General features: G+C 47.9%; 1 protein-coding gene across 1 annotated transcript; it reads right to left on the bottom strand.

Moving 5' to 3' along the window:
* Positions 1–59136: 59136 nt before the first annotated feature.
* LOC145360636 (semaphorin-7A-like) lies at positions 59137–120113 on the bottom strand. Its single transcript, XM_080215985.1, has 14 exons — positions 119880–120113; positions 104714–104853; positions 91515–91568; positions 89398–89496; positions 87877–87979; positions 87672–87788; positions 83999–84120; positions 79447–79622; positions 78439–78547; positions 74635–74830; positions 73403–73518; positions 73123–73283; positions 72027–72082; positions 59137–64213 (listed from the first exon to the last, which is right to left on the bottom strand). Exons 1-14 carry the CDS (start codon positions 120019–120021, stop codon positions 63864–63866), a joined length of 1941 nt encoding a protein of 646 aa, XP_080072111.1. The 5' UTR covers positions 120022–120113; the 3' UTR covers positions 59137–63863.
* Positions 120114–133450: the final 13337 nt, after the last annotated feature.

Here is a 133450-nt window from a genome sequence, read left to right on the forward strand (position 1 = left end):
TTCATCATACTTATTGAAGGATAAGTATGGCAGGTCATAGAGTCATAGAGGTTTACAGCATGGAAACTGGCCCTTCGGCCCAACTTGTCCATGCCGCCCTTGTTTTTTAAAACCCCTAAGCTAATCCCAATTGCCCACATTTGGTCCATATCCCTCTACACCCATCTTACCCATGTAACTGTCTAAATGCTTTTTAAAAGACAAAATTGTACCCACCTCTACTATTACCTCTGGCAGCTTGTTCTAGATACTCACCACCCTCTGTGTGAAAAAATTGCCCCTCTGGACACTTTTGTATCTCTCCCCTCTCACCTTAAACCTATGCCCTCTAGTTTTAGACTCCCCTATCTTTGGGAAAAGATATTGACTATCTAACTGATCTGGGCCCTCATTATTTTATAGACCTCTATAAGGTCACCCCTAAGTCTCCTACGCTCCAGGGGAAAAATGTCCCAGTCTATCCAGCCTCTCCTTATAATTCAATCCATCAAATTCCGGTAGCATTCTAATAAATCTTCTCTGCACTCTTTCTAGCTTAATAATATCCTTTCTATAATAGGATGACCAGAATTGCACACAGTATTCCAAGTGCATCCTTACCAATGTCTTGTACAATGTCAACAAGACATTCCAAGTTTTGGGAACCTTGATTACTGAGAGATATTGTGAGCCTAGTTAACGAGAAAAAGGAAGCAGTTCTCAAAGCTAGGAGGCTGGGAACACACGAGGCAAGTGTGGAGTAGAAGGAAAGTAGAAACTTAATCAAGGAATAAGGAGGGCTAAAAGGGGTCACAAAAAAGCATTGGCCAGCAGGATTAAGGAAAATCCCAAGGCTTTTTATACGCATATAAAGAGCAAGAGGGTGACGAAGGGGCTAACCCGAAAGCTTGCGAGTATATTATCAAATAAATAGGTTGGACTAAAACCTGGTGTTGTCAGACTTTTTACTGTGTTTTCGGTGAAAGAAGACAGAGGGTAGCAGTGGAAGGGTATGTGTCTGAATGGAGGGCTGTGACAAGTGGCGTTCCTCAGCGATCAGTGCCGGGACCTTTGCCATTTGTAACATATATATAAATGATTTGGAGGAAATTAACTGGATTGATTAGTAAGTTTGCAGACGACATAAAGGTTGGTGGATTTGATAATGATGAGGACCATCAGAGGATGCAGCAGAATATAGATCAACTGGAGACCTGGGTGGAGAGATGGCAGATGGAGTTTAATCCAGACAAATGTGAGGTAATGCATTTTGGAAGGTCTAACACAGATAGGAAATATACAGTAAATGGCAGAACTCTGAAGAGTATTGATAGGCAGAGGGATCTGGGTGTACAGATAGCAATGCAGGTGGAGGAGGTAGTCAAGAAGGCATACGGCATGCTTGCCTTCATCGGCCGGGGCACTGAGTTTAAAAATTGGCAAGTCATGTTGCAGCTTTATAGAACCTTAGTGAGGCCACACTTGGAATATAGTTTTCAATTCTGGCCACCACACTACCAGAAGGATGTGGAGGCTTTGGAGAGGGTACAGAAAAGATTTACCAGGATGTTGCCTGCTATGGAGAGCATTAGCTATGAGGAGAGGTTGGAGAAACTTTGTTTGTTCTCACTGGAGCGATGGAGGTTGAGGGGTGACCTGATAAAAGTCTACAAGATTATGAGAAGCAGAGTGGATAGTCAGAAGCTTTTTCCCCAGGGTATAAGAGTCAATTACCAGGGGGCACAGGTTTAAGGTGCGAGGGGCAAGGTTTAAAGGAGATGGACATAAGAACATAAGAAATAGGAGCAGGAGTAGGCCATCTGGCCCTTCGAGCCTGCCCCACCATTCAATAAGATCATGGCTGATCTGTCGTGTCTCAGTTCCACATTCCCGCCCTCTCCCCATAACCCTTAATCCCCTCTCTCATCAAAAACCCATCAACCCGCTTCTTAAAAATATTGAGCGAGGCAGCCTCCACCACTTCAACGGGCAGAGAATTCCAGAGATTCACCACCCTTTGAGTGAAGAAATTCCTCCTCAACTCCGTTCCAAACCGCCCCCCCTTTATCTTGAGGCTGTGCCCCCTAGTCCTACTGTCCTTTCTGAGCAGGAAGAGTCTCTCCACCTCTATCCTATCCATCCCATTCATCATCTTATACGTCTCAATGAGATCTCCCCTCATTCTTCTAAACTCTAACGAGTACAAGCCTAGTTTATTCAGCCTCTCCTCATAGCTCAACCCCCTCAACTCTGGCATCAGCCTAGTAAACCTCCTCTGCACTCCCTCCAAGGCCAAAATATCCTTGCGTAAGTACGGCACCCAAAACTGCACACAGTACTCCAGCTGCGGCCTCACCAATGCCCTATACAGCCGCAGCAAGACTTCCCTACTTTTATATTCAATCCCCCTCACTATGAAGGCCAGCATCCCATTCGCTGGGATGGGACAGATTTTTTACACAGAGGGTGGTGGGTGCCTGGAACTCGTTGCTGGGGGAGGTAGTGGAAGCGGATACGATAGTGACTTTTAAGGGGCGTCTTGACAAGTCCATGAATAGGATGGGAATAGAGGGATATGGTCTCTGGATGCATAGGGGTTTTAGTTGAGTCAGGCAGCATGGTCGGTGCAGGCTCGGAGGGCCGAAGGGCCTGTTCCTGTGCTGGAGTTTTCTTTGTTCTTTGTTTCCTGTGTTTCTCTATCAGTATGAATTATTTCAGCATTTCCCTTCTCACGCATAATCTCAGTTTCTTTCTCTGAAAATCATTGATTCTGCTTTCAATTTCAATATTAATTTTCAGTTACTTTCTCATTGTCAAACTTCCTTCTTTAACCCCTTATCCTCCCGATTCAATTCTTCACTGGAGCTGTTCTTATTTTCTGTTTTATTTTGGTAAGGGTTCACCTTATTCTAAATTGTCTCCTTAAGTTCTCCTTCTTAGCTGCATTTTGCGAATGTTTTCTTTGCAGCTTCTTTTTCCAGGTTTGCCCTCAGTCATTTCATTTTGTTGTTTTAATGTCTTCCCTGGAGCTTTCACTCTTTTTGCTGATTCCACTAGTTCCTCGTCTCTTTTGAGGTTTTCAATTTCAGCGTTTCTTCCGAGGGTAATCCACCATGTTTTTATCGGACCTTTACCTTTCACCATTGGAATGTTAGTTTCTACTTGTTTTAACATCACTGTTGGTCAGGCCTGACTGACAAAGTTCTCTTGTTGCATTTCTTGTGGGGTCTTTCATTGCCCTCCTCCTGGGGTCTCCGCCAATGTGCTCCTTCTGTGGTCTTTCAGTGCCCTTCTTCTGATGTCTTTGATTGCCCTCCATCTGGGGTCTCCCAATACCCTCTTTCTGAGGTCTCCCAATGGCCTCTTTCTGGCGTGTTTCAGTGCCTTCCATCTGGGATCCAATCACCTTCTCCTTAAAGTTTTCATTGCCTCATCTGAGGTCTCCCTTGAGGCCTTTGTTGCTTATGAACCTTTTTTTGAAAGCTGCCCTCTATCTGGGATCTTCTCCAATTTTCCTGCCCACTGCTGTTTGTTCCTTCTTGTGCTTGCAGCTTTAAGTGCGTTGCCACTTTAAATGTATTACCTCTTTAAGACTGTCATCTTTTCACTAAACTGTCAGCAGCTGTCGGTCTCCCTCTCGGTTTTAGAGCGGTTTGGGCGCAAACCTGGCTGCTTTTTTCTGGATCTTTAAAACATCACTCATGTTCATGAAATGTCCTTTTAGTGATAGCTTATAAGGAGAGATTGAATAGACTGGGTCTGTACTCGTTAGAGTTTAGAAGGATGAGGGGGGATCTTATAGAGACGTATAAGATAATGAAGGTGATGGATAGGGTAGAGGTAGAGAGATTCTTCCCGCTTAGAAAGGATAGCAGAACTAGAGGGCACAGCCTCAAGGTAAGGGGGGGGGGTGCAGTTTAGATCGGAGTTGAGGAGGAACTTCTTCACTCAAAGGGTGGTGAATCTCTGGAATTCTCTGCCCGTTGAAGTGGTGGAGGCTACCTCGTTGAATATATTTAAGTCACGGGTAGATAGGTTTCTGATAGACAGGGGGATTAAGGGTTATGGGGAGAAAGCAGGAAAGTGGAACTGAACCACTTCAGATCAGCCGTGGTCTTACTGAATGGCGGGGCAGGCTCGAAGGGCTAGATGGCCGACTCCTGCTCCTATTTCTTATGTTCTTATCCCCTGGGGCAATTACCCACTCTCACTCCCAACTGATCCCCGAAGCCAGGTAAATTTTACACTGCTGTGTTGCCCTTAAAGGGACAATCACCATAAATTGCTGCAAGGTCAAAGGTGTTTTCCTGCACAAAGTTTTCCACAAGGGACAAGTGATACAACACCGTCCATCTCATCCATGTGTTCCGCAACGATGGGGCCAGACCCGTCCTTCACAATACAGGAGACAGATATAACCTCAGCGCACAGTAACACCTGCCATTTGTGTACCTAGGGTCTACACAACATGAATGCCATCAGGACAAGAGCAACACGGTAAGTTTCAACCACAAACCACCACCCCCCCTCAATATTATCTAGAGCTTTGCACATGGCGCACCTGGTGTATATGGGCGGCACAGTGGTTAGCACTGCTGCTTCACAGTGCCAGGGACCTGGGTTCGACTCCCGGCTTGGGTCGCCGTCTGTGTGGAGACTGCACATTCTCCCCGTGTCTGCGTGGGTTTCCTCCGGGTGCTCCGATTTCCTCCCACAGTCCGAAAGACATATTGGTGAGATGCATTGATCCGGAGTACGGGAATTCCACAGTAACTTCATTGCAGTGTTAATGTACTTGTGACGATTAAATTAACTTTAACCCGTGGACACAATCCATCAGGTAAAGGAGAAAGAATCTTGTTTGCGTAACAGGAGCGAGGCATAAGCCAGACCTGTCTCGTGTTCAGCAATACCCAGAGTATCTCACACCCGATGATCAGACTTTTCTCCACAGCTATCCCCTTTCACCTGGATTAACGCCCTTCCCAGTTTTTTAGCACATGCCCCCCCACCCCTCCGAACCATATTCCCAGCCTCTTCAGGTAGTAGGACCTGGCAGCAAGGGGGGGGGCATCAGTTGGTCCCATCCCCAAAGGACAGGACCTCACTTCTGCCGAGATTTATTCTGGTTCCGGTGGCCAATGGGAGCCGGTCACAGGTGCCCATCCGTCTGAGGACTGGGAAGAGACCGGAGCAGGAAATGGCAATGCATCCTTGTTTGGGAACTCCTTTGTTGGCTGGGATTGCCACCCACACCCTTCCTAACAGATTGGACCATCGACTGGTGCAGTACAAAAACAGGATGGAGGAGGTCAGATACAAAACTGCCTGGGTCCACAATGGATCAGAAAGGTTTCCAATTCCCGTCAGTTCACACTGTTGCTGATCTGGAACATTTGAACCCCGTCATTCCCGTCCTATTTTGTATGATTCACCGCATATCTGTGAAATATTCCTTTCCCGGCTGTGGTCAAAGGAACAAATAGAGTGAATTTTAGGGTCTTCCTCAGATCGTGAGCGAACTGTTTCATGTCAAGAATAAAGCAAATGAGTTTTATGGTCACGTATTTCTGAGCCTTGTCGGATTTAGAACAAACTCTTCTGAAAAAACCTGTGATGGAAAAACCCCAAGGGCAAGGGGCAATTGGGACTGTCCCCACCAATTGAAATCAAGGTTGTTGAGGTGCATTTTGACGATGTGGGTGTACAACATAGAACATAGAACACTACAGCACAAACAGGACAAGTTGCGCCGATCATATCCCTACCTCCCAGGCCTGTCTATAACCCCCAATCCCATTAAATCCCACGTACTCATCCAGAAGTCTCTTAAAAGACCCCAGCGAGTTCGCCTCCACCACCACTGACGGCAGCCGATTCCACTCACTCACCACCCTCTGAGTGAAAAACTTACCCCTGACATCTCCTCTGTACCTGCTCCCCAGCACCTTAAACCTGTGTCCTCTCGTAGCGACCATTTCAGCCCTGGGAAATAGCCTCTGAGAATCCACCCTATCTATACCTCCCAACATCTTATAAACCTCTATCAGGTCGCCTCTCATCCTTCGTCTCTCCAGGGAGAAAAGACTGAGCTCCCTCAACCTATCTTCATATCACCCAATCAAGGCAACATCCTTGTAAATCTCTTCTGCACCCTTTCAATAGCTTCCACATCCTTCCTGTAGTGAGGCGACCAGAACTGCGCACGGTACTCCAAGTGGTCTCGGACAAGGGTCTTATAAAGTTGCAGCATTACCTCCCGACTCCTAAACTCAATCCCTTGATTAATGAAGGCCAGTACACCATACGCCTTCTTGACCACATCCTCCACCTGCGAGGCTGATTTCAGAGTCCTATGGACCCGGACCCCAAGGTCCTTCTGATCCCCTACACTGCTGAGAGTAAAGGGAGAGAATCTTGCAACTGATGGAGAATGGTCAGTGGCAAGTGTAGAATCTTAAGCTATGAGAACAGTTTTTCAGAGCTCCCACCCACCCCCATCAGTTATCCAGACTATGCGACGGAGCCACTTCCGAAGGCAGCCCTCTCTGATCCGATGTTCCTCTGTTTACCAACCTCTGGCAAAGACCAAATCTAACAAGAAAAAGCGTCTCCCTCAATTCCCCAACCTCAACATACTCAGAGATCGCCATTGACCAATTGGGACGGCCACGGATATTTCCTGGCTGCTGGAACAGGTCGTTGTTCAATGTTCTGCAGTGAGTGATCCCCTGCCCTGACTCGTCCAAATGAAGCCCATCCACTACCCACACAGTCAGGAACATGGAATAATCCCCACTTGCCTGGATGAGTTCAACTCCAACGACATTGGTTACACTCTGTGCTCGCGACTGGATGCTGCAGCATCTTACCGCCACTTAGAAAGATGTGTGTGTGTGTGTGTGTGTGTGTGTGTGTGTGTGTGTGTGTGTGTGAAGACCAAATTACCCTCTGAGTCACACACCATTCTGACTTGACCATCAGTGCCATTCCTTCACTGAAACTACTAACAGCGCAATGGGAGTGCCACATCGACTATTACTGAACATCCTGCCTTTCATTCATCACAGCAACTGATTTTGAGAATCGTAGAATCAAAGAATCCTGCAGTGCAGAAGGAGGCCATTTGGCCCATTGACCCTGCACCGACAACAATCCTACCCAGGCTTTATCCCCGTAACCCCACATATTTACCCACTCGATGCCCTGACACTAACTTAGCATGGCCAATCAACTCAACCCGTACATTTTTGGAATGTGGGAGGAAACTGGAGCACCCGGAGGAAACCCACAGGAACATGGGGAGAATGTGCAAACTCCACACAGACAGTGACCCAAGCCGGGAATCGGACCCAGATCCCCGATGCAGTGGGGCAGCCGTGCTAACCACTGTGCTATGAGTAAGAATAAGACATTTTACAGTGGATCATGAGAAACAGCATTCACAGCACTATAGGAGATGATTGCTCAACTCTCTAGATTTCTCTCTTTTGAGCTCTCTACCTAACTCTTAGCCTACTCTATACACTCCAGTTTCCCCACTTCACCTCCCAGATCATTTTCAAAACCAAGCATTCTTGGTTTCATTGGTCAGAACGTTGAATACAGGAGTTGGGACATCTTGTTGAAGTTGTACAAGACATTTGTAAGGCCACACTTGGAATACTGTGTACAGTTCTGGTCACCCTATTATAGAAAGGATATTATTAAACTAGAAAGAGCACAGAAAAAACTTACCAGGATGCTGACGGAACTTGATAGTTTGAGTAATGAGAGCTGGATAGACTGGGACTTTTTTCTCTGGAGCGTAGGAGGCTGAGGGGTGACCTTATAGAAATCTATAAAATAATGAGGGGCATAGATCAGCTAGATAGTTGATGTCTTTTTCCAAAGGTAGAGGAGTCTAAAACTAGAGGGCATAGGTTTAAGGTGCGAGGGGAGAGATGCAAAAGGGTCCAGAGGAACAATTTTTTCACACAGAGGGTGGTGAATGTCTGGAACAAGCTGCCAGAGGTAGTAGTAGAGGCGGGTACAATTTTGTCTTTTAAAAAGCATTTAGACAGTTACATGGGTACACTGGGTATAGAGGGATATGGGCCAAATGCAGGCAATTAGGACTAGCTTCGGGGTTTAAAAAAAAGGACGGTATGGACAAATTGGGCCGAAGGGCCTGTTTCCATGCTGTAAACCTCTATGACTCTATATTATTCACCAACAGGGAAAGAGTTCTAGTTGCATCTTCCAAAAATGCTCCCACAAACAAGACCTGTTCTTCAAATCCTTTTAAGAACGGCTTATTGAGAGTATATTAATTAAACATCTACTCAATACTCTGGTTAATTGATTCACCTTCTCTACTGATTACACTCGTCATTGAAACTTGGCTTTTACCATTCATTGGGCAGCACATTGACACAGTGGTTAGCACTGCTGCCTCACAGCTCCAGGGACCCGGGTTCAATTCCACCCTCGAGTCGCTGTCTGTGTGGAGTTTGCACATTCTCCCCATGTCTGTGTGCGTTTCCTCCAGGTGCTCCGGTTTCCTCCCACAGTCTGAAAGACTGGCCATGTTAAATTGTCCTTTTGTGTCTCAAGCTGTATAGGTTAGGGGATTGGCCATGCTAAATTGTCCCTTAGTGTCCCAAGATGTGTAGGTTAGGTGGATTGGCCGTGCTAAATTGCCCTTTAGTGTCCCAAGATGTGTAGGTTAGGTGGATTGGCCGTACTAAATTGCCCCTTAGTGTCCCAAGATGCTTAGGTTAGATGGATTGGCCATGCTAAATTGCCCCTTAGTGTCCCAAGATGCTTAGGTTAGATGGATTGGCCATGCTAAATTGCCCCTTAGTGTCCCAAGATGCTTAGGTTAGATGGATTGGCCATGCTAAATTGTCCCTTAGTGTCCCAAGATGTGCAGGTTAAGTTTATTGGCCATGCTAAATTGCCCCTTAGTGTCCCAAGATATGCAGATTAGGTGGATTGGCCATGCTAAATTGTCCCTTAGTGTCCCAAGATGTGTAGGTTAGATGGATTGACCATGCTAAATTTCCTCTTAGTGTCCCAAGATGTGTAGGTTAGATGGGTTGACCATGCTAAATTTCCTCTTAGTGTCCCAAGATGTGTAGGTTAGATGGATTGACCATGCTAAATTTCCTCTTAGTGTCCCAAGATGTGCAGGTTAGGGGATTGGTGGGGCAAGTACATGGGGTTGGGAGATGGGACACAGATTGGGTCTGGGTGAGATGTGCTGGTTGGTGCAGAGTCGATGGGCTGAGCGGCCTCCTTCTGCACTGGAGGGGTTCCATAATCCTAGAACGTCTGCCAATTACCCACTTAGTATCTCTGTTGCCCTCTGAAGCTCCACCCCCCTCACCTCCCCAACATGTTCAATGGGGACAAATTTGGCACGGGGGTGGTTGTTGTGGTTTGAGAAGCTGGCTCTCCGCCCCCCTTCCTAAAGGCAAGTAGGCTCGGGTGATAAACTCCAGCCTTGCTCGAGGCACCACAGCAAGGGAGCGGAAACATGGAGTTAATCACCGCACCGAGATACTGAAATATTGGGGATTTTTCCGCGAGTAGGTTTATGTCACCTGGTAACTTTCAAGATTCCCACGCAACAGGTTTGAAAAACTAGCTGCCGATCCAACAGGAAATATAAACAAGTCTGCACGATACACACTAAAAACAGAAAATGTTTAACAGCGCTGTGGGTGTTTTTCAGAAGCTGCAGCGGTTCGAGAAGACAGCTCACCGGCTTCTCAACAATGGGTAATAAATGCCAGTCCACCCAGCGGTGCCCACATCCCATAAATGAATTAAAAAATATATTCCATACCTGTGGAGAGAGAAAAAGAGTAAGTTTTCGGCTGAATGAACTGCAGAACTGGATCAATTAGACTGTAGGGAGCAACGAGGGAGAGATCTACAAAATCTCACTACAGGAAGGATGTGGAAGCTATTGAGAGGGTGCAGAGGAGATTTACAAGGATGTTGCCTGGATTGGGAGGCATGCCTTATGAGGATAGGTTGAGGGAGCTGGGTCTCTTCTCCCTGGAGAGACGAAGGTTGAGAGGAGACCTGATAGAGGTTTATAAGATGTTGAGAGGTATAGATAGGGTGGATTCTCAGAGGCTATTTCCCAGGGCTGAAATGGTCGCTACGAGAGGGCACAGGTTTAAGGTGCTGGGGAGCAGGTACAGAGGAGATGTCAGGGGTAAGTTTTTCACTCAGAGGGTGGTGAGTGAGTGGAATCAGCTGCCGTCGGTGGTGGTGGAGGCGAACTCGCTGGGGTCTTTTAAGAGACTTCTGGATGAGTATATGGGATTTAATGGGATTGGGAGTTACAGGTAGTTCTATGGCCTGGTAGGTATGGATATGATTGGCGCAACTTGTGGGCCGAAGGGCCTGTTTGTGCTGTAGTGTTCTATGTTCTATGTTCTATGTAAAAGGGAAGGTCACTGATAGGGTGAGATGAAGGGCCCAATCTTACAGAAACAATATCTGAAAGTATCAAATGGGTGTGTTTCGGACGTAATTTTTGGACGAGTTTGGCAATAAAGTCTTACCACGTGGTCAGTTCTTTGGACAGCTGGGAGTTGCAGAGTCTGTGCTTGCCCGTGAAGCCGGCTGCAGACTGTTCGAGGCGCCACTGCACACAGACCACCACACATACCCCCTCCTTCCCGCACCCCCCCCCCCTCCAAACAATCTCCCAGTGAACTGGGATACCGATTGCTGATGCCCCCCCAACCCCCACCAAGGACATCACCCCTCTCCCTATCAACGGCAGCAGTGGCAACCGTGTGTATGTGTGTGTGTGTGTGTGTGTGTGTGTGTGTGTGTGTGTGTGTGTGTGTGTGTGAAGGACTGTGAGTTTGAGCTAGCGTTGGTCAGTGAGCACAGAGGTGGGGTGATAGGGGAACGGGACTTCGGGGCATCAAGACCCTCCCAATGAGTTCCCCCGTCACGACCCCCTACACAGCACCCCCTCTGTGGTGAACTGGGAGACCCACTGCCATCCCCCCTACTCCTTTTGCCCATCCTTGCATACCCCCTCCCTGCAGATCTCCCCCTTATTCCTCTCTCAGGCCTCAACCCCTTGGCGTTGCCCCTGGCACAGCCCCGAACAGCTGGGGGCTTCAATGGTCTCTGATTCCCCCCCCCCCAGGTGTGGCGATCGCATTTGGACCCTGTTAGAGTCTAAGTGATTCCCACCATTGTGATGTCTGACCAGTGAGTGGGTAATTGTGGATGAGACTGTAAGCAGCCGTCTTTGTGGTGGGTAAATCAGCACGTTAATATGCTAATCGGCTTTGCGCCCTTTTTCAGACACAAAGCTGATCCTGCCGGCAAAACGCCAGCACGCAGCGTGAACCCGGGCGCCACCCGATTATTCACATCGCACACAATCTGACCACATCTCCACACTGATCGATGGACAGGTGGAACATTACACCTGAGGTTTCACATTGTAAGGTCAAAGGGAACGTGATGGGACAGTGAGAACACAAGCTGCATCTGGAGAAGATTTACGTAACTCTGGTTCGACTTTTGCAACACACCCCTTGTTAATATTCCCAATTCCACCCTCTGTAAACCTGAGCTCACTCAAAATCCCACTGCCCGTAACTCACATCAAGTCCTGTTCCCCTAAAACCCCACGGTGCTCACTCACACACACTGGCTCAAACTCACACTTATTCACTCATACACACACACTCACACACACACACACTCACACACACACACTCACACTCACAAACACACACTCACACTCACACTTACTCACACTCACACACACACTCACTCATACACACACACACACTCACTCACACACACTCACTCACACTCACACACACACTCACTCACACACACACTCACACACACACTCACACACACACACACACTCACTCACACTCACACACACACACACACACTCACACACACTCACTCACACTCACACACACACACACTCACACACACACTCACTCACACTCACACGCACACACACACACACTCACTCACACACACACACTCACACTCACAAACACACATACAAACACACACACACTCACAAACACACACACACACTCACACACACTCACTCACACACACACACACACACACTCACTCACACACACACACTCACACTCACAAACACACATACAAACACACACACACACACAAACACACACATACACTCACACACAAATGCAGAAAGCACTGAAGGGAAGTATTTGTTGGAAATGTTCAACAAGAAGCAGATGGTGCTGAGCGTGTGGCCAATGTGGAAATGGTTGACTGGTGTTTCCTTTGAGTGTCTGAGCAGTTCACACTCGGTTCTCCATACCTCCCCAACGAATCTGTACTGGGCTCCACAGGAAACAGATGCAGTGGTGAACCCGAGTGGAAGGAGCAGCTCAGGAACTACTTAACTGCCGGCACACATGTGGCTTTGCGTGTAGTCCCAGGCCAACGCTTCCCTTCTGTTTGGTGAAAACACTAAACCTTCAAAAATATTGCATTTATATGGCACCTTTCCACTGGATCTCGCATAGAGTCCTACAGCCAGTGGAGTTAGCTCCTGGGGAAAATCTCGGCAGCCAATTTGCGCACAGCAAGGTGATCATTTGCTTTGTGCGATGATGATTGAGGGATAAAAGAACAATACAGCGCAGGAACAGGCCCTTCGGCCCTCCAAGCCTACACCGATTCCATCCGTTTGTATCCCTCTATTCCCAGTCTGTTCGTGTGGCTATCTAAATAAGTCTTAAATGATCCTAGCTTGTCTGCCTCAACTATCTTGCTTCCAACTGTTCACCCTATCTGTGCCCTTCATAATTTTATAAACTTCTATTAGGTCACCCCTCAATCTCCATCTTTCCAGGGAGAACAACCCTAGTTTACTCAATTTCACCTCGTAGCTAATACCTTCCATACCAGGCAACATCCTGGTAAACATTTTCTGCACTCTCTCCAAAGCCTCCATGTCCTTCCTGTAGTGTGGCGACCAGAACTGGACGCAGTACTCCAAATATGGCCTAACCAATATTCTATATAACTGCAACATCATATGCCAACTTTTATACTCTGTGCCCTGTCCAATAAAGGCAAGCATGCCATATGCCTTCTTCACCAACATTTCCATCTGTGTTGCCACCTTTAAAGATCTGTGGACTTGCACATCCCTCTGTGTGTCTATACTCCTGATGGTTCTGCCATTTATTGTATAGTCCACCCCCCCGCCCCCCGCCACATTAGATCTACCAAAATGCATCACTTCGCATTTATCTGGATTAAATTCCATCTGCCATTTCTCCGAACAATTTTCCAGCCTATCTATATCCTGCTGTATTCTCTGACAATGTTCGTCACTACACGCAACTCCAGCAATCTTTGTGTCGTCCGCAAACTTGCTAATCAGACCAGCGACACCTTCTTCCAAATCATTTATATATATATATCACAGACAGCAGAGGTCCCAGTGCAGAGCCCTGCGGAACACCACTACTCACAGACCTCCAATCAGAAAAAGGCCCTTCCACTGCTACCCTCTGTCTTCTATGGCCAAGCCAGTTCTGTACCCATCTAGCTAGTTCACCTTTGACCCCATGAGACTTAACCTTTTGCACCAGCCTGCCATGAGGGACCTTGTCAAATGCTTCACTAAAACCCATGTAGATGACATCCACGGCCCTTCCCTCATCAATCATTTTTGTCACCACCTCAAAAAACTCAACCAAATTTGTGAGGCATGACCTCCCTCGTACAAACCCATGTTGTCTATCGCTAATGAGACTATTCAGTTCTAAATGTGTATAGATCCTATCTCTAAGAATCTTCTCCAACAATTTCCCTGCCACGGACATCAAGCTCACTGGCCTATAATTACCCGGGTTATCCTCGCTACCCTTCTTAAATAACGGGACCACATTTGCTATCCTCCAATCCTCTGGGACCTCACCTGTGTCCAACGAAGAAACAATGATTTCTGTTAGAGGCCCAGCAATTTCATCTCTCGTCTCTCTCAGTAATCTGGGAATAATGAAGGATATAGATAGAGTCAACAGTGGCAGGCTTTTTCCTAGATTGGAGACAAATATCACAAAGGGTCACGAGCTAAGGGTAGGGGGGACAGGTATAATTTGGGTACTAGAGGGAGGTTTTTCTCACAGAGGGCTGTGGGGGTATGGAATGCACTGCCAAGTAAGGTGGTGGAGGCAGGCACGCTGGACTTGTTTAAGGTTTACTTAGATAGGCACATGAGCGAAACAGGGTTGGACGGTTATAGGAGACGGTTTTAAAAAGGGTCAGAGTCTCGGGACGATACTGGAAATATAATGCTGCATGTTAATGTTTTGTCTCTTTTAATCCGCAGGTGTGTCAGTCCACCTTGTTGTCTAACGAGGGGCATGCACGCGGTGGGTCATGCGTGGGCTGCTCTTGGATGTTTCGAGAGTGGCCTAGTACTTCGTGCCGTTTGTGTACGCTTAAACTGGACCAGCAGATGGGCACCACAACAGCTCAGTGACTATCACTGCTAGCTGTGCAGATACATGGATTTGGGCCGGTGTCTGTGGGAGTTTGCGCATTCTCCCTGTGGTTGCGTGGGTTTTCTCCGGGTGCTCCGGTTTCCTCCCACACCCCAAAGGTGTGCTCTTAGGCTGATTGGTGTAACAAATTGTCCCTAAACTATTCTCCCCTGAATCTGGTTTCCAATGGGGGTACCATACGCATACACATGGGGCAAGGTAGGTGTAGGAAAATGCTTTTAAGATGGCGGCGCGGGCTCGTTGGGCCGAAGGGCCTGTTTCCCGTGCTGGGTTGTTCTTTGTTCTTTGTAGATGACATCTGGCTCTGGGGATTTGTCTACCTTAATGCTTCCTAAAACACCTAATACTTCCTCCCTTGTAATTGCGATTTGTTCTAATGGGTCTACACATCCCTCTGAGACACTACCAGTCAACACAGCTCTCTCCTTGGTGAATACTGATGCAAGGTATTCATTTAGGAGCTCACCTACTTCCTTGGGTTCTAAGCATAATTCCCCTTCTTTTGTTCTTGAGAGGTCCAACTCTTGTTCCTAACATATGTAAAAGATGCCTTGGGATTCTCCTTAATCCTGTCTGCCAAGGACATTTTGTAACCCCTTTTTGCCCTTCTCACTCCCTGTTTGAGCTCTTTTCCACTCTGTCTGTATTCCTCCATTGCTTCATCTGTTTTTAGCTGCCTGGATCTTACGTATGCCTCGTTTTCCTTTTTGATTAGACCCACAATTTCCCTGCTTATCCACGGCTCTCGAATCCAACCTTTCCTGTCCTTCCTTTTTACAGGCACGTGCCTGTTCCTGCACTCCTATCAACTGCTCCTTAAAAGACTCCCACACGCCAGATGTGGATTTACCCTCAAACAGCCTCTCCCAATCAACGGCCACCAAATCCTACCTAATCCGGCTGTAGTTAGTCTTCCTCCGATTCAGCACCTTACCCGTAGGACAGCACTCATCCTTTTCCATGACTATCCAAAAGTTTACGGAATTGTGGTCACTATTCGCCACATGTTCCCCTACCAGAGTTGAGGGGGTTGAGCTATGAGGAGAGGCTGAATAAACTAGGCTTGTACTCATTAGAGTTTAGAAGAATGAGGGGAGATCTCATTGAGACGTATAAGATGATGAATGGGATGGATAGGATAGAGGTGGAGAGACTCTTCCCGCTCAGAAAGGACAGTAGGACTAGGGGGCACAGCCTCAAGATAAAGGGGGGGCGGTTTAGAACGGAGTTGAGGAGGAACTTCTTCACTCAAAGGGTGGTGAATCTCTGGAATTCTCTGCCCGTTGAAGTGGTGGAGGCTGCCTCGCTAAATATTTTTAAGAAGCGGGTTGATGGGTTTTTGATAAGCGAGGGGATTAAGGGTTATGGGGAGAGGGCGGGAAAGTGGAACTGAGCCACGACAGATCAGCCATGATCTTATTGAATGGCGGGGCAGGCTCGAAGGGCTAGATGGCCTACTCCTGCTCCTATTTCTTATGTTCTTATGTTCTTATGAAACTTTGATAACCTGACTGGGCTCATTCCCCAGCACTAGGTCCAGTATAGCCCCCTCTCTAGTTGGACTATCAACATATTGTTCCAAAGAACCTTCCTAGATACATTTTATAAATTCGTCCCCATCCAGACCCCCAGCCCTAAGGGATTTCCAGTCTATATGAGGGAAATTCTCCCACTTCAACAACCCTATTTGTTCTACGCCTATCCAGAATCTCCTTACATATCCATTCCTCAACTTCCCATGGGCTGTTGGGAGGCCTGTAGTACACCCCCAGCATAGTGACTGCACCCTTCCTGTTTCTGAGCTTCACCCACCAGTGTCTTGTTACATGATCCTTCCAAATTGTCCACCCTCTGCACCGCTGTAATATGCTCCCTAACTAATATTGCTACTCCCCCACCTCTTTTAGCCCCTCCTCAGTCTCACCCACTTACACCCCGGAATATTCAGCTGCCAACCCTGTCCTTCTTTTAACCAAGTCTCTTGTCACTGCAACCACATCCAAGTCCCGCTCATGCATTCAGGCTCTAAGTTCATCTGTCTTACCCGTTATGCTCCTCGTATTGAAGCAGACACACTCCAGACCTCCAGGGCTATTGAGGTCATCCTCCTCCAGATTCTCCTCCTCCGAGGTAGCCTTGTCTTGGCCCCATAAAGGTCTTATGAGGAAAGGCTGAGGGACTTGAGGTTATTTTCGTTAGGGAGAAGAAGGTTAAGAGGTGACCTAATTGAGGCATACAAGATGATCAGAGGGTTAGATAGGGTGGACAGTGAGAGCCTTTTACCTCGGATGGTGATGGCTAACACGAGGGGACATAGCTTTAAATTAAGGGGTGGTAATTATAGGACGGATGTCAGAGGTAGGTTCTTTACTCAGAGGGTAGTGAGGGCGTGGAATGCCCTGCCTGCAGCAGTTGTAGACTCGCCAACTTTAAGGGCGTTCAAATGGTCAGTGGATAGGCATATGGATAACATTGGAATAGTTTAGGTTAGAGGGTCATTAGATTGGTTCCACTGGTCGGCACAACATCGAGGGCTGAAGGGCCTGTACTGCGCTGTAATGTTTTATGTCCCATGCTTGCCCCCAGTCTCTACGCTTGCTCAGGTTTGCAAAGGGACAGGAGATAATGCAATGGGTTCATTTATATCCAAGTGGGCAGCTGGAACCTCGATTTAATGTTTAATTCAAAAGATAGCATTGCCACAACTCTGCACTGTGAGGGCCAGCCTGGATATTTGTACCCAAGCCCTGGAGATTAACTTGAGCCCAGAACTCTCTGTTCGTTTAAGAACTAACCCAATCATAATACATTCAGGTAGATATTGACCCACCAACAGCGCAAAAGGAGAGGTTAGTGTGGGTTAGAGTGAGACTTAAGAGCTGATTTTTCCACCTTGTGTGGAGTCTGCACATTCTCCCTGTGTCTGCGTGGGTTTCCTCTGGCTGCTGTGGTTTCCTCCCACAATCTGAAAGACATGCTGGTTAGGTGCTAAATTCTCCCTCAGTGTACAGGTGTCGGAGTGTGGTGGCTAGGAGACAGAAACGGTAGCACAGTGGGTTAGCACTGCTGCCTCACAGCTCCAGGGACCTGGGTTCGATTCCCAGCTCAGGTCACTGTCTCTGTGGAGTTTGCACATTCTCCCCGTGTCTACGTGGGTTTCCTCCCAGTGCTCTGGTTTCCTCCCACACTCCAAAGATGTGCAGTTTAGGTTGATTGGCCATGCTAAATTACTCCTTAGTGTCCCAGGATGCGTAAGTTAGGGGGATTGGAGGGGTAAATATGTGGGAATACAGGGATAGGGCCGGAGTGGGATTGTTGTTGGTGCAGACTCGATGGGCTGAATGGCCTCCTTCTACACTGTAGGAATTCTACGCAAACATAAAAATCAGAAGTAGGACTAGGCCATTCAGCCCTGCTAACCTGCTTTGACATTCATTTTGATCATAGAACATAGAACACCACAGCACAAACAGGCCCTTCGGCCCACAAGTTGCGCCGATCATATCCCTACCTACCAGGCCTATCTATAACCCTCAATCCCATTAAATCCCATGTACTCATCCAGAAGTCTCTTAAAAGACCCCAGCGAGTTTGCCTCCACCGCCACCGACAGCAGCCGATTCCACTCACTCACCACCCTCTGAGTGAAAAACTTACCCCTGACATCTCCTCTGTACCTACTCCCCAGCACCTTAAACCTGTGTCCTCTCGTAGAGACCATTTCAGCCCTGGGAAATAGCCTCCGAGAATCCACCCTATCTATTCTTCTCAACATCTTATAAACCTCTGTCAGGTCACCTCTCAATCTTCGTCTCTCCAGGGAGAAGAGTCCCAGCTCCCTCAACCTATCCTCATAAGGCATGCCTCCCAATCCAGGCAACATCCTTGTAAATCTCCTCTGCACCCTCTCAATAGCTTCCACATCCTTCCTGTAGTGAGGCGATAATCATGGCTGATCATTGCATACAATACCCTGATCCCCCCCACCCCTCGATCACTGTGACTTCATTGCAGTGTCAATGTAAGCCTACTAATAATTAAACTTAGGAAGATTATCTTTTTTTTTGACTGACAGATGGGATGTAAATGCTCCCAGCTGCCATGGTGGGATTTGAACCCACGATCCCCAGATCATTGACCCAGTCCTTTGGATTCCTAGCCCAGTGGCCTTGCTGCCTGTGTTCCAACGAGCCAACTGCGAGCTTGCAGAGCTGCCAGTGCAAGGAACTGCAACAAGCTGATGGCCTACATCCTTTGAGAATGTGAAAGTAGCACCTGAGATGGAGATCACAACGCAGTGGTTAAGCTACACCGATGTCGTATATCTGTCTTTGCACTGCGTCTGTCGGTTATACACTCTGTGCCCGCTCCTGTAACCCTGTGTTTGCTCTTCAAAAAGCCTTAGCGTAACATTGTAGAACACTTACATTGCAGAAGGAGGCCAGTGAGCTGACAGGTGTCAGATGGAGTTTCATTTAGACAAATGCAAGGTGATGCATTTTGGTGGACTGAATCAGAGCAGGACTTTCTCAGCTAATGGTAGGGCAGTTGCAGAGCAAAGAGATCTAGAGCCACAAGTTCATAGCTCCTTGAAAGTGGAGTCACAGGTGGACAGAGCGGTGAAGAAGGCATTCGGCATGTTTGGTTTCATTGGTCAGGACATTGAATACAGGAGTTGGGACGTCTTGCTGAAGTTGTACAAGACATTGGTAAGGCCACACTTGGGATACTGTGTACAGTTCTGGTCACCCGATTATAGAAAGGATATTATTAAACTAGAAAGAGCGCAGAAAAGATTTACTAGGTTCCAACGGGATTTGATGGTTTGAGTTATGAGGAGAGACTGGATAGACTCGAGTGTCGAAGGCTGAGGGGCCTTAATGTTAGAGGGGGTCTCGCTAGGGCAAGTGCATGGGGTTATTGGAATAGGGATTGTGGTTGGTGCAGACTCGATGGGCCGAATGGCCTCCTTCTGCACTGTAGAGATTCTTGATTCTATGGCTCATTATTCCTATATCGAGAACATCGCCACATTAAAGGACCATCCTCCGCCATTTTCACCAACTCCAACACGATGCCACTACAGAACACATCTTCCCTTCATCCCCACTGCCAGCAGCCCGTAGGGACCCCTGCTCCCCCCCCCCCGATCCAGTCCTCCGTCACCCCCCCATCTTCCTCCCACACCACCTCCCCCCCCCCGCAATCACAGAGGGTGGAACACATTCCCCCCTTTACCTCCTCCTATCTGGTCCACGGCATTCGCTGCTCCCAGTGCTGTCTCCTCTACACCGGGGAGATTAAACGTAGACTGGGTGACCCGAACTCCCAGCCGCTTGCCATTTTAACTCAGCGCCTTGCTCTCGTGCCCACATCTCCATCCCTGGACCTGCTGCAATGGTCCAGTGAAGCCCCCAACATCCTCATCTTCCGATTAGGCACATTCCCAGTTTTCCGGACTCAACACTGAATTCACCATCTTCAGACTGTGAACTTTCTCCTCCATCTTAAACCTTCTTTTCTCTAAATACCCCTTACACGTATTGCCTCAATGTAACTCCCCTTTGCTAAGACCATGTCATTCTGTCTTTTATTCTAAAACTCCAACACATAGAAAGATAGGAGGAGGCCATTCAGCCCTTCGAGCCTACTCCACCATTCATCACCATCATGGCTGATTGTCCAACTCAATAGCCTAATCCTACTTTCTCCCCATAACCTTTGATCCCATTCGCCCCAAGTGCTATATCTAGCCGCCTCTTGAATACATTCAATGTTTTGGTGTCAACTACTTCCTGTGGTAATGAATTCCACAGGCTCACCACTCTTTGGGTGAAGAAATGTCTCCTCATCTCTGTCCTAAATGGTCTACCCTGAATCCTCAGACTGAGACCTCTGGTTCTGGACTTCCCCACTATCCGGACATAGAACATAGAATCCCTACAGTGCAGGGAAAGGCCCTTCGGCCCATCGAATCTGCACCGACCACAATCCCACCCAAGCCCTATCCCCACATATTTACCCGCTAATCCCTCTAACCTACACATCCCAGGACAATAAGGGGCAATTTTAGCACAGCCAATCAACCTAACCCGCACATCTTTGGACTGTGGGAGGAAACCCACGCAGACACGAGGAGAATGTGCAAACTCCACACAGACAGTGACCCGAGCCGGGAATCGAACCCAGGACCCTGGAGCTGTGATGCAGCAGTGCTAACCACTGTGCTACCGTGCCACCCATATTCTCCTTCTCTTCAGTTCTGACAAAGAGTCTATGAACTTGGAATGTTGGGCTGGATTTTCCGTTGCGCGCACCCCAAGACCGGAAGTTTCCATCCGAGGTCAACGATCTTTAAATGGTTCGCCGAATTTTCTAAATTGCCTGTTACAATTCCCATGGCGGGAAGGATGGACAATTTCCAGCCAGTAACTCTGTGTCTCTCCTCACAGGTGCTGGCAAACCTGCTAAGTGCTTCCGTCACCCTCCCTTCTTGTTCCAGACTATCTATCTTGGCCACTCAGGGCAAGGCTCATCACAGAGTCTTGGATAGAGAGAGAGAGAGGGGGAGAGGAGAAAGAGAGACCGAGAAGGAGAGAGAGAAGAGAGAAAATGAGGGAGAAAACAAGAGAAAGGGCGAGAGTAAGAGAGGTTGAGACAAAGAGAGGAGAGAGTGAGAGATAGAAGGAGAGCGAGGGAGAGGGAAAGACAAAGAGAGTGAGGGAAAGAAGAATGAAGAGAGAGAGGAGAGAGAGAGAAATAAAGAAGGAAAGAGAGAGAGAAGGAGAGTAAAAAGGAGACAGAGAGTGAGAGGAGAGACAGGAAAAGGCAAGAGGGAGAGAGAGAGGAGGACAGAGGCAAGGTGAGAAAGAGAGAGGGAGAAGGCGAGAGAGAGAGAGAGGGGGAGAGAGGGAGAAGGCAAGAGAGAGAGGGGGAGAAGGTAAGATAGAGAGAGGAGGAAAGAGGCAAGGCAAGAGAGATAGGGAGAGAGAAAGGGAGAAGGCGAGAAAGCGAGAGGGATGTATAGGGAGAGGAAGAGAGAGAAGCTGTGAGAGACACAGGGGTAAAGTCAGTGCAATGTAAAGAGTGAGAGGCCAAGGGAAAATCCACATTCTGTGAGTTAGCTTGTCAGCCAATGGTCAGTCAGAAGTTGTACACCTTCGTGAGATTTCTCCTTGCTCTCACAAGTTTGACCTTTGCCATCTGCCCTGTTTCAAAGCCCGGGCCATATCCGGCCCAGAGCACCCTCTCGCCATCTGAGATCGAAGGCAATCTTCACCAGCTAGGCTCTCAGAGTATCAGAACGATCGCCCCCATTAAATCAGCACCTCTAATCTCTTTCTCCTGCTACACAAAAAGAAGCTAACATTTCAAGGATTCATAAGATATAGGAGCAGAATGAGACCGATTGGCCCATCGAGTCTGCTCTGCCATTCGATCATGGCTGATGAGAACATAAGAAATAGGAGCAGGAGTAGGCCATCTAGCCCTTCGAGCCTGCCCCGCCATTCAGTAAGATCATGGCTGATCTGAAGTGGATCAGTTCCACATTCCCGCTTTCTCCCCATAACCCTTAATTCCCTTGTCTGTCAGAAACCTATCTACCCATGACTTAAATATATTCAGCGAGGTAGCCTCCACCACTTCAACGGGCAGAGAATTCCAGAGATTCACCACCCTTTGAGTGAAGAAGTTCCTCCTCAACTCCGATCTAAACTGCCCCCCCCGCTTATCTTGAGGCTGTGCCCTCTAGTCCTGCTATCCTTTCTAAGCGGGAAGAATCTCTCTACCTCTACCCTATCCATCCCTTTCATTATCTTGTAAGTCTCTATAAGGATCCCCCCTCAGCCTTCTAAACTCCAACGAGTACAGACCCAGTCTATTTAATCTCTCCTCATAAGCTTCCACCAGTACAGACAAAGCCATTTCAAAGACTGTTAAGAACCAAGCACAATTGCTGTAGCTCTGGAGGCAGAGCAGGTGGTCTAACCCTGCTCGAATTTTGTAAGGGGGGGGAAGGTGAGATTGATGTATTAAGTGTCAAAATGAATGGTGGAGCAGAATCAAAAGGCCAAATGGTCTACTCCTGCTTCGAGCTTCTACGTTTCTCTGAATTATTAACCCAATTCTCCAGATTATCTGCCCACTGATGGTAACATGGAACTGTCACACCCATCAGTAGGAAACTATACATTCTATTCTCGACTTGCGGCCTAGGTGAGATACTTCCTGTAAGCCGATGCTTCAAATTCAAATTTCTCACATTTGACGAAGTTGGAAACCGAGGTGTTTGCTTAGTGTGTTTCATCAGGTTGAGTCAAACCCTTAAAGCCCTGGAAATGATGAACTGTTACCTTCAAAGAGAAAGAATGAAAGCTGCTTTGACACTCTGGGTGAGTGTGTTCCAGCGTCACTCTGCACACTTCCTGGAGGCAACACCCTCAATATACAATATCGCAATGTCATGGTTTAGGTTGATGCTGACTTTGGAAGGTTATGACCCCATTCCAGTCAACATACCATTTCCCTTCATTACTGCCTGCTGTACCTACACGTCTACTTCCAGTGACTGATGCAAAAGGACTTCAAGGTCAAGAAATTAGTTCAAATCCCAGCCTGGCCTCTGGGGAAGTTGAATTCAGTCAACTAAATCAATCGACACTGAGGCATTGGTAATGGTGATCGTAACAGTGCTGAGTTATTGTCAGGGAGATTCAGCAAAGGCTCCTTGGTGGGTGAAATAGGGGAGTGGTGGGTCAGAGGTCGAGGGCTGGGGGAGGTGTAGGTCAGAGGCCGGGGGCTGGGGAGGTGTGGGTCAGACGTCGAGGGCTGGGGGAGGTGTGAGTCAGAGGTCGAGGGCTGGGGGAGGTGTGGGTCAGAGATCGAGGGCTGGGGGAGGTGTGAGTCAGAGGTCGAGGGCTGGGGGAGGTGTGGGTCAGAGATCGAGGGCTGGGGGAGGTGTGAGTCAGAGGTCGAGGGCTGGGGGAGGTGTGGGTCAGAGATCGAGGGCTGGGGGAGGTGTGAGTCAGAGGTCGAGGGCTGGGGGAGGTGTGGGTCAGAGGTCGAGGGCTGGGGGAGGTGTGGGTCAGAGGTCGGGGGCTGAGGGAGGTGTGGGTCAGAGTCGAGGGCTGGGGGAGGTGTGGGTCAGAGGTCGGGGGCTGAGGGAGGTGTGGGTCAGAGTCGAGGGCTGGGGGAGGTGTGGGTCAGAGGTCGGGGGCTGGGGGAGGTGTGGGTCAGAGGTCAAGGGCTGGGGGAGGTGTGGGTCAGAGGTCAAGGGCTGGGGGAGGCCAGGGTCATGACCATGGAGGTGGGTAGGGGTGTGGGTTGGGGGATGTGAGGTGGGGGATGAAATCCCACCTTAGCAGAACTTTTTTAGGCTCACTCCCAGATGTGAACTGCTTCTTTGACACACAAAAACCAGACTTACCTCAACTGAGCCACTCCTACACTATTGCCCATAGAACTAATTGGAGTCACTCCAGTTAGTTCCAACCTAAACTGCTAACCGAGGTTTTATCTACTATTCTTATTCAGTTATCTATGACTATCCTCCACTATCCTGACTCGGAAATATTCTCTTCCACCTTCTTCCGTTGGGAAAGAGATCCAAAAGTCTGAGGTCACGTACCAACCGACTCAAGAGCAGCTTCTTCCCCACTGAATGGACCTACCTCGCATTAAGCTGATCTTTCTCTTCACCCTACCTATGAGTGAAACACTACAGTCTGTACCCTCCCCTTTCCTTCTCCCCTGTGTACTCTATGAACGGTATGTTTTGTCCGTATCATGCTCAAGAAACAATACTTTTCACGGTATCCCGATACACGTGACAATCCAATCAAGTATATCACTGTTCCTTCACTGCCACTGGGTCAAAACCAGGAACTCCCCCCCCGATGTGGTGTCATAAACTGTAGTGGTTCAAGAAGGTAGCTCACCACCATCCCTCATTAGGGATGGGCGATAAAGGCTGGTCTAGTCACTGCTGCTGGCATCTAGTGAAGGAACAAAGGAAAATATTGTAGCAGGAACTTCTCATATTAGATGGAATTTGTTAAATGAGTCAGGCAGCCACTTTGGACACCCGTTTATGGGCCACTGGTTAACAGCTGGGAACTCCATTTTGAGCCCGGGGGCACCTCATTAATAAGAAAGGAGCTCATTCATGACCAACCCTGTTATGTGAGGCAAAGTTGTTCATGTACAGTACAGAAAGAGGCCATTCAGCCCATCGAGTCTGCACCGACCACAATCCCACCCAGGCCCAACCCCCATATCCCTACATATTTACACTAATCCCTCTAACCTACCTACACATCTCAGGACACAAAGGACAAAGAACAAAATCAGCCTGGGAAACAGGCCCTTCGGCCCAACGAGCCCACGCCACCATCTCAACACCACCTCTCTACCCATGACCCCTATCTAATGTTTTATGGCCATCCAGATTGAGGGAAAACTGATTTAGGGACAATTTATTCCTGCCAATCAGCCTAACAGCACATCTTTGGGACGTGGGAGGAAACCGGAGCACCCGGAGAAAACCCACGCAAGCACGGGGAGAATGCGCAAACTCCCACAGACACCGGCCCAAATCCATGTGTCTGCACAGCAAACAGAGATAGTCACTGAGCTGTCGGCTTGCCCAGTATCTGGTCCAGTTTAGGCACACACTAACGACATGAAGCACTAGGCCAATCTCGAACAACCAAGAGCAGCCCCAGTACGACCCATCGCGTGTATGCCCCTCGTTGGACACGAGGTGGACCGACTTAAAACCTGTGAATGAAAAGAGAAAAACATTATTATCATACTATACCCATTTACATTTCTAGGGACACCCCAATGCTAATGACCCTTATTTAAAGGTTCTCCTATATAAGGGGCAATTTTTAGCATGACCAATCAACCTAACCCGCACATCTTTGGACTGTGGGAGGAAACCGGAGAACCCGGAGGAAACCCACGCAGACACGGGGAGAATGTGCAAACTCCACACAGACAGTGACCCGAGCCAGGAATCAAACCCAGGTCCCTGGAGCTGTGAAGCAGTAGTGCTAACCCACTGTGCTACTGTGCCGTATTCAGGGGAGACTGCTGCTCAAACCGTTGCTTGTAATCCGATCAGCCAGGCAGAAACCGGGCAAGACAGTGGTTAATAAACTGCACAGCTGGTCAGATCACAACAGCTCAACGCTGGAATCGAACCTCCCTGTGGATGGGGTGACGCCCTAAAGCAGCTGGGCTCCCCCCTGAGTTTAAAGACTCCTGTTCCGTCAAAGGGGCCATCCAAAGGTTTTTTCTAACTTGGCTTGCCTCGCAAATTTCCAACAACTCCTGCACGTCTCATCCCTGAGAGACTTGTACCCGTTCCTCCTCTGTGTCCTCCCCCTAACAACCCCTCGCTCCATCCACAACCCAGATGCAGAGAGGGATCAGGAGTCCAACAATGTTAGGTGGATTGTCCATGTTAAATTATTCCCTAATCATAGAGTCATAGCCATACAGTGCAGAAAGGCCCAGCCCATCGAATCTGCCAGAACAATAACTACCACTAAAACCACACGAATCCCAGTTTCCAGCACTTGTCCCATCTCCTTGAAATTTCAAGTGCTCACACTCCAGTATTTTTTAAACTTGTACGGTTTCCGCCCTTTCCCAGGCATTGCATTCCTGATTCCCTCCACTCTCTGAGTAAATTTTGTTTCTCTCAAGTCCCCTCTGAATATATTTTTCCCTGCTATAAAACATTCCAGGCCAGACACAGTTCTGAGACTTCCTCTGTACGTAATGTCCCACACAGCAGCACGAGAGCTCAGGAGGTGAAAAGTCAGCTTTTCTTGCTGACCATATAACCCGTGGAGTCAGGCACAGTCACAAAGGGCTCCTACTGTGTTGCATTATCCTGCGTTTAAAGTGTGCTTAATTAGTCTCATGAGCAGGCAATGAAGTTACTGTGAAAATCCCCTGATCACCACACTTTGGGTAGACTAAGGGAGAAGTTAGCACCTAACCAGCACATCTGAGGGAGGAAATCAGAGCACCCGGAGGAAACCCGCACAGACACGGGGAGAACATGCACACTCCACACAGACAGACTCAAGGCTGTAATTGAACCCAGATCCCTGGCTCCGTGAGACAGCAGTGCTGATCACTGTGCCACCATGCTGTCCTGTTGTGGGAGGCTCCTTATTTCTCCACATAGGAGGTCATTAAGCATAGAACCCTACAGTGCAGAAAGAGGCCCTTCGGCCCATCGAGTCTGCACCGAACACAATCCCACCCAGGCCCTACCCCCCCCAATATTATACCCACTAATCCCTCTAACCTACACATCCCTGGACACTAAGGGGCAATTTCTTAGCACGGCCAATCCACCTAACCCACATACCTTTGGACTGTGGGAGGAAACCAGAGCACTGGGAGGAAACCCACGCAGACACGGGGAGAATGTGCGCACTCCGCACAGACAGTGACCCGAGCCAGGAATCAAACCCAGGACCCTGGCACTGCGAGGCAGCAGTGTTAACCACTGTGCCACCGTGCCATCCCGAGGTGTGGGCGCCTGTTGAAGGTATTGGTCTATATTGTACATAAATAATAGACTCAGAGGTCAGAGCAGCGAATGTTCTGGATGCTCTATATTTAAATCCTTTAGCAGAAGTCTGATGTTGTAGACAGAAACTCAAATTAAACTGCTCTTGTTGCATAGAAGAAATTAAGAAGTCAAGCTCCAGAGACTTTCATTCCTGGTTCCCATTTTGTCTGTGCTCAGAATAGACATGCAGATTGAAATAAAGGCCCAGTTTTTCAATCTGGTTTGCCCTACAGCCAGCGAGAATTTGGCACTCAGCCAAAACTCCGCCAGAATTCTTTCACCGTTTATTTATTAGTACCTCAAGTCGGCTTACATTAACACTGCAATGAAGTTACCGTGAACGTCCCCTAGTCGCCACACTCTGGCGCCTGTTCGGGTACACCGAGGGAGAATTTAGCAGGTCTCTTGGACTGGGAGGAAACCAGAGCACCCAGGGGAAACCCACACAGGCACGGGGAGAATGTGCACACTCCACACAGACAGAGACCCGAGGCTGTAATTGAACCCAGATCCCTGGCTCCGTGAGACAGCAGTGCTGATCACTGTGCCACCGTGCTGTCCTGTTGTGGGAGGCTCCTAATTTCTCCACATAGGAGGTCATTAATCATAGAACCCTACAGTGCAGAAAGAGGCCCTTCGGCCCATCGAGTCTGCACTGAACACAATCCCACCCAGGCCCTACCCCCCCAGTATTATACTCACTAATCCCTCTAACCGACGCATCCCTGGACACTAAGGGGCAATTTCTTAGCACGGCCAATCAACCTAACCCGCACATCTTTGGACTGTGGGAGGAAACCGGAGCACTCGGAGGAAACCCACGCAGATACGAGGAAATGTGCAAACCCCACACAGACAGTGACTCGAGCCGGGAATCGAGCCCAGGTCCCTGGAGCTGTGAAGCAGCAGTGCTAACCACTGTGCTACCGTGTGGTCCATTGGTGATTCATTGATTAAATAAAATGAGTCACCAGAACTAACCTTTACGCTATAGATTTTCCTGTGTTAGAATGTCCCGTGGGCGGCAGGATGCAGAATGGTTAGCACTGCATTCTCACAGCGCCAGCAACCTGGGTTCTGTTCCCAACTTGGCTCATTGTCTGAGTGGAGTTTGCACATTCTCCCCGTGTCTGCGTGGGTTTCCTCCGGGTGCTCCGGTTTCCTCCCACAGTCCAAAGATGCGCGAGTTAGGTGGATTGGCCTTGCTATATTGCCTCTGCCCTCCAGTTGGGCTAGGTAGGGTAAATACATGGGGTTGTGGAGATAGGGCCTGGGTGGGATTGTAGTCAACACAGACTCAATGGTCCAAATGGCCTCCTTCTGCACTGTATGGATTCTGTGATTCTATAAATTTGATGCTCAGCCAATTCTCCATTCACTGCGGCAGGACTGAAAAATCCCAGGTCAAGGTCAGACGCCATGATGACGCAGTGGTTAGCACTGCTGCCTCACAGCGCCAGGGACCCCGGGTTCAATTACGGCCTTGGGTCCCTGTCTGTTTGGAGTTTGCACATTCTCCCCGTGTCTGGGTGGGTTTTTTCCACGCTCAGGTTTCCTCCCACAATCCAAAGGTGTGCAGGTTAGTTGGATTGGCCATGCTAAAATTGTCCCTTAGCGTCCAAAGATGAGTAGGTTAGGGGGATGCGAGGATAGGGTCTGGATAAGATGCCCTTTCGATGGGCTGTATGACCTCTTTCTGTTCTGTAAGGATTCCGTGAGCATTTTGATTCGTTGAATTCCATGCTCTTGGGAGTCACGATGCACAGCTTGTCCCTCACCTTCCCCTTGTGCAGGAGAGGCTGTGTTGTCCGTGTCCAGTGAAGATGTGTTTCCTTGTCACCCATTGTCTTTGAGGCAGATGGAAATCAGGGACCTCCCCTGCAGGCTCAGGAGTGAGATCCTCATGTCTTCATGCTGCATCTCTCCCACAATTCCGCCTATCGAGCTGATACATCAGCGTTCGTTGCCCTTTCCCGGAGAACTTTCTGAGTTGTGTTTGTGTAAAGATTTGGTGAAATGCAGAGTTAGTGACATGATGTCCCCGTGTGTGACCTCATCAGATCAAATCTGAAGAACGCAAGAACATTAATTGGATTCTGACAAACTCATACAAACAGAATTAGGAACTGGAGTTAGGCCATTCGGCCCCTCAAGCCTGCTACACCATTCAATAGGATCATGGCTGATGTGACGTTCTTTATGGCCACTTCCCCGCCCTTTCCCCGGAACTCTTGATTCCCTTCCTGATCAAAATCTATCTCAGTCTTAAATATCCTCTGCCCCCACACCTCCCTGTGGTAAGGAGTTCCAAAGACTCACAACCCTCAGAGAGAAGAAAGTCTTCCTCATTTCAGTCTTGAATTGGTGCCCCTTTGTTCTGAGACTACACCCTCTGGTCCTGGACTCTCCCAACAGGGGAAACATCTCTCAGCCTTTACCCTGTCAAAGCCCGAGTCCCAACCTGTTTAAACATTCCTCATAAGACAATCCCTCCATCCCGGGGATCATCCGAGTGAACCTTCTCTGAACTGCCCTCCGATGAAATAATATCTTTCTTTAGATAAGGGAACCAAAACTGCTCTCAGTTCTCCAGATGTGATCTCACCAGATCCTTGTACAGTCGCAGCAAGATTCCCCTACCCTGATACTCCAACCCTCTTCAAATAAAGGCCGACATTTAATTAGCCTCCCTGGTTACCTGATGTACCTGTGTGCCTGCTTTCTATGTTTCGTGCACAGGTTCCCCCACCACCAAGTCCAGTCCATTTGTGTTGCAGCTTCCTGCAGTCTCTCTCTGTTCTTTTATTCTCGCTTCCAAAATGAACAACTTCATGTTTTGCAACAGCGAACTCCAACTTTTCGCCCACTTACTTAATCCTTCAATATCTTTGTAAGCTGTGTGTCTCCCATAAGAGTTCTCCATGTCAAGTCTGTTAATACTACTGCCAAGAAGTAACTTTTCACTCTTCTAAACTCAAGCAGATACAAGCCTGGCCGATCAAACTTTTCCTTATAAGAATCTTGGTATTAGTCTAAACTGCTTCTAACTCGCTTAGATCCTTCCTTAAATAAGGAAACCAATACTGTACACAGTACTCCAAATTAGATGGATTGGCTATGCTGAATTGCTTATTAGTATACAAACATGTGTAGGTTAGCTGGATTAGCCATGGTAACTTGCCCCTTAGTGTCTAAAGATGTGCAGCTTAGGTGGATTGGCCATGGTAACTTGCCCCTTAATGTCCAAAGATGTGTAGCTTAGGTGGATTGGCCATACTAAATTGCCCTTTAGTGTCCAAAGATGCACGGGTTAAGTGATTGGTCACGCTAAATTGTCCCTTAGTGTCAAAAGATGTGTAGATTAGGTGGATTGACCATGCTAAATTGCCCCTTAGTGTCCAAAGATGTGTAGGTTAGATGGATTGGCCATGCTAAATTGCCCCTTAGTGTCCAAAGATGTGTAGGTTAGGTGAATTGGCCTCGCTAAGTTGCCCCTTAGTGTCCAAAGATGTATAGATTAGATGGATTGGCCATGCTAAATTGCCCCTTAGTGTCAAAAATGTGTAGGTTAAGTGGATTGGCCATGCTAAGTTGCCCCTTGGTGTCCAAAGATGAGTAGGTTGGATGGATTGGCCATGCTAAATTGCTCTTTTGTATCCAAGGATTGGTAGTTAGGAGGAGTGGCCATGGTAAATTGCCCTTTAGTGTCCAAAGATGTGTAGGTTAGGTGGATTGGCCATGGTAAATTGCCCCTTAGTGTCCAAAGATCTGTAGATTAGGGAGATTAGCCATGAGATGGGCCTGGGTAATATACCTTTTGGAGAGTCAGTGCACCCTCAGTGGGCTGAATGGTCTCCTTTTGCATTTAGGGATTCTATGCGGTCTCACCAATGTCCTGTCCAACTGAAGTTCAACCTTCCTACTTTTGTGATTGATTCCCCTCACAATAAGCGAGAACACCCTATTAGCATTCCTAATTATTTGCTGTACCTGTGTTTGAGCATTTTGCGTTCCATTCACTAGGACACCCAGATCCCTCTGCAATCTCTCACCATTCAGATAATAAGCATCCATTTTATCCCTCCCTCCAATCAGCCTTGTCAGTGCCACCTTCTTTTGGGAACAGATTTGAATGCACACACAGCAAAAGTACAGAAGGATAACTGGTTATTCTCTCTTTAATGGAGGAAGGAATCAGGATGAATTCCGTGATTCCCGGAGATGAGGGGGTTGGACTATGAAGAGAGACTAAATAGGCTGGGTCTGTACTCGTTGGAGTTTAGAAGGCTGAGGGGGGATCTTATAGAGACGTATAAGATAATGAAGGGGATGGATAGGGTAGAGGTAGAGAGATTCTTCCCACTTAGAAAGGATAGCAGGACTAGAGGGCACAGCCTCAAGACAAGGGGGGGCAGTTTAGATCAGAGTTGAGGAGGAACTTCTTCACTCAAAGGGTGGTGAATCTCTGGAATTCTCTGCCCGTTGATGTGGTGGAGGCTACCTCGCTAAATATATTTAAGTCACGGGTAGATAGCTTTCTGATAGACAAGGGAATTAAGGGTTATGGGGAGAAAGCGGGAAAGTGGAACTGATCCACTTCAGATCAGCCATGATCTTATTGAATGGCGGGGCAGGCTCGAAGGGCTAGATGGCCTACTCCTGCTCCTATTTCTTATGTTCTTACGATTCCCTTCAAGAGCTGCATGGGGTTTTTCAGTACGCAATTAGACGGACAGGCAGATCCCATCCAAACCTTGGAAAGTTTGCCGTCTGGGATTGTGGGATCCTCTGTATAGTTTGTCTGGTTAAAAGGCTTCATCTTCACATCCTTCTATCTAAAGTAGCTAACTGTGCTATGAATTTTTTCATAGAGAGGGTGGTGAGTGTCTGGAACGAGCTGCCAGAGGTAGTAGCAGAGGCAGGTACAATTTTGTCCTTTGAAAAGCATTTAGACAGTTAGAGATGGGTATAGAGGGATGTGGGCCAAATGCGGGCAATTGGGATTGGCTTAGAGGTTTAAAAAAATGGACAAGTTGGGCCGAAGGGCCTGTTTCCATTCTGTAAACCTCTATGTCTCTATGCTTTAAGCTAAATTGAAACTAATTTGGCCACATCAGCTTGGAATTCTGGACCCCGTTTGGAAATGTGGCTCCATTCTCTGAAAGTACAGTGTCAGGAAAACAAGCATTCTTATAAAAGGTGAGCAAAAGTTTCCATGGCCAGAGATGTAAGTATTTTTGTGCAGCTAGAGACTGTTTCCACCTAACCCTTTAGTAACATAAGTATTTGGTTATATTGTAGATGCAGATCGATGTTTAATATTTTTTATTTCAAAAATATAATTATTTATTTAAAAAACTCTCAAATAAACTATTGCAAGATCCAAAAATTACAAAAAAAGGCATCATTTTTCCACTATGCTTATGTACACATTACATTCATTACATTTCATTACTCTAAACTATATACATGCCTCAGTTGTTTACTGCGTGTTGTTGTTTTTCAGATTAGCACACAGTTACGCAGGCTGAGGGTGTTCTGCACTTCCTGAGCCCTCGGCCTGCCTTGGTTAAAAGGCTTTACAGAGTGGCCTTTTTCCATTGTGGCTTTGTGGTGGCCCCAAGCTTCAGCGCGTCCCTCAGCACGTAGTCCTGGGCCTTGGAAAATAGGTCATGCTGAATTGCCTCTCAGTGTCCAAAGATGTGTAGCTTAGGTGGATTAGCCATGCTAAATTGCCCCTTAGTGTCCAAAGATGTGTAGGTTAGCTGGATTGGCCATGCTAAATTGCCCCTTAGTGTCCAAAGATGTGTAGGTTAGCTGGATTGGCCATGCTAAATTGCCCCTTGGTGTCCAAAGATGTGTAGGTTAGGTGGATTGGCCATGCTAAATTGCCCCTTAGTGTCCAAAGATGTGTAGGTTAGGAGGATTGGCCATGCTAAATTGCCCCTTGGTGTCCAAAGATGTGTAGGTTAGGTGGATTGGCCATGCTAAATTGCCCCTTAGTGTCCAAAGATGTGTAGGTTAGGAGGATTGGCCATGCTAAATTGCCCCTTAGTGTCCAAAGATGTGTAGGTTAGGTGGATTGGCCATGCTAAATTGCCCCTTAGTGTCCAAAGATGTGTAGGTTAGGAGGATTGGCCATGCTAAATTGCCCCTTGGTGTCCAAAGATGTGTAGGTTAGGAGGATTGGCCATGCTAAATTGCCCCTTGGTGTCCAAAGATGTGTAGGTTAGGTGGATTGGCCATGCTAAATTGCCCCTTAGTGTCCAAAGATGTGTAGGTTAGGTGGATTAGCCATGCTAAATTGCCCCTTAGTGTCCAAAGATGTGTAGGTTAGGTGGATTAGCCATGCTAAATTGCCCCTTAGTGTCCAAAGATGTGTAGGTTAGGTGGATTGGCCATGCCAAATTGCCCCTTAGTGTCCAAAGATGTGTAGGTTAGGTGGATTAGCCATGCTAAATTGCCCCTTAGTGTCCAAAGATGTGTAGGTTAGGTGGATTAGCCATGCTAAATTGCCCCTTAGTGTCCAAAGATGTGTAGGTTAGGTGGATTAGCCATGCTAAATTGCCCCTTAGTGTCCAAACATGTGTAGGTTAGGTGGATTGGCCATGCTAAATTGCCCCTTAGTGTCCAAAGATGTGTAGGTTAGGTGGATTGGCCATGCTAAATTGCCCCTTAGTGTCCAAAGATGTGTAGGTTAGGTGGATTGGCCATGCTAAATTGCCCCTTAGTGTCCAAGGATGTGTAAGTTAGGAGGATTGGCCATGCTAAATTGTCCATGGATCTTAGGACACTAAGGGGCAATTTAGCATAGCCAATCCCCCTAACCTGCACATCTTTGGACACTAAGGGGCAATCCATCATGGATCAATCCACCAGTCTGTAACACTCGGTGGAGGACAATTCTTCCAACTGGAAGATCAGCAAGTTTCGGGCGGACGAAAGTGTGCCCTTCACCGATGACCCTCCAGCAGAGATGTTTAATTAGTTCAATCCAGACAATATTTTGAGTTGTTCGATCTCAGATCTGGCTTTTGGGCTGTCTCTCTCTCTCTCTCTCTCTCTCTCTTTCTCTCTCTCTCTAAGTAATCCTTATTTCACTTTCTGTAAAATGCTTATAAAAGACTCTTAAATAAAGGTGTATTTAATTCGAAGCAGTCACGTTCGAGTTAATTCTGAAGAAGAAAGCAGACCCTACAGGGATAATCAACCTATGACCTTCACGTAACAAAGGTTTTCAATTGACGCAAACTGGCCCAGCTCCTGAAGTTGGTCCAACGCAGACATCTCTGCATCATGACTACCATTCCCAAATAGCAGGGGCTTGTTCGCTCATACAGCACGGAACAGAGATCTGGCCGAGCTCCAGACTGCGAGGAAACGGCTGCGTCAAGAGCTGAGAAGGTTTTATTTACCTACAGGCAGAAACTCTTGAGATGTGTTGACCATCCCCAGACCTCAGCTACTGTCCTGTTCCTGTTCAAAGATATTTAAAGCAGTGCGGTGAAACCTTGACAAGCCACAACACGGTGTTTTGTGTTGATGGATTAGCATCAGTTTACAATGGTCAGCAGAGAATGTGATCCCACTGATGTATGAAATGAAATCATCGCTACCCCTTCTCAGGTAACATTTCAATGATATGGAAAGAGTTGCAAGCAACAATATATTCATGCAGAACTCTGTACGTCAATCCTTCATCATCTCACCAATCTTGATGAAACATAAGGAGTGGCAGGGTAGCACAGTGGGTTAGCACTGCTGCTTCACAGTTCCAGGGTCCTGGGTTCGATTCCCGGCTCGGGTCACTGCCTGGGTGGAGTTTGCACATTCTCCCCGTGTCTGTGTGGGTTTCCTTCGGGCGCTCCGGTTTCCTCCCACAGTCCAAAGATGTGCGGGTTAGGTTGATTGGCCACAGTCCTGAGACATGTAGGTTAGCGGGTAAATATGTAGGGACATGGGGATAGGGCCTGGGTGGGATTGTGGTCAGTGCAGACTCAATGGGCCGAATGGCCTCTCTCTGTACTGTAGGGATTTTATGATTCTAACATAAGGGGTAATGTGAGTTAGCTACTGTGTTGGGAATAATCTTCAGCTGATTGCAAATATGAACTGAGGAGCTAGGAAGGATTCTTGGTGCCAGAAATGCTTGGTTAAGAAGGCGGATGGTGTACTGGCCTTCATCAATTGAGGAATTGAGTTTAGGAGTCGGGAGGTAATGCTGCAGCTTTATAAGACCCTGGTCAGACCCCACTTGGAGTACTGTGCACAGTTCTGGTCGCCTCATTACAGGAAGGATGTGGAAGCTATTGAGAGGGTGCAGAGGAGATTTACAAGGATGTTGCCTGCATTGGGAGGCATGCCTTATGTGGATAGGTTAAGGGAGCTCGGCCTTTTCTCCCTGGAGAGACGAAGGATGAGAGGTGACCTGATAGAGGTTTATAAGATGTTGAGAGGTATTGATCGAGTGGAGGCTTTTTCCCAGGGCTGAAACGGTTGCCACAAGAGGACACAGGTTTAAGGTGCTGGAGAGCAGGTACAAAGGAGATGTCAGGGGTAAGTTTCTCACTCAGAGGGTGGTGGGTGAGTGGAATGGGCAACGGTGATGGAGGTGGATTCGAGAGGGTCTTTTAAGAGACTTTTAGATAAGTACATGGAACTTAGTAAGATAGAGGGTTCTAGGTAAACCTAGTAATCTCTAAGTAGGGACATGTTTGGCACAACTTTGTGGGCCAAAGGGCCTGAATTGTGCTGTAGTTTTTCTACGTTTCTAAGTCGTTGACTATCTCCTTTGTTTTATTGACATTGTATCAGTGTACCCCAGTGCGTGTGACAATAATAAATCAAACCAAATCAGCGGACAGTTTTATCTCCTGTGCGACGTTTCACTGGTGGCGAATGTGGGAATGACAAACCGCTCAGTGTTTGAGTGAAACTGGCTCAGCCTTCAGCAGCCAGGGGTGGACACACTCCCAGAACAAAGACCAAAAGCAGAAAGCTGAAGATACCCAAAGAATCTAGAAGCAGGAGTGGGCCATTTGGCCCTTCAAGCCTGCTCCACCATTCATTCTAATCATGGCTGATTGTCAAATTCAATATCCTCACCGCCCCCCCACTCTCCCTCCCTCATCCCTTTAGCCCCAAGAGCTGTATCTAATTTCTTCTTGAAATAACACAGTGTTTTGGCCATGGCTACTTTCTGAATTCCACACACTCTGGGTGAAGAAATTTCTCCTCATCTCAGTCCTAAAGGGTTTACCCCTTATCCTCAAACCCCCTAATCCTGGACACCCCCCACTGTCAGGAACACTCTTTCAGAACCTGTTAGAATTGTGTAAGTTTTCAGGAGATTCCCCTCTCACTTATCTAAACTCCAGAGGATATCGTCCTGATTTAATCTGTTCTCGTATGGCAGAACTGCCATCTTCCAGGAATCAGTTGGTAAACTTCTGCTGCATTCCTTGTAGCGTAAGGACATCCTTCCTAAGATAAGGATATAACGCTGCGCACAATACTTGCTAAAACATTTACTCCTTATCTTCAAACTATGACTCTTAATTCTGAATTCCCCCATCATTAGGAACATTCTTTCTGAATCCACCCTATTTGAATTCTAACACTATTAAAGTTTTGTAAGTTCCTCTGAGATCCCCTCTCACTCATTAGAAGCATGTGAGGTCACACAGTTGACTGAAATCAACTGCGTTATTCTCACGAGATTGCTCGATCTGAAAATGAGTATTATGTATTTTTCTTGGGATTTAGCCCATGCCTTTCAAGGTCTCACGAGTGAAATTACTTTTTGGCTGATAATGCCTCCTTCTAATGTTATACTTTCCCGTATTTTCCATTCCAATCCCTTGTCTTATCTCATCCATCCAAATGGAAAACAGAAGAACAGACAAACTCCCTGTCCAAGATTAAAACATAGTGTTTCTTTTATTCAATACAATTGTTGTGTTTTTCCTTGGCCTAGAGAACACTATCACATGGTTTGATCTCTGATAGCGAGCCAGCTATTTATTTTGTATCCTGCTGACTTCGCAGGAGAGGCCAGTGGGCAGTGTAAAGGTTTTGGCTTATATTAACACTGCAATGAAGTTATTGTGAAAATCTCCCAGCATCCCCCCTCAGGGGAAAATTTAGCACGGGCCAATGCACCTAACCCGCCCGTCTTTCAGACCGTGGGAGGAAACCCACGCAGACACGGGGAGAATGTGCAGACTCCACACAGACAGTGACCCAGGCTGGGAATTGAACCCAGATCCCTGGCACTGTGAGGCAGCAGTGCTAACCACTGTGCCACCGTGCAGGTACTGGCAATGGACTTTCTTTACACCGTTGTCTCAATTAAGACAAGAATTCTCACTTTTGCCCCCAGCTTCCTGACCCCCCCAATTCCACCTGATTGTCCTCTCAATATATTGAAACACATTAATCAGCAGGGTGTGACATAGCTGGTCAGTTATGGGGGGCACGGTGGCACAGCGGTTAGCACTGCTGCCTCACTGTGCCAGGGACCTGGGTTCGATTCCCGGCTTGGGTCACTGTCTGTGTGGAGTCTGCACATTCTCCCCGTGTCTGCGTGGGTTTCCTCCGGGTGCTCCAGTTTCCTCCCACAGTCCGAAAGATGTGCCGGTTAGGTGCATTGGCCGTGCTAAATTCTCCCTCAGTGTACCCGATCAGGCGCCAGGATGTGGCAACTAGGGGATTTTCACAGCAACTTCATTGCAGTGTTAATGTAAGCCTACGTGTGACATTAATAAATAAACTTAAACTCAATCCCAGAATCCCAACAGTGCCCATCGAATCGCACCGACTCTCCAAAAGAGCATCCCGCTCTATCCCCATAACCCCGCATATTTATCCTGCTAATCTCCTTAACCTACATATCTTTGGACAGCAGTGGGTAGTTTAGCGCAGCCAAACCAACTAACATGCACAAGTTTGGAGTGCGGGAGGAAACCGGAGTAGTCGGAGGAAACCCACACAGACACGGGGAGAAGATGCATGGGCAAAGACCCCAGCCGGGAATCGAACCCTATTTCAATCTCAAGCGCTCATCCAAATACTTTTTAATGCTGTAAGGTTTCCGGCCTACCTTCCCAGGCAGCGCATTCCAGATTCCCACCACCCCCTGAAGTGAAAAAGGTTTTTCTCAAGCCCCCTCTGTATCTCCTGCTTCTCACCCTAGAACTCTGCCCCCTCCTGGTTAACCCTTCAACCAAGGGGAACAACTGCTGTCCATTCCCCCCCATGATCTTACGCACCTCAAACACATTCTCCCCTTCAGCCTCCTTTGCTCTAAAGAAATCAATCCTAGCCTATCCAGTCTCTCCTTATAGCTGAAATGTTCCATTCCAGGCAACATCCTGGTGAATGTCCTCTATGGAGGGATTGAATTTCGGAGCCGTGAGGTCATGTTGCAACTGTACCAAACTCTGGTGCGGCCGCACTTGGAGTATTGCGTACAGTTCTGGTCGCCGCATTATAAGAAAGATGTGGAGGCATTGGAAAGGGTGCAGAGGAGGTTTACCAGGATGTTGCCTGGTATGGTGGGAAGGTCTTATGAGGAAAGGCTGAGGGACTTGAGGTTATTTTCGTTAGAGAGAAGAAGGTTACGAGGTGACCTAATTGAGGCATACAAGATGATCAGAGGGTTAGATAGGGTGGACAGTGAGAGCCTTTTTCCTCGGATGGTGATGGCTAACACGAGGGGACATAGCTTTAAATTGAGGGGTGGTAATTATAGGACGGATGTCAGAGGTAGGTTCTTTACTCAGAGGGTAGTAAGGGCGTGGAATGCCCTGCCTGCAGCAGTTGTGGACTCGCCAACTTTAAGGGCATTCAAATGGTCAGTGGATAGACATATGGATAACATTGGAATAGTTTAGGTTAGAGGGTCATTAGATTGGTTCCACTGGTCGGTGCAACATCGAGGGCCGAAGGGCCTGTACTGCGCTGTAATGTTCTATGTTCTATGTGCCCCACTCTCGTGCCATCACATCCTTCCAATAGTGAGGTGACCAGAACTGCATGCAGTACTCCAGCTGTGGCCTAACCAATCGTCTGTACAACTCCAATATTACCTCCTTATTCTTATACTCTATGCCACGACTGAAAGCAAATGTGCCATACGCCCCTTATCTATCCTATTCATCTGCTCTGTCAACTTTAGGGATCTGTAAATAAGATCCCTCTGTTCCTCTGAGCTTTGTAGTTTTTTTTGCCATTCACTAAATATATTGTCTTGTTACTTCTCCCAAACCTCACACTTATCAGGTTAAATATCATCTGCCTCTGCTCTCTCTATCCGATCAACCCTTCTGCATCTTCCTGCAACCTTCGTCACTTGTCAATCTCGGTGTCATCAGTAAATTTGCTTATCATTCCCCGCCCCCCCCACATTCTCATCAATATCGTTTCTGTATCTAAGAAACCCCACCCTGTGGTACACAACTGAACATTCTACCACCAGCCTTCATATCTGATTACTAAACCAGTTTCAGATCCATCTCGCCAAGCTCTGCCGAATTCCAGCTTTGACAAAGGGTCGTCTGGACTCGAAACGTCAGCTCCCTTCTCTCCTTACAGATGCTGCCAGACCCGCTGAGATTTTCCAGCATTTTCTCTTTCGCTTTCCGCTGAATTCCACGTGCTTTAACTTTCTCGATCAGTCTCCCACGTAAACTGTAAGAAGGATGTGGAAGCATTGGAGAGGGTGCAGAGGAGATTTACCAGGATGCTGCCTGGTTTGGAGGGTAGGTCTTATGAGGAAAGGTTGAGGGAGCTGGGGCTTTTCTCTTTAGAGCAGAGGAGGATGAGAGGTGATTTAATAGAGGTTTATAAGATGATGAGAGGGATTGATAGAGTGCACGTGCAGAGACTATTTCCTCAGGTGGATGTAGCTGTTACTATAACTATAAGGTTGATGGTGGGAGATATAGGAGGGATGTCCGAGGTAGATTCTTTACTCAGAGAGTGGTTGGGGTGTGGAATAGACTGCCTGCTGTGATAGTGGAGTCGGACACTTTAGGAACTTTCAAGCGGTTATTGGATAGGCACATGGAGCACTCCGGAATGATAGGGAGTGGGATAGACTGATCTTGGGTTTGGACAGAGCTCGGCACAACATCGAGGGCCGAAGGGCCTGTACTGTGCTGTACTGTTCTATGTTTCTATGTAAACTGCATTAACTGCACTTCCCTCATCCACACACTTGAGCACATTTTTGAAAAATTCTAACAATTTTATTAAGCATGACCTCTCTCTGACAAAGCCATGCTGAGTATCCCCTAATTAAGTAAGAAGTCTCACAACACCAGGTTAAAGTCCAACAGGTTTATTGGTAGCAAAAGCCGCTAGCTTTCAGAGCGCTGCTCTTTCACCATCAGCTGTTAGTGAAGGAGCAGCGCTTCGAAAGCTAGTGGCTTTTGCTACCAAATAAACCTGTTGGGCTTTAACCTGGTCTTGTGAGGTTTCTTACTGTGTTTACCCCAGTCCAACTCCGGCATCTCCACATTATCCCGAATTAACCCATGCCTTTTCCAGTGAATATTAATCCTCTCCTTCAAAATTTTCTCCAATAGTTTCCTTACCACTGACGTGAGATTCACCAGCCTGCAATCTCCTGGTTCATCTTTACCATCCTTCTTGATGTTTGGAACCACATTCGCCACACTCCAGTCCTCTGGCACTTTCCCCATAGCCAGAGAGGAATTAAAACATGGTGTCAGAGCCCCTGCAATTTCTTCTCTTGCCTCTCCTAACAGCAAGATTTTTTGGAGATGGGCACTGCCACACACTTGTATACTGTGAATGAATAGCAATGGTGGAAATTTCTGCCTTTGGAGACATACTAAGCTCAGTAAATCTTCTTGTGAAACAACCCCACCAATGGCAGCACCATTTTGCAAGCCCTATTCCTTCATATCAACCATCTGTGACTTTAGTGTACCGTGAAGAATTTTTTTAAAATCATGATCTCTGCAGCTCTCACAGCTTCAATGGGTTTCTTAACTCACAGCTTCAGTGATGTCATTGTTGGTGGCTTGACTGGAAATGTTTTTTTTGCTCCTTAAGTGGCTTAAATTGTTTGTGTTTACTTTGTGATTAGTTTTATGATCCTGCATTGTTAGGACGGTCATGTGTTTATGGACAGTTTTGTTTCAGTTTCAGCTTGAAACTACAGTCTCAGTTTTAGAAGGGACAGCAGGCTAAAAAGAAGTGTTTTCCCTCTCTCCCTGGTGTTTTGAAAATTCTGCTGGCTAGCTGAAAACATGATCTTGTTTCCCTGAAAGGTGAAAATCTGCTGTTATTGGGAGCTAGACCAAAGTTGCTGTGGTGTTCAGGAAACTATCTTGGCTTTGAACTGTTCTGAGTGAATCCAGAGAACTCAATTTCCATTATCGCATGAGCTTTAGACTCTGCTCTATTGCGTTTGTCTAAAGGAAGCTTGGTTTTGATTGGAACATCTTAAATATATTTGTTCGGGGTTATACAATAAGGATCAGGCCTCGGGACGTTCCTGGAAATCAACTGTTACGTGTTGATGTTTTTCTCTTTTACTCCACAGGTGCTTTGGTCCGCCTTGTTGTCTAACAAGGGTCGTACGTGGGCTGCTCTTGGATGTTTCGAGAGGAGCCTAGCACTTCACGTTGTTTGTGTGCGCTTAAAAACTGGACCAGCAGATGGGCACCACAACAGCTCAGTGACTATCGCTGATTGCTGTGCAGATACATGGATTTGGGCCGGTGTCTGTGGGAGTTTGCACATTCTCCCTGTGGTTGCGTGGGTTTTCTCCGGGTGCTCCGGTTTCCTCCCACACCCCAAAGATGCGCTCTTAGGCTGATTGGTGTAACAAATTGACCCTAAATTATTCTCCCCTTAATCTGGTTTCCAATGGGGGGGGTACCATAAGCATAGACATGGGTCAAGGGTGGAGGAGAAAAAACACATTGTTAAAATGACGGCGCGGGTTTGTTGGGCTGAAGGGCCTGTTTCCCGTGCTGTGTTGTTCTTTGTTCTTTGGTTGTTTTGTTTCTTGTTTATAATTGATTAAAGTTCTTGCTGACTTTATCTCTCTAGCGTTGACTATATTCGGCACAATAGCACGTGGTTAGCACTGCTGCTTCACAGCTCTAGGGACCTGGGTTTGATTTCCGTCTTAGATCATAGAAGATTAGAGAACCCTACAGTGCAGAAAGAGGCCCTTCGGCCCATCGAGTCTGCACCAAACACAATCCCACCCAGGTCCTACCCCCATATCCCTACATATTATACCCACTAATCCCTCTAACCTACACATCCCTGGACACTAAGGGCAATTCCTTAGCATGGCCAATCAACCTAACCGTACATCTTTGGACTGTGGGAGGAAACTGGAGCACCCGGAGGAAACCCACGCAGACACGAGGAGAACATGCAAACTCCACACAGACAGTGACCCGAGCCGGGAATCGAACCCAGGACCCTGGAGCTGTGAAGCAGCAGTGCTAACCCACTGTGCTACCGTGCTGCCCCAGTGTTTTGGGTCACTTTCTGTGTGGAGTTTGCACATTCTCCTCGTGCCTGCGTGGGTTTCCTCCGGGTGCTCCGGTTTCCTCCCACAGTCCAAAGATGTGCGGGTTAGGGTGATTGGCCATGCTAAAATTCCCCCTTAGTGTCCAGGGATATGTAGGTTAGAGGGACTAGTGGGTAAATGTAAAGGGATATGGGGATAGGGCCTGGGTGGGATTGTGGTCGGTGCAGACTCGATGGGTTCACTGTTCTATGTGCTATTCTTAAATAAACTTTGGTTGATAAAAGCTCCCTAGTGGGTCATTTGGATCACACCTGAAGTGAACGCTTACCCAAACTAAATTCAAAATGCAAAACTTATGACCCAAGTGGGCTCCGTGGAACACTTTGGAGTTTCTGACCTGAGTCATAAGACGTCATCACCAATTCTCGCGGCCAATCCACGTTGGCCATCCAGATTTCCCTTCCCCGGAGAACTTGCTGCAATAAAACCTTTGACAATCTTATCTGAAATAACAGAGTGATGTGCAACACTCACGTGTTCTCTCGGATCTATTTTCTGCTGTGTGGTTGCAACTGGAGGAACAGGTCATCGATCGTCAGCTAAATCCCCTCCAGATTTAGCTCCACTGAGCAACGCTCCACTTCTCTCTTTAGTTCCGTAAGAGAGGTCCACTTTCAACCTGAACAAGAATTGAGAAGTAGGATTAGGGAAGAAATACCTGTTGTGGTTTCAATGGCTTCACCATACACTTTTAAGTTTAAATACAGTTATTCAGCGTCACAAGTCAACTGACTTCAACCCTGCACTGAAGTTACTGTGAAAATCCCCCCAGTCGCCACACTCCAGGTACACTGAGGGAGAATTTCGCACGGCTAATGCACCCTAACCGGCGCGTCTTTCAGACTGTGGGAGGAAACCGGAGCACCCGGAGGAAACCTACGCTGACACGGGGAGAATGTGCAGACTGCACACAGGCAGTGACCCGAGCCGGGAATCGAACCCGGGTCCCTGGTGCTGTGAGGCAGTAACCACCGTGCCACCGTGCCTCCCCACATGCGGAAAGGAAACCCATGTCCTGTTGGTCAAAAGGCGCTGTGCCTGTCAGCCAGTGTCCCTCCAGCTTCTGCTTATCACCTTCATCTCTGAGAATCTGCCGGTTCTGCCATTAAACATGGCTCATAACCGGGAGCGAGGGTCTCTTATCAATGCCTGTGACAACTTAAAACACTGTAGGGACCAACACCCAATATAATCTCAAATGACTCCACTACTTTACTAATGGGTCTAACCGTAGCATTGGCCACCTTAGTCGGTTTAACTGGGCACCATTAACCATGCTATGGAATGGGGCAGCACGTGGCACAGTGGTTAGCACTGCTGCCTCACGGTGCCAGGGACCCGGGTTCAACTCCCGGCTTGGGTCACTGTCTGTGTGGAGTCTGCATGTTCTCCCCGTGTCTGCGTGGGTCTCCTCCGAAGTGCTCCTCCCACAGTCTGAAAGACGTGCTGGTTAGGGTGCATTGGCCGTGCTAAATTCTCCCTCAGTGTAAGCCGAACAGGTCCCGGAGAGTGGCGACTGGGGGACTTCTCGCAGCAATTTAGTTTCAGTATTAATGTAAGCCTACTTGTGACACTAATAACCATACCATTGACACAGTCACAGTGAATTACCGGGGGGGCGGGGTTCACACCATTGTCTCTGAGCTAGAACTCTAGTGTTCTGTGTCAGGAATTGTTGTAAGAAGTCTCACAACCCCAGGTTAAAGTCCAAGAGGTTTATTTTTAGCGAATGCCACTTGCTTTTGGAACTGGCTGCTCCTTTAACAACTGGAATTGTTAACCATGGAAGGGAACGTTGGTAACCCGGTTCAGCAGGTTGGTGACCATCACCGTCACCCTCCCACTATCCTCTGAAAAGGAATAAATAAACACAAGGCAAATTCAGATTACCACCATCTCTAACGATTAAGTATCTACCCCGCAGTGAACTACCCACCATCCAGATGCTAAGGGCTACCACTGGGCTTTGAGTCCAAAGATGTGCGGGTTAGGTTGATTGGCCGTGCTAAGAAATTGCCCCTTAGTGTCCAGGGATGCGTAGGTGAGAGGGATTAGTGGGTATAATATGTAGGGATATGGGGGTAGGGCCTGGGTGGGAATGTGTTCGGTGCAGACTCGATGGGCCGAAGGGCCTCTTTCTGCACTGTAGGGTTCTACCAATTTTAACTCAGAACTCAGAGAATGTATACATTCTAAGGAAACATATCTTGACATTTAGTGAATAGATAAGAGAACGGAATTAGCTTTAAGATTATAATCTAATTTGCTGTAGACTTTGAGTGGTGTCTATTTTTGTCCCATGACGAAACTGGCCTTCAATCCAACAACTTGATCCTCAAACTCACATTCCTGCTTTCGAGTTGCCTCGGGAGCGGGCAGCAGAGTGAGGCGGGTGCTGAGTGAGTACTGCAAGGGCTTTGGCTCACAGGGCTTAGGCGAGGCAGGCTTAGGCGGGGTGAGTTACTGGTCAAATTTTTCAAGGTGTGTCCATAGGTCTGAGGGTAGTCAAATAAATGGCAGGGTCCATGGGGAGACGTGTCAGCTGTGTAAGGTGCAATATGTGGGAATTCCTGGAGACACAGCATCTCCGGAGAGTCCACATCTGCACCCAATGTCTGGAGTTGCAGAGTTTGAGGGCCCGGGTCAGGCAACTGGAGTTGAGGCTGGAGGATTTATTTTTAGTGAGGGAGAATGAGGCGATAATGAATAGGAACCAGATTCAAGAGGGGATCCCAGAGCCAAGGAGGGGGGATGGGTGGGTTACAGTTAGGAAGGGGAAAAAGAAGAGGAGTAATGTTCCAAAGACTACCCCAGGGGTGGTCTCTCAAGACAGCAGGGGGTAAGGCACCAACTGAGGTGGAAAGGGCATGAGGGGAAGAGGAAAATGCCTCAGAGGGAAGGAAGGGGGCTGGATGTGAGATAGTGGTGGGGGACGGGAGGGTTAGAGGAATTGATAGGCGGTTCTGTGGGCAAAAGCGGGACTCCAGGATGGTGGTCTGCCTCCCTGGAGCAGGGGTACAGGATGTGTCGGAGAGGGTAGAGGGAATGTTGAAGGGCCAAGGGACCCAGATGGATGTAATTATACACGTAGGAGAGAGGGACATAGGAAGGAAGAGTAGGGGGGAAATACGTACGCAGTTCAGGGAGTTGGGAGCCAGGCTGAAGTGCAGGGTCTCCAGGGTGGCGATCTCTGGGCTGTTGCCAGTGCCCAGTAATAGCAGGGATAAGAATAATGAGATCCTGCAGCTGAATGTGTGGCTGAGGGATTGGTGCAGGACAGAGGGGTTTTAGTTTTGTTGACCATTGGGAAGTCTTTGCAAAGGAAGGGCACTTGTATAAGAGGGATAGGGAACACTTAAATGGGAAGGGGACACATATTTCAGCTGGGAGGTTGGCTGGAGTGTTTAGTCAGGGTTTAAACTAGTATGGAGGGGGGTGGGGAGGAGAGAGACAGCTCAGGCACTGGGATTGGGAGTTGGAGGTCAGGGTAAGTCTAGGTGATAGGGAAATCCCCCAGGAGAAGGAGGATCCGAGAGGGCCTGAGGGTCTTAGGTGCATCTGTTTTAATGCGAGGAGTGTGACAGGGAAGGTCGGATGAACTTAGGGCCTTGATGTTCGCGAGGAATTTAGATGTGGTGGCAGTGACAGAGACGTGGTTAAAGGAGGGGCAGGACTGGCAGCTAAATATTCCAGGGTATAAGTGTTTTAGGCGTGATAGGGGAGGGTTGAAAAGAGGAGGGGGAGTGGCGCTGTTAGTTAGGGAGCAGATCACAGCAGTGCAGAGGGAGGATAACGTGGAGGGGTTGGACATTGAGTCTCTGTGGGTGGAGTTGAGGAATAGGAAGGGGGCCATTACTATGCTAGGAGTGTACTATAGGCCGCCCGATAGCCCACGGGCAGTGGAAGAGGGTATATGTAGGGACATTTTGGATAAGTGTAGGAAGAACAGGGTTGTTGTAGTGGGAGATTTTAATCTCCCTGGGGTGGATTGGAAGGTGCCTAGAGCGGGGGGTCTGATGGGGAGGAATTCGTAAGATGTGTATTGGAAGGATCCTTGCAACAGTATGTAGATAGCCCGACTAGAGAGGGGGCGATACTGGATTTAGTTCTGGGCAATGAGCCGGGTCAGGTGGTTGAGGTTGTGGTAGGCAAACATGTGGCTAATAGTGACCACAACTCTGTCTACTTTAGGATACGAATGGAAAAAGACAAGAGCTGTCCTAAGGGGAGGGTGCTAAACTGGGGGAGGGCTAGATACAGCCGGATTAGGCAGGAGCTTAGGGATACAGATTGGGATAGGCTGTTGGAAGGCAAGACCACGTTAGGCATGTGGGAGTCTTTCAAGGGAAAACTGCAAAGGGTGCAGGAAAGGCATGTGCCGGTTAGGAGAAAGGATGGGAAAGGTAGGATTAGGGAACCGTGGATTACTAGAGATATAGAAGACCTGGTTAGGAAGAAACGAGAGGCGTATGTCAGGTCTCAGCAGCTGGGAACGTAGAGAGCGTTGGAGGAATACAGAGAGAGTAGGAGGGATCTCAAACGGGGAGTTAGGAGAGCAAAGAGGAGGCATGAGATGGCTTTGGCAGGTAGGGTTAAGGAGAATCCAAAGGCGTTTTACTCCTATCTTAAGAACAAAAGGGTGGCTAGGGGTAAAATCGGTCCTCTCAGGGACAGACGTGGGGAATTGTGCTTAGAGGCAGAGGGAATGGGGGGAGATCCTGAATGAATACTTTGCGTCGGTATTCACGAAGGAGAGGGGCTTGATGTCTGGTATGGTCATTGAGGGAGCGGTAGACCGATTGAAAGATCTATCGATTTCGAGGGAAGAAGTGTTAGGGCTTTTAGGTAGCATTAAAACTGATAAATCTCCAGGGCCCGATTGCATTTATCCGAGGCTGCTTAGAGAGGCGAGGGATGAGATTGCTGGGCCTCTGACACGAATCTTTGTCTCTTCTTTGGACACAGGTGAGGTCCCAGAGGACTGGAGGACAGCGAACGTGGTACCGTTGTTTAAAAAGGGTAGGAGGGATAGCCCGGGTAACTATAGGCCGGTGAGTTTAACATCAGTGGTAGGTAAGTTGATGGAGAGGATTCTTAGGGATAGGATGTATGCGCACTTGGAGCGTTGCGATCTGATTAAGGATACGCAGCATGGCTTTGTCAAGGGGAAGTCTTGCCTTACGAATCTGGTAGAATTCTTTGAGGAGGTGACAAAAACGGTCGACGAAGGACGAGCCGTTGATGTCATCTATATGGATTTCAGTAAGGCGTTTGACAAAGTCCCTCATGGTAGTTTGGTACAGAAGATTAAAGCTCATGAGATATGTGGTCAGGTATCTAGATGGGTAGAGAACTGGCTTGCAAAGAGGAGTCAGAGATTAGTAGTGGAGGGGTCTTTTTCTAGTTGGAGATCTGTCACTAGTGGGGTGCCGCAGGGCTCAGTACTGGGACCTCTTCTCTTTGTCGTGTATATAAATGATTTGGAAGAGGGAGTAGGTGGTGTGATCAGCAAATTTGCTAATGACACCAAGATGGCTGGATTGGCGGGCAGTGAGGAGCAGTGTCTGGCAATACAGTGGGATATTGATAGGCTGGTTGATTGGGCAGATACGTGGCAAATGGAGTTTAATCCAGATAAATGTGAGGTGATGCATTTTGGCAGGAATAATGTAGGCGGGAGTTATATGGTAAAGGGTAAGCCCGTAAGGAGTATAGAATCGCAGCGAGACCTGGGGGTGCAAGTGCACAAGTCTTTGAAGGTGGTAGTGCAAGTGGAGAGTGTGGTGAAGAAAGCCTATGGTATGTTAGCCTTTATAGGAAGGGGTATAGAATATAAGAGCTGGAGTCTAATGTTGCAGTTGTACAGAACGTTGGTTAGGCCGCATTTGGAGTACTGCGTACAGTTCTGGTCGCCTTACTACCAGAAGGACGTGGAGACTCTGGAGAGAGTGCAGAGGAGGTTTACCAGGATGTTGCCTGGTATGGAAGGACTGGGGTATGAGGAAAGATTGAAGAAATTGGGGCTCTTTTCCCTTGAAAGATGCCAACTGAGGGGGGATCTAATAGAGGTATATAAGATTATGAAGGGTATAGATAGAGTAAACAGAGGTAAGCTATTTCCTATAATAGAGACACATAGGACAAGGGGCCATGGACTTAAGGTGAGGGGGGAAAGGTACAACACAGATATTAGAGGGAGGTTTTTCACACAGAGGGTAGTGGGGGTATGGAATGCTCTGCCAAGTAAGGTGGTGGAGGCAAACACGCTAGAGTCCTTTAAGAGTAACTTAGACAGGCACATGACTGAGTTGGAGATGGGAGGATATAGGAGATTGTTTTGAATAAGGGTCATTAGCATTGGGGTGTCCCTGGTAATGTAAATGGGTATAGTGTGATAATAATGTTTTTCTCTTTTCATTCACAGGTTTTAAGTCGGTCCACCTCGTGTCCAACGAGGGGCATACACGCGATGGGTCGTACTGGGGCTGCTCTTGGTTGTTCGAGATTGGCCGAGTGCTTCATGTCGTTAGTGTGTGCCTAAACTGGACAAGATACTGGGCAAGACGACAGCTCAGTGACTATCACTGTTTGCTGTGCAGACACATGGATTTGGGCCGGTGTCTGTGGGAGTTTGCGCATTCTCCCCGTGCTTGCGTGGGTTTTCTCCGGGTGCTCCGGTTTCCTCCCACACCCCAAAGATGTGCTGTTAGGCTGATTGGCAGGAATAAATTGTCCCTAAATTAGTTTCCCTCAATCTGGATGGCCATAAAACATTAGATAGGGGTCCTGGGTAGAGAGGTGGTGTTGAGATGACGGCGTGGGCTCGTTGGGCCGAAGGGCCTGTTTCCCAGGCTGATTTTGTTCTTTGTTCTTTCTTTGCCTCTCTCCTCCAGCCCTCTGAGATCTCGGTGCTCCTCCAATCCTGGTTTCTTCAGCATCTACAATTCCCATTCCAACCGTTTCTTCAGCTTGGTCAGTGTCCTAAACTCTGGAATTCCCTCCCTCAATCTCAGGGGCCTAGAACAAAATCAGCCTGGGAAACAGGCCCTTCAGCCCAACGAGCCCACGCTGCCATCTCAACACCACCAGTCCCCCTCTCCACCCATGACCCCTATCTAATGGTTTATGGCCGTCCAGATTGAGGGAAACTAATTTGGGGACAATTTATTCCTGCCAATCAGCCTACCAGCACATCTTTGGGGTGTGGGAGGAAACCGGAGCACCCGGAGAAAACCCACGCAAGCACGGGGAGAATGCGCAAACTCCCACAGACACCGGCCCAAATCCATGTGTCTGCACAGCAATCAGCGATAGTCACTGAGCTGTCGGCTTGCCCAGTATCTGGTCCAGTTTAGGCGCACACTAACGACATGAAGCACTAGGCCAATCTCGAACAACCAAGAGCAGCCCCAGTACGACCCATCGCTTGTATGCCCCTCGTTGGACACAAATGCCCCTTTGTTGGACACAAACAAATGCCCCTAACCACTGGAATTCCCTCCCTCAATCTCAGGGGCCTAAACTCTGGAATTCCCTCACAGAGTCAAAGAGTCAGAGAGGTTTACAGCATGGAAACAGGCCCTTTGGCCCAACTTGTCCATGCTACCGTTTTTTTTAACCACTAAACTAGTCCCAATTGCCCGCATTTGGCCCATTTCCCTCTATACCCATCGTACCCATGTGACTGTCGAAATGCTTTTTAAAAGATAAAATTGTACCTGCCTCTACTACTGCCTCTAGCAGCTTGTTCCAGACACTCACCACCCTCTGTGTGAAAAAATTGCCCCTCTGGACACTTTTGTGTCTCTCCCCTCTCATTTTAAACTTATGCCCTCTAGTTTTACACTCCCCTACCTTTGGGAAAAGATATTGACTATCTAGCTGATCTGTGCCCCTCATTATTTTATAGACCTCTATAAGATCACCCCTCAGCCTCCTACACTCCAGGGAAAAAAGTCCCAGTCTATGTATCTACGTTTCTGTCTTTAATTTTGTGGACTTTTGCCTAACATAGTGAAGCTTGCATGCCATAAATATCTATTCATATATATATTCGTTATGTACTGCTCACGTGCCATGTACCAACTGTAAGAGAAGGGATAACCAGCCATGGTTATCGCAGGAAATAAAGGAGAGTATTAAATTAAAAGCTGATGCATTCAGAGTGGCTAAAAATAGTAGGCAATTAGAAGATTGGGAAAGATTTAAAAAAACGATAAAGAATGACTAGAGATAAGCCTCAAGATAAGGCGGGGGGAGGGCAGTTTAGATCAGAGTTGAGGAGGAACTTCTTCACTCAAAGGGTGGTGAATCTCTGGAATTCTCTGCCCATTGAAATGATGGAGGCTGCCTCACTGAATATATTTAAGTCACGGATAGATCGGTTTCTGACAGACAAGGGAATTAAGGGGAGAAAGTGGGAAAGTGGAACTGATCCACTTCAGATCAGCCATGATCTTATTGAATGGCGGGTCAGGCTCGAGGGGCTAGATGGCCTACTCCTGCTCCTATTTCTTATGTTCTTATGACTAAGAAGGTGATAAAGAAAGGGAAGAATATGAAGCTAAACAGCCCTAAATATAAAAAGTGATAGTAAAAGTTTTTACAAATATATAAAGAAGGCCTATATAACATACAGGCCAATATATAGGCCTGTATGTTAGCTAAGAGCGAAACACACACAACAACTGCGGCCTTGAGATAACCATGAAGAAATGCTGAGGCAGCCGTGTCCCCATGATGGAGGACAACCCACAGCCTGAACCTGCTGAGACTGAGAAGATGCATACGAAACTACGAAGTATAAATATATGCTCCTAAGTAGCGTTCGGGGAGATGCCTGGGGAACTGCTGTTAGGTACCAGGTGTATCTCCCAAAAGCTTTTGAATAAACTTGCTGTACTTTGACTCACAGTTGGTCTCAGAGGCATCTTTACCTACAACAGTAGCATCTAGTAAATCTTTTCCACACTCTTTCTAGTTTAATATCCTTTCTACAATAGGGTGACCAGAACTGTACACAAGTTTTCCAAGTGTGACCTTCCCAATGTCTTGTACAACTTCAACAAGGTGTCCCAACTCCTGTATTCAATGTTCTGACCAATGAAACCAAGCATGCCAAATGCCTTCTTCACCACCTCAGAGACCTAAGCTTTGCAATTCTCTTTGCAAGTCAATAAATCTCTCCACCTCTCCTTCTCTCCCTCTCTTCCTTTCTTTTCTTTCAAGACATCCCATAAAGCCTACCTGCTTGAGCAAGCATTTTGATTTGACTTCACGTGTCTTGATTTATTATTGTCACATGTATTAACGTACAGTGAAAAGTATTGTTTCTTGCATGCTTTACAGACAAAGCATACCGTTCATAGAGAAGGAAAGGAGAGAGTGCAGAATGTAGTGTTACAGTCATGGCGAGGGTGTGTAGAGAAAGATCAACTTAATGCGAGGTAGGTCCATTTAAAAGTCTGTCAGCAGCAGGGAAGAAGCCGTTCTTGAGTCGCTTATTGTGCGGCCTCAGAACTTTATATCTTTCTCCCACCGGAAGAAGGTGGAAGAGAGAATGTCCGGGGTGCGTAGAGTCCGTAATTTTGTTGGCTGCTTTGCCAAGGCAACGGGAAATGTGGACAGAGTCAATGGTTGGGGGGGCTGGTTTGCGTGATGGGATTGGGCTACATTCACGACCCTCTGTAGTTCCTTACAGTCTTGGGCAGAGCAGGAGTCCACACCAAGCTGTGATACAACCAGGAAGAATGTTGCATCTGTGAAAGTTGGTGAGAGTCGTCGCTGACATGCCGAATTTCCTTAGTCTTCCGAGAAAGGAAAGGGCTTTCTTACCGATAGCTCGGGGGGACCAGGACAGTCGGCTGAATAAATAACCAAATGGCTCAACATCAGAATTGTCTCACTAGCCTCCTCTGAACCATTCTTGCTACTTAAGGGACACAATGAAAATCGGAGGGAGGCAGGGCCTTGATGGGTCTGGGTGGTGTGGGAGGGGCTCAGTAATGTTGCGGGGTGGGGGGGGGGGTCCAGTGTCTGTGGTTGGGGGGGGGGGGGCCAAGGGGAGGCATTATCCCGGCTAGGAGCGATCTGGCAGGGAAGCTGCTTTAGCTTATCTTCCTGCTGCGCGCGCGCAGTTGGAGGCGGCGATCGGAGCTGAGAGCTTTCGGGTGTTTTAAGCACCACCCCGCACCCCCCGCCACCCTCCACCCCCTGCCCCCCCCGCCCCACAGGCCTCTGTAGCAAGCAGGAGACTAACTCACACTTTTGCAGCCGGAGTGCACAAGAGGGCTCAGGGCCTGAAAACGCACCCAAAAAAAAACCGATCTGATAGCCTTCTGGTTCCGTGCCCGCCCGGCACTGAGATAAAAAGTGGTTAAAATACTGCCCAAAGTGTGCACAGCCTGCTCGAGCCAAACTTCTTGTACGCGCACCCAAACAATTTAGCATTTCTGGCAAGCGTCCCATCAGTTTAAGGTTTATCAGACCTCGCAGTTTCCGTATCTTGAGAACATCAGATATCTTGAACAGCAAGCGGCCAGCAAGTAGATTAACAAATGAACGGCTTTTTGAGACAAATGACTAAATATGGAGATTGAGAAAAGGCTACGACTCCTAACAACCAGGGACACCGGCTCTCCAACTCTGGAACTGAATGCTCCAGCCTGCTGGGCCAACTGGGTCAAAGGAACATGGAAATTAGGAGCAGAAGTGGGCAAATTCATTCCTTCGATCCCGCTCCGCCGTTCGATCAGATCACGGCTGATCTCTCCCTGGTCTCAAAACCGCCTCCCCGCCCATTCCTCATAACCCTTTTTTTATATATTAGAAATATATCACCTCCCTGAAACCGTTTAACAATTCAGATTCCACCGCGCTCTGGGGCAGCCACAAATTCAACCCCCCCCCCACCCACCTCTGCGAGAAGCAGTTCCTCCGCATCTCAGTTTTAAACCTACCGCCTCTCAACCTATACCTCTTGTTCCAGATTACCCCATAAGAGGAAACACTTGGTCTAGGTGACCCGTTGGAGAGCTTGCTGGAGAAAGAGGCATCTCTCCCTTCAAGTTCCAGTTTAACATCTTCAATAGCAATTGGACTGTTTGCAATATTACACGACAAATAATAGGGGCGGCACAGTGGGTTAGCACTGCTGCCTCACAGTGCCAAGGACCCGGGTTCAATTCCGGCCTTGGGTCACTGTCTGTGTGGAGTTTGCGCATCCTCCCCGTGTCTGCATGGGTTTCCTCCAGGTGCTCTGGTTTCCTCCCAGAGATGTGCGGGTTAGATTGATTGGCTGTGCTAAATTGACCCTAGTGTCTGGGGGTTAGCGGGGTAAATGTGCAGGGTTACAGGAGTAGGGCCTGGGTGGGATTGTGATCAGTGTAGACACAATGGCCATCATGACACCTGCTTAGAAAGGACAGCAGGACTAGAGGGCACAGCCTCAAAATAAGCAGGGGGCAGTTTAGATCGGAGTTGAGGAGGAACTTCTTCACTCAAAGGGTGGTGAATCTCTGGAATTCTCTGCCCGTTCAAGTGGTGGAGGCTCCCTCGCTAAGTATATTTAAGTCACGGGTAGATAGGTTTCTGATAGACAGGGGAATTAAGGGTTATGGGGAGAAAGCGGGAAAGTGGAACTGATCCACTTCAGATCAGCCATGATCTTATTGAATGGCGGGGCAGGCTCGAAGGGCTAGATGGCCTACTCCTGCTCCTATTTCTTATGTTCTTATTTATTATTTGTTGTATAATCTTGCAGTAAGTCCAATTGCTATTGACGTGTGTTAAGCTGGAACTTGAAGGGAGAGATGCCTCTTTCTCCAGCAAGCTCTCCAACGGGTCACCTAGACCAAGTGTTCCCTCCTATGGGGCAATCTGGAACAAGAGGTATAGGTTGAGAGGCGGTAGGTTTAAAACTGAGATGCGGAGGAACTGCTTCTCGCAGGGGGGCGCAGGGGGTGAATTTGTGGCTGCCCCAGAGCGCGGTGGAATCTGAATGGTTAAACGGTTTCAGGGAGGTGATAGATATATTTCTAATATTAAAAGAAAGGGATGCGGGGAGCAGGTGGGGAGACGGTTTTGAGACCAGGGAGAGATCAGCCATGATCTGATCGAATGGCGGAGCGGGATCGAAGGGATGAATCTGCCGACTGCTTTCCCAATGTTACTTTATCATGTGACCCAGTTGGCCAAGCAGGATGGAGCATTCAGTTCCAGAGTTGGAGAGCCGGTGTCCCTGGTTGTTTGGAGTTGTAGCCTTTTCTCAATCTCCATATTTAGTCATTTGTGCACTGTATGGATTCTATGAAATGGAACTCAAACACAGCCCCTTATATGGGAAATCAGCCCAGGGATTCCTTGATCCTTTGGGAGTTTCGGAATTCACTAATTGGTGCCCCATCAGCAGAGAAAACTTCTGCTCGGATTTCAACGGGTTGACTCTCAACTTGTGAAAGTGCATCAGTGCAGATAAGTGCGTCACAATCTACTGGAACACCCCAAGGCAGTTGGCTACAGCCCTACTTCCATCCGTTGTAACGTCACTACCAGGAATACTAGGGCTTGTGGATTAATTCTCTTCCTTTTGGATGGGTCCAAGTGATCCTGTAATGTCCTGAAGACCAGGGGAGCTCCAAGTGGATTAACAAACAGAGTAGAGAATGAGATGGATAACTATATGGAGAGAACAAGAAAAAAGGTGTTTTCGTTAGAAAGAAGGCGGCTACGAGGGGACCTTATTGAAACATATATGATCAGAGGTTTGGATAGGGTGGACAGTGATAGCCTTTTTCCTCGGATGGAGAAAGCTAGCACGAGGGGGCATGGCTTTAAATTAAGGGGTGGTAGTTATAGGACGGATGTCAGGGGGAGGTTCTTTACCCAGAGGGTGGTGAGGGATTGGAATGCCCTGCCTGCTGCAGTTGTAAATGTGCCTAGTTTGGGGGCGTTTAAGAGATCCGTGGATAGGTTTATGGATGGTAAGGGTTTGGTTTAGGTTAGAGGATCATTGTTTTTTAACTGGTCGGCGCAACATCGTGGGCCGAAGGGCCTGTTCTGCGCTGTAATGTTCTATGTTCTATAGTCCAAGAATTCCAAACAACCCACATTCCAGCTGTGGAAACACGCACTCCGGCTGCCGGATCTGTTGAGCTTTTCCATCATTTTTTTCAAGTTGAAAATTGTTAGGATTGAGTCTTGTTAGAATAGAGGATGGGAACTGAAAGGTAATGCCAAGATTTATGCGTGTTAAATGCCACCTCTCCTTTTCTTGATTTTATTCATGCTCAGGTTGTGGACATCGCTGGCTACGCCCAGCACTCACTGCCCATCCACAATCGCCCTTGAGGAGGCGGTGGCAAGCTGTCTTCTTAAACCATCGCAATCCTTATGGTGTAGGCACTCCCGCAGTGCTGTTAGGGAAAGGTTTTGACCCGATAGGTTGAGGGAGCTCGATCGCTTCTCCCTGGAGAGACGAAGGATGAGAGGTGACCTGATAAGAGGTTTATAAGATGTTGAGGGGTATAGACGGGGTGGATTCGCAGAGGCTATTTCCCAGGGCTGAAATGGTTGTTACGAGAGGACACAGGTTTAAGGTGCTGGGGAGCAGGTACAGCGGAGATGTCAGAACATAAGAAATAGGAGCAGGAGTAGGCCATCTAGCTCTTCGAGCCTGACCCGCCATTCAATAAGATCATGGCTGATCTGTAGTGAATCAGTTCCACTTTCCCGCTTTCTCCCCAAAACCCTTAATTCCCCTGTCTATCAGAAACCTATCTACCCGTGACTTAAATATATTCAGCGAGGTAGCCTCCACCACTTCAACGGGCAGAGAATTCCAGAGATTCACCACCTTTTGGGTGAAGAAGTTCCTCCTCAACTCCGATCTAAACTGCACCCCGCCTCCCTTATTTTGAGGCTGTGCCCTCTAGTCCTGCTATCCTTTCTAAGCGGGAAGAATCTCTCTACCTCTACCCTAAGGGGTAAGTTTTTCACCCAGAGGGTGGTGGGTGAGTGTAATCGGCTGCCGTCGGTGGTGGTGGAGGTGAACTCGTTGGGGTTTTTTTAAGAGACTTCTGGATGAGTTCATGGGATTTAATGGGATTGAGGGTTATATATAGGCCTGGTAGGTAGGGATACGATCAGCGCAACTTATGGGCCGAAGGGCCTGTTTGTGCTGCAGTGTTCTATGTTCGGTGACACTGACAGAACAGTGATGTATGATATAGTGGGAGGCAATGACATTGTGGTGTTATCGCTGGACTACGAATCCATAAACTGAGGACCTGGGTTCAAATCCTGGCATGGCGGGATTAGAATTTAGTAAAAATATCTGGAATTAAGAATCTACTGATGACCATGAAACCATTGTCAGGAAAACCCATCACTAATGTCATTTGGGGAAGGAAATCTGCCATCTTTACCCGGTCTGGCCTACATGTGACTCCAGAGCCACAGCAATGTGGTTGACTCTCAACTGCCCTCAGGCAACTAGAGATGGGCAATAAATGCTGGCCCAGCCCATGTCTCAAGAATGAATTAAAAAAAAGTCAGGATGGAGAGTGGGTAGGATATCCAGGTGGTGGTAGTTTCCATGTGTTTTAGCATATGCTAAAAAGTTTGACTTCCCTGAGCTTAATTTTGTTGAACAAATGGAGGCAGACTTAGTTGCAGTGTAAGCATTTATTGCCAAATTACATAAAGTGCAAAATAATATCCTTGCTTAGAAACAAACAATGATGAGCAATCTTCACCAAAGTGACTCAGTCAGGTTCTCCTATCCAGTGAGATCATGGCTGATCTGTAACTCAGCTTCATATACTTTTACCCTTAATATCACTGCTTAATGTAAACCTACCCTACACTCTCTGCAGGTAAAGGGAACGGGTTCCTTGGGTGCAGGGTGGCGGAACGTTCCCTACTGCATTCCCTCTGGAACTCCAATGATGATCTCCTTGTCATTGAGTCAGTATTCCTCTCTCTCTGCCATACAAATCGACACCTCAGGGTTAAACATTCCAGTGGGATATGATTCTGACTATCATGGAATTGGAAAATAGAATCCCTACAGTGCAGGAGAGGCCATTCAGCCCATCGAGTCTCTGACAGAGTATCTTACCTCGGCCCTCTCCCTGTAACCCCACCATGGCTAATCCCACCTACCTACTCATCTTGGGACACTAAGAGTCAATTTAGCACGGCTAATCCACCTAACCCACACATCTTTCAGGCTGTGGGAGGAAACCAGAGCACCCAGAGGAAACCTACGCAGACACGGGGAGAATGTGCAAACTCCACACAGACAGTCACCCAAGCTGGGAATCGAACCCCGATCCCTGGCGTTGTGAGACTGTCTTGCTAACCTTCGTGCCACCGTGCCATCTCTACTCACCCATGCTGTATCACTGCTGCCTCACAGTGCTTGCTTGGGCCAGCCTTTCTGTCCATGGGTGGCACGGTAGCACAGTGGTTAGCACTGCTGCTTCACAGCTCCAGGGTCCTGGGTTCGATTCCCGGCTCGGGTCACTGTCTGTGTGGAGTTTGCACATTCTCCTCGTGTCTGCGTGGGTTTCCTCCGGGTGCTCCGGTTTCCTCCCACAGTCCAAAGATGTGCGGGTTAGGTTGATTGGCCGTGCTAAGAAATTGCCCCTTAGTGTCCAGGGATGTGTAGGTTAGAGGGATTAGTGGGTATAATGTGTAGGGATATGGGGGTAGGGCCGGGGTGGGATTGTGTTCGGTGCAGACTCGATGGGCCAAAGGGCCTCTTTCTGCACTGGAGGGTTCTATGGTATGAGTGCCAGCTCCCCAAGGAGGCGTCACTGAGCTGGATAGCTCGATCGTGATGCAGACGGATGCCAACAGTGTGGGTTCGATTCCCGTACCCGCTGAGGTTAACCAGGCGGGCCACCCCTGCCTTCCCAACCTTGCCCCTCACCTGAGCTGCGGTGGCCCTCAGATTAAATCATCGCTCAAAGGGGAAAGCGGCCAATGAGACAACTTTCACTTTTGTTTCCCAGGTTCCCAACACCCTCTGGGAGAAAAGATTTTTCCTCAAATCCCCTCCAGATCTCCTTGCCTCCAATCTACGTTATTGACACCTTGACCAAAGGGGGCAAGTTTCTTCCGATCCACCCTCTCTATTTCGCTCAGAATTTTGTACACCTCAGGTCCGCCCCTCCCCCCTCCCTCGGCCTTGTCTGCTCTGAGGAAAATAATGTATAGAGATGCCAACGCCCGCATCTCTACATCTAAGGAAAATAACCCCAGCTTCTCTTCATAACTGGGACATCAGTCAGGAGAAACTCCACCAAGGAGTAAGAGATGTCTTCTCCCTATTGCCACAACTTCCACACCCCCCACCCGCCACCCACTACCCCCACCCTTCCCATCATCCACTTCCCCTACCCCCCCCCACCCCAATACTTCCGTCACCAACTCCCACCTCCCCTTCCATGGACCATGCAGCAAGATTTTACTATACAAATGTTACAACAACATTTTGTAGCTTCTCGGATTTTAGACAGTGACAAAAGTCCATCAATAATGTCACCAGCACTGGGACGCCAAAGAGTAGATCCCTCAACAAGCTCAATAATATACACCAGCAACAGTCAGAAAATACAATATTAAAAAGAACACAAACTTCCCAATTAATCACAATAAATACAGAAATATTGCATTATTATACACATAAATAAGCATTTCAAAATCAGTCTTTTTAGTGTGTAGGGGTCCTGCTCAAGGACGGTTGACCCTGGTAAGATGTTTGGTGAGATTATTTAGTAAGACAAGGAGCCACTCTGGGAATTGACAGTCCAGCTTGTGGGCTTGTTGTCAACGTGACGCGCCTTGAGGTCTCGGAGACGCTGTGGCTGGCGTCGCGTAGCGGACTGCAGCCCCGAGAAAGTCAAACTTGTCCTCAAGTTCAGAGGTGCGTTTGTCTCGCTCGGAAGTGGCACTTTGAGCTTTTAGGTGGGTCAGCTAGTTCAGGGAGGACCTTGCTCGCCTCTACGCTGCGGTTAAAATGATTACACTTAGGCTCTGTCGCTGATACACAATTGTTATTTGTATTTGTGGCCTGAAGAAGCTCGGCCAGCTTCTGTAAAACACTTAAGCAACATCAACATTGACACAATCTCCAAGCCAAATAACAAAGCTACAAGCCTGTAGGTGGAACAGCCATTGAAGAGTATGATGTTAAATGTATTTAATTGCGGCTATTGCTATTGCTTTCTATCATCGCCATCTTGACAATGAATGGCCAACTCTTGTTGCTCAGATCCTGAAGTTTGCCATGTGCAATTTACAAGCCAGAATTAGACCACTTGACCCATTCAATCATGCTGATATTTTCCTCATCCCCATTCCCCTGCCTTTTCCCCATAAAGAACAACACAGCACAGGAAACAGTCCCCACAAGCCCGTGCTGCCCATTTTAACACTCAGTGAGCGCCTCATTCCAATCCTCCCTCTACCTACGACTTTTGTCTACATTCTCTTTTACTCCGCAGGTCCACCTTGTTGTGTAACGAGGGGCATACACACGGTAGGTCGTGCGTGGGCTGCTCTTGGATGTTTCGAGAGTAGCCTAGTACTTCGCGTCGTTAGTGTGTACGCTTAAAACTGGACCAGATGCTGGGCAACACAACAGCTCAGTGACTATCACTGTTTGCTGTGCAGATACATGGATCTGGGCCAGTATCTGTGGGAGTTTGCGCATTCTCCCCGTGCTTGCGTGGGTTTCCTCCGGGTGCTCCGGTTTCCTCCCACACCCCAAAGATGTGCTCTTAGGCTGATTGGTGTAACAAATTGTCCCTAAATTATTCTCCCCTCAATCTGGTTTCCAATGGGGGTACCATAAGCGTAGACATGGGTCAAGGGTGGAGGAGGAAAAAACACATTGTTAAGATGGTGGTGTGGGCTCGTTGGGCAGAAGGGCCTGTTTCCAGCGCTGTGTTGTTCTTTGTTGTTCTTTGTAGTCCTTAACAAATCACACCCCCCGGCAGCAAAAAGCAAAACATAAAGAGAAAATGTTGGAGAATTCCCACAGGCCTGACAGCGTCAGGAGAGAGAATAGAGGCAACGTTTCATGTTCTGATAAAGCATCATCCAGGTTGATTGGAACTAGGAGCAGGAGTCGGCCATCTGGCCCCTCGAGCCTGCCCCACCGTTCAGTAAGATCATGGCTAATCTTTTCATGGCCTCAGCTCCACTTACCCACCCGCTCACCATAACCCTTAATTCCTTTACTGTTCAAAAATTTATCTATCCTTGCCTTCAAAACATTCAACGACGTAGCCTCAACTGGGCAGGTTCACAACCCTTTGTGTGAAGAAGTTCCTCCTCAACTCCATCCTAAATGTAGGTATGGATGTGATCGGTGCAACTTGTGGGCCGAAGGGCCTGTTTGTGCTGTAGTGTTCCAAATCTGCTCCCCCTTATTTTGAGGCCATGCCCCCCTGGTTCTAGTTTCACCCGCCAGTGGAAACAACCTCCCTGCTTCTATCTTATCCATTCCCTTCATCATCTCATATGTTTCTATAAGATCCTCCCCTCATTCTTCTGAATTCCAATGAGTATAGCACCAGTCTACTCAGTCTCTCCTCATAAGCCAACCCTCTCAACTCCGGAATCATAGAACCCTACAGTGCAGTAACAGGCCCTTCGGCCCATCGAGTCTGCACCGACCACAATCCCACCCAGGCCCTACCCCCACATCCCACCTGCTAATCCCTCTAACCTACACATCCTAGTACACTGAGGGGCAATTTAGCATGGTCAACCAACCTAACCTACACACCTTTGGACTGTGGGAGGAAACCCACGCAGACACGTGGAGAATGTGCAAACTCCACACAGACAGTGACCCGAGCCGGGAATCGAACACAGGTCACCGGAGCTGTGAAGCAGCAGTGCTAACCCACTGTGCCACCGTGCAGCCCAGGCTCACCTGACGAAGGGGCAAACCCCGAAAGCTTGTGGGTTTACTATCAAATAAACCTGTTGGACTTTAACCTGGTGTTGCGAGACTTTGTACTGTGTTTACCCCAGTCCAACGCCGGCATCTCCACACCATGACTACCATCTATTCTCTCCGCCCAGATGTTGTCAGACCTGCTGAGATTTTCCAACATTTTCCATTTTTTGTTTCAGATTCCAGCATCCGCAGTATCTCGCCATTGGCGAAATGCGAGTTAAGTTCCCACAAAATTTCACCGATGGGATTTACCTTGGCGGAAACGCAGGAAGTGATGACCCCTGCCCTTCCCCCACCCTCAGTGACGATTCCGTACTGTACAGCGTTGGGAACCTCACTGTAATACATTCGTATAGTACGGGGCCCGTACGCTGAAGTCATTCCCCCTCCATCCCATGGCGAGTACTGGGCAATTCCGGCCAATGTGCCCACGGCACGGTGAGGTGGGAAGGGCGCGACGTATGACTGGCCTGAGGGGGCGAGCGGGACTCTGTTGGGAGCTCGGAGGCAAGTGGCAGAGTGCGGCGGGGGGGGGGGGGGGGGGGGGGCGCGCAGGTACTGCCAGGAGATGCCCCTGGGTGAATAACACTTCCTGGTGAGCTCAGTGTCCTGGGCAGGGTGGGTGTATGGGGGTGAGGGGCCCTTTAAGAACGGAGTCCGGGTCACTCAAGCGCAGAGTGAATGGTCTGGCTGGCCAATTAGAGGCCAATTTCGCACTAAAGTCCCGGACACACGTAGCCGAAAACCACTTTCTCTGCCCTGACGTCAGACTTTTCCAACATCGGAAACAATCCTCACCGAAGGAGCAACGATTCCCTCCAACTTCCCAGTCACCTCAACGCCTTCTCCTTTCTCAACTCACAACAGTTCATTAAAAACTATTCATACTTACACCGAGTCAGAGAAACTACAAACTACGTACAAATTTACAACTCCCACATTTCAGACTCAGATCTGTCGCTGCAGATCCTTCACCAAAGATCTGGTTCACACACTCATTACTCATCCGCATTACACGCGGTTTGGACAATATTAAGAAATTACTATGGTTGGCCTCACTGGGTCAGTGGGGATTTCCCCTCCTTTTCATTGCAATATTGGAATTGTAGACTCTATTTTAAACTGGGGCTGTTTAAAAGTCTTGAAGTTTACTTATTAGTGTCACAAATAGGCTTACGTTCACACAGCAATGAAGTTACTGTGAAAATCCCCTAGTCGCCATACTCCAGCGCCTGTTTGGGTACACAGAGAGAGAATTTAGCATGGCCAATGCACTTAACCAGCATATCTTTTGGACTGAGTCCGTGACTGAGAGTCCGTGCAAACTCCGCACAGACAGTGACCCAAATCGGGAATCGAACCCGGGTCCCGGGCACCGTGAGGCAGCAATGCTAACCTTCACCCATCACCAGCCCGATTTCTCCCGACGGAGTCAAAAATGCAGCAAAAATGAAGATTTGGATTAAATTTGCCTTCTTCGTCTGAATAAAGAGTTGAGATTTAAATGGTTCAGATTTTAATCTTTTATTCCTGCATTCACCTAATAATTTACCCCATTCACACAAAAATAAACCAAATTATTATTTTGTCCATGTTTTGGGAGGTGGGTAGACCTGTGGAAAGATCAGATGTGTCCTTCCCCCAGCTGTATCACTTCATGTATTTTAAAGTTCATCAGTGTCACAAGTAGGCTTACATTAACACTGCAATGAAGTACCTGTGACAATCCCCTAGTTGTCACACACTGGCGCCTGTTCGGGTACACTGAGGGAGAATTTAGCACGGCCATGCACCAAACCAGCACGTCTTTCGGATTGTGGGAGGAAACAGGAGCACCCGGAGGAAACCCACACAGACATGGGGAGAATGTGCAGACTCCACACAGACAGCAACCCAGGAATCGAACTGGGTGCTGTGAGGCAGCAGTGCTAACCACCCTGCTGCCCCTATTTCCTCTCGAGAGTGGTAAGGTCGCTGTTCTTCATCTGGGATGAAGAACTTCGAGGTCAGGACACCTGGAGTCTCATATTGTCGCCATCCAGAATAATTCAGACAAGTCAAAGCAAAAATGGGAAATGGCGCTTGAGTCCTGGTGGGGCAAGGGAAGATCTCAGGGTGGAGGGCAGGATGCTCGCTATGATGGACAATTTGCTTCCCCTGTTGAATCTCTGTGCAAACTCAGTGCAGGAAGACAGCTGCGACGGTCATCAAAACAGAATACGCAGCCACACTGTATCTGGGCAAATGCATCGGTGACCCATTGCCCTGAATGACGTAGGAGATGTGAAGCTGTTCATGTCCTTGTTCTTTTGAACTGCAGGTGTAGACGGTGTCTTCGACTCGATTCAGGTCACTTACGAAGAGCAGGCATTCATCTTCATTCGAAGAGCAGGCCTCCACCTGGTCCTGCACCTTCCAGGAGTAATCAGCATGATAGGACTGCTTTGGGCAAGACAGGTATACAGGGCCTCTCCCTTCCAGGGGAAGGGCAGCATTCAGAATTTTACGAGGTGCAATCTGGTGATGAACTGTGGGTGATGGGGGGGAAGAAAATGGAAATCATTAATTTGCTGCCTCATTCCATAGAAACATAGAGAAAATAGAAGCAGGAGCAGGCCATTCTGCCCTTCAAACCTAGCCCACCACTGATTTTTATCGTGGATGATCATCAAATTTGATATCTCTTTAGCCCCAAGAGCTAGATCTAATTTCTATTTGAAATCATAGAACATTTTTGTTTCAACTACTTTCTGTGGGAGTGAATTCCACACATTCATCATTCTCTGGGTGAAGAAACTTCTCCCCTCAGCTGACCCCTTATCCTCAAATTATAACCACCAGTTCTGGACTCCTCCACAATCAGGGAGATTCTTTCTGAACCGAGATTCCCCACCCTCTGGGTGAAGGAATGCCTCCTCATCTCAGTTCTAAAAGGTTTACCCCTTATCCTCAAACTATGACCCCTAGTTCTGGACTCCCCCCACCATTTGGGCAGCACGGTAGCACAGTGGTTAGCACTGCTGCTTCACAGCTCCAGGGACCTGGGTTCGATTCCCGGCTCGGGTCACTGTCTGTGTGGAGTTTTGCACATTCTCCTTGTGTCTGCGTGGGTTTCCTCCGGGTGCTCCGGTTTCCTCCCACAGTCCAAAGATGTGCGGGTTAGGTTGATTGGCTATGCTAAGAAATTGCCCCTTAGTGTCTAGGGATGCGTCGGTTAGAGGGATTAGTGGATATAATATGTAGGGATATGGGGATAGGGTTTGGGTGGGATTGTGTTCAATGCAGACTCGATGGGCCAAAGGGCCTCTTTCTGCACTGTAGGCTTCTATGATTCTATCTGGAACACTCTGAATCTACCCTGTCTAACCCTGTTAGAATTTTATAAGTTTCTATGAGATCCCCTCTCACTCTTCTAAACTCCAGTGAATATAATCCTAACTGACTTAGTCTCTCCTCATAAGACAGACCTGCCATAAGAACATAAGAAATAGGAGCAGGAGTAGGCCATCTAGCCCTTCGAGCCTGCCCCGCCATTCAATAAGATCATGGCTGATCTGTCGTGTCTCAGTTCCACATTCCCGCCCTCTCCTCATAACCCTTAATCCCCTCTCTTATCAAAAACCCATCAACCCGCATCTTAAATATATTCAGCGAGGCAGCCTCCACCACTTCAATGGGCAGAGAATTCCAGAGATTCACCACGCTTTGAGTGAAGAAGTTCCTCCTCAACTCTGTTCTAAACCGCCCCCCTTTATCTTGAGGCTGTGCCCTCTAGTCCTACTGTCCTTTCTGAGCGGGAAGAGCCTCTCCACCTCTATCCTATCCATCCCATTCATCATCTTATATGTCTCAATGAGATCTCCCCTCATTCTTCTAAACTCTAACGAGTACAAGCCTAGTTTATTCAGCCTCTCCTCATAGCTCAACCCCCTCAACTCCGGTATCAGCCTAGTAAACCTCCTCTGCACTCCCTCCAAGGCCAAAATATCCTTGCGTAAGTGCGGCGACCAAAACTGCACACAGTACTCCAGCTGCGGCCTCACCAGTGCCCTGTACAGTTGCAGCAAGACCTCTCTGCTTTTATATTCAATCCCCCTCGCTATGAAGGCCAGCATCCCATTCGCCTTCCTGACCACCTGCTGCACCTGCAGGCTGGGTTTTTGCGACTCATGCACAAGGACCCCCAGGTCCCTCTGCACCGTCGCCTGCTGCAGTTTTTCGCCAGTTAAGTAATAATCCTTCCTACCATTATTCCTACCAAAGTGGACCACCTCACACTTGCCAACATTAAATTCCATTTGCCAGTTCCTGGCCCATTCGCCCAGCCTATCTAGATCCTTCTGCAGACTTTCCACACCCTCCGCGCAATTTGCCGTTCCACCAATCTTGGTGTCATCAGCAAATTTCGACACCCTACACTCGGTTCCCTCCTCCAGATCATCTATATAAATGGTAAATAGCTGAGGCCCCAGCACCGACCCCTGGGGCACTCCACTAGTCACCAATTCCATCCCAGGAATCAGCCTGGTAAACCCTCACTGTACTCCCTCTATAGCAAGGACATCCTTCCTCAGATAAGGACCCCAAAACTGCACACAATACTCCAGGTGTGGCCTCACCAACATCCTGTATAATTGCAGCAAAACATTTCTATTCTTACACTCAAATTCTCTCGCTATGAAGGCCAACATACCATTTGTTTGTTATTCAAGGATCTGGCACTTCTGAGCTTTTGATTTATTGTTTGCAATAATTTCAGTTCAGATGTATGCTCCAGAGAGGTGTAAACATTGACAACATAAAAAGGGAATTATTGGCCTCATCCCATTGCATCAAAGATTCAAGTTGGAGCAATCCCAACTAACCACAACCCCCCCCCACCACTTCTCTCAGCTTCAAGTTGTTCTGGACTGATCTGTAGCCAAGACATGACCTTTTTAATAAAGGTTCCTGGTACTCATTTGAGCTTTGCAAATTGCTATGTTTTTTGTTTCTGGGGAAGAGGGTGAAGGGACAGTCATTTAATCTAACCTTGAGGTCAGCTGGAATGCCGGTTTCATACTCACAGAATCCCTACGGTGCGGAAGGAGGCCCTGAGAGAGAGAGCATCGCGTCTGTACCAACAACACCACCAACCCGAAACCCCGAGTGTTTACCTTTTTTAATTCATTCGCGGGTCATAGGTGTCACAGTCTAGCCATTTATTGCCCATCCCTAGTTGCCCCTGAACTGAGTGGCTTGCTGGGCCATTCCAGAGGGCAGTTGAGAGTCACCCACATTGCTGTGGCTCTGGAGTCACGTGTAGGCCAGACCGGGTAAGGATGGCAGATTTCCTTCCCCAAAGAGCATTAGTGAACCGGATGGGTTTTTCCAACAAAGGTTTCATGGTCATCAGTAGATTCCTTAATTCCAGAAATTTTTTATCGAATTCAAATCTGCTGTGGTGGGATTTGAACCCGGAGTGGCACAGTGATTAGCTTGCATCACTGTTTGTGTGGAGTTTGCACGCTCTCCCCCGTGCCTGCGTGGGATTCCTCTAATTTTCCTCGCACAGTCCAAAGACGTGTGGGTTAGATGGATTGGCCATGCTAAATTGACCCTTAGTGTCAGGGGCACCGGTTACAGTAAGTGCATGGGGTTATGGGGATAGGGTGAGTTTGTGGTCAGGGCAGACTCGATGGGCCAAATGGCCTCCATCTGCTCTGTAGAGTTCTATGATTCTCAGACTGAGTTTCTGAATTAACAGCCATAGAGATAATATCACTAGACCATCGCGTACCCTGCTAATCCCCCTGACACTAAGGGGCAATCTAGTGTGGCCAATCCAACTAACCTCGTTCAATATCTTCAGCAGAGGGACAAGTTCAGGAGAGAAGTCAAACTGACCTTCCACCCAATTTTCCATCAGGGAAATGTGTAAAAGTCACCCGGAGGGGGTTTGAACTTAGAATCTTAGAATCATAGAAACCCTACAGTGCAGAAAGAGGCCCTTCGGCCCATCGAGTCTGCACCGAACACAATCCCACCCAGGCCCTACCCCCATATCCCTACATATTATACCCACTAATCCCTCTAATCTACACATCCCTGGACACTAAGAGCAATTTTTAGCATGGCTAATCAACCTAACCCGCACATCTTTGGACTGTGGGAGGAAACCGGAGCACCCGGAGGAAACCCACACAGACATGAGGAGAATGTGCAAACTCCACACAGACAGTGACCCAAACTTAGTTGAGTTTCGGGTGAAAGGTCCAAACAGCTGGTAAACCCACATGAAGCATTTCCTCACATCTGGCCCTGTCTGTACCCAATCAGTTAGCAAACGGAATGAGGACAGTTTTGGGCTTGTAATATTGCATATTCTGATGGCCACAAACTGGGCTTGTTTTGTGGGTGGGAAAGGGAGATCTCGGTTTGATGGGTGGAATGGTCTCCATTAACTCCAAAACACCTCAAAGCTGTTTTGGACAAATCTGGACAAAGCAGTCCTCGTGATCTTCTGATCAGCCCCCCATCCCCTAATGATGCACAGTGGCAGCCGTGTGCACCATCTACAAGATGCACTGCAGCAACTCAGCAAGGCTCCTTCAACAGCACAATCCATACCCACAATCTCTACCACCTAGAAGGACAAAGAACAAAGAACAGCACAGCACAGTAAACAGGCCCTTCGGCCCTCCAAGCCTGTGCCGCTCATTGGTCCAACTCGACCATTCATTTGTATCCCTCCATTCCCAGTCTGCTCATGTGACCATCCGGATAAGTCTTAAACAATCCCAGCGTGTCTGCCTCCACTTGGCAGTGCATTCCAGGCCCCCACCACTCTCTGTGTAAAAAATGTCCCTCTGATATCTGAGTTATACCTCACCCCTCTCACCTTGAGCCCGTGACCCCTCGTGGGGTCATGGTGGACAAGGGTAGCAGATGGAACGCCATTGCCTGCAAATTCTCCTCCAATCCACACACCATCCTGACTTGGAAATATCTCAATGATCCTCAACTCCTCTACTTTCTCAGAAGACTAAGGAAATTTGGCATGTCCGCTACGACTCTCACCAACTTTTACAGGTGCACCATAGAAAGCATCCTTTCTGGTTGTATCACAGCTTGGTATGGGCTCCTGCTCTGCCCAAGACCGCAAGGAACTACAAAGAGTCGTGAACATAGGCAAGTCCATCACACAAATCAGCTTCCCATCCATTGACTCTGTCTACACTTCCTGCTGCCTTGGGAAAAGCAGCCAGCATAATTAAGGACCCCACACACCCCGGTCATTCTCTCTTTTACCTTCTTCCATTGGGAAAAAGATACAGAAAGTCTGAGATCACATATCGACCAATTCAAGAACAGCTTCTTCCCTGTTGCCATCAGACTTTTAAATTATCTCGTATTAAGCTGATCTTTCTGTCTACCCTAGTGATGACTATAATACCACAATCTGCACCCTCTCCTCTCATTTGTACTCTATGAACGGCATGCTTTGTGTGTATAGCGCGCAAGAAACAATATCTTCCATGCATACCACTACGTGTGGCAATAATAAGTCAAATCAAAACGCTAGAACTCCCTCCCTAACAGCACTATACCACAGGAACTGGAGTGGTTGAAAGAGGCAGCTCACACCACCTTCTCAAGGGCAACTGGGGATAAATATTGGTCTAGCTAATGACACTCACATCCCCAAATAATAAAAATAGATTTTAATAAGTGCAGAAGGATTGGAAAATTGGATCAAGTGCAGTGGAGCTGAATGACATATCAGAGAATCATAAAATCTGCAGAGCAGAACAAGGCCATTCAGCCGTTAACTCTGCACCGACAACAACCCTACCCAAGGCCCGTGACCCCATGCCTTTACTCTAGTTAATCCCCCTGACGCTAACGGACCATTTAATATGGCCAATCCACCTAACCCGCACACCTTTGGAGTGCGGGAGGAAACCCACGCAGGCACGGGGAGAATGTGCAAACTCCACACAGACAGTAACCCGGGGGCCAGAATCGAACCCAGGTCCCTGGCGCTGTGAGGCAGCAGTGCTAACCCACTGTGCTGCCCACATACTCGAGCACTCAACACCTCCCCCCCACCCTCCCTGAATTTTACCCCCAAGAATGCCTCGTAACTGGATGAGAGCTCTGTATGTTTAAAGGGGAAATGAGAACATAAGAACATAAGAAATAGGAGCAGGAGTAGGCCATCTAGCCCTTCGAGCCTGCCCCGCCATTCAATAAGATCATGGCTGATCTGTCACAGTTCAGTTCCACATTCCCGCCCTCTCCCCATAACCCTTAATCCCCTTGCCTATCAAAAACCTATCAACCCACGTCTTAAATATATTTAGCGAGGCAGCCTCCACCACTTCAACGGGCAGAGAATTCCAGAGATTCACCACCCTTTGAGTGAAGAAGTTCCTCCTCAACTCCGTTCTAAACTGCCCCCCCCAGTTTATCTTGAGGCTGTGCCCTCTAGTCCTGCTGTCCTTTCTGAGCGGGAAGAGCCTCTCCACCTCTATCCTATCCATCCCATTCATCATCTTATACGTCTCAATGAGATCTCCCCTCATTCTTCTAAACTCTAACGAGTACAAGCCTAGTTTATTCAGCCTCTCCTCATAGTTCAACCCCCTCAACTCCGGTATCAGCCTAGTGAACCTCCTCTGCACTCCCTCCAAGGCCAAAATATCCTTGCGTAAGTGCGGCGCCCAAAACTGCACACAGTACTCCAGCTGCGGCCTCACCAGTGTCCTGTACAGTTGCAGCAAGACCTCCCTACTTTTATATTCAATCCCCCTCGCTATGAAGGCCAGCATCCCATTCGCCTTCCTGACCACCTGCTGCACCTGCAAGCTGGGTTTTTGCGACTCATGCACAAGGACCCCGAGGTCCCTCTGCACCGTCGCCTGCTGCAGTTTTTCGCCAGTTAAGTAATAGTCCTTCCTACCATTATTCCTACCAAAGTGGACCACCTCGCACTTGCCAACATTAAATTCCATTTGCCAGTTCCTGGCCCATTCGCCCAGCCTATCTAGATCCTTCTGCAGACTCTCCAGACCCTCCGCACAATTTGCCGTTCCACCAATCTTGGTGTCATCAGCAAATTTCGACACCATACACTCGGTTCCCTCCTCCAGATCAGGATATCATTCCATAACTTTAATGCACAAATGGAGAAGTTCAGTAGAAGAAGTGGTTTGTTTCCGATATTACTAATGTGTCCACAGTTCAGTCAGAAAGGCTGCTGATCATTGGGTGCTCATCCAGAATCATCCACGCACAGTAGCGGGACGGGGGTGTGTGGGGTGAGGAAGTAAGTTTCCTAGTCCTTCCTCAATAGGATGTAAAGTTCGCCATTGCCCACCAATTCACCATGGCCAATCCATCTAACCTACACATCTTTAGACACTAATGGAGAGCCGATGGCCTAGTGGTATTATCGCTAGACTATTAATCCAGAAACTCAGCTGATGTCCTGGGGACCCGGGTTCGAATCCCGCCACGGCAGATGGTGGAATTTGGAATTCAATTTTAAAAAAATCCGGAATTAAGAATCTACTGATGACCATGAAACTATTGTCGGAAAACCCATCTGGTTCACTAATGTCCTTTAGGGAAGGAAATCTGCCGTTCTTACCCGGTCTGGCCTACATGTGACTCCAGAGCCACAGCAATATCCTCAACTGTCCTCCAAGGGCAAGTAGGGATGGGCAATAAATACTGGTCCAGCCAGCGACAACCCATGAATGAATTTTCAAATAAACCTGAGGGGCAATTTAGCATGGCCATTCAACCTAACCTGCATGTCTTTGGACTGCGGGAAGAAACTGGAGCAGCCAGAGGAAATCCACGCAGACACGGGGAGAATGTGCAAACTCCAGACAGAGGCCTGGAATCGAATCCGTGCCCCTGGCACTGTGACATGCCACACAAGGCAGCCTCTTGCCCATGTGCATGGTAAGCCCAAAGCTGGCAACTCAGCAATAATATTTAAAGTCTATTTATTAGTGTCACAAGTAGACTTACATTAACACTGCAATGAAGGAACTGTGAAAATCCTCCTTGTCACTTGTTTAGGTACACTGAGGGAGAATTGGGCACAGCCAACGCATCGAACCAGCGCGTCTTTCTGACTGTGGGAGGAAACCGGAGCGCCCAGAGGAAACCCACGCAGACACAGGGAGAATGTGCAAACTCCATACAGACAGTGACCCGAATCGAACGTGGGCCCTTGGCGCTGTGAGGCAGCAGTGCTAACCACTGTGCCACCCCTTTGGAAAACCCACCGCAGTTAAACAGAAAACTTGTGAGATTCAAGGGATTGACTGTGAAAGCAAATCTTACATTTCTCTTGAGGACACTTCTTGACGTCGCCATGTTCAATATCTTGAATGAGATATCTGCAAAAGGAGAGAGAGGTGAGGGAAAGGTTAGTCTGCATTCTTGGTCTGATTCCGCTGATTCCAATTCCTCCCCCCTGAGATTACTCTGAGCGCAACATCGCCTGCACAGCATTAACACGAAACAGCTTCATCAGACAACGCACAAGGGAGATTATCAATAGACCAGTGACAGACTTTCATTCAAATCACAACTTCCCTTCAAATCAGACTTTTCCAGATTCCCCTCTGGCTTTTGCAGGATTTGTTTTGCTTGGAGGAACGTTCTGCTACCTGGGGACTAACTCACAGTAAGCCCTCTCTGTCCACTGTTCCAGTGCTCACTGCCTTACACTGGCTTCCAACGCAGTATCATCAAGTTCACCTCCTGATCGGTACTCAGTAATGGGCACTGCATTGGATAAGGGGGATTCTAATGGGGAACTGGCACTCTGCTGTGCACTGGACCCAGTAACGGGTGATTGTAGTGTGCACTGTACTCAACACTGTAATAGACATTGTACCGGACACTATAATGGGGTATTGTATTGGACACTGTAATGGGGTATTGTATTGGACACTGTAATGGGGTATTGTAATGCACACTATAGTAGGCACTGTACTGGACAGTATAATGGTTTATTGTACTGGACACTGTAATGGGATATTGTAGTGGACGCTGTAATGGGATATTGTACTGGACTCTGTAATGGGATATTGTACTGGACGCTGTAATGGGATATTGTACTGGACGCTGTAATGGGATATTGTAATGCACACTATAATAGGCGCTGTACTGGACACTATAATAGAACCTGTAATGGTTTATTGTATTGGGCATTGCACTGGACACTGTAATGAGATACTGTAGTGGGCGCTGCAATGGGTTATGCTAGTGGGCATAGTATTGAGTACTGTAATGGGATAATGTACTGGGCATTGCCATGGGCTTTGCTAGTGGGCATGCTACTGGGCACTGTAATGGATTATTTAACTGGGCACTGTAATATCCATCCTGTCCATGCTCCTTTTAAATAAATAAAACTGTTCTTCAGACTTACGTAGAATTGGTTGTGCTGGGAACACATTTCTTTTTCTCGGCATTCCACGCACAGTATGGGTCTCTGGCCATTACACATGTTTCACAACTGTTGGTGTAGGTTTCACACCGTGCCAGTGGGGCCCGAACCACCTCTCTCTCTGTGGTAACGTACAGAAATTTCTAACAAAAGAAAAGTTGAAAGAAACATTAATTGAAGCAAGTATTTCTAATCAACTGGCTATCATTTCCAGGTCATGAACCATCCCCCCCACCCCCCCACCCCACCGCTCTGCACTTACGGTTTCAGAGTCGAGAGACATTGACAAGATCTGTTTTGGTTCCTGTAAAACTGTGAGTTCCGATATGATGAAGACTGATTGGTCGAACTCGAGGCCCTTCTGGATTCTACCGTCACCTGTTACGAGAAACAAGCAAGATTCCAAAGTTTCAAACGTGAAAACCAGGACAATTTCACTTTCCTCTGAGAATCGACATCAGCTCAAATCTCTAAACAGACCAGGCCTTGGAAGTTCTTAAAGTTTCATTATCATAGAATTCTTACAGTGTAAAAGGAGGCTATTTGGCCCATCGAAACTGCACCGACTCTCTGAAATGCATCTTACCCCGTGACCCCACATATGACGGCACAGTGGTTAGCACTGCTGCCTCACAACTCCAGAAACCAGTTCGATTCCCGGCTCGGGTCACTGTCTGTGTGGAGTTTGCATGTTCTCCCCGTGTCTGTGTGGGTTTCCTCCGGGTGCTCCGGTTTCCCCCCACAGTCCAAAGATGTATGATGAGGTTGATTGGCCGTGCTAAGAAATTGCCCCTTAGTGTCCAGGGATGTGTAGGTTAGAGGGATTAGTGGGTATAATATGTAGGGATATGGGGGTAGGGCCTGGGTGGGATTGTGTTCGGTGCAGACTCGATGGGCCGAAGGGCCTCTTTCTGCACTGTAGGGTTCTATGATTCTATGTGCAGGTTAGGTTGATTGGCCATGCTAAAATTGCCCCTCAGTGCCCTGGGATGTGTATGTTAGAGGGATTAGTATGTGGGAATAGGGCCTGGGATGGGATTGTTGTTGGTGCAGACTCGATGGACCGAGTGACCTCCTGTAGGGTTTCTATGATTTACCCCGCTAACTTGCACATCTTGGGACACTAAGGGGCAATTTACCATGGTCAATCCACCTAACCCGCATGTCTTTCGGGCAGGGAGAACGTGCAAACTCCACACAGACAGTGACTCAAGGCCGGAACTGAACCTGGGTCCCCGGCGTTGTGAGGCAGCGGTGCTAACCACTGTTCTGCCCTTCAAAATGACAAATTCGACCTGGTTGCACATGATGGATAGGGGATTTTCTGCACGCCAGCCATGCTAACCATTGTATCGCCATGCCATCTGTGTTGTATCATTCTATAATTCACCCATCCATTATACTTGACCTTGGCAACAGATAAGAATCAATAGCTTCCACATCTAAAATCATTCCAGATATCTTCTGTACAAACCGTTAGCTGGTGTGACCTACCCATGGCTAGAAAAAGGACCCAGTACACAGCCCCGTTGGTGCCAACAACGGGATCCACGACTATTTTCTTGAAGAGATCTTCCTTCTTTGCCATAAGGGGAGAGTCTCCAATGGGTCTGATTTCTCTGGTCATTTCCGGATAGTTCTCCACAACATTTAGTACTTTATCCGGCAGAGATCGAGTACTTGTGCTACACTGCAATAACATAAGAAGAATAATATAAGTGGACAAGGTGTTTAGGCACAAAGGCCTTCGTCAGTCAGGGCATAGAGTATAAACATTGGCAGGGCGTGTTGGCAACACATGACACCCTTCTAAATTAAAGATTTTCTCTCTCTACGCATCGGTAGCTCTCTATTCGCTGCTTATTCATGTATCTGTCAAGGTGCCTCTTAAACATTGGTATTGTATCTACCTCTACCGTCACCTCTGGCATCGTATCCCGACATTTACTTTAGTTCAGCCACATTTGGAATATTCTGTACAGTCACCAGACAACCAGAAGGATGTTTATTTATTAGTCACAAGTAAGGCTCACTCAATGAAGTTATTGTTAAATTTCCTGAGTTGCAACATTCCGGCGAATGTGGAGGCGTTGGAAAGGGTACACAAAGGTTTACAACATAAGAAATAGGAGCAGGAGTCGGCCATCTAGCCCTTCGAGCCTGCCCCACCATTCAATAAGATCATGGCTGATTTGAAGTGGATCAGTTCCACTTTCCCGCTTTCTCCCCATAACCCTTAATTCCCTTGCCTACCAAAAACCTATCTACCCGTGTCTTAAATATATTGAGCGAGGTAGCCTCCACCACTTCAACGGGCAGAGAATTCCAGAGATTCACCACCCTTTCAGTGAAGGAGTTCCTCCTCAACTCTGTTCTAAACTGTCCCCCCCCTCCTTATTTTGAGACTGTGCCCTCGAGTTCTGGTTTCCTTTCTAAGCAGGAAGAATCTCTCTACCTCTACCCTATCTAGCCCCTTCATTATCTTGTAAGTCTCTATAAGATCCCCCCCTCAGCCTTCTAAACTCTAATGAGTACAGACCCAGTCTATTTAATCTCCTCATTAGCTAACCCCCTCATCTCCGGTATCAGCCTGGTGAACCTTCTCAGTACTCCCTCCAAGGCCAATATATCCTTTCGCAAATAAGCGGACCAAAACTGCACACAGTACTCCAGCTGCGGCCTCACCAGAACCCTGTACAGTTGCAGCAAGACCTCCCTGCTTTTATATTCTATCCCCCTCACTATAAAGGCCAGCATCCCATTCGCCTTCTTGATCACCTGCTGCACCTGCAGACTGGGTTTTTGTGATTCATGCACAAGGACGCCCAGGTCCCTCTGCACCGTAGCATGCTGCAGCTTTTCACCTTTTAAATAATAATCCCTCCTACTATTATTTCTACCAAAGTGGATAACCTCACATTTGCAGGTTTACCAGGATGTTGTCTGGTTTGGAGGGTATTAGCTACGGAGGAGACTTTGGACAAACTCGGTTTGTTTGCACTCGAAAGTCAGAGGCTGCTAAAAGTTTACAAAGTTATGAGAGGCACGGATAGAATGGATAGTCGGGGTCTTTTTCCCAGGGGAGAAATGTCAAAGACATGGGGACATATGTGAACAGTAAAAAGGGGGGAGTTTAAAGGAGATGTGAGAAGCAAGTTTTTTTTACGCTGAGGGAGGTAAATGTTGGAATACGATGCCGGGGTGATGGTAGAAGCAGATACAACACCAACATTTAAGAGGCATCCTGACAAGATACATAAATAGAACATTGAACATTACAGCGTAGTACAGGCCCTTCGGCCCTCGATGTTGCGCCGACCAGTGGAACCAATCTAATGACCCTCTAACCTAAACTATTCCAATGTTATCCATATGCCTATCCACTGACCATTTGAACGCCCTTAAAGTTGGCGAGTCCACAACTGCTGCAGGCAGGGCATTCCACGCCCTTACTACCCTCTGAGTAAAGAACCTACCTCTGACATCCGTCCTATAATTACCACCCCTCAATTTAAAGCTATGTCCCCTCGTGTTAGCCATCACCATCTGAGGAAAAAGGCTCTCACTATCTAACCCTCTGATCATCTTGTTTGCCTCAATTAGGTCTCCTCTTAACCTCCTTCTTTCTAATGAAAATAACCTCAAGTCCCTCAGCTTTCCTCATAAGACCTTCCCACCATACCAGGCGACATCCTGGTAAACCTCCTCTGCACCCTTTCCAATGCCTCCACATCCTTCTAGAGAGATACCGACGCGTAGAGGGAAAAAGTCCTTCCTTTAGAAGGGTGTCATGTGTCGGCACAGGCTTGATGGGCCAAAGGGTTCGGTCCTGTGCTGCACTGTTCTTTGTTCCTTAAACAGTTAGGAAGTTATTTACCGCGTAGGTTCGTTTTGAAAGCCCACTGCATCATATGGTTCCCTATCGGAAGTGAGACACCATACACCCCACTTTAATGCTCCAATTTTCACGAACTTCTTAAAGGGAAAGCGAACATTGTCGACTGGACCAGCGTTTGTGCCCTGTCCCTAACTGTCCTTGAACTGACTGGCATGGTTGGCCATTTCACACTGCCTTGGAGACAAACTTGTACAACCATTTTTTGACCTAACCATAAAGTTAAATCCAAGCCTGACGCAAAAATAAGCACAGAACGTAGGACTTGAAAGCGGTCGGACAAGGTGACATCTACACGCCCTGGTCCAATTAACCCTTGTGCTCTGAACTTGTCTCATCTGAAAGGTTACGTTTTGTCACCATTCTCCATGGCAGGATCTATCGCAGGGAAGAGATACAAAAGTCTGAGGTCGCGCACCAACCAACTCAAGAACAGCTTCTTCCCTGCTGCCGTCAGACTTTTGAATGGACCTACTTCTTATTAAGTTGATCTTTCTCTCTACACCCTAGCTATGACTGGAACACCACATTCTACACTCTCTCCTTAGAGAACACCACATTCTACACTCTCTCTTCCATAGAGAACTATGTACGGTATGCTTTGTACAGCGCGCAAGAAATAATGCTTTTCACTGTATACTAATACATGTGACAACAGTAAATCAAATCATTCTTAGAATCCCTACAGTGCAGAAGGAGGCCATTCGGCCCATCGAACATGCACTGACCACAATCCCACCCAAATCTCATAACCCCACATATTTACCCTGCTAGTCCCCCCGACTCTAGGGTCAATTTAGCATGCACAATCCACCGAACCAGCACATCTTTGGACGGTGGGAGGAAACCAGAGCACCCAGAGGAAACCCACACAGATACGGGGAGAATGTGCAAATCCACGCAGACAGTGACCCGAGGCCAAAATCGAACCCTGGCACTGCGAGGCAGCAGTGTTAACCACCGTGCCGCCCCGGATCAAATCAGGATAACTAGTGGAATAAAGATATAGATAGCATGGTTCTTCGAACATCTCATAATGACTCATTCATTCATGACGTTGAAGTTTATTAGTCACAAGGAAGTCTTGTGGAGTTAGCTTCCCTGCCTCTGAGCCAGGAGCTCCGGGTTCGAATCCCACCCCAGGACTTGATGGCCAAGGAAAGTGAGTTCATAACACGGCCAAACAGGCTGAGTGTCAACCTGCAAAACCCTTCCAAACACGCCAAGGGCTGGTGGTAAGAGCCCAAGGCTCCTGGTCAGCCACACTTGAGTGGTGTCCCCTCAAGCTATAAGCCCCCCTGGCAACAGGCCAGTGCCCTGGTTCAGGAAAAAAAAATTAGCCTTCTGCAACACAGTTCCTTCTTCAGATTATCTCAACATGCCAAGTTGACCAACTCTCTTACCATGCCAGGCCTGGGCACTGGAGTAGGTTCAGAGAAACCTTTGAAGTCGGAATGACGAAACACGGAATTAATTTCGCGCACGGAGTAGCTGCAGATTGCCGTTCCGTTCCTGAAAGATATTGAATGAAATTTTCAGAGTGTGAAGGAGGAATCGGCCAAAGCACATCCATTCTCCAGCCAGGTAATATCGCCAGAGAACCCAAACCATGGATTTCGTAGAACCACAGAACCCCTAAAGTGCTGCAGGAGGCCATTCGGCCCATCGAGTCTGGACTGATTTATCAACACACTATCTTATTCAGGTACAACACTCCCCCACCCTCCTAAAACCCTCTAACCTGCACATCTTTGGACACAAATTGAGCATGGCCAATCCACCTAACTTGGACATCTTTGGATGCATAGGGGCAATTTAGCATGGCCAATCCACTTAACCTGGGCATCTTTGGACGCAAAGGGACAACTTAGCATGGCCAACCCACTTAACCCGGACATCTTTGGACGCATAGGGGCAGTTTAGCATGGCCAATCCACATAACTTGGACATCTTTGGACGCATAGCGGCAATTTAGCATGGCCAATCCACCTAACTTGGACATCTTTGGACGCAAAGGGGCAATTTAGCATGGCCAATCCACCTAACCTGCACATCTTTGGATGCAAAGGGGCAATTTAGCGTGGCCAACCCACTTAACCCGGACATCTTTGAACGCACAGAGGCAATTTAGCTTAGCCAATGCCACCTAACTTGGACATCTTTCAGACTGTGGGAGGAAACCGGAGCACCCGGAGAAAACCCACGCAGACACAGGGAGAATGTGCAAACTCCACACAGACAGTGACCCAAGCCAGGAATCGAACCTGGGTCCCTGGCGCTGTGAGGCAGCCGTGTTAACCACTGTACCGTCCCTGATGAATTACGCCGTGTCGGGATGGGTGAAGTGTTGGTGAATCAGCTTTTTAATGTTTCATTACGGTAAATCTATTTCGCAATTCCTGCGGGCTCACCAATTGCTTTTGAAAATTCCGTAAACCCTGTCCTCCGTGTCGTTGGACCGAACAATAAAGACATCTTGGATTCTGTTGAAATGTACGTGGTCAGCAGGAACGTTACACAGCAGCCGCGCTTTCAGGAAAGTGGCCCACTTGGCACTCAGGCGCTGTCGAGAGCCACCCTCATCATTCTTGAGAGAAAAGAGATCAGAGACTGTAACATGCTGTCACATACACGGCAAACTTACTCAGAATAGTACAAACTCAGGTCACCCAGAGCTCAGCTCTCCAACGAGTAAGCAATTAAAAACTTAATCCTTAAAAACTTCAGCTTATGGCATCAGTGAGTATAGAATCATAGAATCCTACAATGCATAGGAGGCCATTCAGCCCATCGAGTCTGCACTGACCACAATCCCAATCCCTCTAACCACGCATTTACCCCAGCTAGTCCCCCTGACACTAGGGTCAATTTAGCGTGACCAATGCACCTAACACACACATCATTGGACTGTGGAACCAATGCACCTAACACACACATCTTTGGACTGTGGGAGGAAGCCGGAGCACCCGGAGGAAACCCACGCAGACATGGGGAGAATGAGCAAACTCCACACAGCCAGTGACCCGAGCCAGGAATGGAACCCAGGTCCCTGGCTCGGGTCACTGTCTGTGTGGAGTTTGCACATTCTCCCTGTGTCTGCATGCATTTCCTCCAGATGCTCCGGTTTCCTCCCACACTCCAAAGATGTGCGGGTTAGGTGGACTGGCCACGCTAAGTTGCCCCTCTGCGTCCAAAGATATGCAAGTTAGGGGATATTGGTGGGGTAAATATGTGGGGGAGAGTTGAACCTGGATAAGATAGTGTGTGAGGCAGCAGAGCTACCCAACATGTCACTTGAGTACTCCAAGCTTTGAAGAGTGTGGGTACAAGCCTCATAAATCATAGAACCCCTACAGTGCAGAAAGAGGCCATTCAGTTCATTCAACTCTGACGAAGTATCTTACCTAGGCTCTCTCCTCACTCTATCCCCATAAAAACCACACATTTACCGTGTCTAATCCATCTAACTTACACATCACGGGACACTAAGGGACAAATTAGCATGACTGATCCCTTTAACCTACACATCTTGAAGTGTTAAGGGTCAACTTACCATGGCCAATCCACCTAACCTGCACATCTTCGTACTATGGGAGGAAACCCAAACAGATACTGGGAGAATGTGCAAACTCCACACACAGTCACTCAAGGCCAGAATCGAACCCGGGTCCCTGGCACTGAGAGGCAGCAGTGCTAACCACTGGGCCACCGTGCCATCCTTGCAAAGTAACCTAAAGTTACAAGACAATAAATGGCTTTCAGTTAAGAAGGGGAATATGCAAAGAGACCTGGGTGGCTTTGGACACCAGTCACTGAGGGTAAGCTCGTAGGTGCAGGCGATAAATGTTAGGTTGGTCTTCATAGCGAGAGGATTCGAGTCCAGGAGCTGGAATGTCTTGGTGCAATTATACAGGGCCTTGGTGAGGCCACATCTTGGAATACCTGAGCACCCAGTTACACAAGGAGATAGCAGGGCAGGTGATGAGTGGGTGGTTGGGAGTGGCAGGACTTAGAGTGTCTACAAGGAGGAGATGTGATGAAACCTCGGCAGATCATTCCAGAGCTTTGGGCCTACCCAGCTGAAAGCATGACCTCCCCTCTCCACCACCTGGAAACGTGGGACCTGTAAGTGGCGGAATGGGAAAATTTCAGAGAGCCTGGAGGATTGTGGGGTCTGGAGGAGATGGTGGGGGTACAGAGTGGGAGAAAGACCCTGGAGAGTCATGGAAAACAAGGATGAGGAGTTTAAGGATGATCTCGGAGATTGATATGGCAGGAAGAGGTGACAGAGATAGGGAGCTCCTTAATATTGAGCCTGAAGATGGTTATCTGGTCTCTCGGTGGGTCCACAAGTTGAGGCAATGAATGATTCATATGGATCCCGAACCCCAGATGTAGCAGTTACTAGGGGGCATAACTTTAAGGTTCGTGGTGGGAGATTAGGAGGGATGTCCGAGGTAGATTCCTCACTCAGAGAGTGGTTGGGGTGTGGAATACACTGCCTGCTGTGATAGTGGAGTCGGAACTTCCAAGCGGTTATTGGATAGGCACATGGAGCACATCAGAATGATAAGGAGCGGGATAGCTTGACCTTGGGTTTGGACACAGAACAGTACAGCATGTACCGAGCAATGTTCTATGTTCTAACCCCAGGATATCTCATCTTGTGTTGTGAACTGGGTTAGTTGAACACAGATGGAATGACGTGAGTGCTTTGAATATCTTAACAGCGGTGGGCTAAATTGACCTCGATTCCTGTCCGGGAGGAGCTCAGCTGAGGACAGGATTTAGCTCATTACTATTCAGTATCTCCAGCTTCCAACTTTCAAAGCTGCAAACTGCCCCTGACATTCAGCCAAGGTAATTACATTGCCCAAACTGGGCAGCACGGTGGCACAGTGGTTAGCACCGCTGCCTCACAGCACCAGGGACCCAGGTTCGATTCCTTGCTTGGGTCATTGTCTTTGTAGAATCTGCACATTCTCCCCGTGTCTGCGTGGGTTTCCTCCAGGTGCTCCAATTTCCTCCCACAGTCTGAAAGACGTGCTGGTTACGGTGCATTGGCCGTGCTAGATTCTCCCTCAGTGTACCCGAACAGGCACCTGAGTGTAGCGACTAGGGGATTTTCACAGTAACTTCAATGCAGTGTTAATGTAAGCCTACTTGTGACACTAATAAATAAACTTAGACTAGACAAACAAAAGGCAGATTGGTGTAGAGCAGAGGTGGATTTAAAAACGCTCGAGGTTAAAATTTATTTATTAGTGTCACAGGTTGGTTTACATTAACACTGCAATGAAGTTACTGTGAAAATCCTCTATTCGCCACACTCCAGTGCCTGTTCGGGTACACTGAGGAAGAATTTAGCACTGTCAATGCACCCTAACCAGCATGTCTTTCAGACTGGGGGAGGAAATTGGAGTACCTGGAGGAAACCCACGCAGAGACGGGGAGAATGTGCAAACTCCACACAGACAGTGACCCAAGCCAGGGATCGAACCTGGGTCCCTGGCACTGTGAGGCAGCAGTGCTAACCACTGTGTCACCGTGTTGCTGCAGATTTGTAAATTGGGGGATCATAGAATCATAGAACCCTACAGTGCAGAAAGTGGCCCTTCGGCCCATCGAGTCTGCACCAAACACAATCCCATCCAGGCCCCACCCCCACATCCCCACACATTTTACCCGCTGATCCCTCTAACCTACGCATCTCAAGACACTAAGGGACAATTTTAGCATGGCCAATCAACCTAACCCGCACATCTTTGGACTGTGGGAGGAAACCGGAGCACCCGGAGGAAACCCACGCAGACACGAGGAGAATGTGCAACTTCCACACAGGCAGTGACCCGAGCCGGGAATCGAACCCAGGTCCCTGGAGCTGTGGAGCAGTGATCCCCTCATGAGCAAAGGAAATGAAATTTGGGCTACCTCAGTTGTCCACTCAGTCAGTAAGATGAACAGGAAGGGGTTGGATTCACTCAGTTGGCTGGACAGCTAGGTAGTGATGCAGAGTGATGTCAATAGTATGGGTTCAATTCCTGTACCAGTAGAGGTTATACCTCACCTACTCAACCTTGCCTCTCACCTGAGGGGTGGCGAACCTCAGGTTAAACCACCACCAGCCTATGGATCTGGGACTATCTAAGATGAGTCGTACGGGGGCTGCTCTTGGATGTTTCAAGAGTAACCTAGTACTTCATGTCGTTAGTGTACGTTTAAACTGGACCAGATGACAGGCAATACGACAGCTCAGTGACTATCACTGTTTGCTGTGCAGACACATGGATTTGGGTCGGTGTCTGTGAGAGTTTGCACATTCTCCCCGTGCTTGCGTGGGTTTTCTCTGGGTGCTCCGGTTTCTTCCCACACCCCAAAGATGTGCTGTTAGGCTGACTGGTGTAACAAATTGTCCCTAAATTAGTCTTCCCTCAATGTGGAGTGCCATAAGCGGAGTCAAGGGTCATGGGTCGAGAGGGGACTCAATGTTAAAATGGCGGCACGGGCTCATTGGGCCAAAGGGCCTGTTTCCCGGGCTGTGTTGTTCTTTGTTCGTTCTTTGTATGAACACCCTAGTGTTGGGGTGGGAATATTCAGGAGGGCGCTATTTGTTGGCTGTAGAATACTGAGCAATCATAGAATCCCTACAATGCAGAAGGAGGCCATTCAGCCCATTGAGTCTGCACCATCCCACCCAAGCCCTATCCCCATAATTTTCTCTACCGCTGGGCATCAAGGATCAACTTACCATAGCCAATCAACCTAACCGGCACTTCTTTGGAGGAAACCCATGCAGATGCAGAGAGAACGTGCAAACTCCACATAGACATTGCTGGAATTGAACCCTTGTCTCTGGCACTGTGAAACAGCAGTGCCACCCCCCCTGAGCCCTCATGGCCCCCATGTGTTGGGAAAACACAAAGCTTTACGCGGAGGTGTTAGGAATCGCGTTACTGCACTCACCTTACACACACGGCCAATTCGGGATACCCAGGGGTCAATGTCTAGATTTTCCGGCAAGTTCTTTTCCCTGAAGAAAATGAAAATATCGTCATCCATCGGCGACATTCCCACAAAGTGAGGATCTAAAACGGAAAAGAAGGAGAAGGTCAATGAGTACCACGGACACTATCAGTGAGAACAGCCTGGGGCAGATCAAGGCAACATATCTTAACATGGAGAATCGAGAGACCTGGAAAATGAGGGACAGCTGCAGGCTTGTAACAAGGAGTTTAGATATATAGAGTTATAGATGCTGTAATTTTATCTGCATGCCCGCTCCAGAGTCCGGGTGGGAGCGTGTCGCAGAATGGAATTCTTTGTTGGCCTTGGTGGGATCTTACGAGCCTCGTCTGAGCGTAAAATCCCAGCCATAGTGTTGTTTATTACCCCAGAAAGTCCCAAAGCCAGTTCTGGAAGTGTAGTCACTATTGTAATGTGGCACAGTGGTTAGCACCGCTGCCTCCCAGTGCCAGGGACCTGGGTTCGATCCCTGGCTCAGGTCACTGTCTGCATGTTCTCCCCGTGTCTGCGTGGGTTTCCTCCGGGTGCTCCATTTTCCTCCCACACTCCAAAAGACGTGCTGTTTAGGTGCTAAATTGACCCTCAGTGTACCCGAACAGTGTGGTGACTAGGGGATTTTCACAGTGACTTCATTGTTAATGTAAGCCGACTTTTGACACAAATAAATAAACTTTTTACGGCTTTTTTCAAAGTGGGTCAGAAAGCAGCGAAGAGATTTTTAAAGATGCGAAACTTCAGCAATGCGTTATTAGTAACTGGTAAACAGGAAGCACTGGGTTTTTGTGGTGACTTTGCCCAGGTTCTGAGAAGCTGTTGACAAGATCTGCGCTGAGTTTGCTGGTTAAAATTCAGGGATATTGAGGGTAGGGGTGGGGGAGAGCGGGGTGGGGTGGGGGTGGTGCTGGGGTTTGTGTGTCAGTAGCCATTAGAGATGTTTGCGGTTGGCGAGATGATGCCAGTTGTTGAGTTGGGAAAACTGTCCCCCAAACATAGGGTCCCATAGGGTGGTAAAGAGTGCTGTTGGTACACCGGCCTTTATAAATCGGAGTATCGAGTATAGGGGTGGCACGGTAGCACAGTGGGTTAGCACTGCTGCTTCACAGCTCCAGGGCCCTGGGTTCGATTTCCGGCTCGGGTCACTGTCTGTGTGGAGTTTGCACATTCTCCTCATGTCTGCATGGGTTCCCTCCGGGTGCTCCGGTTTCCTCCCACAGTCCAAAGATGTGCGGGTTAGGTTGATTGGCCATGCTAAGAAATTGCCCCTTAGTGTCCAGGGATGGGTAGGTTAGAGGGATTAGTGGGGGTAATATATGGGGGTAGGGCCTGGGTGGGATTGTGTTCGGTGCAGACTCGATGGGCCGAAGGGCCTCTTTCTGCACTGTAGGGTTCAATGATTCTATGATAAAAGTTGGAGTGTTATGGTAAGGTTATATAAGGCATTGGTGAGGCCAAATTTAGAGTATTGTGTACAGTTCTGGTCACCTAGTTACAGGAAGGATGTAAATAAGGTTGAAAGAGTGCAGAGAAGGTTCACAAGGATGTTGCCAGGACTTGAGAAGCTGAGTTACAGAGAAAGATTGAATAGGTTAGGACTTTATTCCCTGGAGAATGAGGGGAGATTTGATAGAGGTGTATAAGATTTTGATGGGTATAGATAGAGTGAATACAGCAGGCTTTTTCCACTGAGGCTAGGGGAGAAAAAAAACCAGAGGGCATGGGTTAAGGGTGAAGGGGGAAAAGTTTAAAGGGAATATTGTGGAGGGGGGCTTCTTCACGCAGAGAGTGGTGGGAGTGTGGAATGAGCTGCCGGATAAAGTGGTAAATGTGGGGTCACTTTTAACATTTAAGAAAAACTTGGACGGGTTCATGGATGAGGGGGGTGTGGAGGGATATGGTTCAAGTGCAGGTCAGTGGGACTAGGCAAAAAATGGTTCAGCACAGACAAGAAGGGCCAAAAGGCCTGTTTCTGAGCTGTAATTTTCTATGGTTCTACGGTTCTAACCCTCGGCTCCACAGGACTGACCTCCGGTTGGTCAGCCAGAAGGCGGTGAGGTAGGTTGCGCCGGCCCAGTCCAGCGAGAGGGCTGAAAACAAACCTTTGGTCACCCACTGGCAAGTGTGAGGACCCCGCTACCCGCTCCAGGTGGCCATTAAGGATGCCGGAAGAAACGGTCAGACATAACGTTGGCTCGGGCATTTCACAAGTCAGCTCCAAAAAAGTGGCATCGTTTCCACGGTGGCGAAATGGGCAGAAGCAGAACGTGGAAGCAGGAGTAGGCCTCTTCGGCCATTCGAGCCTGGCCCCGCCAGTCGCTTTGATCACGTACAGCGAGCTCCGGGTTTCTATCCCGTGATGAGTCAAATTCTGTCCCAATATTATTGTCAAGAAAGAGGAAGAGTGAACAGTTACCAAGGGAACTGACCAGTCATTTCCTCCTGGTATCAACACAAACAGGAGTCAAAAAAGGAACATCACGGCTTGCGTCACCGTCCTATGATGCAACAATTAAAAGAGAAGTGTCAAGGCATTGGGCCCGGGGGGAGGGGTGGAGACGGGAGGCGGGGGCGGGGGGGGGGGAGGGGAGAGGGCTGGGCGGGAAACAGCATTGGTGGGGTTGGGGGTGTGGGGGGGTGGGGAGGGGGTAGGTTGGGAAACTGGTGGGGGGGGGGGGGGGGGTGTGAAGGGGTGGTAGGTAAACAGTGATGCGAGTGAGGGGCGGGTATTAGGTCAGATGAGATCTTCTATTGCCCTCAGTATCCTTGGTCACCAGGGTATTGGGGGGGGGGGGGGGCACAGCGATGGTGGGATGTATCAAGGGAGATAAGACCTTCTATTGGCCTCAGTATCCTTGGTCACCAGGGTATGGGGGGGGGGGGGGGGGTGGGGGGGAGGACACAGCGATGGTGGGGTGTATCAAGGGAGATAAGACCTTCTATTGGCCTCAGTATCCTTGGTCACCAGGGTATGGGGGGGGGGGGGGGGGGGGTGGGGGGGAGGACACAGCGATGGTGGGGTGTATCAAGGGAGATAAGACCTTCTATTGGCCTCAGTATCCTTGGTCACCAGGGTATGGGGGGGGGGGGGGGGGTGGGGGGGAGGACACAGCGATGGTGGGGTGTATCAAGGGAGATAAGACCTTCTATTGCCCTCAGTATCCTTGGTCACCAGGGTATGGGGGGGGTGGGGGGGGAGGGCACAGCGATGGTGGGGTGTATCAAGGGAGATAAGACCTTCTATTGCCCTCAGTATCCTTGGTCACCAGGGTATGGGGGGGGTGGGGGGGGAGGGCACAGCGATGGTGGGGTGTATCAAGGGAGATAAGACCTTCTATTGGCCTCAGTATCCCCGGAGGAAGGTTCCAGCTCCTGGGCCCATTATTCCTGGCACAGCCTGCGCCTCGGGTGGAACCCGTGGGAACCGGTCCCATGGGGAGGGGAGGCGCGGTGGGGTGAGGGGGTGGCAGGAGAGGGACACGGAAGACGGGAAAACTGCAAATCCTGCGGCAGCGATGGGCGGGGAAAGGGAGGAGGGAGCGAGACAGAGAGAGAGAGAGAGAGATGAGCGGGTTGTAAGATTTAAAACTGGCAAAGGAACGATGCCTTTCGCACTCACCTTTCAACCACTTTGCAACGGAAAGGAGCCAAGGTTCAACGCTGTTCTTCTTAAACCCTCGGAAATATTTTCCAGCTCCGTTTTGTGACTGGGCTGCTGCTGCATAGAACCTTCCATCTGGAACGAGAGCCCAAACACACAGACACACTGAGTAAACCGGCCCCTAAACTCCAAAGTACTCTGGAGTCCAACTGTCCGAACTTACCCACGACCAATGAAGCGAAGCCATTCTCTGGGGTCAGTGGACACATACCACTTCCTAAGGGACGCCCCCAGCCATTGATTATTGTATCTAGATGATCGTCAATCTGTTAAATAAAGAAGTCACGGTTGATTGTTAAGTTTTTAAACTTTCTCAGATTCATGGACCAGTCAAAACACTACTCCGAGCTCTTCACTGAATCCCAACGGTGCAGGAAGAGGCCATTCAAGTCTGCACCCACTACTACCCCACCCAGGCCCCGTTCTCCACAGCGTTCACCCTAGCTACGGGGCAATTTCTTAGCACAGCCAGTCCACCTAACCCGCACATCTTTGGAGTGAAACCGGAGCACCCGGAGGAAACCCACGCAGACACGGGGAGAATGCGCTAAACTCTGCACAGCCAAGCCGGCAATCGAACCCAGGTCCCTGGCGCTGAGAGGCGGCAGTGCTAACCCACAGTGCCGCCACTGGGTCTCTGGATTACCAGTCTAGTGAAAATATCTGTGTGTGATGCGGGGATAAAGGGTTAATAGGATTAGCGTGAACTATAGTTATGAAAGCTATCTCAATGGCTGTAGTTTTCCACCACAGTTTTTGGCCTTCACGTCTGCGATTATTTTTTGATTATGCGTACGGAGAACAGACTATGTAGCCGATAAGCCTGTGCCTGTGTCTCTGCGAGAATATGATAATACTTGTTTACGTGCCAAGCAGACTCAATAATACGTCAACATTACTTACTCCACAACTTAATCATTCATTGCCTCCACCACTGACGCACGCAGCCATGATGTGGAGATGCCGGTGTTGGACTGGGGTAAACACAACAAGAAGTCTCACAACACCAGGTTAAAGTCCAACAAGTTTATTTGATAAGAAGTAGGAGCAGGAGTCGGCCATCTAGCCCTTCGAGCCTGCCCCGCCATTCAATAAGATCATGGCTGATCTGAAGTGGGTCGGTTCCACTTTCCCACTTTCTCCCCATAACCCTTAATTCCCCTTGTCTATCAGATAGTTTACCTTGTGGGTTTACTACCAAAGAAACTTGTTGGACTTTAACCTGGTGTTGTGAGACTTCTTACTGTGTTTTACCCCAGTCCAACACTGGCATCTCCACATCATTCTGCAGAATATCATAAATATTCTGATACCAGAATACCATGGCCCAACCTACTGAGAGTCCGAAAGACGTGCCAGTTAGGTTGACTGGCCGTGCTAAGTTGCCCCTTAGTGTGAGGGTAAATTAGCAGGATTAGTTTGTGGGGTTATGGGGAGAGGGCCTGGGCTGGGATTGTGGTCAGTGCAGGCTCGTATGAAAGACGTGCTGGTTAGGCGTATCAGCCGTGCTAAATTCTCCCTCAGGGTGATCCAATCTCACTTGCACTGTTCAAGTTCACAACGGCCCTGGTACGCTTAAACCTTCTCCGCGTTGTCTCTCGCCACGCCTGTGTGATGAGGCTAAACCGCTGAAGGTGAAAGGCATGGTTAGGAGGACTACAGAGTTCATTCCAGACATACTCACAAGTAGCCAGCAGTGTGGATCCTGGGCATTGCTTCCACAGAGAAGCAAGTGGGTCGCGTTGAATCTTTGCACAACCATGATGAAATTCCGGCAGTGACCCTGGAGTTAAAGAAAGAATGTTTAAACCATGTTGGGAACTGGAGATAGCATTACCAAGGATTCCAGCTGAAAGTGGTTTTGGAAAGGCTTCTCTATCATCACATTACAAAGCTGCCAAATTCTCCCTAAACTGGGGCGTCCCTCGATCTGGTTCTAATTCTCTCAATTTGCACGCCTTTATTGTGGAGACAAAGGTCATAGGGCACTCACTCAATGTTAAAATGGCGGCGCGGGCTTGTAGGGCCGAAGGGCCTGTTTCCTGTGCTGTGTTGTTCTTTGTTCTATGACCGACCCCCACAATTCCTACAGAAGTACAGCCTGGAATAAGCCAAGACTTGAATGGGCCTTCCTTCAGGGCCTCACTCTAAATCAGTTCTTTGGTGCGAGGGGCGAGGTTTAAAGGAGATGTATGAGAGGAATTGTTTTACACAGAGGGTGGTGGCTGCCTCAAACTCGCTGGCGGGGGAGGTAGTGGAAGCAGAAATGTGAGTGAGTTTTACATAGAACATAGAAGATTACAGCACAGTACAGGCCCTTCGGCCCTCGATGTTGCGCCGACCAGTGGAACCAATCTAATGACCCTCTAACCTAAACTATTCCACTGTTATCCATATGTCTATCCACTGACCATTTGAACGCCCTTAAAGTTGGCGAGTCCACAACTGCTGCAGGCAGGGCATTCCACGCCCTTACTACCCTCTGAATGAGGAACCTACCTCTGACATCCGTCCTATAATTACCACCCCTTAATTTAAAGCTAAAGTCATATTTTAAGGAGCAACTGGACAAATACATGAATAGGAATGGGAATAGATGGTCCCCGGAAGGGTAGGGGGTTTTACTTCAGTCGGCTAGCATGGTTGGTGCAGGCTTGGAGGGCCGAAGGGCCTGTTCCTGTGTAATTTTCTTTCAACAGGTTTATTTGGTGTCACGAGCTTTCAGAGCTCTGCTCCTTCCTGATGAAGTAAAGCTCGTGATTCCAAATAAAGCTGTTGGACTTTAATTTGGCGTTGTGGGAGTTCTTACTGTGCCCACCCCAGTCCAACACTGGCATCTCCACCTCATAATTTTCTTTGTTCTGGTGACTGACCATGTCGAGAAAATCCTCCAGAAACCCTCCCTGAACTGAAAGATACAGGGCGGGGATCCGGGTCAAGGTCACGTGGATTTAAGGCAGAAACATTGCTCAAAGATTTGGAAGAAGGTCTCTGAGGTGCTAAGTCTATCTTTCAGGTAGGGAAGGAGGGAAGGTGACAATATCCCTCTCTCACTGGTGCATTTTGCAGCCTCCTCAGCGAGGTGGTACAGACGGATGTGTCGGAACACAGGTTCCCTCTAGTTCCAGACAAATATGAGGTGTCCTCCAGAGGTCAGTGACTCTACAAACTTGTCCCAAGTGTCAGGATTGCATTGCCGTCCTGTGATCTGACAAATCATTCATTCTCACATCCCCCATTTTCAGTGAAAACTGCCCACTGCTCCTCCGTCAATGGCTCTGGCATTGGGGAGAAGGGTCCAAGTCATATCTTAAGCCTGCTAGATAGAAGAACACGGGGTGGCACAGTGGTTAGCACTGCTGCCTCACAGCACCAGGGACCCAGGTTCGATTCCCGGTATGGGTCACTGTCTGTGCATGTTGTCCCCGTATCTGCGTGGGTTTCCTCCGGGTGCTCCGGTTTCCTCCCGAAAGATGTGCGGGTTAGGTGGATTGGCCATGCTAAATTACCCCTTAGCGTCAGGGGGATTAGCTAGGGTAAATGCATGGGGTTCTGGGGATAGGGGCTGGGTGGGATTGTGGTCGGTGCAGATTCGATGGGCCAAATGGCCTCCTTCTGCCGTGTAGGGATTCTACAGGTTCGAGCACTCCTTCTTAACAATAGCAATTAAGCGGTAGAAAGAAAGAACAGCCACTGTACAGATATTCAATTACAAAACATGGGATACTTCCTCCAGGAAATCCCTTTGAATTGTTGAGTTTCTACAAGATGAAATGGACTGAAAGATCTTTCAGAACTCACCTTATGGTCAGCTTGGCATTTTTGTTTGGAGACATTATTCCCGGGCACTGGGATCTGGAAGGCAAAAACAGAACAGTGGTGACTAACATTGAGAAATACCTTTTAATATTGAAAAAAGTAACACCTCAGCTTCATTATTGACAATCCTGCCTCAAGAATGGTAGTACAGCCTTTCAAGTACAAGTCTGAAGTTTATTTATCAGTGTCACAAGTAGGCTTACGTTAACACTGCAATGAAGTTACTGTGAAAATGCCCGAGTCGCCACATTCCGGCGCCTGTTCGGGCTACACTGAAGGAGAATTTAGCACAGACAATGCACCCTAACCCGCACATTATTAAACTAGAAAGAGTGCAGAAAAGATTTACTAGGATGCTACTGGGACTTGATGGGTTGAATTATAAGGAGAGGCTGGATAGACTGGGATATTCTTCTCTGGAGTGTAGGAGGCTGAGGGGTGATCTTACAGAGGTCTATAAAATAATGAGGGGCACAGATCAGCTAGATAGTCAATATCTTTTCCCAAAGATAGGGGAGTCTAAAGCTAGAGGGCATAAGTTTAAGGTGAGAGGGGAGAGATACAAATGTCTCCAGGAGGGCAATTTTTTCATACAGAGGGTGGTGAGTGTCTGGAACAAGCTGCCAGAGGTGGTCGTAGAGGCAGGTACAATTTTGTCTTTTAAAAAGCATTTAGCTAATTACATGGGTATGATGGGTATAGAGAGATATGCAGACAATTGGGATTAGCTTAGGGGTTTTAAAAAAGAAAGGGTGGCATGGACAAGTTAGACCATTTCCATGCTGTAAACCTCTATGACTCTATCTTTCCGACTGCGGGAAGAAACCAGAGCACCCGGAGGAAACCCACACTGGGAAATTGCTGGGTTAGCCCTTACATGAGAACCCCTGAGGGGGTTTCCCCAGTGTAACACTGGGGGGATTGCCTCCCCCACCAAATGCAATGCTGGGGAGTCAGGAAGATATGGCCCATTATGTCACTTAAATTGTATGCGTATACATTGGCACCTGGCTGGTATTTTCAATGAGTACAAACAGTTGCAAAACACTCCTTGGGAAAAAGTGCTGCTGTGTGCCACTTCCCTTTCCATCTCTCCATGGTCTCACTCCAGGGAATTTCCACTAGAAATATACAGTGAGTGTTTGTCAGATTTTCATTACGTTGAGTCAATATGATGACAAGGAGAACAAAACTAAAAGCTTCCAAATGCCATAAACAAATGAGATGGAAACTGAAGCATGAACCTGATGAAGTGTATCACAAGACATCGGGGGAGGCAACTGCGGGTCCCCTAGCTGAAATATCTGAATCATCGATAGTCACGGGTGAGGTGCCTGAAGATTGGAGAGTGGCAAATGTTTGTTTAAAAAGTGCTGCAGGGAAAAGCCTGGGAACAGTGAGCCTCACATCTGTGGTGGGTAAATTGTTGGACGGTATTTTGAGAGACAGGATCTACAGGCATTTTGAGACGCTGATTAGGGACAGTCAGCATGGCTTTGAGAGTGGAAAACCATGTCTCACAAATTTAATTGTGTTTTTTGAAGGTGTAACCAAGAAGGTAGATGGGGGCAGTGCAGTTGATGTTGTCTACGTGGACTTTAGCAAGGCCTTTGCAAGGTACCACATGGTAGGTTGTTGCGTAAAGTTAAATCTCACAGGGTCCAGGGTGAGGTATCTAAATGGATACAAAATTGACTTCTTCACAGAAGCCAGAGGGTGGTTGTAGAGAGTTGTTTTTCAAACTGGAGACCTGTGACCAGCGGTGTCCCTCAGGGATCAGTGCTGGGTCCACTGTTATTGTCATTTATATTAATGATTTGGATGAGAATATAGGGAACATGGTTAGTAAGTTTGCAAATGACACCAAGATTGGTGCCACAGTGGACAGTGAAGAAAGTTATCTCCAATTGCAACGGGATCTTGATCAATTGGGCCAGTGGGCTGACGAATGGCAGATGGAGTTTAATTTAGACAAATGCAAGGTGATGCATTTTGGTAGATTGAATCAGGGCAGGACTTAATCAGTTAATGGTAGGGCGTTGGGGAGAGTTACAGAACAAAGAGATCTAGGGGTACATTTTCATAGCTCCTTGAAAGTGGAGTCACAGGGGGACAGAGTGGTGAAGAAGGCATTCAGCATGCTTGGTTTCATCGGTCAGAACATTGAATACAGGAGTTGAGACATCTTGTTGAAGTTGTATAAGACATTGGTAAGGCCACACTTGGAATACTGTATGCAATGCTGGTCACCCTATTACAGAAAGGACATTATTAAACTAGAAAGAATGCAGGAAAGATTTACAAGGATGCTATCAGGACTTGATGGATTGAGTTATAAGGAGAGGCTGGATAGACTGGGACTTTTTTCTCTGGAGCACAGGAGGCTGAGGGGTGATTTTATAGAGGTCTATAAAATAATGAGGGGCATAGATCAGCTAGATAGTCAACATCTTTTCCCAAAGTAGGGAAGTCTAAAACTAGAGGGCATAGGTTTAAGGTGAGAGGGGAGAGATACAAAAGGGTCTGGAGGGGCAATTTTTTCATACAGAGGGTGGTGACTGTCTGGAACAAGCTGCCAAAGGTAGTAGTAGAGGCAGGTACAATTTTGTCTTTTAAAAAGCATTTAGACAGCTCCATGGGTAAGATGGGTCTAGAGGGATATGGGCCAAATGCAGGCAATTGGGGTTAGCTTAGGGGTTTTAAAAAGTAAGGGCGGTATGGACCTGTATGACTCAATGACTCTATAAGTGAACATTGTGTAAATTTGTATTGCAAATACCCAAACCTTTATAAATAGGACAGCCTTGATGTTTTACATAATGAACGCCAATTGATGCAAATGCTATTTATATTTTATTCAAAAGGGTAAGTCCCGAAACGGAACAAGTTGCTTTGGAAACGTTTTTTATACATATGTTAACAATCTCCTGGGCGCGGCATCGTTAGCACCACTAACCTCACAGTGCCAGGGACCAGGGTTCGATTCCCGGCTTGGGTCACTGTCTATGCGCATTGTCTGCACATTCTCCCCGTGTCTGCGTGGGTTTGCTCCGAGTGTTCTGATTTCCTCCCGTAGTCCAAAGACGTGCAGGTTAGGTGGATTGGCCGTGCTAAATTCTCCCTCAGTGCACCCGAACAGGCGCCAAAGTGTGGCGACGAGGGGGTTTTCACAGTACTTTCATTGCAGCGTTAACATAAGCCCTACTTGTGACGTAAATAAACTTTTAAAAATAGTCAAGCTGCCTTGGAACATCCTTTTCCCAAAGATAAGAGTTGGTTAAACTGAAATACCACCGAAACAATGGAACAAATGTGGCAGAACTCAACTCACACACCCAGACCTCCATTGTGTAATTCAGATACATCAACGGGAGCACAAAGGGTGTTGATGAAAACACAAGAATCGCCCAGATTGCTCTGAGAAATTTTAATAACTCAGTTTTGACAAAGAGCACTAAAGCATTAGAGCACCAACAGATTAAACAACATGCACTCAATCATCTAAGGAAACAGGCAGTTCCAATTAAGCTAATAATCTTTCTGCTTATCAGAAAATCTCTGCTTGCTATAAATGGAATTAACTGGAAAAGCTCAGCAACTTACACTCTGCACTTGCTGTTTACAGCTCAGCAGCTTCATTCTCTGCTGGTTATAGGATACTACAAGTGGATAGTGCGGTTGACATAGTGGTTAGCAGCGTTGCCTCACAGCGCCGGGGATCCAGGTTCGATTCCGGCCTTGGGTCAGCACATTCTCCCCGTCTCTGCGCGGGGTTTCCTCCGCGTTTTTCTCCAAAGAGGTGCGGGTTAGGTGGGTCAGCCATGCGAACTTGCCCCTTAGCGTCAGGGGGATTAGCAGAGTAAATACATGGGGCTACGGGGATAAAGCCTGGGTGGAATTATTGTCAGCCCGGGTTCGATTCCCAGCTTGGGTCACTGTCTGCACATTCTCCCCGTGTCTGCGTGGGTTTCCTCCCGGTGCCCTGGTTTCCGCCCACAGTCCGAAAGACGTGCTGGTTAGGGTGCATGGGCCGTGCTAAATTCTCCCTCCGTGTACCCAAACAGGCACCAGAGTGTGGCGACTAGGGGATTTTGCAGTGACTTCATTGCACTGTTAACGTGAGCCTACTTGTGACACTAATAAATAAACTTTAAATTTTGCTGATATTTTCTATAAAGCGAACAATGCCCCATAAATGTCATGATGCTCGGGGGGGGGTGAAAAATCTCTTTGGACACTTGGCAATGCTTGGAGCAGTGAAACAGCCTGAGTTTTATTCAAGTGAAATTTTGAGAATTCAGGAGCTCCAGTGGCACAATTGGTGACTCAGAGGTGCCAGTCCAGGATTTGTCGGTGAATGAAGAATGCAGCCACTGGCAAGCCAGTGCCAGTCTGCAACCTGGATAAACGGGCAAGGGCATCAGGTTGGACAACCGGCCATCAAATTTAAAAACTGATGGTCGACAGGAAGGGATGACCGAGCACATTGTGGCCATCTAACGTGGGGAGAAAGAAGGTTATAAAAGCAAATTACTGCGGACGCTGGAATCCAAGACCAAAAGAGAAAAATCTCAGCAGGTTTGGCAGCGTCTGTAAGGAGAGAAAAGGGCTGACGTTTCGAGTCCAGATGACCCTTTGTCAAGAGAGAAGGAACGCTTTACAGAATCCACATGCTTTAAAGTTTATTTATTAAGGCTTACATGAACACTGCAGTGAAGCTACTGTGAAATTCCCCTCGTCGCCACACTCTTCACCAGCATGTTTTTCAGATTGTGGGAGGAAACCAGAGGAAACCCACGCAGGCACAGGGAGAATGTGCAGACTCCGCACAAACAGTGACCCAAGCTGGGAATCGAACCCGGGTTCCTGGCGCTGTGAGGCAGCAGTGCTAACCACTGTACCACCCACTACATTGGATGCTCCTTCATTCAACTCATCCCACATTTATACCAATTCCATTTCCTGTGTCTCCTGCCCAGTGGCCCACCTTTGCATGGGGTTTCCCCTGGCGTTGACCAATCAGAGATCTCGCCCCATCCCCAAACACCTATCCCTCAACGATAGCAACTGATTGGTGTAACAAACTGTCCCTAAATTATTCTCCCCTTAATCTGGTTTCCAATGGGGGTGCCATAAGCATAGACATGGGTCAAGGTGGAGGAGGAAAAGCACATTGTTAAGGTGGCAGCGCGGGCTTGTTGGGCCGAAGGGCCTGTTTCCCGTGCTGTATTGTTCTTTGTTCTCTTGATTTTTTTTTCTCTCTGTTGCAGTAAAGCACCCTGGGCTATCCCTCCCCACTGACCTTCCTTCCCCAAATCTCCAGACTCTCCAAGCAACTTTGTACAAGCACCTAATCATATTGAAAAGCTGGTTTCCACCCCCTAGCAGCCCAAAGATGAGCAGGTTAGGTGGATTGGCCATGCTAAATTGCCCATTAGTGTCCCAAGATGTGTAGGTTAGGGGGATGAGCGAGGTAAATATACGATGTTACAGGGATAGAGCCTGAGTATGATGTTCTGTCAGAGAGTCGATGCAGACTCGATGAGCTGAATGGCGTCCTTCTGCACTGGAAGGATTCTATGATTGTAAGAGCCCCAATGATGTGCAGAAATGTAGCAAGTCAATAATTTGTGTTGCTAAACAGAGACAAATTCCGTTGTGCTGTTTGTTCGACAGGTCACGTCAGCATTGTGATGTGACCTTTCATGGTGACGTGACAAGGTTTAGGGAAGGGAATCTGCTGTTGTCACCTCAAAGTCTGGCCTATATGTGACTCCGAACCAACAGCAATGTGGTTGACTCCGAAATGGAAGCCACTCAGTCCAGGACAGTTCGGGATGTACAACAAAGAGGAACTAACAGAGAGCTTAAAGTCATAGAAGTTTACGGCACGTAAACAGGCCCTTCGGCCCAACTTGTCCATGCTGCCCTTTTTTTAAACCACTAAGCCAATCCCTATTGCCCGCTTATCCCTCAATATCCAACTTGCCCATGTAACGCTTCTTAAAATTGTACCCGCCTCTACTACTACCTCTAGCAGCTCATTCCAGATACTTATCACCCTGTGTGTGAAAAAGCTGCCCCTCTGGACCATTTTGTGTCTCTCCCCTTTCATCTTAAACCTATACCCTCAAGTTTTAGACTCCCCTACCTTAGGGGAAAGATGTTAATTATCTGTGCCCCTCATTATTCTATAGACCTCTATAAGTTCACCCCTAAGCTTGGGTAGGGTTAATGGGACATCTGAAATGGAGGAAGGAAAGATAGAGAGATTTGGACAGGTAATTCCAGTGTTTGAGATCTTGGCAGCTGAAGGCATGCTCAGCAATACAACGTGGACATGTATGTGTGGCCAGACAGTTCCATCTTGGTTTCAATGACAATCTGTTGGATGTGGATTCAGGGTAAATTTATTCTGCTGCCCATCTTTTGGTAATGCCGTATCCACAGGCTAAAAAAATTCCACATCTTCTTGTTGAAAAACTATCGTCAAATCGAGGGGTCTCGTGGGGCCAGATGACCTACTCCTGCTTCCGAGTTCTTAAATCAAGGCCAGATACAACCGCAACCCACATTTAAACAGAGCCTTTAACACAGTAACGTGTCTCAGTGTCACACAACACTGCCAAGCAAAACCCAACAGAATCACTGAGCTTCTTCAAGGTAAGTGAACAGATCGAGCCACAGTCAGAATCAGATTCAGTTAACACATGAATTTATCTTTGCGTAGCAACACAAATGATGCACATCATTGGGGGTCTTAGAATCATAGCACCCTTCCTGTGCAGAAGAAGGCTGTTCGGCCCATTGAGTCTGCATCAACTCTCTAACAGAGCATCATACTCAGGCTCTATCCCTGTAATGTCATATATTTACCTCGCTCATCCCCCTAACCTACACATCTTGGGACACGAATGGGCAATTTAGCATGGCCAATCCACCTACCCTGGATAGTTAAGACACTAAGGGACAATTTAGCAGGGCCAATCCATGTAACCTACATATCTCTGGCACTAAGGGGCAATTTAGCATGGCCAATCCACCTAATCCACACATCTCTGGGCACTAAGGGGCAATTTAGCATGGCCAATCCACCTAATCCACACATCACTAAGGGGCAATTTAGTATGGCCAATGCATCCTAACCAGCACATCTTTGGACTATGGGAGGAAACCCACGTAGACACAGGGAGAATGTGCAAACTCCACATGGACAGTGACGCAAGCCGGGAATCGAACCTGGGTCCCTGGCACTTTGAGGCAGCAGTGCTAACCACTGTGTCACACTGTTGACCATGGTGCACTGGCCCTTAGTATTCGGGGGAGTAGCAGGGTAGATGGGTGCGGGGATGGACCCTGAGTGGGATTGTTGTCAGTGCTGGCTCGATAGACCGAATGGCCTCCTTCCGCAACGCAGGGATTCTATGATTCTAACAACCTCAGCCACTACGGGAAATTGAACCCACATTGTTGGAGTCACTTTGCATCACAAACCAGCCAGCCAGCTAACTGAGATAACCAACCCCCCCCAATTCGCTGTTGTAATGTAGGCAATAACAGCGCACAGCAACCTCTCACAAAACAGCAATGTTATTACAAGCAGATATCTGCTTTCTGCAATGCTAACTGAGGAAGAGATATTGGCCAAAATTCCCGGAATAACTTCCCTGGCTTCTATCAAAATGGTGCTTTCCTGATTGGGCCTCCGGATACTATCTCAGAGCATGCCGCACCCCCCTCAGCACTGCATTGGAGTGTCAGACACAATCAGGGAGATTCTCCGGCCTCCCAATCACAGGATTTGTGGCATGTTGTTTGCAGGAATTCTCTGGGAAGCCCGCGGGCGGGAGTGGGGACCGGTGTGAACGGACGGAGAATTCCAGCCCGTTTTTGTGCTGGGGACTTGGACTTTATACCATTCCTGAGAGGCTTGGCCAAGAATATTGTACAGTTCACCCGCCGTAGAGAGCAGAGAAATAGACAAATTTATTGCGTACAGTTCTGGTCACCGCATTATAAGAAAGATGTGGAGGCATTGGAAAGGGTGCAGAGGAGGGTTACCAGGATGTTGCCTGGTATGCTGGGAAGGTCTTATGAGGAAAGACTGAGGGACTTTTCATTAGACAGAAGGTTGAGAGGTGACTTAATAGCAGCATACAAGATGATCAGAGGGTTAGATAGGGTGGACAGTGAGAGCCTTTTTCCTCGGATGGTGACGGCGAACACGAGGGGACATAGCTTTAAATTAAGGGGTGGTAATTATAGGATGGATGTCAGAGGTAGGTTCTTCACTCAGAGGGTAGTAAGGGCGTGGAATGCCCTACCTGCAGCAGTTGTGGACTCGCCAACTTTAAGGACGTTCAAATGGTCAGTGGATAGGCATATGGATAATATTGGAATCGTTTAGGTTAGAGGGTCATTAGATTGGTTCCACTGGTCGGCGCAACATCGAGGGCCGAAGGGCCTGTACTGCGCTGTAATGTTCTACGTTCTAAATGAAACTGCTGAGACTACAGAAATATCTTATCCTTAGAAAGCCAAACAGCCTTCTTGACAAATTAATCTTGAAAATCTCACTCTCTTTCTCACTTTGATAGTGGCTTTAAGTTCTTGGTTTAGTCGGATTATTCCCACGCTGGTTGCGATTAGAAATTACACTGCGTGTTAGAAATGATTACTCATGCAGAGTGCGCTGTTTTTCACAATAACCTATCTTACTTCATCCCAAAAGAAAATAGTGATAAGCTCTTCACTTTGTCATTCTGCTTTTCCATTCCTGTTCGATATATTTTTTGGACGGTGCTGTTGACAGTTGGGGCGGGGGGGACTATGATACTAGGATTTACTGCCTCAGGCTAGATAACAGAACCACACCCAAGGGGCCCCCCACCGATATGACAAAATACTTTCATTTAAATCAACCCTTATCGTCAGAGTACGTTTTTCATCTTCGCAATTCCGTTAACCATCATGCAGCAGAATGGAACATCAATAAATATGCTTGCTGTCAGCACTGAGCCACTCAAACCTGAACGTCTGACTTTGGTATAGTGACAATTGTAAGCCTCTCTCCATAGGGGGGGCAACTCTCCTGCATCAGCGGAGGTGGTTCCACAGGCTCCCCCCCCGACCCCGGGCATCACAGGCCTCCTGGATTTCCCACATCGTCACCTCCACGCCACAATTTGGCGTGGAACGGATTAAAGTTCAAATTCGAATCCAATTAGCAGGCCCCCGGGATTGAAGTCTCCAGACGCGCTAGCCTCCACCACGCTCCTCCTCCCCACCCTCTCCACCACCGCGCCCCCCCCACCTCATCCGGACTGCTTCGCTCTGGTGGGGTTTACAACAGCTCGACCCCGCTGGAGTGAAGGGAGGTCGTGGAGGACCCCCCCACCCCCACTCCCCACACAGCTCGGGGTAAGGAGGGAGGTGCACCCTGAGCATTGCCAGCCGGACGCGCTGACACTGCACAAGGGTCAAAGTGGCACTGCCCATGGGGCATCAGGCCACGGCCAGAGGGGGTGGTGGGGCTTATTGGGGTATTGCAGGGGGGGGGGGGGGGGGGGGGGGAGTGGTGGTTCCCGCTGCCACTCCGCATTTGGGATCAGTGACAGAGGGAGGAAAGTGGCTGATTAGGGCAGGGGAAGGGGTGGGGAATCTGCCTATTGGTGGGGGTCGGGGCTGCAGGGGGGGCGGTGTTGGGAGGGCAGAGGTCAGGAGGCCAGTGATTGGGGGAGTGGGCGCAATCGGAAGGGCAGTCATCGGGATTGCTGTGCTGGCCAGCGATCGGAAAGCTGGCAGTGTGGGGCCACTGCGCATACGTCAATCTTGGCGCTGACAGATCAGCGCATGTGCAGTGGCCCACTCAGTGCTATGCTGCCGGCTCTCCAGCAGGAATAGGCCCCGTCCCCATATTTTCAGCGTGAATCTCCCCGAGGCACTCTGCAGTGTTGGGCGGGGTGGTGTGGTGATTCATGCTGAAAAATTGAGCTTAAGAAAACAGCAGGTTTGCTCCAGTTTTTACCTGAATTCAGCACAGAGAACTCCTTTGGGAGAATCCTGTCAATAATGTTTAAAGTTTATTTATTACTGTCACAAGTGGCCTTACATTAACACTGCAGTGAAGTGACAATCCCCCAGTCACCACACTCCAGCACCTGTTTGGGTACATAGAACATAGAAAAACTACAGCATAAACAGGCCCTTCGGCCCACAAGTTGCGCTGATGATATCTCTACCTACCAGGCTTACCTGTAACCCTCAATCCTATTAAGTTCCATGTACTCATCCAGAAGTCTCTTAAAAGACCCCAGCGAGTTCGCCTCTACCACCACCGACGGCAGCCGATTCCACTCACTCACCACGCTCTGAGTGAAAAACTTACCCCTGACATCTCCTCTGTACCTGCTCCCCAGCACCTTAAACCTGTGTCCTCTCGTAGCGATCATTTTAGCCCTGGGAAATAGCCTCTGAGAGTCTACCCAATCTATACCTCTCAACATCTGATACACCTCTATCAGGGCACACTGACAGAGAATTTAGCACAGCCAATGCACCTAACCAGCACGTCTCTCAGACTGTGGGAGGAAACCACAGCATCCGGAGGAAACCCACGCAGATATGGGGAGAACATGCAGACTCTACACAGACTGTGACACAAGCTGGGATTGGAATCTGGGTCCCTTGTGTTATGAGGCAGCAGTGCTAACCACCGTGCTATCCGGTGCTCTGCTGAGTTAGTAAAGACCGCAGTTCAGTTTTAGTATGTCTTTCCATCAATCACATTCTTCTTCTCTGAATTCTGCCCACTTCTTTTTTAAAATGTAGCAATATATATAAAAAGAATCAAACTGAGAGTGACAAAGTTTGCTGGATAGTACGGGGGCGGGTCCCCCCTGTCAGTGGAACCCTGGTGATACCAGCTTTCGTCAGGTTTAAAATTGAGACGCTGCATTTCACAGGCCGAAACTTCAGGCAAAAAGAAGAAGTTTACGTTAATTGTGAGAATAAAATGTTGTTAGCCCAAAATAAAAATGCTTGTTCTCTGAATTCTGACCGGTCGTTAACCTGAAACGTGAACTCTCTCCCCCCACAGATGCTGCCAAGTACATTCAGCGTTTTCTGAAGTTAAATCAGAGTTCAGTTTCCCCCATGGCAGGTTTATCTTGGGATATCTAACCAACACATCTTGAGACACTAAGCGGCAATTTAGCATGGCCAATCCACCTAACCCTAAGGGGCAATTTAGCATGGCCAATCCACCTAACCCTAAGGGGCAATTTAGCATGGCCAATCCACCTAACCCTAAGGGGCAATTTAGCATGGCCAATCCACCTAACCCTAAGGGGCAATTTAGCATGGCCAATCCACCTAACCCTAAGGGGCAATTTAGCATGGCCAATCCACCTAACCCTAAGGGGTAATTTAGCATGGCCAATCGACCTAACCCTACACATCTTTGGAGTGTGGGAGGAAATCCATGCAAACATGGGAAGAACACACAAACTCCACACAGTCACCCAACGCCTGGCACTGTAAGCTTAACAGTGCTAACCACCGTGCCCCCCCTAAACTTGCTTAAACTTTCTTCACCGCTGAAGCCAAATCTTCTAAACTGGTGCAGCTGTGACAATATTGGTTCAAACTGACCGGTGTGAGTCAGTATCGGCCCCTGCCGTGCCTTTTCTCACTGAGTCACTGGAAGGGCAGATTATTTTTGTTGTAATCACACAAGGGGTACACCACAGAAGGAGGCTAATCGGCCCATTGAGTCTGTGATAGCTCACTGCAAGTGCTGTTCATCTGATACTTCTGAATTTCCAAACTGAAACTGGCCAAATTCAGGATTGTTACGGTGCAGAAAGGAGTCTGCAATGGATCTCCAAACGCGCACCATGGCTTAGTTCCACTGCCCTGCCTTTTCCCAGCACGTTACTTGACTCGAAATAATCATCAATGCCTTCTCAAATAACTCGACTGAACCTTCCAGACAGAGCTGTCCAGATCCTAACCACTCGCTGAGTGGAGAAGATTTTTCTCACATCACATTTACTTCTTTTGCAAATCACTTTAAATCTGTGCCCTCTCTTGTTTTCCATTCTTTTACGAATGGGGACAGTTTCTCCCTGTCTGCTCTGTCCAGCCCTCTGCTGATTTTGAACATCTCTATTAAACCTCCTCTCAGCCTTCTTCCCTCCAAGGAGAACAGTCCCAACCTCTCCAGTGTATCCTGAGGTTTCTCGTCTCTGGAACCATTCTTGTAAACCTCTTCTACACTCTCTCCAATGTGTCCTTCCTCTAGTGCGGCACCAGAACTGTGCACAATATTCCAGCTGAGGTCTAAATAGTGTCTTGTATAAATTCGGCATAACTTGTACGCTACGCCCTATTAATAAAGCCCAGAATATTACTTGCTTTACTAACTGCTCTCTCCACCTGTCCTGCCATCTTTAATAACTCATACACCCAGCTCCCCCTTCTCCTGTGCTCCCCTAAGAATTGTACTCTTCCTTTTATATTGGTGTCTCCACGTTCTTCCTGCCAAAAATGCATCATCTCACACTTCTTCGTGTTGAACTTCACCTGCCGCCAACCTGCCCAGCCCGCCAACTTGTCCACATCCTTTTGAGGCCCTACACTGTCCTCTTCACACTTTGCAACACCCCCAAATTTTGTATCGTCTGCAAATTTTGAAATTGTCCCCTGCACCCCAAGATCGAGATTACATCAGGAAAAAAAACAAGGGTCTCAATATTGACCCCTGGGGAGCACACTACAATCCTCCCTCCAGCCCGAAAAACACCCACTAGACATTACTTTTTGCTTCCTATTGTTCAGCTAATTTCATATCCATATCGCTACTGTCCTTTTATCATTCCGTGAGCTGTATCTTTATCCACAAGTCTGTTGTGAGACAGTGTCAAATTCCATTGATGACGGAATTAACATCCAACTTTTGAAAACACTTCCTCCCCCACTGAGTTTCCTTGGGTTGTTAAACACCATTAACAGACGCAATGGATCACAAAATAAATGTCCTTGGTTAGTTCTCGACATGGGAGAAATGCTTGATCCTCTACAGATGGCGTAGAGTTCATCAGTAACTTTACAAACAAGACTCAGCATGTTGCATCCTATTAATAATTCAGGGCCACTTCAAGCCGGTTCTATTTTTATACCTTATGTACTTCAATAGGAGAGCTTCCAAAGTTTATTTCATAAAGAACTTCTTTCCCACCAACATACACGATGTTTCCTTCGCGGAGTGTGGTTAAGTATTTCTCAGTCGGATTAAATGTGATTCGTTCTTTAATTTCAGCTGTAAAGATATAAAGGACATGGTTTTACTGGTGAACGATGAACGCAGAAGACAAGGTCAAAGAACCAAGTGTCATTTGAAGGAAATGGTAGTCATGGACCCTGGGACCCAGAGATTGGCGTCAACTCAAATAGCCTAATATCTCATGACTATGATATATCAACAGGGATCAAGTGGAAACGGTCAGGAGTTTCAAGTTTCTAGATGTCCAGATCACCAAAAACCTGTCATGGTCTCTTGAGAAAGCCCAGCAGTGCTTCTACTTTCTCAGGAGTCTAAGGAAATTCAACATGTCCACTACGACTCTCACCAACTTTTACAGATGCACCATAGAAAGCATTCTTTCTGGTTGTACCACAGCTTGGCATGGGCTCCTGCTCTGCCCAAGACCACAAGGAACTACAAATGTCTGTGAATGTAATCCGGTCCACCTCTCAAACCAGCCTCCCATCCATTGATTCCATCTACAGTTCCTGCTGCCTCGGAAAAGCAGCCAGCATAATCAAGGATCCCATGCACACTGGACATTCTCGCTTCCACCTTCTTCCTTCGGGAAAAAGATACAAAAGTCTGAAAGCATGTACCAACCAACTCAAGAACAACTTCTTGCCTGCTGCCATCAGACCTTTGAATGGACCTGTCATATATTAAGCTGATCTTTCTCTACACCCAAACTATGACTGTAACACTACACTCTGCGCTCTCTCCTTTCCTTCTCCCCTATGTACCTCATGAATGGCTTTGCCTGTAATAACGTGCAATACTTTTACTGCATCACAATACACCAAAAATCAAATCAGGTCAAAAGCTACGGACACGTGATATGGAAGTGCAGTAAAGTAAGGTTATTCTCTGGAGGGGAAATGCTGTGAAATCTCAGCAGATCTGGCAGCATCTGTAAGGACAGAAAAGAGCTGATGTTTCGAGTTCAAATGACTTCTTGAGAGTCATCTGGACTCGAAACGTCAGCTCTTTTCTCTCCTTTACAGATACTGCCAGATCTGCTGAGATTTCACAGCATTTTCGTTTTTGGTTTCCGATTCCAGCATCAGCTTTTATTTGAGATTATTCTCGGTGTGAGTGTGGCCGCTGCAATAGTAAGTGATGGACAGATCTTTGACTGGAATCAGTTCTCAAAAGCAGACTTGCTCACCGCCACATGAATCAGCTCGAATACAAAACTTCCAGGAGGCAAGGAGATAATTTGCAATATTTCCAGGGATTGCCCTCGACTAGGCGCTAATGCATGCTTAAAATAAAAGAGGCTTTTACAGTTCACTCGCCCTTGAATGGAGCCTGCTACTGTGTGGATGGTTCAGGGAGTCAGACCATTGCACAGTCATGGAGGTTAACCCTGGCCCTTGCTGACTGGCGATTGTGGTTGCTTAAGCTTGGGATTCATTCTTCCATCAAAATTGGTCACAATTTTCAACACTTGTCTGCTCTAATCTGAGTAAACAACAGTAAGAAGTCTCACAACACTTGGTTAAAGTCCAACCAATTTATTTGATGTAAACCCACAAGCTTTCAGGGTTTGCCCCTTCATCAGGTGACCTGTTGTGAGAATTCTTACTGTCTTTACCCCAGTCCAACGCCGGCATCTCCACATCACGTCTAATCTGAGTAATCCAAGCCTCTCCATTCCTTCATCCCTGGTATAGAGTCATAGATTCATACAGTGCAGACCCTCAAATCTGCTGACAATATCTACCACTAAAGTCAATGAATTCTGCAACATTTCCAAGGCCATTTGTCAAATTTTTGCAGTAAATCAATAGGAGTATATTCTGAGATTATACTTGATCCATCTGCGATGAGTCATCATCTTTTCCCAATAACTGCGAGTTAGGAAATTTATAAACATATTTCAGAAACCAAACACACACACACACACAAGGGTATTTCAATAAACACACAATGCGGTAATTTTTCTGGATTTTCTTTATTCTTTCACAGCACGTGGGAGTCGCTGGCTAGACCAGAACAAGGGCAGCAGACGCAAAGGAACACAACCGCCTGCAAGTTCCCCTTCAAACCACCCACCCTCCTGAGTGGGCAACACGGTGGCAAAGTGGGTTAGCACTGCTCCCTCACAGCACCAAGGAGCCCAGGTTCAATTCTGGCCTCGGGTCACTATCTGTGTGGAGTTTGCACATTCTCCCGGTGTCCGCATGGGTTTCCTCCAGGTGCTCTGGTTTCCTCCCAAACTCCAAAGATGTGCGGGTTAGGTTAAATGGCCATGCTAAATTAACCCTAGTGTCAGGGGATTAGCAGGGTAAATGCGTGAGGTCACAGGAATGGGGTTTGTGCGGGATTCTGGTCAATACAGACTTAATGGGCCAAATGGCCTCCTTCTGCACTGTAGGGATTCTATGATTCTGACTTTTTTGTGACGTGAGTTATTATTGTCACATGCATTAACATACGGTGAAAAGTATTGCTTCTTGCGCGCCGTACAGACAAAGCATACCATTCATAGAGAAGGAAAGGAGAGAGTGCATAATGTAGTGTTACAGTCACAGCTAGAGAAGGGTCAACTCAATGAAAATGAAGTTTTAGAAGGATAGAACGAGAGTAAAAAGATGGAATTAGAAGGTATGTGGGCACAGCTTCCAAGAAGTTGCCTCGCTCATGCGCCATCTGGAAAGGCTTGGAAATATATCGCTGTTCCGTCACTGTCACTACCGCAGAAACTCCCTCCCTAGCAGCACCTCAGACTGCAGTCATTCAAGAAGGCAGCTCACCACCATCTTCTCAAGGGTAACTAGGGATGGACAGAGAAACTGGTTCCAACCAGGGCAGTGAGAAGTCTCACAACACCAGGCTAAAGTCCAACCAGTTTATTTGATAGTAAATCGTTGGGCCGAAGGGCCTGTTTCCCGTGCTGGGTTGTTCTTTGTTCTAAAGTCACAAGCTTTCGGAAACGCTGTTCCTTCGTCAAGTGTGTGGAAGGTTCTGGTCAGAGAAGGGCGTATAAAGACACACCCAGTTTACAGAATACTGATTGTAAAAACTTGATGCCTGTGTCGATATGCGCAATCTTCTTGGAGATCCTCTCCACTTGGATCCGGCAGGTTGCGGTGTCCATGGTAGTCATGATGTGGAGATGCCGGTGTTGGACTGGGTTAAACACAGTAAAAAGTCTCACAACACCAGGTTTAAGTCCAACCAGTTTATTTGATAGTGAACCCACAAGCTTTCGGAAACACTGTCCCTTTGTCAGGTGTGTGGAAGGTTCTGATCAGAGAAGGCCACATGGAGGCACACACAGTTTACAGTGGGACTTTTTTACTGTGTTTACCCCAGTCCAATGTCAGCATCTCCGCATCATGACTACCATCGTCCAGCCCGAACTACCTGAATTCTCACAGAACACAAACACAAGTGGGCACTTCTGAGCTCCAGCAGTGATCACGATTCAAAGTTCCAATTCCTGCAGGTCATAAATCACAGACCCCCCCCACACAGTGCAGAAAGAGGACCTTCGGCCCATCGAGTCTGCACCAAAAACAACCCCACCCAGTCCCTATATTATACCCACTAATCCCTCTAACCTACACATCTCACGACACTAAGGGGCAATTTCTTAGCAAGGCCAATCAACCTAACCTGCACATCTTTGGACTGTGGGAGGAAACCCACGCAGACACGAAGAGAATGTGCAAACTCCACACAGACAGTGACCCGAGCCGGGAATCGAACCCAGGACCCTGGAGCTGTGAAGCAGCAGTGCTAACCCACTGTGCTACCGTGTCACCCCAAGGTCTTCCTCCCTTGGTCGTGATTCAGCCCCAGACTGAATCAGGAATTACAGTCCTGCAGTCATGACACAGTCCTTCAATCCAGTCACAATTCTAAAACCCTCTGCAGCAGTACTCGCATCCCTGTCTTTGAAGTTACTTGTGCAATAGTGGCCGTCCCCTTCCTATTAAAAGGCGATATCGCAATCTGCCTTCAGCAGCTGTCAAAAGCCAGTATCAAAAACTACCTTCTGTGTAACGATGTCCAACGAACACAAATAGATAAGAGTTAAAAAGTCTACAAAATAACAGCCAAATTAAACTCTCTCTCCATATAAAAATGAGAGTACGCAAGACATGCACAAATAACTTATATTAATGCCAAGGGCAGTACAAGTTTGAGAAGATCAGTCATGATGAAAGGTTATGCTCGTGACATATTCTAGATACAAAATCCATTCATCAGGTACAAAATCCATTGACCCTTTCCCATCTTCACTGGCCTTAATACCCAATACTAAGGACAGTAAAAAGTGAAGGAGTTGAGGCATCAGTCTTGGTCAAGTGGGCCTTTGCAATGATGAAAACAATACGTTTGAGACATTTCCTGCTGCAGTCTAGCTCATCCAGCTCAGCTGTTGAAGTACAAAGGGAGGCTAAGCATCTGCAGCTGCTGGCATCAGAGAGTGACCGAACGCTCTGTCAACCGCTTAACACAATTAACAAAGAAATTGTCTAAAACACTCGGGCAAGATTAAAATACAGAGGAAATGGTTTTAGATCAATGACCTCTCAGCAAGTAAAGTTTCCATCCACGGATCCTACTGACCTCCCGTTACTATTTCAGACTTACAGAAATCTCAGTGGCTCAGTTTCATTAGCACGGTGGTCAGCTCTGCTGCCTCACAGCGCCAGGGAGCCGGATTCGATTCTCGGCTTGGGTCACCGACTGCACGTTCTCCCCGTATCTGTGTGGGTTCCCTCCGGGTGCTCTGGTTTCCTCCCACAGTCCGAAGATTTGTGGGTTCGGGGAACTGGCCGTGCTAAAATTGCCCCTTAGTGTCAGCTGGACTAGCTAGAATAAATGCGCAGGGTTATGAGGATAGGGCCTGGGTGGGACTGTGGTCAGTGCAGGCTTGATGGGCCGAATGGCTTCCTTCTGCATTGCAGGGTTCTACAATTCATTCAACTCACCAACATCAATCCTTAATCAATCCCCTTCTTTCCTTCTATGTACTCTGCTTTGAGCTTTTAGCTCTGTTGTGTACCTGGAATGTTCCATTTCAGCGGGGGAGGGGAGGATCAAGGGTTCGGGGGGAGGGGAATCAGCGGTTGGGAGTGTGGGGTGAAGGGGGCAGAGGTCAGGGTGGGTTGGTCAGTAAGGGAGGGATAGTTGGGGATAGGGTCAGAGGTCAGAGGGTGATCGAGACAGTGTGGAGCTTGGTGGTCAAGGGTCTGGGTTAGAGGTCAGAGTTGGGGTGGTGTTGTCGGGGAGACTGGGAGTCGGTGGGGTCGGGACAGATGTTAGGGTGTGCTGGGGGTGGAGAGGAGGTGGGGGGGAGGGTTGGAGGTCCGGTCGGGTCTGCGGGTCAGAGGTCAGGGTTGGGATGGTGTTGTTGGGGAGACTGAAGGAGAGGGAGTTGGTGGGGTCAGGACAGATGTTAGGGTGTGGTGGGGGGTTGGGTGGGAGGTCCGGTCGGGTCCGCGGGTCAGAGGGGGTCGTGTTGGGTTGGGGCAGGTTGTGAGCCTGCAGGGGAAAATCCATGGGGGAGGGGTTAGTCAGAGTGGGGAGGGGACCCTAGCGGGGATCAGTCTTTTGATTTGATTTATTATTGCCACATGGTACAGTGAAAAGTATTGTTTCTTGCACACTATATGGATAGAGCATACTGTTCATAGAGTACAGAGGGGAGAAGGAAGGGAGAGGGTGCAGAATCTGTGTGTTTATAATAGCTACCCAGAAATGGAAAAGGGTTTAGTTCTTCTAACCATTTTGGAGCCATTATTAGTGTAACCCTCCCTTGGACAACACTTATACTTTTCCATTAGTATCCTAAAGGAGACAGAATTGTGGTCACTATTTGCCACATGTTCCCCTACTGAAACCTCGACCACCTGACCAGGCTCATTTCCCAGAACTAAATCCAGTATAGCCCCCTCTCTAGTCGGGCTAACTACATACTGCTCCAAACAGCCTTCCAGTACACATTTTACAAATTCTTCCCTGTCCAGACCCCCAGCCCTAGGCACCTTCCAATCCACCCCAGGGAGATTAAAGTCTCCCACTACAGCAACCCTATTTTTTCTGCACCTATCCAGAATTTCCTTACATATGCTTTCTTCCACTTCTCACGGGCTATTGGGTGGCCTATAGTACACCCCCAGCATAGTGATTGCACCCTTCCTGTTCTTGAACTCCACCCACAGCCACTCATTTCCTGACTCCTCTAAATTGTCCTCTCTCTGCACTGCTGTAATGTGCTCCCTAACTAACAACGCCACTCCCCCACCTCTTTCTGTCCCTCCTCTGTCACACCTGAAACACTTATACCCAGGAATATTTAGCTGCCAGTCCTGCCCTTCTTTTAACCACGTCTCTGTCACTGCCACCACATCCAAATTCCTTGTAAGCATTAAGGCTCTAAGTTCGTCCGTCTTACCCGTTACGCTCCTCGCGTTAAAGCAGACGCACTCCAGACCTCCAGGCCCACTCGGGTCCTCCTTCTCCAGGATGATTCTCTTCTCATCTAACCTTACCCTGGCACCCAACTCGCTCCCAATCCCAGTGCCTACTGAGCTATTGGTTCCATCCCACCGCCCACCCCCCCGCCACATTAGTTTAAACCCTGCCGAAACACTCCAGCTAAACTCCCAGTTAAGATATTCGTACCCTTCCCATTTAAGTGTTCCCCATCCTTCCTATACAGGTGTTGTTCTCTCTCGAAAACTTCCCAATGATTAACAAATGGAAAACCCTCCGTCTTGCACCAATCCTTCAGCCACACATTCAGTTGAAGGATCTTGGTATTCCGAGCCCCACTGTCACTAGGCACTGGTAGCAGTCCAGAGATTGCCACCCTGGAGGCCTTACTCTTTAGTCTAGCACCCATCTCCCTAAATTGCTTACGTATTTCCCCCCCTGCTCTTCCTTCCTACATCCTTCTCCCCTACATGTACAATCACATCCGCTTGGTTCCCTTTGATATTCCTTCTACCCTCTCTGGAACATCCTGTACCCCTGCTCCAGGGAGGCAGACTACCATGCTGGAGTCCACAGAACCGCCTATCTATTCCTCTAACCCTTCCATCCCCCACCACTATCTCACTTCTAGTCCCCTTCCTTCCCTCTGAGGCGATCTGGTCCTCCTGTCTTCCCTCTGGAAGATCACCTCCCTCATTTGCTGCCCTTCTCTTGATGTTTTGGGAGACTAACTCTGGGGTCCTCTTTGGAACGTGACCCTTCCGATGTTTGCCCTTCCTGACTGTTACCCAGCTGTCCTCCCCCTGAGGCCCTGGTGTCTCCACCTGACTGTAGTTCCTATCTATTATTGTTTCGTTCTCCCTTAATAAAAATAGATCGTCGAGCCGCAGCTCTAGCTCCCTGACCCGGTTCCTCAGGTGCTGAAGCTCCATACACTTAGCACAGATGTGGACCTCCAGGAGACGCAGTGTGTCCAGGAACTCCCGCATCTCACACTGGTCTCGCAATTGAACTTGCCATTTTATTTATTGCCCTTGGAGATCAGGCACTAAGGGGGGAAAAGAGAAGGCGAACACAGAAAAGAACCTACCTCACCTGAGCCTGCTTTCGCCTAAGCCCAGTGAGCCAAAGCCCTTACAGCTCCCACTCTGCTCCCTGCTCACTCCGCTGCCCGCTCCTGACACTGCCCGCTGTCTACTCTTACCTTCCTTTTATATTCCGCGCACCCTTCCCGACTACCCCCGCGCCTAACTTCAGCAAATTTTTAAAAAATACGCCGTGAAGCGGAAAAGGGAAAAAAAAAACCCACGAAAGAATGAACAGAGGTTCGGCAGCTCAGCAGCAGCCACCAGCACTCCTCTAATTGAACTGCTCCGAAGAACAATGAGGGGTTAGCGGGGTGGATACGGGGGTTCGGGTCTGGGTGGGATTGTGATCGCTGCAGACTCAATGGGCCAAATGGCCTCTTTCTGCACTGTATGTAGGGTTTCTATGAATGTGCAAACTCCACACAGGCAGTGACCCAAGCCAGGAATCGAAACCAGGTCACTGAAGCTGTGACACAGCAGTGCTAACCACTGCGCTACCGTGCCACCCATTCTCCCCATGCTTGCGTGGCTTTCCTTCGGGTGCTCTGGTTTCCTCCCACAGCCCAAAGATATGTAAGTTACATGGAATAGTGGGACAAATACGTGGGGTTACAGGGAAAGGACCTGGTAAGATTCTCTTTCAGAGAGTCAGTACAGACTTGATGGGCTGATGGCCTTCTTCTGCACTGTAGGGATTCTATGATTCCACCTGCACGTCTTATCTCTTTATCTAGCTTTCCCCAGGTGCATTAATGCTATTCATCTCCCTCTGCTAATTAGTTCTACGTTCTAAACACTCTCTAGGTGAAAATATTTCTCTTGAATTCCCAGAGGATTTAATAATGACTACCTTATATTAAGATCCCTAAATTTTGTTGCCGCATAGGTGGAGAATACCTTTTTCTACATCTATCCTATTAGTCACCTTTATAGTTTTAAAGAGTTCCGTCACCCCTAAGCTCTCTCTGCTTCAGAGAAAAGAGCTTTAGCCTCTTGCAAGGCTACTATAACCGAGCTTTTAAGCTACAGCCCCCTCTGCGTGTTTGGTTGCGTGTAATCGATCCTAGGGCGGCACGGTGGTTAGCACTGCTGCCTCACAGCACCGGGGACCCAGGTTCGATTCCCAGTGGAGGAAGGATGTTCTTGCTCCAGAGGGAGTGCAGAGAACAATTACCAGACTGATTCCTGGGATGACGGGGCTGACGTATGAGGCAAGACTGAGTCAGTTAGGATGGTTATTTGCTGGAGTTCAGAAGAATGAGTGGGGGGGAGATCTCATTGAAACCTATTAAATTCTAACAGGGTTAGGCAGGATAAAGACAGGACATTCTCCCCGTGCCTCCGATTTCCTCCCACAGTCCAAGGATGATCTAAGTACATATAGAAGATGGCAAATCATAACTGTTTAAATAATGTGTAAATGTACTTTTAAAACTTTCCCAGAAAAATCAGACACTCAGTTTGAGATGTGCAGTGGTGAGTCACGGTAGTGGATAGTGAGGTAGAATTGGTCTGGGCTGAAATCATGAGTAGCAGGAGAAAGAAGACAGGGGTTGGGAATAGTGTATGGAGAAGGCGGTCAATGGGGAAATATCAAGGATTCCAAATTGACCCTTAATGCCCCAAGATTTAGGGGGATCATTGGGTAAACGTGTGGGGTTACAGGGATAAGGTGGTCCTGGGTAAGATGCTCTGTCGGTGCAGATGGGCCAAATGGCCTATTTCTCCACTGTAGGGATTCTGCGTTGTAACATAGGTAAATATAAAACTCCACTGCACCCCATCACACCACCCCCCCCCCCACCATGCCAATGATGCAATTTGTAAGTTGCACAGAGTTGTGTTGTCTAATACTTTTAGCACTCCCTCCATTGCAGACACATGAATCACTCCAAAGTATCAGTTATTCCCAACAGATACTATGACAGTTACATTGATCAGGAAGCTAAACCTGACCACCTCATCTCCAGTCACCATGACGTTAATGTAATTTGATTATCCTATTGTATCTCATCTTCCCAACAACTGTAACATTCTCTCTCTCTCTGAACCCACCAACTCAAACCCCGCAGGATCTTAAAAGACTTCTCCTAGTTTAATGCTTTTCCAGAGACCCTGAACGTTGGAACCCGCTGCATTGTAAGAGTGCCTTTTGGCTAAGATCAAGTGCAGTGTTGACATGCTGTGCTCGGTTGAAGGGACTGGGTTACATTTTAGCTTCGTTTGAAGCAATTTTTAAAAGCGGCATCTCAGCTTTTTGGCTGCGGAGATTCAAATGAGATTAAGCCTTGGAGGAGGAGCAATGCCTACTCCGATCAGCTTGGAACATGTAGATCAAGCCTAGGACAGGTGGTGAGAGCCCTGTCTTGCCAGCTTAGATCGGGAATGTTTCAACTTGTTGAGACTCTGAATTGAACTTGGTTGCATTGGAATAAAAAAAGAGAGAGAGTGCAACAAAAAGAATTGCTGCAACTGCATTGTTAAACGTTGCTACAATTCCAATAAATTATACTGTTGTGAAAGCTCAGGGAATCATTTTGCAATAGATACCCGTGGCTAACGCTATAAGAATGTATCTGCTCTTCCGTGGTGAATGTGCAGTCAAGGTGAGCGGATATGAGGTGGTAAGGTTTAGGTCACTGATCAATGTAACTGTCATAGTACCTGTTGGTAATAACTTGCCTGTTACAGCAAATAAGCTCCATGTACAGCCAGTGACCCGAGCCAGGAATTGAACCTGGGTCCCTGAAGCAGCAGTGCTAACCACTGTGTTGCCATGCTGCACCCCACGGTGATTCTAGGTCGCTGTAAATGCAAAGGTTTGCAAATGTACATGTGCACTTGCAAATGTGCCACATTCGATGCAGTAATGTTGTTCGCAACCTTTTAAGCAAGAATTGTCGCTTGTGCAACAGATCCTGTTCTGAGCAGAACCTCAACAATTATTACCAAAACATTTGCACTTACAGCAACCTAGAATCACCGTGGCGCACGGCACGGTAGCACAGTGCTGCTTCAGGGACCCAGGTTCGATTCCCGACTTGGGTCACTGCCTGTGTGGAGTTTGCACATTCTCCCCGTGTCTGCATGGGTTTCCTCCGGGTGCTCCGATTTCCTCTTATACTCCAAAGATGTGCAAATTAGGTTGATTGGTCATGCTAAAAACTGCCCCTTAGTGTCCTGAGATGCGTAGGTTAGAGGGATTAGCTGGTAAATATGTAGGGATATGGGGATAGGACCTGGGTGGGATTGTGGTCAATGCAGACTTGATGGGCTGAATGGCCTCTTTCTGCACTGTAGGGTTTCTATGACAGAAAATAGGAACAGGAGGAGGCCATTCAACCTTTCCAGCCTGCTCCATTATTCATTCTGATCACAGCTGCTCATCCAACTCAACAGCCTGATCCCACCTTCCCCCCAATATCCTTTGACCCCCTTCGCCCCAAATGCTCTGTCTAACTCCTTCTTGAAAACATATGATGGTTTGGTCTCAGCTGCTTTCCGTGCTGTGAATTCCACAGGCTGACCACTCTCTGGGTGAAGAAATTTCTCCTCATCCTAAACAGTCTACCCTGTATCCTCAGGCTGGGACCCTTGGCTGCAACCTCAGGCTGTGACCATCTTGCATTAAGTTGACCTTTCTCTACACCCTAGCTATGACTGTAACACTACATTCTGCACCCTCTCCTTTCTTTCTCGGTGTTTTATCTGTATAGCGTGCAAGAAACAATACTTTTCACTGTATACAAATATATATGTGATAATAATAAATCAAATCAAATTTATTAGTTCTGGACACCCCATCATCAAGAACACCCTTCCTGCCTCTACCCTGTCTAACCCCGTTGGAATTTTATTGGTTTCTATGAGATGCTCTCTCACTCTTCAGAATTCCAGTGAATACAATCATAATTGACTCAATCTTTCCTCAAACATCAGTCCCGCTATCCTAGGAATCAATCTGACAAACTTTCTCTGCACTCCATCTGGAGCAAGAACATCCTTCCTCAGATAAGGACACCAAAGCTGTACACAATGTTCCAGATCTGGCCCTCACCAAGGTCCTATAATTGCAATAAGACATTCCAGTTCCTGTATTCAAATCAAAGACCAACACAACCATTTGCCGTTTTTACTGCCTGCTGCACCTAAGAACATAAGAAATAGGAGGAGTAGGCCATCTAGCCCTTCAAGCCTGCACCGCCATTCAATAAGATCATGGCTGATCTGAAGCGGATCAGTTCCACTTTCCCGCTTTCTCCCCATAACCCTTAATTCCCCTGTCTATCAGAAACCTATCTACCCGTGACTTAAATATATTCAGCGAGGTAGCCTCCACCACTTCAACGGGCAGAGAATTCCAGAGATTCACCACCCTTTCAGTGAAGAAGTTCCTCCTCAACTCTGATCTAAACTGCGCCCCCCCCTTATTTTGAGGCTGTGCCCTCTAGTCCTGCTATCCTTTCTAAGCAGGAAGAATCTCTCTACCTCTACCCTATCCATCCCCTTCATTATCTTATATGTCTCTATAAGATCCCCCCCTCTCGTCCTTCTAAACTCTATCAAGTACAGACCCAATCTATTCAATCTCTCTTCATAGTCCAACCCTCTCATCTCCGGTATCAGCCTGGTGAACCTTCTCTGCACTCCCTGCAAGGCCAATATATCCTTCCACAAGTGCGGCGACCAAAACTGCACACAGTACTCCAGCTGCGGCCTCACCAGTGCCCTGTACAGTTGCAGCAAGACCTCCCTGCTTTTACATTCTATCCCCCTCACTATAAAGACCTGCGTGCTTATCTTCAGCGACTGGTGCACAAGGACTCCGAGGTCATGTCGCACCTTTCCCTTTAAATCTACAGCCATTCAGATGATAATCTGCCTTCCTGTTTTTGCTACCAAAGTGGATAACCTCACATTTATCCACATGCATTTGCTCACTCGCTCAACTTGTCCAAACCACGCTGAAGCATCTCTGCATTCTCCTCACAGCTCACCCTCCCACCCAGCTTTGTGCCACCTGCCAACCTGCAGATACTACAGTTAGTTCCCTCATCTAAATCATTAGTATGTATCGTGAATAGCTGGAGTCTCAGCACTGATCACTGCAGTACCCCACTACTTACTGCCATTGGGAAAAAGACCCCGTTTATTCCTACCCTTTGTTTCCTGTCTGCCAACCAGTTTTCTATCTATACACTCCCCCAATCCCACACGCTTTAATATTACAAGCTAATCTCCTACGTGGGACATTGTTAAAAGCCTTCTGAAAGTTCAAACAAGCCACATCCACTGGCTCCCCCTCATCAACTCTACAATTCAAATCACTTTGTAAAGTGTGATTTCTCTTTCATAAATCCATGCCGACTCTACCCAACTCTGCCACTGTTTTGCTATAAAATCTTTGATAACAGATTCTAGAATTTTCCCCACTACCGACGTTAGGCTGACTGCTCTGTAAGTCCCTGCTTTCTCTCTACCTCCCTTTGTTAAAATACTGGGGTTACATTCGCTACCCTCCAATCTGTAGGAACTGCTCCAGTTTATGGAATCCTGGAAAATGACCACCAATGCATCCAGTATTTCTGGGCTCACTCTGGGGTGTAGATTATCAGGCCCTGGGGATTTATCCGTCTTCAGTCAAATAAATTCCCCCCAAATCATTTCTCTACGAATATTAATTTTCTTCAGTTCCTCTGTCTCACTAAACCGTGTTTTCCCCAATGGTTCTGGTAATGTTATTTGTGTCCCACTTTGTGAAGATAGGACCAAAGTATATATACACTTAGTCCCCATTGTAAATTCCCCTGTTTTTGACTATAAGGGACCTACATTTAACTTCACCGATCCTTTTTCTCCTCACATACCTATTGGAGCTTTTACAGTTTTTAATGTTCCCTGCAAGGTTACTCACACACTCTATTTTCCCCTTCTTAATCAATCCATCGAATCATAGGATCCCACAGTGCAGAAAGAGGCCATTCGGCCCATCGAGTCTGCACCGACCCAGGTCCTATCCCCATAACACCACACATTTGCCCTGCTAATCCCCCTGACACTAGAGTCAATTTAGTATGGTCAAACTAACCCACATGGAACGTGGGAGAAAACCAGAGCACCTGGAGGCAACCCACGCAGACACGGGGAGAACGTGCAAACTCAGTCAGTGACCCAAGCCGGGAATCGAACCCAGGTCTCTGGCGCTGTGAGGGAGAAGTGCTAAGCACTGTGCCACCAAAGTGTTGAATGTTTGCGATAGTCTATCCACCATCATCCCTTGAAGTAACATCTCCCCACCTATCATATCCAACGTGCACCCCCTATCATTATAGTTTCCTTTATTAAGGTTCAGGACCCTTGATTCAGAGTCAACTGCATCAATCTTCATCTGGATGGGAAAATTCTATCATATTAATGATCACTCATCCCCAAGGGGTCTCACACAACTAGATTGCCAATTATTTCTTTCTCATTGGTCTATCTCTAGTATTGTCTAATCAAAAGAGAGATCGATAGATTCACAATGAGATATGGATTGATACAGAAACAGATAACAGCAAGCACAGAATATTTGCAGCATAGAGAGAGGCCACTATGCTCATCCTAGCTCAGCTGGCTGATAAAATAACCCCCAACCCAATCGCACTCCCCTGGTCCGTAGTGCTGTGGGTTACCACACTTAGCATCCCAACAGGAGGAGGCCATTTGGCCCATCGAGCCTGTACTGACAACAATGCTACCAAGGCCCTTTTTCAGGGAGTGAGTTGTAGACCACCTCTCCCCCTATCCAAGCCCCTCACAACATTGTCCCCCCCCACCATGAAATCCCTAACCACCCCTCCCCCCCCCCCCCCCCCACACACACACACACACACCACTACTTAAATTGTCAACAATCCTGAGTGTGTTCATAACTACACAACACATTGAAGATAACCAGTACTTAAATTGGTAGAGATACAGAATCAGAGGGATAGGTAGAGATAGGAAGATGGAGAAAAAAAGAGAGGTAAAGACATAGGGGCAAAAATAGAGAAATGAAGGTGGATACATGTGATGAGAAATGAAGATTGGGATCAGTCAATATCCCTACCACGGGATTATTAAAATGACTCTACCCTAGAGCGAGATGGAGCTACGCATCAATAAATATCACTGAGTAAATATACAGAGTAAAAAGTCTCACAACACCAGGTTTTAGTCCAACCTATTTATTTGATAATCAAATAAATAGGTTGGACTAAAACCTGGTGTTGTCAGACTTTTTACTGTGTTTACACCAGTCCAACGCCGGCATACCCACATCATAAATATACAGACAGAGAGAGAGATTCCGAGGCCGAATCACAGGCAAATGCGGATTTGTCATTGAAACATCGACCCCTGGCAGCTCCCCCTCCCCAGGACCCTGCCGCTGGACAGGGACCCCTGCACCAGCAACCCCCCCCCCCCCCAACAAAAAAAAACCCGCCGTGGGGCTCAGGACCCTCTGCTTACCTGCGAGGTTGAGTTTGAGTCGGGGTGAGGTGAAGGCTGAGATGCAGCCGAGGAGCTGGAAGAGGAGGAGGACTGAGACTGGCAAAATGCCCCCCCTTTCCCTGTGAGTGGAGCGGCCGCCGGGGGTTCCGGAGCTGTACATCTCTGTGTAAAGCTGTGTCAATATCAGTGTTAGACCCCAGCTCTGCGCTCACGCCCTCCACAACACGCTCTGTGGAGTAAACGCCACGCCAGTATCATTATCAACCAGACAGAAGAGGCGTGGAGCTCAGTCATCGCGGGGGTGGGGGCGGTAGCACAGTTCCAGGACTTTTTCCCGGTCTCGGGGTCACTGTCTGTGGGGAGTTTGCACATTCTCCTCGTGTCTGTGTGGGTTTCCTCCCACACTCCAAAGATGTGTGGGTTAGGTTGATTGGTCGTGCTAAGAGATTGCCCCTTAGTGTCCAGGGATGTGTAGGTTAGGGGGATTAGTGGGTAAATGTATGGGGATAGGGCCTGGGTGGGATTGTGGTCGGTGCAGACTCGATGGACCGAAGGGCCTTTCTCTGCACTGTAGGGTTCTATGTATAATCTAAAACTAAACTCTTGTTAGTCTCTTCACCGACAGTGCCTGACCCACTGAGCATTTCCAGCACTTTTAGCTTTTAATTTAAATTAAATGATTAGTTGCTTATTTATGAAAAGTGCTCTCACAACACCTGGTTAAAGTCCAACCGGTTTATTTGGTAGCGCCAGCTTTTGGGGCTCTGCCCCTTCATCAGGTGAGTGGGGAGTTCAGTTCACAAGCAGGACGTATAAAGACACAAACTCAATTTACAAAATAATGGTTGGAATGCGAGTCTTTACAGGTAATCAAGTCTTTACAGGTACAGACAATGTGAGTGGAGAGAGCATTAAGCACAGGTTAAAGGGATGTGTATTGTCTCCAAACAGGACAGTGAGTGAGATTTTGCAAACCCAGGCAAGTCATGGGGGTTACAGATAGTGTGACATGAACCCAAGATCCCAGTTGAGGCTGTCCTCATGTGTGCGGAACTTGGCTATCAGTCTCTGCTCAGCGACTCTGCACTGTCGTGTGTGATGAAGGCTGCCTTGGAGAACGCTTACCCGAAGATCAGAGGCTGAATGCCCGTGACCGCTGAAGTGATTGCCAATAGGAAGAGAACAGTCTTGCCTGGTGATTGTCAAGCGATGTTCATTCATTCATTGTTGTAGCGTCTGCATGGTCTCCCCAGTGTACCATGCCTTGGGATATCCTTTCCTGCAGCGTCTCAGGTAGACAACATCGGCTGAGTCGCAACAGTATGTGCCGTGTTCCTGATAGATGGTGGTGATGGCATCATGTCAATGATCCGGCACACCTTGCAGAGGTTGCTGAGACAGGGTTGTGTGGTGTCATGGTCACTGTTCTCCTGAGGGCTGGGCAGTTTGCTGCAGACCATGGTTTGTTTGAGGTTGTGCGGTTGTTTGAAGGCAAGTAGTGAGGGTGTGGGGATGGCCTTGGCGAGATGTTCATCTTCATCGATGACATATTGAAGGAAATGGCGAAGATGTCGCAGCTTAGTAGTGTTGAAGAGCAGAAGGATCTTGGGGTCCGGGTCCACAGGACTCTTAAATCGGCCTCGCAGGTGGAGGATGTGGTCAAGAAGGCGTATGGTGTACTGGCCTTCATTAATCGAGGGATTGAGTTTAGGAATCGGGAGGTAATGCTGCAACTTTATAAGACCCTTGTCAGGCCTCATTTGGAGTACTGTGCGCAGTTCTGGTCGCCTCACTATAGGAAAGACGTAGAAGCTATTGAAAGGGTACAGAGGAGATTTACAAGGATGTTGCCTGGACTGGGAGGCATGCCTTATGAAGATAGGTTGAGGGAGCTGGGACTCTTCTCCCTGGAGAGACGAAGGTTGAGAGGCGACCTGATAGAAGTTTATAAAATGTTGAGAGGAATAGATAGGGTGGATTCTCAGAGGCTATTTCCCCGGGTTGAAATGGTCGCTATGAGAGGACACAGATTTAAGGTGCGGGGAGGAAAGTACAGAAGTGATGTTAGGGGTAAGTTTTTCACTCAGAGGGTGGTGAGTGAATGGAATCGGCTGCTGTCAGTGGTGGTGGAGGCGAACTCGCTGGGGTCTTTTAAAAGACTTCTGGATGAGTATATGGGGTTTAATGGGATTGGGGGTTATAGATAGGTCTATAGATTGGTAGGTGTTGATGTGATCGGCGCAACTCGTGGGCCAAAGGGCCTGTTTGTGCTGTAGTGTTCTATGTTCTATGTTCTCCACTCCAGAGAAATACTGGACGACGAAGGGTACTCTGTCCACCGTGTCCCGTGTTTGTCTTCTGAGGAGGTCGGTGTGGTTTTTCGCTATGACGCACTGGAACTGTCGATCGATGAGTCAATATGGCACTCGATTCATCCTATTTCCATAACATCCCCCATTTAGATGGCCAATCCACCTAACAATGCTGCAACGAAGTTATAGACAGTCACCCGAGGCCGGGTGTGAACGCGAGTTCCCTGACGCTGGGAGGTAGCAGTGCTAACTGCTGTGCCACCACATCTTTGGACATAAAGGGCAATTTAGCACAGCCAATCCACATAACCTGTACATCTTTGGACTGTGGGAGGAAACTGGAGCACCCGGATGCTCGGGTTTCCTCCCACAGTCCAAAGATGTGCAGGTTAGGTTGATTGGCCATGCGAAATTGCCGCTTATTGTTCCAGGATGTGTCGGTTAGGGGGATTAGTTAGACAAATATGTTGGGTTATGGGGTGGGATTGTAGTCAGTGCAGACTCGATGGGCCAAATGGCCTCCTTCGGCCCTGTAAGGTTTCTATGATTCTATGAGTTCAATGATAGTGAGCCAGATGGGTCTTGGTGACAATCAGTGATAGTTGCCATGGTCACCAATAGCGATGTTATTGTTTAATTCCAAATGTGGTTCAGTGAGTTTTAAATGCTACCAGCTGTTGTGGTGAGGTTTTACTATCACTTGGACAACTGGCCTACTCCTGCTCCTATTTCTTATGTTAAATGCAACTGCATCACATTATAGCTGAGTTTAGATTTTTCAATTATTATTCCCATTGGCTTCAATAAAAACAAAACTGAAACAAGTTTCAGCTAGGTGGCTAACCGTTTTACGTCAAAAAATCCAAGATCAGCCCCATGACTGAAGGAGTGCTGCTCTGTCAGAGATCAGGCGTAAGATTGTTTGCTCAGAATTCCACAAGGATGTGGTCAGCACCATTCCAGTAATGAAGGAGTCCGTCACAAGGTGCATCGTGACATTGGCTCCACATAATGACCAACAGTAACGAGGGAAAATCCCGGCAAGGCCTTACGGCTCTCAGAAGGCATCACTCTATCCCCGATTGTCATTGTTTTGGGGTCACCAGCGGCGACCAGTTGAACTGGACGGGACTTATCAGCAACGCGGCTACTAATGGCTGACCACTCTCCTTCAGCAACTGCCAGAGTTCTCCCCCTCATCTCCAGGGCTCACGTCAGAAGCGCGTAGGGATGTTTGCCCAGTACTGAGAAGCTTCAGCGAATTCATTCGTTGACGGAAATTTAGAATTGTTAATAATTGTAGATTTTTGTCTGTAGGATTTCCTTCAAGACATTATAATAATTTGGGAAGAAAAGTGTGGGGTGGCGCGGTGGTTGGCACTGCTGCCTCGCAACGACAGGGACCCAAGTACAATTCCGGCCTCGGTTCACTGTCTGTGCGGAGTCTGCACATTCCTCCCGTGTCTGCGTGGGTTTCCTCCGGGTGCTCCAGATTCCTCCCACAGTCTAAAGATGTGCAGGTTAGGTGGATTAGCCATGCTCGATTGCTCCTTAGTGTCGGGGGACTAGCTAGGGTAAATACGCGGGGTTATAGGGATCGGGCCTTGATGAGATTGTGGTCAGTGTAGACTGGATGGGCCTCCTTCTGCACTGTAGGGATTCCACTGTATTAGGTTCAGAACATAAATCTGTAGGCAAAGGTACGGCTGATTACTCACATGATGATTATCTTAAGTGCAGGATGAAAAGTTTTGGCAATGGCCTCTTTTTTTGCAGCAATAATAGAACATAGAACACTACAGCACAAACAGGCCCTTCGGCCCATGAGTTGCGCCGATCACATCAACACCTACCAATCCATAGACCTATCTATAACCCCCAATCCCATAAATCCCATATACTCATCCAGAAGTCTTTTAAAAGACCCCAGCGAGTTCGCCTCCACCACCACTGACGGCAGCCGATTCCATTCACTCACCACCCTCTGAGTGAAAAACTTACCCCTGACATCACTTCTGTACTTGCCTCCCCGCACCTTAAATCTGTGTCCTCTCGTAGCGACCATTTCAACCCGGGGAAATAGCCTCTGAGAATCCACCCTATCTATTCCTCTCAACATTTTATAAACTTCTATCAGGTCGCCTCTCAACCTTCATCTCTCCAGGGAGAAGAGTCCCAGCTCCCTCAACCTATCTTCATAAGGCATGCCTCCCAATCCAGGCAACACCCTCGTAAATCTCCTCTGTACCCTTTCAATAGCTTCTACATCCTTCCTATAGTGAGGCGACCAGAACTGCGCACGGTACTCCAAGTGAGGCCTGACAAGGGTCTTATAATCTGATCATTCCCTTCAGCGTGAAGCCAGGTATTCCAGTAAATAGACTAAGACAAGCGACAATGTCAGTGTATTTTAACAGGTCAAGCAGCTTAATGTAAGCTCCAGTAAAGCAGCTGTTCACACAGCTGAATGAAAATCTGCAAATTCATGGCAATGGCTGGATGACCTGAATTTTAGATGGGCACAGTAAAAAATCTCACAACATCAGGTGAAAGTCCAAGGTTTATTTAGAATCATGAGCTTTCGGCGGGGGTCAGCGGGGCTGAGGATCCCTCCGGTGTGAATAACCAGAAAATTATAGCCTGTGGTCCAATGATTCGATATCCAGGAACTCTGCACTGCATGTGGGTGTCCAGTGAGGCCTTCAAGTGGGGATGGGCAATATACACATCCTTTACAGCCTGCTTCCCTGCCACACCCAGAATAACTCCCTCTGAAAGTCCCAGCCGCAAGCATTGCCTTGCTCTCCCGGGCTGGTGGAGTGAATGGGAATGGAGAGTAACCCCGCGATGGGATCCGCAATGATCACTCTCCAATACCGATCACCCAGCTCCTCCAGGCCCTTGCAGCTCCAAGCACCATTGAACCCACAATGCCTGACCCCCCCCATGCTCTCAGATTGAAGTTTATTTATCACAAGTAGGCTTCCACTACTGCAATGAAGTTCATAGAATCATAGAATCCCGACAGTGCAGAAGGAGGCCATTGACCCATCGAGTCTGCACCGATCACAATCCCACCCAGGCCCTATCCCCATAACCGCATGCGCTTACCCTAGCTAGTCCCCCTAACAATAAGAGGCAAATTAGCACGGCCCATCCACCTAACCAGCACGTCTTTGGGACTGTGGGAGAAACCCGGAGCACCCGGAGGAAACCCACCCAGACACGGGGAGAATGTGCAGACTCTATGTAGTTAAATCCCAAACCCTGGGACCTGAAAATAATTTACGATCGACAGTACTCAATTGCTCAGAAGTGATGATGGGCAGGATTTAATGGCCTCACTCATCCCAAAACCGTAAAATCCCGCCCGAGATCAACAGACCTTTCCATGGTCTACCCCCCCCTTCGCCAGCTCCGATTCCCTTGGTGGGCGAGACAGTAAAATTCCAGCCCATGTAACTCCCCCACCGACCCCCAACTAAAGGGTCCACAATAACTACAACCTGTTCTTTCCTCCCTCTACAGGAGAATTTGGAGAAACTTGGTTTGTTCTCACTGGAACGACGGAGGGCAAACTGATAGAAGTCTACAAGATTATGAGAGCACGGACAGAGTGGATAGTCAGAAGCTTTTTTCCCAGGGTGGAAGAGTCAATTACTCAGGGGCACAGGTTTAAGGTGCGAGGGGCAAGGTTTAACGGAGATGTATGAGGCAGATTTTTTACACAGAGGGTGGTGGGTGCCTGGAACTCGCTGCCGGGGGAGGTATTGGAAGCAGATACGATAGTGACTTTGAAGGGGCGTCTGGACAAGTACATGAATAGGATGGGAATAGAGGGATATGTTCCCCGGAAGGGTAGGGGGTTTTAATTCAGTCAGGCAGCATGGTCAGTGCAGGCTTGGAGGGGCCGAAGGGCCTGTTCCTGTGTTGTAATTTTCTTGGTTCTTTGTACACTTTGACTCCATTTCCTGTGGGTGACCTCAGACACATGATAACCCTCTAAATTCAGGGATCCGAATCAAAGGTTCAAATTCAGCAGAGTGGCTTCCTACTCCTCTCCTGTGAATTTACCGAGTGGATGCTGAACCCCCCCCAACCCCCAGCGCCCCCCCCCCCCCCCCCAACCCATTATTCTTCTTCCAAATCCTCTTCCGAGATGGCGCTGAAGTGTGGCCATTTCTTCCAAGCTGTACCCAGCCTACCCTCTAATTCTATATTTTACTTTTAATCTATGATTCTATACCACTATTCTAACTCTTATAAATTCCCTCGGACCTACCTTGTATTAAGTTGATCTTTCTCCACACCCTAGCACAGTGGGTTAGCACTGCTGCCTCACAGCGCCAGGGGCCCGGGTTCGATTCCCGGCTCGGGTCACTGTCTGTGTGGAGTCTGCACGTTCTCCCTGTGTCTGAGTGGGTTTCCTCCGGGTGCTCCGGTTTCCTCCTGCAGTCCAAAGAGGTGCGGGTTAGGCCATGCTAAACTGTCTCTGAGTATCCTGGAATGCACAGGTTAGAGGGATTAGCGGGGCAGATATGTGGGGTTATGAGGATAGGGCCTGGGTGGGATTGTTGCTGGTGCTGAATGGGCTGAATGGCCTCCTCCTTGTGCACTGTATGATTTCTATGACTCTAACACTACATTCTGCACCTCTCCTTTCCTTCTCTATGAACGGTATGTTTTGCCTGTATAGCACGCAAGAAACAATACTCTTCACTGTATCCCAATACATGTGACAATAATAACTCAAATCCAAATCCCTCCCTAACAGCACTGTGGGTGTACCTACACCGCAGAGATTGATGAAGGCAGCTCACCACCACCTTCTCAAGGGCAACCAAGGATGGGCAATTAAATACGAGTCTAGCTAATGAGGCTCCCATCCCCAAACAAATGATAAAAATAGATTTTACTAAGTAGAGAAGGATTTGAAAATGGGATGAAGTTGAATGATGTATCAGAAAATCAGAGCATTCCTACAGTGCAAAGGAGGCCATTCAAGCTTCCTTTAACAATAATAAGTCAAATCAAATCCTCCCCGTGTCTGTGTGAGTTTCCTCCCGGTGCTCCGGTTTCCTCCCACACTCCAAAGATGTGCGGGTTAGGTTGATTGGCCATGCTAAATTTCCCCCCAGTGTCAGGGGGATTAGCAGGGTAACGGGGCTGAATGACCTCCCTCTGCGCTGTAGGGATTCTGTGATTCTGTAACTTTCTCCCTTTTCAGTTCCTCTTCTTCCAGTTTGCCCAGGGGACAGACCCTCTAAAGGCACGAGACAGAGAACACTCAACTGTGGAATAAAATTGCCCAATGACTGTAGGGCGTGGGGCCTTCCAAAAAATGCCACAGAGGCCGAGGAAATTTACAGGAGTCTGAAATGACTCGGTGAGAAACTCATGCAGACATGGGGAGAATGCGTCAACTCCCCACAGACAGTGAACCAAGTTGGGAATCAAACCCAGGTCCCTGATGCTGTGGGGCAACAGTGCTAACCACTTTCAATTTCATATTTTTCCTCTTAAAATTTGGAATATGGGTAAAGATGTGGGATTACGGCGATAGGGCTTGGTTTGGATTGTTATCCGTGCCGGCTTGATGGGCCCCTTCTGCACTGTCGGGGTTCTATCTTGTGGGGAATATCCTCTATTTCTTGAGTATACAGAGCGGGGCTCTCTGACCTTTGAACTCAGCCTCTATCTTCACACAAGGATCAACTTGTCAACAGTCCGAGCAGGTGCGTCCCTCCCTGAAACCCCGTGGATACAGATGGCCAACCACTGCCAGGTCTATCACACCTCATCTAGTATCATTTCCCACATTTCAAGAGAGAAGTTTGAAATGCTAGCAATGAACTCTCAGTTCTTAGCATCAATTTCAGATTCCTGTAAATACCCCTGGGTCTCAGTGGGTTTTTTGGAAAGTCCACAATCATTGTGTAATTTTATCCTACACTTGGGTGTTCTCATTCCTTCACCTGCGCAGCCACGGGGAGAACGTGTAAACTCCACACAGTGACCCAGGCCGGGAATCGAACCGGGGACCCTGGTACTGTGAAGCAGCAGTGCTAACCACCGTGCCACCCACCGAATGATTTGTCGAAAGGAATTAAGTAAGGTAAGAAATGGCACAGAAATCTTTTGTCAAACCTCGTTAAATCCTCATTTACACAGATGTGTCCATCAATGAAGCTTTTTGTAGAATCAAACAGTGCAGAAGAGGCGGCACGGTGGCACAGTGGGTTAGCACTACTGCTTCACAGCTCCACGGTCCTGGGTTCAATTCCCGACTTGGGTCACTGTCTGTGTGGAGTTTGCACGTTCTCCCCATGTCTGCGTGGGTTTCCTACAGGTGCTCCGGTTTCCTGTCACAGTCCAAAGATGTGCGGGTTAGGGTTGATTGGCCGTGCTAAGAAATTGCCCCTTAGCGTCCAGGTTAGAGGGATTAGTGGGTATAATATGTAGGGATATGGGGGTAGGGCCTGGGTGGGATTGTGTTCAGTGCAGACTTGATGGGCTGAAGGGCCTCTTTCTACACTGTAGGGCTTCTATGAGAGGTCCTTCCAGTCTGCACCTATAATTTTACTGTTACACAAGAATCAGAAAATAATGAACATGTTATTATAACCTGGGTGGCACGGTGGCACAGTGGTTAGTACTGCTGCCTCACAGCTCCAGGGACCAGGGTTCAGTACTGGCCTCGGGTCACTGTTTGTGTACAGTTTGCTCCAGTTTCCTCCCACAGTCTGAAGATGTGCAGGTTAGGGTGGATTGGCCATGCTAAATTGCCCCTTAGTGTCCAAAGATATATAGGCTAGATAGATTAGCCATGCTAAATTATCCCTTGGATATGTAGTTAAGGGGGAATTAGTGGGATAAATATGTGGGTTTATAGAGCTAGGACTGGAACTGAGCCTGGTTAAGATGTCAGAGAGTCGATGCAGACCCGGGATGGCCTGTTGCCTCGGCAAAGCAGCCAGCATAATCCCACGCACCACGGACATTCCCCCTTCCACCTTCTTCCTTCGGGAAAAAGATACAAAAGTCTGAGGTTACGCACCAACTGACTCAAGGTCAACTCTTTCTCTGCAGGCCATATGGGCAATGTAGGGACTCTCCAATTCTATGATGTACACTGATGAACAATCGGAATACCAACAGTTTAACCCACCTCCTTTGGATGAGGACACTGCCTCTCTCTCCCTCTGGGCCTGTGTGATCCTTGTGCCGGGAATGAGGGGTGAATAGGCCCTGCCGAATCCCGGGGTCAAGTAAGAAAGCTGTGTATCTGTTTTTCCAACAGATCCTGGACGGGACTTTCTGGCCGGGCTTGGCCCAAAACCGGAAAATCCTGCTTGAAGTCAGCGGACCTTTGCGTGATTCCCATGGCAGGTGGTGGGACGGGAATATCCTCCCCTGTGCCTCGTTAGTTGCGCCCTGTCCTTTAATACTCGAACGCTCCATCTCATTTGAGCATCCGCCCTTTGTACACAGCTTATTCTGTAACCTGCCTCGCCATCTGTTTCTGATGTCCTCCAGTCAGGAGACCTCTCATTGGCACAGATATTTCCACTGACCCAGAACTGTCTGCCAGTGAATAAATCAACACCTCCCCCCCACCTCCGCAACCACACCACCCCTCCCACGCCTTATTCCCGCCCTCAGTAATCTGTTACCCTGTATTTATCTCCTCACTCACGTTTCAAGCATTTCTCAGGAATTGGGCTTTCCGCTTGTCCTGGCCAGTATTTGTATTCAGTTTATAATTAGTGTTGGCCTTTGACTTTGCTCCTTATTCCAAAAAAAGATGGCGCCTCTAATTTCATCTTTTGTAACCGCTCCATACTTCCAAAACTGAATTCTGAGCCAACCACGTTCTTTTGAATTCATTTGCAGATTTAGCGATCCTCTGCACTCTGAAGACTTCTGACGTAGAATTGACCCGGGATGGCCTACACTTCCTGTTGCCTCAGCAAAGCAGCCAGCATAATCCCACGCACCCCGGACATTCCCTCTTCCACCTTCTTCCTTCGGGAAAAAGATACAAAAGTCTGAGGTTACGCACCGACTGACTCAAGATCAACTTTTTCTCTGCAGACATCAGACTTTTGAATGGACTTATCTCGTGCTAAGTTGATCTCTCTCTCTCTCTGCCCCCTAGCTATGAGTGTAACACTACATTCTGCACGCTCCCCTATGGCATGTTTTGCCTGTACAGTGCACAAGAAACAATTCTTTTAATAGTCAAAAATTTATCTATCTTTGCCTTAGAAACATTCAACGAGGTAGCCTCAACTGCTTCACTGGGCAGGGAATTCCACAGATTCACAACCCTTTGTGTGAAGAACTTCCTCCTTAACTCCGTCCTAAATCTGTTCCCCCTTATTTTGAGGCTATGCCCCCTAGTTCTAGTTTTCCCCTTCAGTGGAAACAACTTCCCTGCTTGTATCTTATCTATTTCCTTCATATTCTTATATGTTTCTATAAGATCTCCCCTCAATCTTCTGAATTCCAATGAGTATAGCCCTAGTCTGCTCAGTCTCTCCTCATGAGCCAACCCTCTCCCCTCTGGAATCAACCTAGTGAATTTCCTCTGCACCCCCTCCAGTGCCAGTATATCCTTTCTCAAGTAAAGAGACCAAACCTGTACACAGTACTCTAGGTGTGGCCTCACCAGCACCTTATACAGCTGCAACATAACTTCACTGTTTTTAAACTCCATCCCTCTCGCAATAAAGGAGAAAATTCCATTTGCCTTCTTAATTACCTGCTGCTCCTGCAAACCAGCTCCTTGAGATTCCTGCACAAAGACACCCAGGTCCCTCTGCACAGCAGCATGCTGCAATTTTTCACCATTTAAATAATAGTCCATTTCGCTGTTATTCCTGCCAAAATGGATGACCTCACATTTACCAACATTGTACTCCATCTGCCAGACCCTCGCCCACTCACTTATTTATATCCCTTTGCAGACTTTCAGCATCCTCTGGGGGAGTGGAGGAGTGTACATATTACATATTACTTTGGAGCAGTGGACATATTACAGAGAAGGAGGTGTTGGAAGTCTTAATGTGCATCAAGGTAGATAAATCCCTGGGGACCTGATGAAGTGTATCCCAGGACATTGTGGGAAGCCAGGGACGAAACTGCAGGTCCCCTAGCTGAGATATTTGAATCATCGATAGTTACGGGTGAGGTGCCCGAAGATTGGAGAGTGGCAAATGTTGTGCCTTTGTTTAAAAAGGGCTGCAGGGAAAAGCCTGGGAACTACAGACCAGTGAGTCTCACATCTGTGGTGGGTAAATTGTTGGAAGGTATTTTGAGAGACAGGATCTACAGGAGATACAAGTACTGATTAAGGACAGTCAACATGGTTTTGTGAGTGGAAAATCATGTCTCACCTTTTTAATTGTGTTTTTTGAAGGTGTAACCAAGAAGGTGGATGAGGGCAGTGCAGTTGATGTTGTCTACATGGACTTTAGCAAGGCCTTTGACAAGGTATCGCATGGTAGGTTGTTGCATAAAGTTAAATCTCACAGGATCCAGGGTGAGGTATCTAAATGGATATAAAATTAGTTTCTTGACAGAAGCCAGAGGGTGGTTGTAGAGAGTTGTTTTTCAAACTGGAGGCCTGTGACCAGCGGTGTGCCTCAGGGATCAGTGCTGGGTCCACTGTTATTTGTCATTTATATTAATGATTTGGATGAGAATATAGGGAGCATGGTTAGTAAGTTTGTAGATGACACCAAGATTGGTGCCACAGTGGACAGTGAAGAAAGTTATCTCCAACTGCAACGGGATCTTGATCAATTGGGCCAGTGGGCTGACAAATGGCAGATGGAGTTTAATTTAGACAAATGCGAGGTGATGCATTTTGGTAGATTGAACCAGGGCAGGACTTACTCAGTTAATAGTAGGGGACTGAGGAGAGTTACAGAACAAAGAGATCAAGGGGTACATGTTCATAGCTCCTTGAAAGTGGAGTCACAGGTGGACAGAGTGGTGAAGAAGGCATTCGGCATGCTTGGTTTCATCAGTCAGAACATTGAATACAGGAGTTGAGACGTCTTCTTGAAGTTGTATAAGACATTGGTAAGGCCACACTTGGAATACTGTGTGCAATTCTGGTCACCCTATTATAGAAAGGACTTTATTAAACTAGAAAGAATGCAGGAAAGATTTACTAGGATGTTACGGGACTTGATGGATTGAGTGATAAAGAGAGGCTGGATGGACTGGGACTTTTTTCTCTGGAGTGTAGGAGGCTGAGGGGCAATCTTATAGAGGTCTATAAAAATAATGAGAGGCACAGATCAGCTAGATAGTCAATATCTTTTCCCAAAGGTAGGGGAGTCTAAAACTAGAGGGCATAGATTTAAGATGAGAGGGAGAGATACAAAAGTGTCCAGGGGCAATTTTTTCACACAGAGGGTGGTGAGTGTCTGGAACAAGCTGCCAGAGGTAGTAGTAGAGACAGGTACAATTTTATCTTTTAAAAAGCATTTAGATAGTTACATGGGTACGATGGGTATAGAGGGATAAGGGCCAAATGTGGGCAATTGGATTAGCTTAGGGGTTTTAAAAAAAAATAAGGGTGGCAAGGGCAAGAACAAAGAACAGCACAGTGCAGGAAACAGGCCCTTCTGCCCTACAAGCCTGCACCGCCCATTGTAACACTCAGTGAGTGCCTTATTCAAGTCCTTCATCGACAAGTTGGGCCGAACGGCCTGTTTCCCATGCTGTAAACCTCAATGACTCTATGACTCTACTGTATCCCAATACATTTTGATTATGGCTGATCATCAAATTCAATATCCTGATCCCCCCCATCCTCCCATCTCCCTTTAGCCCCAAGAGCGAGATCTAATTTCTTCTTGAAATCCGACAATCTTTTGGCCTCCACTACTTTCTGTGGTAGTGAATTCTGCACATTCACCACCCTCTGGGTGAAGAAATTTCTCCTCACCTCAGTTCCCTTATCATCAAAGTATGACCCGCGGTTCTGGACTCCCCCCACCATCGGGAACATTCTTTCTGAATCTACCCTGTCTAACCCTGTTAGGATTTTATAAGTTTCTATGAAATCCCCTCTTCGAAACTCCAACAGATTGAATGTATCTTTATAAATTCCATGAATGAAATATACTATTGAGGTAAACAAATTTATCTCAAGAAAAGTCCTATCTCCACCATGATTGTGAATTTTTGAAATTTTCTACCCCACAGGGAGCCAATCCATAGAAACCATAGAAAATTACAGCTCAGAAACAGGCCTTTTGG

This window comes from Carcharhinus amblyrhynchos, chromosome 32, assembly GCF_965287045.1.
Source record: "Carcharhinus amblyrhynchos chromosome 32, sCarAmb.v2.hapA, whole genome shotgun sequence".
NCBI classification, from domain to species: domain Eukaryota; kingdom Metazoa; phylum Chordata; class Chondrichthyes; order Carcharhiniformes; family Carcharhinidae; genus Carcharhinus; species Carcharhinus amblyrhynchos.

What these genes read in the sequence shown, in the direction of transcription:
- LOC145360636 (XM_080215985.1), bottom strand. Translation starts at nt 120,021, where the DNA reads ATGTACAGCTCCGGAACCCCCGGCGGCCGCTCCACTCACAGGGAAAGG. An exon ending in ATCCACACTGCTGGCTACTT is followed by an intron (nt 87,980 to 89,397) that starts GTGAGTATGTCT and finishes TTTATTTAACAG; the next exon opens with ATTGACGATCATCTAGATAC. An exon ending in GAATTGGCCGTGTGTGTAAG is followed by an intron (nt 79,623 to 83,998) that starts GTGAGTGCAGTA and finishes TTTTCTCTCAAG; the next exon opens with AATGATGAGGGTGGCTCTCG.